At 42.0% G+C, this 144,179-nt stretch overlaps 1 protein-coding gene, 2 long non-coding RNA genes and 1 pseudogene across 4 annotated transcripts; 3 read left to right on the top strand and 1 right to left on the bottom strand.

The window, feature by feature from the left end:
* The first annotated feature begins 70,432 nt into the window (after window positions 1–70,432).
* Window positions 70,433–70,893, top strand: LOC116582767 (annotated as a pseudogene).
* A 25,389-nt stretch (window positions 70,894–96,282) lies between these two features.
* CCNG2 (cyclin G2) lies at window positions 96,283–105,037 on the bottom strand. Of its 2 annotated transcripts, XM_032334670.1 has the most exons (8): window positions 104,781–105,037; window positions 103,748–103,885; window positions 102,960–103,097; window positions 101,270–101,520; window positions 101,002–101,080; window positions 100,814–100,912; window positions 98,500–98,705; window positions 96,283–97,365 (listed from the first exon to the last, which is right to left on the bottom strand). In XM_032334670.1, the coding sequence occupies exons 2-8, from the start codon at window positions 103,883–103,885 to the stop codon at window positions 97,245–97,247; spliced, it is 1,032 nt and encodes a 343-aa protein (XP_032190561.1). In that variant the 5' UTR covers window positions 104,781–105,037; the 3' UTR covers window positions 96,283–97,244. The 2 variants fall into 2 exon arrangements, with proteins under 2 accessions (XP_032190561.1, XP_032190562.1); XM_032334671.1 differs by lacking the exon at window positions 104,781–105,037 and having other exon boundaries at window positions 103,748–104,091.
* Window positions 105,038–105,154: 117 nt separating this feature from the next.
* LOC116585237 lies at window positions 105,155–107,281 on the top strand. Its single transcript, XR_004283508.1, has 2 exons — window positions 105,155–105,716; window positions 107,083–107,281. It is a non-coding gene; the product is annotated as an uncharacterized LOC116585237 (long non-coding RNA).
* A 2,994-nt stretch (window positions 107,282–110,275) lies between these two features.
* Window positions 110,276–115,516, top strand: LOC116585238. The gene is made up of 3 exons (XR_004283509.1): window positions 110,276–110,511; window positions 111,731–111,795; window positions 114,945–115,516. It is a non-coding gene; the product is annotated as an uncharacterized LOC116585238 (long non-coding RNA).
* The last annotated feature ends 28,663 nt before the right edge of the window (window positions 115,517–144,179 follow it).

The raw sequence follows: 144,179 nt of genomic DNA, 5'->3' as shown, positions 1-144,179 counted from the left end.
AAAAATGGAAAGCAAATTTGAACTTCAGAGAGACATTATGCATTTAAATTGAATAAAATTTTGGAGTATTAGCCATGTAAGTTTGAATGTCAATATGTTGAACATTAACTTACAATCAATCAATAAATATATATTGATATTCAAAAAAAATGACAAGATGGAGAAATTCACCCCTAAAGAAAGAACAAGAGGGAATACTGAGCACCAAGGATTTAAATCAATATGGATACAAGTAAAAGGTCTTAAGATGTATTTAAAACAATGATTATGAAGACACTAGTTGTGCTTGAAACAAAGCAGAGAGGATACTAGTGTATAGCCCTTACTTAGGAACAGAAAAACTAAAATCTCATCAGGCCAAGTTAAAAATATACAGAGGTGCAGTCACAAATGGAGGTTTTAATAGCAAGGATAAACAAGGGAGAACAGAGTGACAAAGACAAAATAATGGAAAATAAGGATGCTGAAAAGAGAAGAGAAAGACAGTTACTAGATCATGAAGAGAGACTTTGAGAACTCAATGATACCATAATGTGAACATCCAGATAATAAGAGTCCCAGAAGATGAACAGGAGAGAGGGATAGAAGGTTTATTTGAACAAATTATAGCTGATAGCTTCCCTAATCAGGGTAAGGAAAAAGTCATTCAAGTCTAGGGAATACAGAGAATCTCACTCAAAAAAATAGGTCAACACCTCAACACATAAAAATAAAACTTGCAAATTTCAAAGATAAAGAGAAAATTCCTGAAAGCAGCACAGGACAAAAGGTCCTTAACCTACAAGGTTAGAAATATAAGGCTGGCAGCAGACCTGTCCACAGAGACTTGGTAGGCCAGAAAGGGCCAGCATGATATATTCAGGGTGCTAAATGAGAAAATATGCAACCAAGAATACTTTATCCAGCAAAGCTATCATCTCAGAATAAGAGTTTCTAGGACAAACAAAAACTAAAGAAATTTGTGAATTAACCAGCCCTGCATGAATTAAAGGGGATTCTTTGTTACTTTTGAGCTCTCTTAGCTCAAAGACAAGAAAGGAACAGAGACAATCTATAGGAACAGTGACACAGGTAATGTCATTAAAATCCTATCTTTCAATCATTACTCTAAATGTGAATAGATTAAGTGCTCCCATCAAAAGACATATGGTATCAGAATGCATAGGAAAAAAAAAACAAGATCCATCAATATGCTGCTTATAAGAGATTCATTTTAGACCCAAAGTCACCTCCAGATTGAAAGCAAGGGAGCAGAGAGGCATTTATAATGCTAATGGACACTAAAGGAAAACTGGAGTAGCCATCCTTATATCAGACAAACTAGATTTTAAACAAAGACTAATAAGAGATGAAGAAGGATATTATGTCATAATAGAAGGGTCTATCCAACTAGAAGATCTAACAATTACAAATATGTAATGCCCCTAACTTGGGAGAAGCCAAATTTATAAACCAGTTAATAAAGTTAAAGGTACACCTAGATAATACAATGTATAGGACTTTAACACCCCATTTAGAGCAATGGACTGATCATCTAAGCAGAAGGTCAATGTAAACACTGGCTTTGAATGACATTGGACCTGAAGGACTTAAGAGATATATTCAGAACATTTAATCTTAAAGCAACAAAGTACACATTCTTCTCAAGTGCAAATGAAACATCTTCCAGAACTGATCAGATATTCAGTCACAAATTAGGTCTCCACTAGTACAAAAGATTGAAATTATTCCCTGCATATTTTCAAACTACAGTGCTTCAAAAGTTGAAGTCAACTGTAAGAAAAAACTTGAAAGGACCACAAATACATGGAGTTTAAACAGCATCTTACTAAAGAATGAATAGGTCAATCAGGAAATAGACAAATCTAAAAAATACATGGAGGCAAATTAAAAAGAGAACAGTTCAGAGCCTTTGGAATGCAGCAAAGGCAGTCCTAAGAGGGAAGTGTATAGCAGTACAAGCCTTTCTCAAGAAACAAAGTCTCAAAAACACTAACTAATCTTACACCTAAAGGAGCTGGAAAACCAGCAAATAAAACCTAAACCCAGCAGAAGAAGAGAATAGAAATTAGAGCAGAAATCAATGAACTAGAAACCAAAAGAACAGTAGAACGGGTCAAAAAATTAGGAGCTGATTCTTTTAAAGAATTAATAAAATTGATAAACCCTTGGCCAGACTTGTCAAAAAGAAAAGAGAAAGGGGGGGCCTGGGTGGCTCAGTCAGTTAATCATCTGTCTTTGGCTCAGGTCATGATCCCAGGGTTCTGGGATCGAGTCCCACATTGGGCTCCCTGCTCAGTGGCAGGCTTCTCCCTCTGCCTGCTGCTCCCCCTGGTTGTGTGCTCTCTTTCTTTCTCCCCCCTCTCCTCTTCGACAAATTTAGAAAAAAAGAGAAAGGATCTAAATTAATAAAATCATGAATGAAATAGGAGAGCTCACAACCAACACTGAAAAAATATGAACATTTATAAGAATATATTATGACCAACTATACGCTAGCTAACAAGTTAGGCAATCTGGAAGAAATGAATGAATTTCTAAAAACATATAAACTATCAAAACTGAAATAGGAAGATATGGAAAACCTAACCAGACCATTAATCAGCAATGAGCTTGAAGCAGTAATCAAAAATCTCCCAAAACACAAGAGTAGTCCAGGCCTGTATGGCTTCCCAAGGAAATTCTACCAAACATTTAAAGAACTAATATCTATTCTTCTAAAACTGTTTCAAAAAGTAGAAATGGAAGTAAAACTCAAGTTGGTGTAGGCTCTTTGGAGAACAGTGTGGAGATTCCTCAAGAAATTAAAAATAGAACTTCCCTATGACCCTGCCATTGCACTCCTGGGTATTTACCCCAAAGATACAGATGTCGTGAAAAGAAGGGCCATCTGTACCCCAATGTTTATAGCAGCAATGGCCACGGTCGCCAAACTGTGGAAAGAACCAAGATGCCCTTCAACGGATGAATGGATAAGGAAGATGTGGTCCATATACACTATGGAGTATTATGCCTCCATCAGAAAGGATGAATACCCAACTTTTGTAGCAACATGGATGGGACTGGAAGAGATTATGCTGAGTGAAATCAGTCAAGCAGAGAGAGTCAATTATCATATGGTTTCACTTATTTGTGGAGCATAATCAAAATCAAGAAATGGGCAGAGGACATGAACAGACATTTCTGCAAAGAAGACATCCAGATGGCCAACAGACACATGAAAAAGTGCTCCATATCACTCGGCATCAGGGAAATACAAATCAAAACCACAATGAGATATCACCTCACACCAGTCAGAATGGCTAAAATTAACAAGTCAGGAAATGACAGATGTTGGTAAAGATGCAGAGAAAGGGGAACCCTCCTACACTGTTGGTGGGAATGCAAGCTGGTGCAGCCACTCTGGAAAACAGCATGGAGGTTCCTCAAAATGTTGAAAATAGAACTGCCCTATGACCCAGCAATTGCACTATTGGGCATTTACCCTAAAGATACAAACGTAGTGATCCAAAGGGGCACGTACACCCGAATGTTTATAGCAGCAATGTCCACAATAGCCAAACTATGGAAAGAACCTAGATGTCCATCAACAGATGAATGGATCAAGAAGATATGGTATATATACACAATGGAATACTATGCAGCCATCAAAAGAAATGAAATCTTGCCATTTGCGACAACATGGATGGAACTAGAGCGTATCATGCTTAGCGAAATAAGTCAAGCAGAGAAAGACAACTATCATATGATCTCCCTGATATGAGGAAGTGGTGATGCAACATGGGGGCTTAAGTGGGTAGGAGAAGAATAAATGAAACAAGATGGGATTGGGAGGGAGACAAACCATAAATGACTCTTAATCTCACAAAACAAACTGAGGGTTGCTGGGGGGAGGGGGTTTGGGAGAAGGGGGTGAGATTATGGACACTGGGGAGGGTATGTGCTTTGGTGAGTGCTGTGAAGTGTGTAAACCTGGTGATTCACAGACCTGTACCCCTGGGGATAAAAATATATGTTTGTAAAAAATAAAAAATTTAAAAAAAAAAAAAAAGCATGGAGGACATGGGGAGTTAGAGAGAAGGGAGTTGGGGTAAATTGGAATGGGAGGTGAATCATGAGAGACTATGGACTCTGAAAAACAATCTGAGGGTTTTGAAGTGGCGGGGGCGGTGGGAGGTCGGGGTACCAGGTGGTGGGTATTATAGAGGGCATGAGTTGCATGGAGCACTGGGTGTGGTGAAAAAATAATGATACTGTTATGCTGAAAATAAATAAATTTAAAAACAAACAAACAAACAAAAACAAAACAAAAAAAAAAAAACTCCCAAACTCATTCTATAAGGCCAGCATTATCTTGATCACAAACCAAGGACCCCACTTTACAGACCAATGTCCCTGATGAACATGGATTCAAAAATTCTCACCAAGACATTAACTAATAGGATCCAACAGTACAATAAAAGGATTAATCACCATGACCAAGTGGGATATTCCTGGGCTGCAACTATAACTCAACATCCACAAATCAATGTGATATACCACATCAATAAAAGAAAGGACAAAAGCCATATGGTCCTCTCAATAGATGCAGAAAAAGATTTGACAAAATACAGCATACCATCTTGATCAAAACTTTCCATGAAGAGAGAGAGGAACATGCCTCAGTATTACAAGTCATACACAAAAACAAAACAACAACAAAACCCAGCAAATATTATCCTCAACAGGGAAAAATAGCTTTGCCCCAACATCTAACATTAGGAAGAAAATAGAGATGTCCATGCTCTCCACTGTTGTTCAGCAAAGGACTAGAAGTCCTAATCTCAACAATCAGACTACAAAAAGAAATAAAAGGCATCCAAATTGGCAAAGAAGTCAAACTGCCACTCTTCGCGGGCAACATGATACTCTATGATGAAAACCCAAAAGATTACTACCCAAAATTGCTAGAACTGATACAGAAATTCAGTAAGGTAGTAGGATATTTTTTTTAAATGCACGGAAATCAGTTGCATTTCTATACACTAACAGTGAGGCAGAAGAAAAATTAAGGAATTGATCCCACTTGCAATTACACCCCAAACCATAAGATACTTAGGAATAAACCTAACCAAAGTGGTAAAGGATCTCCACTCTAAAAATTATAGATTATTTATGAAATAAATTGAGGAAGACAAAGAAATGGAAAAATATTTCATGATCAAGGATTGGAATGATATTGTGAAAATGTACTACCCAAAGAAATTTACACATTCAATGAAACCCCTATCAAAACACCACCAACATTTTTCAGAGTTGGAACAAAGAATCCTCAGATTTGTATGGAACTACAAAAGACCCTGAATAGTCCAAAAATGTTGAAAAAGATAACCAAAGCTGGAGGCATCACAATTTCGGACCTCAAGCTGTACTGCAACTCTGTAATCATCAATGCAACATGGTACTGGCACAAAATAGACACAGAGATCAATGGAACCAAGTAAAGAATCAATAAATGGGTCCTCCATTCTATGGACAAAGCAGAAAAGGGGGGTGGGGAGACCATCTCTTCAACAAATGGTGTTTGGAATATTAGACATCCACACACAGGAGAATGAAACCAGACTATTTCCTTATACTATACACAAAAATACTCAAAATGTGTGAAATATGTAAATGTGAGGCAGAAATCCATCAAGATCTTAGAGGAGAACACAGGCAGCAGCTTCTTGATAGACACATCTCCAGAGTCAAGGGAAACAAAAACAGAAATGAACTATTGAGACTTCAAGATAAAAACTTCTGCACAACAAAGGAAACAGTCAACAAAATTAAAAGACAACCTACAGAATGGGAGAAGATATTTGCAAATGACCTATCAGACACATGGCTAGTGTCCAAAATCTATAAAGAACTTATCAAGCTCAATGACCAAATAGTCCAGTCAATAAATGGGCAGAAGGCATGGACATTTCTCCAAAGACAACATAAAAATGGCCAACAGACACATGAAAAAAAGTGCTCAGCATCACTTGGCATCAGGGAAATACAAATCAAAACCACAATGAGATACCACCTCACACTGTTCAGTACGACTAAATTTAACAACTCAGGAAACAGATGTTGGTGAGGATGTGGAGAAAGGGGAAACCTCTTACCCTGTTGGTGAGAAAACAAACTGATACAGCCACTCTGGGAAACAGTATGGAGGTTCCTCAGAAAGTTAAAAATAGGGTGATGGGGGATGGGTTAGCCCAGACGGGTACTAAAGAGGACACATACTGCAATGAGCACTGGGTGTTATACACCAACAATAAGTCATGGAACACTACATCAAAAACTAATGAAGTACCATATGGTGGGTAATATAATTAAAACAAACATCCATTAACAGAAAAAAATTCTTAAATTTAGAAAAAATTAATAGTTACCCTAGGGCCCAGAAATTGCACTACTGGGTATTTATCCAAAGGATACAGTGATTCAAGGAGGCACCTTCACCCCAATCTTTATAGCAGCAATGTCCACAATAGATATGCTATATAGAAAGAGCCCAGATGTCCATCGACAGATAAATGGATAAAGATTAAAGCTATGAAAAATAATGAAATCTTGCCCTTTGAAATGACATGGGTGGAACTAGAAGGTGTTATACTAAATGAAATAAGTCAAAGAAAGACAAATACCATGATTTCATTCATATGTGGAATTTAAACAAAACAAACATAGCAGAATGGATGGAAGGAAAAATAAAATAAGATGAAAACAAGAAGCAAATCATAAGAAATTCTTTTTCTTTTAATTTATTTTTTATTTATTTTCAGCATAACACTATTCACTATTTTTGCACCTCACCCAGTGTTCCATGCAATCTTTGCCCTCTATAATACCCACCACCTGGTACCCCGACCTCCCACCTCCCGCTCCTTCAAAACCCTCAGGTTGTTTTTCAGAGTCCATAGTCTCTCATGGTTCACCTCCCCTTCCAATTTCCCCCAACTCCCTTCTCCTCTCTATCTCCCCATGTCCTCCATGCTATTTGTTATGCTCCATAAATAAGTGAAACCATATGACAATTGACTCTCTCTGCTTGACTTATTTCACTCAGCATAATCTCTTCCAGTCCCATCCATGTTGCTACAAAAGTTGGGTATTCGTCCTTTCTGATGGAGGCATAATACTCCATAGTGTATATGGACCACATCTTCCTTATCCATTCATCCGTTGAAGGGCATCTTGGTTCTTTCCACAGTTTGGCGACCGTGGCCATTGCTGCTATAAACATTGGGGTACAGATGGCCCTTCTTTTCACGACATCTGTATCTTTGGGGTAAATACCCAGGAGTGCAATGGCAGGGTCATAGGGAAGTTCTATTTTTAATTTCTTGAGGAATCTCCACACTGTTCTCCAAAGGGGCTGCACCAACTTGCATTCCCACCAACAGTGTAAGAGGGTTCCCCTTGCTCCACATCCCCTCCAACACATGTTGTTTCCTGTCTTGCTAATTTTGGCCATTCTAACTGGTGTAAAGTGGTATCTCAATGTGGTTTTTAATTTGAATCTCCCTGATGGCTAGTGATGATGAACATTTTTTCATGTGTCTGATAGCCATTTCTATGTCTTCATTGGAGAAGTGTCTGTTCATATCTTCTGCCCATTTTTTGATATGATTGTCTGTTTTGTGTGTGTTGAGATTGAGGAGTTCTTTATAGATCCTGGATATCAACCTTTTGTCTGTACTGTCATTTGCAAATATCTTCTCCCATTCCGTGGGTTGCCTCTTTGTTTTCTTGACTGTTTCCTTTGCTGTGCAGAAGCTTTTGATTTTGATGAAGTCCCAAAAGTTTATTTTCGCTTTTGTTTCCTTTGCCTTTGGAGACATATCTTGAAAGAAGTTAAAGAAGTTGCTGTGGCTGATATCGAAGAGATTACTGCTTATGTTCTCCTCTAGGATTCTGATGGATTCCTGTCTCACATTGAGGTTTTTATCCATTTTGAGTTTATCTTTGTGTACGGTGTAAGAGAATGGTCGAGTTTTATTCTTCTACATATAGCTGCCCAGTTTTCCCAGCACCATTTATTGAAGAGACTGTCTTTTTTCCACTGTATATTTTTTCCTGTTTTGTCAAAGATTATTTGCCCATAGAGTCGAGGGTCCATATCTGGGCTCTCTACTCTGTTCCATTGGTCTATGTGTCTGTTTTTATGCCAGTACCATGCTGTCTTGGTGATCACAGCTTTGTAGTAAAGCTTGAAATTCTTAACTTTAGGGGACAAACTAAGGGTTGCTGGAGGGAGATGGGTAGGGGGATGGGGTAATTAGGTGATGGGCATTAAGGAGGGCACTTGAAGAAAGGAGTACTGGGTGTTGTATGCAACTGATGAATCACTAAATTCTAACTAATAATACAGCATATGTTAATTAAATTGAATTAAAGTAAAAGAAATTTTTAAAGACTAGAAAGACAGAAAATCTCTTAAAATGACTTAACAAGTAATGAAATGGCACTAAATTCATATCAGTAATCCCTGAATATAAATGGACTAAATGTTTCAATCAAAAGATATAAGGTATCAGAATGGATTTAATAAAAAAAAAAAAAATCCACAAGACCCATCTATAGGCTACCCACAAGAGATTCATTTTAGACCTAAAGACCCATGCGCAGATTGAAAGTGAGGGGTTGGAGAACCACCTATCATGCAAATGGACATCAAAAGAAAGCCAGAGTAGCCATCCTGATACCAGACAAACTAGATTTTAAACTAAGGATTGTAACACAAGATGAAGGGCACTATATCATAATAAACGGGTTGATTCATCAAGATGTAACAGTTGTAAATATTTAGGTCCCCAGCTTGGGAGCTACCCAAATATATAAGACAATAACAAACAAAGGAACTCATTGATGATTCAGGTGGTAGTAGCACCTCACAACAGTAGACAGATCATCTAAGCAGAAAATCAACAAGGAAACAATGGCTTTCTCCTTATTCTCCTAATGTGAGCCTGATGGTGGGTATTAAGAAGGGAGAGCTTGGGGGCGCCTGGGTGGCTCAGTGGTTTAAGCCTCTGCCTTCGGGGCTCAGGGCATGATCTCGGGGTCCTGGGGATGGAGCCCCACATTGGGTTCTCTGCTCAGCAGGAAGCCTGCTTCCCTCTCTCTCTCTGCCTGCCTCTCTGCCTACTTGTGATCTCTGTGTCAAATAAATAAAATCTTAAAAAAAAAAAAAAAGAAGAAGAAGGGAAAGCCTGGTGGTGGGTATTGAAGAGGGCACGTACTGCATGGAGCACTGGATGTGGTGCATAAACAATAAATCTTGGAACACTGAAAAAATGAAATTAAATTTTAAAAAAAGGGCACAGATTGCATGGAGCACTGGATCTTATATGCAAACAATGAATCATGGAATAGTACATCAGAAACTAATGATGTAGTGTTTAGTGACTAACATAACAATAATTCATTAAAAAAAAAAGAAAGAAAGAAAGAAACAATGGCTTTGAATGAAACACTGGACCAGATGAACCTAACAGGTATATTCAGGATATTTCATCCCAAAGCAGATTACACATTTTTGAGCACACATAGAACATTCTCCAGAATAAATCACATACTGAGTCACAAATCAGTTCTCAACCAGTAAAAGATTAACAAAAGCAGTCCTACCACCACCTACAACTCTAACAAAAGTTTTGGGTCCCAACTAATGACTAAAGCACTATATTCATTCAGCTTTGGAAAGAAACCTATAGATATCTGCAAGTTTACTCCCTTTAGAAGAAGCACATGAGGAGGTTAGGTGCAGCTCTTGAGTTAACACTGTAGACATTGATTTTACCCCATATTGCTGTGATGGCTGAGATATGAGGATCCTGTTTTCCAAAGATCAGTCCCTATTATTTCCAAACCTATTATTTCCTTCCAAACCTATTATTTCCTTCATTGCCAATTTATCACCTCACATTTACTCATGCCTACTTATTTTGTTCTAGTTTTATGTTCTTGTCTTATGCCATTTCTGTTATTGACCTAGATCAACTTACAATTTCTTGGGCATAATTATCTACCTTTGGACCCCAACAATGTCCTTTTCCTGCCCCAAGAATTGGATCACTAAGTTTCTAAAATAAGTGGCTAGAGGCACCCAGACTCATCAGTAAGTTTCCTTCAGATTGGAGGCTCACTGAATCCAGGTTGACGGAAACCTGAGTGACTATTGCCAACACCAGCACAAGGGCTGGTGTTATTCACCATTACACTATGCTAATGCCTTTTTTGGGGGGGGGAGGAACATATGTGGTTTCCATTTCACTTTAAGTGTCTTCCTTCCTTGCAAACTTTAATCATTTATAGACACAAGTCCAAAGTGGTAGTAATTTCCTAACTTTACTTACATTACTCATGACATACCTCTTGAAAGCACCACCTTTCCTTTATTGAAGTCGTATGTATGCTGATAAACTCAATTATAAGCAGGACAGACATACAGATAAGGGCTTATTTCCAATTTATATTGGCCTTGATAGCCTTTACAAATCCCTTTAGTATACTCTTTCCTACTCCAACACCATTTTTAATTATGCAGTCTTTTAATTAAAAACCTTTTAAGTCACCCTACCACCTAACTCCCCAGATTAACAAGCAATTTGGTTTTAATATTGCAAATGAAGGAAGACAGTTTACTTTAATATTTACCTATGGAATTTACCCATGGCAGGATAAGGACATTGATGGGGTAGATAATTATCCCTAAGAAAGCTGTAAGTTGATCTAGGTCAATAGCAGAATGGCATAAGACAAGAACATAAAACTAGAACAAAATAAGTAGGCATGAGTAAATGTGAGGTGATAAATTGGCAATAAAGGAAATAATAGGTTTGGAAATAATAGAGACTGATCTTTGAAAAATAGGATCCTCATATCTCGGCCGTCACAGCAATATGGGGTAAAAATCAATGTCTACAGTGTTTAATATTTACCCATTACAGTTTACTTTAATATCATTTACCCATCACATTTCAGGAATATTCCATTGGGCTATAACTGAAGATTTTTTCAATTGCAAATGATGGTAAATCCAAACTATAATTGTTTTAAGATAGAAATACAGGGCATCTGGGTGGCTCAGTCAGTTAAGCCTCTGCCTTCAGCTCAGGTCATAATCCTGGAGTCCTGGGACCAAGCCTCATTTTGGGCTCTCTGCTCAGTAGGGAGTCTGCTTCTCTGCCCCTCCCCTGGCTGGGACTTTCTCTCCCCATTCCAAATAAATAAAATCTTGAGATAGGAATACATTGGCACAACTGACAAGTCTAAATTTAGTTTTGTGTAAGTGAGATTGGTTTAAAGGGTTCTCTCTATCTTCTGGGAAATTCTAAGGTCACCCTTTATGATACCAAATATTCTACCTTATTACCTTTATCATATTTTTTTACATATTCTTCTGGAAACTAAGCTGTTCCTTTTCAAAAATATCTTCTTGTGTTTTAATGGCTGACAGCATGCCCATCCCTGAACTAGCCACTGGACTCATGGGTATATGGGTAGGGAAATGGAATATTCTGGTGAGCAGAAGTCTGATCTAGGACTGAGAATGACCAAGGATAGAGGGAAACTGAGAAATGATTCCTTAGAAGAAAGTCAGGTGTATGTTTGTCTTAAAAGGTGGGAATAAATATTGAATAATCTATTAAGTCTTTTTGGTAAGATTTAAGGCCAGAGTAGGATGACTAGCTTTGAGTTCATAACTTCTGCTGAAGAGTTGTTCCTCTGAAAAGCCCCAGGTCTAGCTTTGACATCAGTTATTACTCCTTGAAATCTGTCAAGTTGACCTTTCTAATAAAAAGCAATGAGACAAAAAAGTGATAGCTTCCCATCTGATGTTACTTACTCAAACACATAATGTTTAGCTTTATAAACTATTTGAGATGATTTTGGATGGGGGTGATATACTTAATCAATACAAAACTGTGGGTATACTCTAATAGTTATTATATGTACTCTCCCACTTGAGACCATCCCCACCCAAAAGAACTACCAAGTAACAGATTTTGTAGTATAGCCAAGGCCAAATAATGATTGTATCACATTTCTATTCCATTTTTTTCCTTCAAATAGTTTTTTTTAACTAAATAAATTTATTTATTTTCAGAAAAACAGTATTCATTATTTTTGCACCACACCCAGTGCTCCATGCAATCCGTGCCCTCTATAATACCCACCACCTGGTTCCCCCAACCTCCCACCCCCCCTCCGCCCCTTCAAAACCCTCAGATTGTTTTTCAGAGTCCATAGTCTCTCATGATTCACCTCCCCTTCCAATTTACCCCAACTCCCTTCTCCTCTCTAACACCTCTTGTCCTCCGTGATATTTGTTATGCTCCACAAATAAGTGAAACCATATGATAATTGACTCTCTCTGCTTGACTAATTTCACTCAGCATAATCTCTTCCAGTCCCGTCCATGTTGCTACAAAAGTTGGGTATTCATCCTTTCTGATGGAGGCATAATACTTCATAGTGTATTCAAATACTTTTTTAATTTAATTTTATTTTTTCGATGCTTCAAGATTCATTGTTTATGTATCACACCCAGTGCACCATGCAATACGTGCCCTCCTTAATACTCAACACAAAGTTCTCCCGACCTCCCATCTCCCACCCCCAAACCCTCAGTTTGTTTCTCAGAGTCCACAATCTCTCATTGTTCATCTCCACCTCCAAGTTCCCCCAACTCTCTCTCCTTTATCCAATGCCCTCCCTGTTATTCCTTATGCTCCACAAGTAAGTGAAACCATATGATAATTGACTCTTCCTGCTTGATTTATTTCACTCAGCATAATCTCCTCCAGTCCCATCCATGTTGATACCAACATTGGGTACACCAAGCACCACTTGACCACTTTTCAAAGATTTTAGTTGAAACCCATGACACATTAAATCCATGCACACAGGTAACTGGTAAAATTTATCAATTCCAAGTGTACCTGAGATCAAGAATCCCCCTGGGATCTAGAGCTTACTATGGATTCTTAATTTGCATCCAAGGTAAGTGCATTTTAAGCCATCTTTGGAGGACTCAGATCTCCTACCCACTTTCCAGGCTTTAATTTTGTACTCTGCTTCATTATCTGTAAATCCATGTCCACACCAAAGAGCTCCCATAACAGAAATAATCAAGAACCCACTTATGTTCTGTGGTGGTCAGAATAACTGCCCAGCCCATGCCCCATGATAAGGAGTCTAAGGCAAAACCATTTCTTCCAAGACACAGGCCTTCTTTCAAATGAGCTTTGAGCAAAATATTTCCTGCCAGTCTACTCAAACCTCTTCTGTGACTTCATTTAAGTCTGAGGCCTTATACCTACCTACCTTCCTTCCTTCCTTCCCTACTTGCATTATGAAGGTTCTGTCCTGCCTCCTCGGGCTTATGCTCCACAAGTAAGTGAAATCATATGATAATTGACTCTTGATATTGACTCCCACTTGAGACCTCCCCCTCCCTTCAGTGTTATCTTTAGCAAGTTCTTATACATCCAATTCTGTCTTGACACTTGCTTCTCCCGGAATTCTACACAAGGAATCACCAGTTTCACCCCAACCTTGGCTCAAAATCCTAGCAGTCAGTATATACAATATATGTCCCCAAAACTATAGCTTCAAGTGCCTAGCTCTGATAGAGACTTGCAGTCCTAAATTCTCACCAAGTCTTATGCCAAATACAACCCATGCCAACCTCGCCCAGTAACTCAGATGTTGGGATAAAGAAACATCTGGATTATAGGAGTAACCCCAGAAAGAGTTGAGATATGGGATAAATGGAGATGCTAACAATTACATTTCGTGCCCTGCTCTAACCATATCCAAACCATGAGGATCCCAGTTGGAAAGAATGGCCACTATTACACACAATGGCTGGTAAACAGCAGTAGCTCAGACTAAAGGAAATGTCAAGCATACAGCTCATACCCAGGGACGCCTTCATTCTCCCACTCCTCGCTGGGACCAAGAAATCTTCTCAGAACACACTGAGGTCAGAATCTAGAGTTGCACAGCTTCAGATCCTGCTAGCACCAGGAATAGGAAAAGAGAACTTCTCCCTGACCACTGAGCAGAATCATGTCCCATGCCCACCCTGTCATGTGAGGATGATGTCCAAGTTTCTCTCACCTACTTCGGAGAAGGAGCCACTTTACTTTATGTAACAGTCACAAATTTTACACACAATATAGATGTCCCTTCAAAGCTGAACTCCTTTTCTTTTCCCACCAACACTGCTCCTATTAGTTCCCTCACCGGAGGGAATATTTATTCCTATGTCAAAGCAGACACTGCTGTGCCCAGATTAGCTTTTGATAGATAAAAGGAAATGTAATTTTTAAATTACAGAGAGATAAAAAGTATCTACATGATAGATAAAAGGAAATGATTAAAGGAAGTGTAACCATCATCTTTCATTACATTCCTTCTGTGCCAGGTTTCATTTCCTGCAAGGACCCAGATCTCGGACTGTTTAGGTTATAGTGGGCGAGCAGGTGGTATTCAAATATGGTTGAAGAAGAGACTTCCCCCTTTCTAGTTTCACATGTATGGGCTTGGAAGTCACTTTGTCCTAACAAGTAAAAATCTCAAAGAAGAAAAAGTCAACTCTGCTTAGATGTATAAGGGGAGGAAATACAGGGCAAACCACTGCCCCCTAGACTGAAGAGACAGATAAGTGAATACAGGGAGTTCCGGCTTATACGAACAAACTTCTTTTGGAAACTTCAGAGGGAACCAGCAAGAGGGAAGAGAACCTAAACTGTATTTTATCAGTTTCTGGAAGTTAAAAGCAGCCAAGTCTTAGATTTAAAAACTTCATGGCCCTCATTCATAGGGACTGTGCCCACCTTAAGATAGAAGAGCTCCTGGAGGTAAATCTAAGTTCTACAATGAGAATAGGGGACAAAGTCCCTTCTGCTCCTGGCAGGGGCAGAGAAGAATCACTTAAAATGGGCCAGAGGGCTCCATTATTAAGGTCTGCCCTCAAGGGAAACCAGTACACTAGAGCCTACCCTGCTAAGGTATTATCAGAGCCTTATCTAGAAGGAAAATACCCAAATTCAGCCGTTTATCCCACTAACAAGAGGAGGAAAACACACCTGTGAATTTCATCGTCCCAATTCATAGGCTCATGGAAAGCCTGAGACCTAATCTTGTGACTATGCAGGACTTCCCCCATATTTCATATCCACATTACCAAAGTCCTATTTACCTGGAAGTTTCTTTTACCTGGAACACCGTGTCTACCACTTAAAAAGTTACTATATACCAAAATACAAAAAAGAAAAATTATGTTTTTAGTATCATGTCCATTGTATTCACCTGTTGTTGCTGTTGTTGTTGTTTTAAATCAATCCCTTGCATGGTAGTTCCCCATATAGAGGAACCAGAGTCCTCTTCATCCTGCCCATTACCATCAACATTCCCAGAAAAAAAATCTATTCATAATGGCCAATGCATGGGCAAACTAAACTTCAAAGTAGAACAAAATTTTCTGGGCATTTTGGCAAAAAGACCAAGTCATTTATAACTTCAACAGCAGAGACACTGTAAAAGTATCATCAAGAAAAGCAAATATGACCCAAAGGTTTTCTAAAACAAAGAACTTTCATGAGTCCACAAGATATTGTTAATAGGACTCAGAATACTGCTCCAACAGTCTACTAGATAACAACCTCCACAACAACCAAAATAACTGGTGAGATGCCAATATGGAAACTCTTGTCCCTGCAAGGAAGCAATGCTAAGATATACAGTATACAGTAAAGAAAAGAATCCCCCCCCAAAAAACCCAAACCAAACCAAACAAAAAATAAGAAGCCATGTTTCTATATTCGTCCATTGCCTACTTCTCCATAATGACAGATCTCAGCCTTCAGGTGGCCTCCTGACAGGGCTCTCCCTCTGGCAATTTCTTACCCTGCCATTGGTTTAAACTTTGGAGCATTCCAGAAGATGCTGAATTCAATTTAAGAATGGAGAAAATGATTTCACAAAGCTATTTTGAGTTTTCTTCTTATAATTAAGCCCAAAGGCAAGCGTACACAGAATGAGGGGTCACATCTCTGGGATAGTATATAGAAAAGTATGTGAAGGAATAAACACAAGATCTTTAGGCCTTACTTTCCATCTAGGCTTTGTCCTCTCCCTCCTCTAACCACACAAGCATTAATGAACCATGTTGAGGCCAGGCTTATATCCCCTCAAGGCCCTTTTTACCATTTCTCTCTCTCCTCAACTCTGGCTGTCATGTGACTTCCAGAGCCAGCTCCTGCCTTTGTTCTAGAATACCATCCTTGGGTTATTGGACCTGTTTTGTCTTTACACCCAAAGATCCAGATGTGCATTGGGTTTATACTTCCTTACCTCTACCGAATAAAGATGTTTAACTTCATGACTGTCAGATATGATACTTACAGTCCAACTAACAGTCTAATTTGTAGTCTAGTGCTCCCCTGTGTGACGCATATGAATGGTTTTGCCAGAGATCATTCTTCCTTGGTTTACCTACCAACCCCTCTATTCTGTCTTCCCACTCCTTCATGGAGTTCTCCTTAGAACAGTTCCTTATTGCTTACATGAACCTCATGTTCTTTTGTGGGGAGCCAACTCATAGCACTGCTGGTTTTGGTGATCTACTTCTTGATTCAGAAGTGTTTGGAATCAACAAACTTTTCTAAGGGTTTTCTTTCTAGCTCCAGGAAAGGTTCTCTTTCTAGCTCCAAGAAAACCCTCTATCAGAGGCTGTCAACACTCAGCCCACACCTCCCCAGGGCATCTCCTAATTGTAGGCATTATAGTTCCAGGTGATTCGACTGTCAACAGCCAGGACTTACATCTTTGTTGGAGGGTGCAGGGAAAGCAGCCATCTAAAGAGGGCCCAAGAGCCTGGAACTTGTCTCGGACAAGATTTAGTCCAAGAGAGATGAATGAGATGGCAGGAATACTTTTGTTTTTTCCCTTGATTAGAACAGCTAAGATAGGATCTATAGTATTTTCAGAGGTCCTCTGCCATATCAACCTGTTTATCTATTAGGACTTTACAAGGAATCACACCTTTGCTTAGCCTCTTCTTGCCCATCCTACCTCCCTACTATCCTATGGAGTTTTACTTGGCTGTGCATCCTCACTCAAATTCTCATGTTAGGCTAGGCTTTAAGAAGCAGACCCCATGCACTCTATGCTCCTGACCAGCTTGTAAGCCACCTAAATCTTTCATAGACAGCACCTGCTTCTCACCACAAACCTCAATGTACTTCACAGTAAGTTCCATCCACACCAATGATGCTGCCAACTACCTCCTGAGCAAACCTCTACTGGGCTATTTTGACCATGAGGATGTGGCCTTAAGACATGAAACCACATTCTCTGGGACTAGACAGAATTAATGAAGGCACCAAAATCATCCAAATTGCTATTTGGGTATCAACTGCATCTTCTTACTAGTAACAAATGGGGTCACACCCTGAATACCTCGACAAACATCAGACCCTCAGCCTTCTGGATCCATATACCCTGGGCTCTGCAAACCATAAATATGCTCATCCTGGTGATTTCCTATAGAACCAATTCCTGAAGGCAAAAGGCCTCAAGAACATAGCTATGACCTGGCAAGATGGTACAGACAAACGTGCCTCAGATTAGCTTATCTAGCCTGAGATTCTGAGAAACAGCCTCAGGTGTGACTGGACTCGAACCACATGAACTCAGAAATCTTCACTACTAGCTTTCCTATGTTAAATGCTCATTATCCAGTATCTTACTGCTTTTGTGTCTCAAAGTAATTGGCTATGTTTCCACTAGATTCAAATAAATCCTTAGATATATATCCCCCAAATCCTACCCATCAAGTTACACTCTGAGTTGAAGATATAGCCATGTAGTATTTGGTCCCTAGGAGCTACAATACCTATAACCAATGGGAAGAAGGAATATGGCTCCTGTGACCCACTTGTAGTTGGATGCCTCATTTCCCTACAAACTGAAGCCTGCAGATTAGAGTTTCTGAACCCAGGAAAGAAAGTCTTCCACCATATATAATGCCTTACAGAGGACATAAACTAACAATTGGTCATACTAGGCACCTCATAGCCATAGGTCAATAGGCCAAGAGAAGAGTTACAGATAGGTCAGGTGTCAATGACCCCATGGATCATGAAAAAATAGACTTCTATGACATGGGGGGGGGGGTTGGTTACAGATAGGTTTCTGAAATCAGGTGCCTTAATACCACTATGGTTGGGACAAAGTATAGTTACTATAGCAGTGATGACCTCATAAGAAAAAAGTGACCAGGTATCTAGAACTCTCATTCTGGGAAACCTACTGGTTAAGCATCCTGATCCAAATTACTGGTAGAAGCAGAGGGGAATCCAGAACAGGTAAGGAATGTCTATGTATTAGAGTTTAAGGATAAGTTACACTGTGGTAAAATAGATTATCACACTTACATTTCCCTGGTAACAAGTCAAGAAAGTTTAATATGGGGCGAAATTGGATCCAAATGTTTAAGAGGTAAACTGAGTAGTAATCTAACTGTTCTTGCTGATTTATGCAGGTCACCCAAAGATGCCTGTCAACAGTTCCACAGGCCAGTGGCTTCCTGTGTCTCTCTGCACAAGTTCCTCTGCCATAAGACCCTGTTTTCCAAGAGTGCTAGGATGGAGTCCCCCAAGAAGAACCCTCAGCCAGGGAGGAAGATTGGGCATCCTACCCTTTGGCAGTCTTCGAAATGTTGTTCCTCAGAACTATCCCACCAGAAGGTTCTGATCAGAACTAGCCCGAATTACCACAGTGGTTACCTACTCACTAGTGTAGTCACAGGTATACCTGCTATCCCTGCCTCACTTCTCTAACTCACTGTTTCCTCATAAACACCTCAACAAATTACTGCCTCCAAGATTCATTTCTCAAGGTCTACATTTTTATAGAACCCTAAGTAGAAATGAAATCTTGATTACCTGATTTTACTTCAAAATAGTCTTAACCCTACGGTGATTCAAATTACTGACATTTAACTAGTGGTAAAGAGATTATGTCATTTTAGGTAGAGAAGGGCTGTAACATTTTTGTCCACCTTAGCATAGGATAGACTTAGGCAGGCTGAGCTTTTGTGCCTGTTTTTTGCCTCTTGTGTGTAAGTGACTAGTCTTAGCCATTACAAAAGCTGTGTTATGGCATCAAAACAGAGGACTTGACCTTGTTCCTCTTTCTCCTTCTGGACTTTACAGAAGCTTTTTTGGTAGAAGGGAAAGTTTAAGATGGACATTATTTCATCCACAAAGTTTTCAGTTAAGTTACACGTTTGGTTTTACACAGAATACCAGTTTGGCTTTAAGATCTCAAAGAGAGTTCTGCAGCTCAGTGGTGTCTTCACGGACCCAGGATTTTCCCATCAACTCTATCGTCTTTAAAATGGTGACTTGCCAGCCTACTTTTAATACAGGCATAAAATGTAATGAGCTCCGGCTAGCACACAGACTTTGCAGACACAAATACAGAAAAGGTCTTCATTCCTATTTCTTAGTTGATTAAAATTCAAATCAAATATCTTTCCCAGAAGCCCTCCAGTAGACTTATGGTTATGTCTCAGTAATTCTCACTTTCTCAGCTCTTCTTAAAATCTATACTTAGCAATATAGTTTTCAGTTTGTTGAAGGCAGACACACACACACACACACACACACACACACACACACACAGAGGAAATTGGTTAGCCATAGGAATTCTGAACCTAATTTGAAAGGCCCAGGCTGAAAGTGGTAGGATTCAACTGTTTTTCTAGGGCGCATATATCCCTGCTGTTATTGTTTATTAACTATTTCTTCAAGGCAAAGGAACCACAAATGCCACAACTACCTAGAAATCAGTGGTAGTGGACTCTGGTATGCTGGAGACTAGAACAGCATGAGGCACAAAATACCCCTCCTCTTCCACTCTAAAATCAGCTTTATGTCTGCCCATAAAGCTCTAGATAGAAGAATAGGTTAAGCTATTAATGCTGTCCACCATATTTTGCTTCAACTGATCCCAGACATCTGACCCAGAAAGGACAGTCACCAGCACAGCTATATTTCCAAATAACATATTCCCTAAGATTCATGCATCCAAGTACAAAATCCATGCCATGGACTCCAGAGCTGTCAGAAGGCTTATCATAGAAAGCAAGGTGATTTCCTGCTACTTCCTCCCTCCTCACCAGGACTGCCTGAATAACCCCACCAGAGCTCTTTCTTTACATCTTTACAAAGAAAGACAGATGGTTTTACATATATATATTTATATTTATATTTATATATATATTTTAATATATTCTTTTCATTTATTTTCAGCATAACAGTATCATTATTTTTTCACCACACCCAGTGCTCCATGCAATCCATGCCCTCTATAATACCCACCACCTTGTACCCCGACCTCCCACCCCGCCCCGCCACTTCAAACCCCTCAGATTGTTTTTCAGAGTCCATAGTCTCATGATTCACCTCCCCTTCCAATTTACCCCAACCCCCTTCTAACTCCCCATGTCCTCCATGCTTTTTGTTATGCTCCACAAACAAGTGAAACCATATGATAATTGACTCTCTCTGCTTGACTTATTTCACTCAGCATAATCTCTTCCAGTCCCATCCATGTTGCTACAAAAGTTGGGTATTCATCCTTTCTGATGGAGGCATAATACTTCATAGTGTATATGGACCACATCTTCCTTATCCATTCATCCGTTGAAGGGCATCTTGGTTCTTTCCACAGTTTGGCAACCGTGGCCATTGCTGCTATAAACATTGGGGTACAGATGGCCCTTCTTTTCACTCCATCTGTATCTTTGGGGTAAATACCCAGGAGTGCAATGGCAGGGTCATAGGGAAGTTCTATTTTTAATTTCTTGAGGAATCTCCACACTGTTCTCCAAAGAGGCTGCACCAACTTGCATTCCCACCAACAGTGTAAGAGGGTTCCCCTTTCTCCACATCCTCTCCAACACATGTTGTTTCCTGTCTTGCTAATTTTGGCCATTCTAACTGGTGTAAGGTTATATATTTATATATATATATATATGTATTTTATATATATATTACTATTATACCTAATCTAAGCCAAGCAGCCAGGCCACACACTATTGCTTTACCTGAATGCCAGTGAAGTATCAAACATGGCATCAGCTCAAGGGCCAGTACAAACACTAATGGGACAGGTGTCCCATAGACCCATATATTCATGTTCCAGTAAAATGTTCTTCAGTGGTAAAACTCTACTTGAACCTTGCAGAAGAAGGTTTCTAACCAGTACAGTCAAAGTCAGATTTAGCCTAACCCACTATGTAACCTTAGAAGGGTTTTGACTTGATCAGCCCACAGGCAGAGGAAATCTGAGGAGGTGAACTATCTCATTACAAAATATATTGGTTCCAAATCTAAGAGGCCTTCTTTAAATATAGAGGGGTACAACCTACCACTGGTCATCCAATATGTTCTTCCTTCCAGTAACAGAGTCCCTCGTAGACAGGTCAACCTACAACTCACCAGCTAAGACTACATGACCAAGCTTTCAGCTAGTTGTGACCACATGACTAGAAACTAGGCAATGGGATGTTAACAAAAATTAAGTCCAAATGCCAGCCCATGCCTTTAGAAAGCTATGGACCTGTGACTTTGTGTTCTCTGCCTGCTGTCTGGAAAAAAAGATGATCATAGTAAACCATTGTTAAAAACTCAACAAGAAAACAGACTGGAGGATGCTTCAAAAAGATAGATTGATCCCAAATCTGATTAACCCGGCAGAACAAAACTGCCCCTCTGAACTAACTACTAACAAACTTTGAAGATGACAGACAAGTCATATCTTACATCTTTTGAAATAGCTGAGTATGGATATCCTAAGATGTATTTATAATACTAACGAACCTCTTTCCATGCAAGTCACCCTAATAAGAGGGTTAACAAGAGGACTGTACCACAAGAGGACTGTACCATACAGTCCTCTCCAGTGCAACACTCCAATAAGAACAATGGTCCAACCCCATCTTTTGTGATAATGCTGTACAAAAGAACCTCCTATAGCAATTAGAACAGACATTTACATGGAGATTAGTGTTGTCTTCTTTAGTTCCTTCTTACAAGCACTATCTGCCATGAGGATTCATCAAAACCATAGTTCTGCCAGTTCTTCATTCCTTGGTATTAGTGACACTACAAGACAAGTTCTGAGTTAGGAAAAAGAAACCTTCAATATCTCACTTATATTTAGAATCTAAAAAGGCCAAATGCAGTAAAACCAGAACAGTGATTACCAAGGGCAGCCAAGTAAGGGAAATGGGGGAATGTTGGCCAAGGAGTACCAAGTTGCAGTTCTGTAAGATGAGAAATTGTAAAGATCGAACATCATGGAAACTACATTTTAATACAGTATTGATTACTAGAAATTTGCTAAGAGTGCATCAAGTACTTGCACTGGAAAATAAAGCATTTTATGTAAGAAGTTCTTTTAGCTGGACTGATTGTTTGATTGTACTTGTATAGTAAATTATATCATAGCCCTTAACATTTTTAAAGATTAAAAGAAATGGGCTCTAGGGCCCATATTAATCACCCAGGCCATTTAGCTTCCTTCTACCACCTGACCCATTACCACGTTGGTAAAAATGATAAAGGAGGGACTTTGAGGAAATATATCCCCAGATGTTGATCAACTCTATTATACCAGTGAATATCCAGAGCTTTAATTACAGCTCCAATAAGCAGAGGGGCAATTTGAACATCAAAAGTCAAATACAGACAAGTCTCAAGTAGAGAAACCATGCAGAATCCATAAGAACATTAACGCTGAAGAAGAGAAAGCTAAGGGGAAACAACGTCAGGCCACAGGGGAGGACTATAAGTACCTATGCCCAAGTCCTATTGTTTGATCTAAACACAAGGGGTAGAAAGTACCAAGTCTTAGCACCTCATGTTGTAGCCAAATTGTAGAAGAACTTAGTAGCTTATACAAACCTCAGGAAGAATTCACAGATCAAATTGAAAGCAGCAAGAACACCATCTTTCCCTCTGCCCCAAGAGTCTCCACATACGTGGTTCTCAGCCTTATTTTCTTTAGTCTCCCTATCCAGTAATCATTTGGAGCCTTTGGAGACCTTGCTATGATACAAGTTTCTACCATTTAATTCACCAATATTGTAGACTGTATTCACATGAATCCTTTCATGAACACCTGTCCTTTCCAGGTAGAGATGTTTCTCATACCCTTCTGTAGTAGATAGAGTAACCACCCCCAAACTCTACATCCTAACTCCTGCAACTTGTGAATATATCATGGTTATACATCAGGGAACAAAGACTACAAATGGAATTAAGTTTGGTAATCATAAAAATCAGATTATCCCAGCAGGAGCAGTAGAATCATAAGGGTCTTTAAACATGGTAAAAGGAGAAAGAAGAATCAGTTCCAGAGTGATGCAATGTAAAAAATGCCTAGCTGGCCATCATTGATTTTAGAAGGGGTTATGGGCCAAAGTTAAGGGTAGCCTGTAGTAGCTGGAGAGGTCAAGAAAGTGGGTTTAATCCCCTGTCTAAAACCTCTAAATCAAGTGTGCAGCTATGCCTACACCTCTAATTTAATCTAGTGAGACTGGTTTCAGTTCTAACTTCCCCAATTTTAAGATATATACTATTCTTATTTAAATTAAATTAGCCAGGATATAGTACATCATTGTTTTTTAATGTTCAGTTATTGGTTAGTTCAGTCTAACACCCAGTGTTCATTATATCAGGTGCCCTCTTTAATGCCCATCACCCAGTTACCCCTTCCCCTCCATCCACCTTCCTTTCTGCAACCCCCAGTTTCCTAGAGTCAAGTTTCTCATATGGTTTGTCTCCCTCTGATTTCTTCCCATTCAGTTCCCTCTACCCTTATTTTCTTCTACACTATTCCTTATGTTCCACATAGAAGTAAAACCATATGACAGTTGTGTTTCTCTGACTTATTTCACTTAGCATAACACCCTCTAGTTCCATCTATGTTGATGTAAATGGTAGATATTCATCCTTTCTGATAGCTGAGTAATATTCCATTCTATACATGAACCACATCTTTATCCATTCATCTTTTGAAGAACACCTTAGCTCTTTCCACAGTTGGCTATTGTGGACATTGCTGCTATGAACATTGGTGTGCATGTGCTCCTTTTCACTACATCTATCTTTGGGATAAATACCCAGTAGTGCAACTGTGGGGTCATAGGGTAGCTTTATTTTTAATGTCCTGAAGAACCTCCACAGTAGTTTTTTTAGAATGGTGTACCAGCTTGCATTCCCACCAACAGTATGAGAGGTTTCCCTTTTCTCAATATCCTTGCCAGCATTTGATGTTCCCAGTCTTGTTAATTTTAGCCATTCTGGCTGGTGTAAGGTGGTATCTCTGTAGTTTTGATCCCTGATGTCAAGGGATATGAAGCATTTTCTCATGTATCTGCTGGCCATTTGTAGGTCTTCTTTGGAGAAATATCCATTCAAGTCTTCTGCCCATTTCTTGACTGGATTATTTGTTCTTTGGGTGTTGGATTTGAGAAGTTCTTTATAGATCATGGATACCAGCTCTTTATCTGTAATGTCCTTTGCAAATATTCTCTCCCACTCCATAGGTTGCCTCTTAGTTTTGTTGACGGTTTCCTTCACTGTGCAGAAACTTATTTTTAATTAATTTATTTATTTTCAGAAAAAACACTATTCATTATTTTTTCACCACACCCATTGCTCCATGCAATCTGTGTCTTCTATAATACCCACCACCTGCTACCCCAACCTCCCACCCACCCCCGCCACTTCAAACCCCTCAGATTGTTTGTGCCGAAACTTTTTGTCTTGAAGTCCCAAAAGTTCATTTTTGCTTTTGTTTCCCTCGCCTTTAGAGATGTACCTTTTAAGATTTTATTTATTTGAGAGCAAGAGAGGGTAAGTGAAAGAGACCACGAGCCAGGGGAGGGTCAGAAGGAGAAGCAGACTCCCTGCTGAGCAGGGAGCCCAATGTGGGGCTCAAACCTGGGACCCCAGGGTCATGACCTGAGCAGAAGGTAGATACTTAATGGACTGAGCCACCCAGGTGCCCCTAGAGATGTATCTTGCAAGAAGTTGTTTTGTCCAAGGCCAAAGGGGTTGCTATCTGCGTTCTCAAAGATTTTAATGGATTCCTATCTCACATTTAGATCTTTCATCCATTTTGAGTTAGGGTGAGTTTATTTTTTTATTTATTTTTTTAAATTAAATTTATTTATTTTCAGCATAACAGTATTCATTATTTTTTCACCACACCCAGTGCTCCATGCAATCCGTGCTCTCTATAATACCCACCACCTGGTATGTATGGTGTAAGAATGGTCCAGTTTTCTTCTGCATGTGGTTGTCCAATTTTCCCAGCATGATTTATTGAAGAGACTATCTGAGCTAGTCTCTTTAAGATATCTATTTTAAACCACTTTTTTGGTAATTCACTGTGGCAGTGAAAGGTGACCCACATCTTATTTCTATTAGGACTTAATGATTCATACCAAGAAACTGGCAAGCAGGGAGAGGCCTATTTTTGAGGCCTATTTTGGCCTGACTTTTCTGCTAAGGAGTGACTAGCTCCACTGTCTCTTTACTTCCCAACAATACCAAATTGATGCTCACTCTGCAATGAGAAGCTTCATAATTACAGCCATCACCACCATCATGACCACCTTTCATGAGCAAGGAGTTAATAAGCCAGAGTGCTGCCCTCAGTGGACATCTCCCTTACTCCCACCCCACACTAACCCAGAAGTAGTCTCACAGTGCCACATAGAGCTCTCATTTGCATAGTGTAGATAGTTGAAAAGGCGACTCATTCATCAGAAAAATGTCAATTCAGAAGTTATTTGCATAATACTGGTTCATGTAAGAGGGTAATGAAGATTTTAAGTTGTATGTTTCCATGTTTATATTAGTACCGATGGTGTGCTATTTGCAGACATGAAAAGTTTACAAACCTTGCTTTAGCAGGCTCTTCATTAAATTTTGGACAATGAGGGGCACCTGGGTGGCTCAGTGGGTTAAGCCTCTGCCTTCCGCTCAGGTCATGGTCTCAGGGTCCTGGGATCAAGTCCCACATCGTGCTCTCTGCTCAGCAGGGAGCCTGCTTCCCTTCCTCTCTGCCTGCTGCTCTGCCTACTTGTGATCTCTCTCTCTCTCTCTGTTAAATAAAGAAATAAAATCTTAAAAAAAAACATTTTGGACAATGAAACCTCTTCAGCTTTAAATGAATATTAAGTCTTCACAAAAGCTCTTCAATATTCAAAGTGCATTCCTTTGCAAATCTAATAACCACATTTAAGGTTATGTTTTTCTTTAGAAATACTACTCCAATTCATTTATCAGCTGTGACAACTTTTTTGGTGTATTGACATGAGTAGACTACAGTCCCCTTTCAGATACTAAGTGGTGGTAACAAGGTATTTTACAGATTTAATTTAAGTCAACTGGAGTCAGGCTTTAAGAAAGTGAAATTACCTTAGACAATCTCATAAGCCTGAGAGCAGTTGCATTACCTTGAGATCAAGGCTGTGGTTTTCTGAAGAGAGAAGAAATTCTAATAGTTTCATCTGTGTTCAGATTTCATCCTGATTATGATTTTTCATTTCCTGAATGCCTATGGACAGTAGGTTTGGTATAAACCATTTAGATTTAGCCAGTCCAGATCATCAAAAGATGATCTTTTCATCTTGACTGCCTGCTCTATTTTCAGATTTGTTTAGCAAGATCTTCCCAGTTGTGTATCTATATAATGGTTTTTATACTATGTATATGTATGTATACACATATTTTACTGGTTCTGCTTCTCTGGCATAAACCTGACTGATGAAACTCCCAATCTTACATAGGACCTTAAGTAAGAAAGGGTTCTGCTGCAGGTTCAGACTGTGGGCCACAATCCTGAACTATTGTCATATGACAGAGAAACAGTGCTGGAAGAGATAAGTGGTACATACTTGATTGGACTCAAACAGATCCAGTGATTAGGCAGAAACAGGCAGTCTAGTTGCCCTGCATCTACATTCAACTCAAATTTGTGCACCTTGAAGATGGGGAGGAAGAGGAGTTGATCACATTTCTGAAGGAATATTATAACTTTAAGATCAAGAAATCTGGATAAGAAGTGCTCAAGGAAATAGGCACAAAACTCTATATGCATGTCTCATCAGTGACAGTAGCCATGGTAGAGGCAGCACTAACCAGTGAAGTTGAGCACCATCACCTTGAATCAAGGACTCATTTTACAGTTGAAGAGAATAGGACAATGACACATGACCATAGTACTCACTGATCCATAAATATACACAGCACCAAGAAGCTGGTCTTAGAGACAGTTTGTAGGAATGCCTTCCTAAAGGCTCAAGTTGCCAACTTAGTAACAAGTTGGATGGATCTGTGACACTGTCCTCCTGAATGCCCTCTACAACATGAGCAAATGGCTACTATATGGTACTTTGTTCTCATGCCTATGTGTTCTATGTATTTGTGACCAAGTGGTAGAAGTCATGTTAACTCCTCTTACCATCACTCCCAGTGATCCACTGGAGGAAGTGGTGCTTAAGGCTCTATGAGATTGTATGTGGTCCTCTGTAAGGGATTGAGAGAGCTTACAAAAGACAGTTCCAATAAACCCAGAGTTAGGTTCCTTTTGGTTATTTTGGTCTCCAGCCAGTAGCTCAGGAGGGAATGTAAGGGCTTGGTTTACTGACAGGGGTCATAAGTCCCAGCCCTCATGAGTTTGAACAGCTGCTACTAAAAGGTGACAGAAATTAGCATGTCTAGAACTTAAGACAATCACAGGGTGTCTCGGTACATAGTGAGAATGGACGAGTTGCAGCAACTATTGCCTGACAGAATCCAGGTAACCAGTAGCTCAGGTCTCAGAGAGATATAGGTGTTGAGTTTTTCCACAGGGCTAGAAATCTATTCCAGCAGAAATGTTGGCCAACGGTAAGAGAAATCTATAATGATTGATAGAAATAATGTCAGTTACAACCCTGAGCTCAACTGCCAAAGCATGGATAGAACTTGCAACCAACACTGTCATTTTAGGGATGGTGGCCACAACCAACTTGACACATAGGTAACTGAATGTACTCCAAACCAAGGGATGGCATCAGCTTTGATGTTTCATTCACCCCATATCTCTGAGTTTACCTGCAGCTGAAGAATATAGATCCACCACTTACCATCAACTTCCTGTCTCAGACACTCCCATCTTTGATTCTCTACCCAAGAGTTTTCTCCAGTACCACATGAGATTTCTCAACCCACTTATTGAAAGTCTGCTGGCAAAGCCAACCAACCAATGAACAACAGGAAACAGTAACTGGGTGATAAATACTTTCTTTCCCCAACCATTTATTTCATGGTTCTTTTGTCCCCAGTCACCTGAAGCGATTACTGTTATATTTTCATTAGGATGCCTTTAGTAGCTTCACTGGATCTACTGTCTCTTTCCTTACCCCTTCATTTGTTTCCTGTGGCCATCTCCCAAATAAAGCACTTAAATCTTCATCTCAGATTATGCTTATAGAGAAATCCAGACTAGGGTACTTCTTCAAAATTGGCATGGCAGAGTCATAGGGTAGTCTATAAGTTACTATATAATCACTTATATTTGTCTTGATAATTTGTTTGGAACAACTATGGGAATAAATTGGAAGCATTAAATATCAACCGAAGAGTGGGCAAAGTGGAAGAACGCATGTTGACTGCATTTCCAGAGATGGATTTTTTCAGTCCTATCTGTAAATTTACCTTGAATAAATGAAATGTTGAAGTGAATGGACTTAAACACTTTATGAATTCCCCCTTAAATTATCTGCCACAAGCCTTACAAAAGAACTTTAAGATTCTTAATTTCAACATTTTAGCATGGCCTGCTTAGAGGGGCAATGTTAAGTTGAGCTCTTTTTCTTTGAGAGGTAATACACACCACAATTGGATGTGCTACTACAATTTGCCAAGTAACCCAAAAGCTATCAGCCTAGAGGAAAAAACAAACAAACAAAACCTTTGCAGCAGGGTCCAACGTATTCTGCCTGCATGTTCAGAGAAATAACTCCAATTTTGTATGCTCCAATTCAAGGAGTCACCTTTTCTAATAAAGGCAGGCTCACATGTCCAGTATTTCATAATGATTCCATTTTCCATGTAAATATGGTTACCAGAAATTATTCAAGTAGTATGAAAAGTAGGCCATTATTTTTCCCACAAGGATCCCAAGGAGTGGGGAGAAAAAAATCCAAAGGTCTGGCTAGTGGTTTCAGGGTCCTATCCAAATGTTCTTATCTAATTTAAGAGTAAATAACAGTGAAGAAAGTGTTGTAAGGCAAAGCTGAGCACTGGATATTTGGGAGAAGTACTAGATCAAGCTACATACTTTAAGTAGAATTAACCCATTGCTGCACTTAGAAAGGTATCCTGGCATAGTCTTTGTTTTACCAGTATGTCTATGCTTGTGTCAGGAAAAAAAAAAAATGATAATCTGTAGCTTCCTGGAAGTGTTTGGTCCTGGGTAGCTTTCACCTTAATTTTTATTGTTCGTTGGATGTTTCCCCTATTATTTTCAATAAGGCTGTACAGAACATTTTAGCTAATATACTGCTCATGTGGCATTTTAGGCATTGGCAAGATAGTCTTGGGCATTCCATCATACCTGCAAATGGTATGTAAGGTGATCTTGGGATGCCTGGATAGCTTGGTTAAGCATCTGACTCCTGATTTCAGTTCAGGTCATGGTCTCAGGGTTGTGAGATCGAGCCACACTTCAGGCCTCATAGTGGGTGTGAGCCTGCTTGGGATTCTCTTCTCTGCCTCCTCTCCTCCCCCCCCCCAAAAAAAGGTTATCTTACTGACCCTGTCCTTTCAGCTTGTTATTCCTTTGATATTAGTAACTATACTGACAAATGCCCTCTAATGAACTTTCTGGAATAGGATTCATTTTCCTCACTGGATTCTACCCACTCATTAAACACCATAGCCTGTAATGCTTGTGGAGAGAAGCTTCCCTTCAAAGTAGTGAACACCTATTTTGAAGGTGCAGAGAACTTACCACTTAATGATCATGCCTTAGGGACTCTCCCCTTTGACACCTAAGGCATTTGGAAAATGGAACCCTATTACTCTCTTAACCCACTCGACCATGGCATTCCCATTTATGGGACAGCTGGGTACCTCCAAGGCCATGAAGATGGCCTTTCCTTTAACAGCTTCCTAAACTAGGGCCCTGCTGCACTGAGCTCAGTGTAACTTAAATACAACATAATAATGATGTCTATCTTTATCCTGGAATCAGTTACCAGAGCCATCTCACCAGCCTGCCAGAATTTTAAGTGTTAAAGGAGTTCACAGCTAACATTACAGACCTTGTTCCCTAGAGGAGAGTTTAGAACTCATTTACCCTGGCAAGACAGGTCTACTGCACAAAAAACAGTTTTTCAGGTGCCCTATATAACCTGGGAGATCCTCTGCCATCAAAACACAGGGGATAAACCCCAGTTAGTAGAACCAGAAGATTCTAATCTTGAAAATGCCTACTTGGGCTCTAGAGAAGCTTGACATTGCCTTTTGAAGGGCCACTCAGAAGAGGTTCCCCTATACTATGAAAGTAACTTCCCCTCTGGGAAAGGACAGAAATGACAGTCCCGCTGAGATATTTCCACTCTACAGCATGTTTCCACAGTGATACCTGAAAGCATTGACTAGACAGGATGTGGTCTACTGGGTCTACTATTTGCTTAGAGCAGAGTCTCTGGTGTGGCATTCATATCAATGTAAATCAGGGAGAACATAGGCAGGTCATAGCCTAGAGATGTGGTAGCATTAAGACATTATTGGCTTCAATGTCACAACCTGATATGAAATACTCACCTGCTACTTTATCTAAGTCCAAGATGAATTACCAGCAGGAAGATGTATGAAGGGGTTAGTCAAGGTACCTGGTGGTTCATAGGCAAAGATCCCAGAAGGGAAAGTAAATAGGACCAGAATGAAGGGATTGGAGGGAAAGAAAGCCTAAGATCTATATGTCAGAGACCTAAACACATGAATTTGGGGAATAAGACACCATCTAAAAGGTCAAAGTTTATATCAAAATAGAACATTGATTAGCATATTTAACTCATATTTAGTCATTCCAGATAAATTTTGCAATGGGGCAACAAGTATGGAAGGCAAAAAGTTGCAGGGCAATAGTTTTCAAACAGTTTTGTCCCCCCGGGACACATTTGGCAACATCTACAAACATTTCAGATGGTCAGCTGGGGAGAGACAGCTACTAGTACCTAATGGGTAGAAGCTACAGATGCTTAACATTCTACAGTACACCGACAGCTCCCTCCCCCCAATTAATACTCTACATCAAACTTCAGCTTAAAGAAACAGATGTAAGTTTGTCGGGTCATCCAAATGGGTATTTAAATAGTGCAAGATGGCTGCAGAACTTGGGGTAAAAGAATTCATTTATTTGCCTAAGTCTTCACTACATCTCTAGGTGTACCACGTTAGCTATAAATAGTAAGTTCTAAGTGAACACAAGAGTTTCATCAAGAAGGCTTAAAGTGTCTGAAAACGCTAGGTTGAATTGTGACCCTCAGAACGATTGCTGGTGAGCTGAACAGACTATTAAGCCCTTCTCCCAGCTGCGTTATGCAGAACTCAAGAACAAGCACTCCTCTACAGAATCTCATGAGATTTACTTGTGTGTTAGCATCCTGAGAAACTTTAGCTGAAGTATAGAGCTGGTCAAAAACTAATTGGAACTCCTGAAGGCAGTGTGAGTGACACAAGGAAGGGAAACAAGTGACAGTAAGAGTATAATACAGATGGCTGAAGCCATGTTCATATTTGTTCTTGGTTAAGCCTTACAGATGTGAAACCTGGTATAGTCCATTACCTCAAAGTTCAGAGGAACTCTGGGGTTATGTTGTACTGTTTATCTATATTGTGATATTTAAAAAGAGCCTCTGACATACAAATGGCTATCAGACACATGAAAAAATGTTCATCACTAGCCATCAGGGAGATTCAAATTAAAACCACATTGAGATACCACCTTACACCAGTTAGAATGGCCAAAATTAGCAAGACAGGAAACAACATGTGTCGGAGGGGATGTGGAGAAAGGGGAACCCTCTTCCACTGTTGGTGGGAATGCAAGTTGGTGCAGCCTCTTTGGAGGACAGTGTGGAGATTCCTCACTGTTCTATTAAAAATAGAGCTTCCCTATGACCCTGCCATTGCACTCCTGGGTATTTTCCCCAAAGATACAGATGTAGTGAAAAGAAGGGCCATCTGTACCCCAGTGTTTATAGCAGCAATGGCCACGGTCGCCAAACTGTGGAAAGAACCAAGATGCCCTTCAACAGATGAATGGATAAGGAAGATGTGGTCCATATACACTATGGAGTATGATGCCTCCATCAGAAAGGATGAATACCCAACTTTTGTAGCAACATGGACGGGACTGGAAGAGATTATGCTGAGTGAAATAAGTCAAGCAGAGAGAGTCAATTATCATATGGTTTCACTTATTTGTGGAGCATAACAAATAGCATGGAGAACAAGGGGAGATGGAGAGGAGAAGGGGGTTGGGGGAAATTGGAAGGGGAATTGGAAGAGACTATGGACTCTGAAAAACAATCTGAGGGGTTTGAAGGGGTGAGGGGTGGGAGGTTGGGGGAACCAGGTGGTGGGTATTAAGGAGGGCACGCATTGCATTGAGCACTGGGTGTGGTGCAAAAACAAGGAATACTGTTATGCTGAAAAATAATTAATTAATTAATTTAAAAAATAAAATAAAATACAAAAAAAAATAAAAATAAAATAAAAGAGCCTCTGGGGAGTTAGAGAGGAGAAGGGAGTTGAGGGAAATTGGAAGGAGAGGTGAACCATGAGAGACTATGGACTCTGAAAAACAATCTGAGGGTTTTGAAGGGGCAGGGGGTGGGAGGTCGGGGTACCAAGTGGTGGGTATTATAGAGGGCACGGATTGCATGGAGCACTGGGTGTGGTGCAAAAATAATGAATACTGTTATGCTGAAAATAAAAAATAAATTTAAAAAAAGTCAAATTATTAAAAAAAAAAAAGAGCCTCTGAGGGCTTAAATCTTATATGCCCTAAAGAGATTAATAGAGTTCATCTTAGGCATTTTTACCAAACACAGCTATGTGTATCTGCTCTGATTTTCAGCCTTCTCTCTCTCAGGTACTCTGGAGCTGTATTTTTTACCTGAGGGTCTTGATGGTTTCAACCACCAAGGCTTCCCAACCTGCCATGCAGTCTCTAGTTATTCCTACCCCTCTAGGAGGAAACAACCTACCACTGGAATGGGGTCTCATTTCCTTGGCAGCTGTTAAGAATCCATGTGATTAGCAGTTGAATATAGATATGTCACCCATGAAGAATGTGCCAGAGTAAGCACCAACCCAAAGGCAGGTATCCATGATCTTAAGTGCATTGAAATTGAACATTTACATCCCTCCATCTGATATAGAGGAATCTGGTACCTTGAGGCAACCAATGCTGAAAAGTAATATCCTTAAGAAACTGGGACATTCTCAAAAGGTTTTTTTCATGAGATGAAGGCACCCCACAGTGGGTTCATCCTGAGAATATTGTTTATGCTTAAACAATATGCCATGGTTCCATATATACAATGGAATATTACACCTCCATCAGAAAAGATGAATACCCAACTTTCATATCAACATGGACTGGACTGAACGAGATTATGCTCAGTGAAATAAGTCAAGCAAAGAGTCATTTAGCATATGGTTTCCCTTACTTGTGGAGCATAAGGAATAACATGGAAAACACTAGGAGAAGGAAAGGAAAAGTGAATTGGGGGAAACTGGAGGGGGAGATGAAGCATGAGAGACTGTGCACTCAGAGGAACAAACTGAGCATTTTGGAGGGGAGGGGAAGGGGGATGGGTAAGCCTGGTGGTGGGTATTAAGGCAGGCACGTATTGCATGGAACACTGGGTGTGGTATATAAACAATGAATCTTGGAACACTGAAAAAATAAACTTAAAAACAAAAGACAAGTGCCATGGTTTTAGAAGCATCCAGTAAGCTTATAGACCCATGGGAAAACTGACATCCAGGCTACAGTACAAAGTGCCTTAAATCTACCTTGATCTACCAAATCCAGTGGTGCTAGGGGTATTTGTGATACATAAAGATTCTCTAAGTCTTGGGAAACCTTAACAGGCAAATTAGAATCCCTATGATTCTAGCGTAAGGCCACATCTTTTATGGCAGTGAATTATACTCTACTTCAAACACAGATCATGACTTACTATTGTGCCTTATTGCACATATTGCATGGAGCACTGGGTGTGGTACATAAACAATAAATCTTGGAACTCAGAAAAAATAAAATTTTAAAAAAACAAGGTTGATTCATCCAAAGACTGGATCAGTCATTATTCATATTGGCCTCAGTTTTAATGCCTACAGAAGCAGGGATTCTAGTGCCAAGACCTCTGGAGGTATAACTAAGGAGATCAGACCAGCTGGGGAGGCAAGTGTTCTTATAGTCACTTATTCACATTAATATACACTGGAATATGGGAAATTTGAGAACTATTAGAAGATCTGAGTTGACATGGATATCTAGAGACCCAAAGTATTATGACCCCATGTTAAAGTACAGACATAAGGGGGGGTCCATTAATAAATGAAACTCTGGCCAAAGTTTGGCTGAAAAATAATGCAATAGGTCTGGGGACCCATCCAGAAGTTACTACCCATGTCTGACTATATAACTGAGATTAACACACTTGGCATTTGGATCAAAATCCCTACATTGGATTGCTGGCAAGTGAAATAAGAGTTATCACAGGATAACACAAACTGGAAGTTTCTGAAACTGGTCCGACCACAGCCAAAATATTAAGTCAAAAATATTCCATGAGAGTGTCCAAGTTTAGTGCTATATTTAAGAATCAGCAAAAAGGGTTGGTGATTCTTCTATCTCCATTTAATTCTATATTCTGACTCATAAATAAACCAGATACTAGAAAATGATCATACTGCTTCAAGTTCAGTCAAGTATTAGCCCCAGCTCCCAAATGCATAAGTTTCAAGGAGTACATCTGGTCATCTACTTTGTATGAGAATAAAGGTGCCTGAGGTGAGAATATACATAAATACCGGGGCAATAGGCTATGGTCTAGCTACCTGGTCAGCAGCTTAGAAAGACTGAAAGTCAGAAACAAGGTGATATTGGTAGAATAATACAGACAGACATATGGTACTGGGCATGCAGTATGAAGATTTTTATCCCACGTTAACACCCACCAGAAAGGACATACCACAGAAGATGTACTGAATAACCAAGTAGATAAAATGACTGCCACCTGAAATTAGCCAGTCTTTCAGTCATAAATCTTGGATTTAGGTCTTTCATTACAGTCTTTCATACATTAAAGTCTTTCATACATAAATCAAGTTGCAACAGGCAGAGGGAGGAGCCATATGCAGGGCCAACATCACACACTTGCTCTTACCAGAACCAGCCTAACTATAACAGCCTATGCACGACCTCTATTGCTGACAGGTTGGACAACATGGAGGCCCCAGATTGACAGTATTACTTGAATACCAAAGTTGCTACTTTGGGGAAGTTAACTCTTGAGCACCTTCTATCCTAGGGCCAGAAGTTGCTTCTCCTAGTAAGATGCCTATCCAAGCATGGGTTTTTCCTGCTTGGCTTGCAAGACTCAACTTGCAACACTGTCCAGAGTATTCATGGAATCCACAAAAAATTGCCTATGTCATAGCTTAGGACCAGGAGGTTCAATTCAAAGCAAAGACTGGGATGACCCATGACCGGGATCCATTGGTCACTTCATGCATTTTACCACCCAGGAGCTCCTGGCCTCAGTTAATATTTTCTTCTGAAAGCAGAATTACCACCTCCAAAGCAATACTATAAGGATGGGGTTCCAACCTGATGAAGTAGTGTGTGCACAGAGGGGGAGAGGCATATACGGTGCTGCGTCCCCAGCAAGATAACTACATAGTGAGTATGGTACACTCCCCTCATTCTAGGAACTATCTCCCAGTGACCCACTGGGGGACTTTGTGACTCTCACACCTGCAACTCTTGGCTCTGAGGGGTTAGAGATCATCAACTACAAAAGGTATGCAGTCTTACCAAAGGATCCAGATTAAGTTTCATTGAACTTGCTACCATGGTACTTTTGACTCTTCATGCCCAGGAACCAAGCCACAAAAGAGTCACCATCTTAGCAAAAATAATTGACCTTTATCATCAACAAGTGGTAAGGCTATTCTAGTGAGAAGAAGGTTTATAGAATGTAGGTGATCTAAGTGGATTGATATGCCTTTGCCCAATTTTAACTGAATAAAGATAGATAGGAATCCTGGTCTCAGAAGATAATGGTTTCTATGACAATTGAAGCTTCAGGCATGAGGGAAGCCACCATGACTTGTAGAAGGGGGATAGCTGAGGGTAAGGAAAATTTAGAATGGCAAGTGGAGGATGGAGATAAGTAGCAATACAGCCTGGAAAGTAATTACAGGAAAAATGTAGTTCCCACTAATCTCTTATGAGACTCATCTCAGGAAGAGGGGCCCATAAAAATCATGAAAGACTTTCTCCCCAAATGATTTTGGAGATATATCTGTCTAGCACAAAAGTCAGGTTGTTGTAGCCAAGAAGATGGCACTCAAATCTCTCTTTAAGACAGAATCCACTATAAACATTTGAATCCACTGAGTTTCCAGCTGCAGTGCTTCAGGATCTATTACAGCTTTCAAGCTGACTACAGCATTCAAGCCTAGGACATGTTCTTCCCCAAGAGCAATTTTCCAAAGGCTGAGAACAGTGCAATATTAAGGTCTCACCATTTCTACCTAATCCAAGACCTCTTTACTGGCCGTCTTTGCATTGGAACTCCACCTTAGGTTGGCAGAGACTAGACTGCAGAGCTGTGCTGTAGTCTTGGGCTCTTCCTATTCTTCCCTTCTACCTTGTTCTCAGGCATTACAAAGAAGCATGAATATTTTCTCTGCCTGCTCCTATTTCAACCCCCCTTCCACAACCTCATCTGACATTACCGCTTACATCAGAAACCTAAGTCTCTAAAATCTTCGAGAGGGTCATTCCTCCAAATCCCTGATGTAGACTCCACTATTATGGGTTTACTCCTGACAAATAGCATGGAAAAAAGCTGAACACTCTCTTAAACTTGCTGTATGGCATATGAAGCTGTTCAATATCCCAAGACCTTCTCATAAGACCAGATTCTTCCAGGAAATTAGACTTAGATATTTGTCTATCCTAGGAATCCCAAGTTTGTGCCCAAACCAACCTTTCTAGGAAGAAATATCCAGAATATGTATGATAGAGCACATTATAAGATCCTGACAGACTCCAATGCCCAAGAACATTAGACTCACTTCCATATATAGGAGGACATGGATGAGTTCCAGATCTGTCTGACCCTATCTTTACAGTAAATACCTAGAATTGTGGTATCCCTACTCCACCACCACCAGAGAGGAGAGCCTAGTCCTGTACTCTATTGGTCCACACACTGTTGGAAGCTCCTGAGAACCTTGAAAACCCTTTTCCTGATCTCAACTCTTCTGCATACTTGTGTGGAGCCATGGATAGGAGATCAGCACCACTAACCAATGTGTCTCTCTAGGCTACTTTGTCATGTCACCACAGCAATTTTGATCCCAGGTTGGTGTTTGAGATGCCATAGCCCCCTCATTTCCCCAGGTGGTTCTGAACCTATTGAAAACTAGAAGTCACAGCATTAGACTACCATTGTTACATCAAATAAGAACCAAGCTTGAAAGTCCCCCTGAACCAGGCTGGATGAGCCTTCTACCATAAAGAATTCTTGCTTGGTGGACAGCTTTTCTACAAACTGAAGAGGGCAGACTGCACAAAGCTGAAGAGAAGCCTTCAGCCAAATATGCCCCTTGAATTCCTCCCAGTCTCAAACCAATTCCTGTTCTTCCCTTGAATAAAATTGAGTGAGGAGATAGGGACTTTTCTAGTTTTTGTGTCCCTAAATATTACAATGAGAACAAATTCTATTTCACAGGGACACAAAGACCACCCCATGAGCCAGGATTTTTTTTAAGATTTTAAAGTAAGCTCTACACCCAACCTGGGCTCAAACCTACAATGCTGAAATCAAAAATCACATGCTCCACCAACTGAGCCAGCCAGGCACCCCCACAATTTTTTTTAAACAGCCTTCCAACTCTTGCCCAACTCTACTTCCCATTCCAAGGGACCTCTGGTAGGTGCATCCCAATGGACTTGGGGCAACAAAACTGACATTATCCAACCCATAAAAGTTGTTATGAATTAAAAGCAGCCAGCCCTTTGAAGAATACCGGTGGAATTTTGATCGGAATAGCATTAAAAGTATATATTGCTCTAGGCAGTATAGACATTTTAACAATATCTATTCTTCCGATCCAAGAGCATGGAATGGTCTTCCATCTTTTTGTGTCTTCTTCAATTTCTTTCATGAGTGTTCTGTAGTTCCTTGAGTACAGATCATTTACCTCTTTGGTTAGGTTTATTCCCAGGTATCTTATGGTCTTGGTGCTATAGTAAATGGAATCGATTCTCTAATTTCCCTTTCTGTATTTTCATTGTTAGTGTATAAGAAAGCCACTTGTACATTGACTTTGTATCCTGCCACATTGCTGAATTGCTGTATGAGTTCTAGTAGTTTGGGGGTGGAGTCTTTATACTGTTATGCTGAAAATAAATAAATTTTAAAAAAATAAAAAAAAGTCCAAATAAAAGTTATGCCCAAAGGGAAATAAAAAGTGAGCTGAAAGAATTCACAGGAAGGATTAAGAATTTAAAATAAATAATTAGGGGGGTGCCTGGGTGGCTCAGTGGGTTAAAGCCTCTGCCTTCGACTCAGGTCATGATCCCGGGATGCTGGTATTGAGCTCCACATAAGGCTCTCTGCTTGGCAGGGAGCCTGCTTCTCCCTCTCTCTCTCTCTCTGCCTACTTGTGATCTCTGTCTGTCAAATAAATAAATAAAATCTTAATAAATAAATAATGAAAAATTTTAAAAAATTTTTTTAAAAATAAAAATAAAAGCAGCCAGCCTTGTATAGCAACAAACTCCAAAACAAGTAAAGCCCTAAGCCTTTTTCCATACTTGCCAATTGCCTAACAAAGGTTTTACCCCACTTTAAGTTAACTGTAGGTGAGAATTTTATAGATGTGCTATGTGCACCAAGACAGATTTCCTTTCTATATTAAATAGACTAACTGTCAACCTGGACTTTTCCTTGAATTTGTCCTTTATTCAAGGAACCAATAACTGCCTCTTACAAAACGTTGCAAGAAAACAAAACTTTTGTATTTTTCATGTGACCAACGATTACTTCTAAGGTGTGCCAATGCTAGAAACCCTATTAGTGACACTATGTACCCCCAACTATTTCTTTTTCCTTAACATAAACCTAATAAATGTTTAAGAGTCTTATGCCTACAGTAAAATTGGTCATCTGGCATTTGAAGATGTAACTATAGTCTTATCAATCAGCACTGCAAGAAACACATGGCCAAGTACATGCAAAGTAGGCTTCTCCCTGTGATTCCACTGCCTACTCCTTAGTTCTACATGGTCTTCTGGCACCACTCAAACCAGTGGCCACTGTATCAATCCTCCAACTCCCACACCTCTGGTGTTTCACTATTCCTCTTCCTAGTCTAAGAATCCCATCGTTTCTTTCCCCCTAAAAGCAAGGAGACTATATTATTCAGGCAGTTCTTAGCTCCTTGCCTTTCAGGAGCTAAAGACAGATCTTTCAATTCCCAATGCTCTCAGGAGTTACCAAGACATAATCTGAAGTTGTATGCAAAGGGCAGTAAGAGACCAAAGAAAGAGTCAGGGCATTCCAATTTGATAGGTAGCAGATTAAACAAAGGGAACTGATATGAGATTTGTCTTGGGCATCAACAAGAAGAATGGATCCCCACACCCACTCACCAAATCTTGAGAGTTTACAGCAATGCCTTAACTGGGTAGATTCAAATATACCATGTAGGTGTTCAACACCACATTATCTCAAGGCTATATCCTTGGAACAGTCTCTGGGAGCAGGAAAGCCAAGTGGAACCCAAATTCCAAGGACAGGGGAAGAGGCGAGGAACTTCTGATCACTCAGGTCCAGCTCAAAGGTAAAGTGGCAACCACATTTTTTCCATAACCTTCTACAACAGGACCCCTTCCTTGTTCCTTCACTAGCCCTAGTCTTAAACATAAGGCAAGCTTTCACCAGGAGAACCTAGGGAACTTTGCCCAGCTGAGTTTCAGGTATCAGTTCTGATATTGATCATAATTGTGTGCAGTTTTCCAAACTTTAAAATTGAAACCTCTTCAGGTGATAATTTAGACAAAACCCAATATAGAAAAGAGATAGTCATACCCATTATTGTACAAGCAGGCATGGGGAAGGCCCCCGAGCCCATGTCTGGGCATACCTCTTAGTTACAACTTCTACCCACTATTTGATCAAAGAACTCTGAGCAAGGTAGAATCATTAAGACATGATTCCATATTTATTTTTTAAAAGATTTTATTTATTTATTTGACAGACAGAGATCACAAGTAAGCAGAGAGTCAGGCAGAGAGAGAGGAAGGGAAGCAGTCTCCCTGCTGAGCAGAGAGCCCAATGCGGGACTCGGTCCCAGGACCCTGAGATCATGACCTGAGCCAAAGGCAGCGGCTTAACCCACTGAGCCACCCAGGCACCCCATGATTCCATATTTATATTGAAGTGGTACATTACAAGGTCAAGACAGTTCTATTATGTTTCCATTGCCTTCTTTCCCTGACCATCAGTCTCACCAAGAGGAATCCACTATCAGTCCTATTTTGAGTAGTTGAGAATTCCACCATTAACCTTTCTCTATAGATCAAAGTCAACCTCAGAAGAAGCAGACTACCTAGATCAGAACTGATTCAGTGTAGACTTCATTGGTGGAACAAGCTGTACCAGGGTTGATCAAGACATGGACACTATACAGGGAAGTTTGCCTCAAGGACAGCAATTGTTCCTCAGTAGGTTTCATTGTATACATTGCCATAGTCCAAGAAGACTTGAGGATCTAAGCAGAGATCCAGTTCTTAGGATGGGAGTTTAATGTGGAAACTTAGAAAATGGGAAGATCAAGTAATCAGCCACTAAAGTTTGCTGAGATTGGCATGGACCAATAAGAGATCTCACTTAATGGTAAATAACCACTGCTGGACTATTACACCATAAGAAGTAGAATTGGCTCTAGAGCCTGGGTTGGAGCTAAGACACTTCACCTGTAAAGATAGGATGCTCTAGACATTAAACCAAATCCTCTTTCCTGCCTACCTTTTGCCTGCCCACTAGCAATTATGTCTAAGAATGAATGACTTCCAAGTTTTCCTCATGTGCAGAATATAATATGAAATGCCTTTTTACCCCCACCCCTGGCAATTTCTATCTTCAGGGGTATTTTCTCCAAACTAAAAAGTCAGTACCCATGGCCAGAGCTCCCTAGCTAGTGAGTCATAGTGGAGTGAATTATACTGATAGGAACATGATATAAATCTCCCATTCCTCAGGAGAGCTGGGACCTGCAGCCATGAGAAGCCTCAACTAGCTTTCCAAATCCCTTCACGTCTGGGTGTCCTACAAGTATTTTCCTTGTGAGCCATGACTGGAAGTGATTGGAAAGAGTCATGCTATAACACCCTACTATGGGACTTCATGTTTCAGTTTTGTAAGCTGTAAATACCCCCTTCTGTGCAGCTTCTGGATTTTATGCCCTTTGACTTCCATTCCCCTTACTGTAAAAGAATCTCATTTTGGACAACTATAGTTGTAGACTGTCCTGTATCAGGCCAAAAGATGACTGTCTCAACTTCAGGAATGACCAACCATCTTCACCCTATGCAAACACCCTCCATATATACTTCATTTAACTCCAACAACCCTAAAATGTATGTTTAACCAGAAAACTGGGGATGGGGAAGGTAGCTGATTTGCCAACAGGTTACACAGCCAGAAAATGGAAGTTCTAGAACTCCAGCTGTCGCCAGGGTGTCAAGTCTGTTCTAATTGCTAGATTATCTCACCTTGTTGCAAAACCTCAGATTATTCCACAGAAAAGCATTTTCAGAATTCCTATATAGGATGAATTTAACAAATGATAGCCTGATTTAGTACTGCCGGCTTGAAACCATGTTTACATGTCAAGCCGTATTAAGAACCAACTACATTGCTTAGAAACAGAGTAGACCAGAGGATCATGAGATGGGGAGGGGCTAGAGTTCTTCAAGGCACCCTTTGGCATAGTCATTTAAGGGATTTTGCAGGCATGGCATCCCAACTGTAGCTATCCAGGATTTATTCACTTTTGAATCTTTTCATACTTAAATCTTGGCAACTTCAGTTCCCTAACAATTTTAAGGTCCATCTCAAATTTTAGTTGTCAGCCACATAAGACTCTAAGAGCTATCCATATTTAATAGTTGATGTCACTTATTCACAACCTACCTTCCCCCAAGGGTCTTTTGAGCTAATCTGAATTGACAGAAGGACCTAAGTGAATGACCATGAGGGACCTAACTACATTCTCCCTCATCTCCAAACTGTATGAAAACCTCCCAAACATCAAAATGGGTATGCAGTTACACATAAAACAAGTTAGACTCCTGAAAGAATGAAGTCATTAAACATTACATAATTTGACCCCCCCCCCAAAAAAATCAAGTAGGGATGCTTAACCTTGCAAATCTGCTAAGACTTCAAGTTTTGTGTTTTGTTTTCTTTTGTTTTATTTTAATTAGAACATCTCAAACTTCATTTTCCATCAAGAGATCCAGGCATAGTAAATTCAGATCTGAAATACCTTTGTCTGGAAGAGCAATATCCACAGCTTTACAAGATAAAGTTGTAACTGGCTAGCAATGAAAGATTGAGGGGAAATTAACTTATCCAAAATTAATTAAGTAATACCATATTTTTTCTCCTGAGGCTGCTGTGATGGCTTCAAAGACTTCCAATTCTGATCAACTTAATTCTACAGGAGGAGTCCCTCTAAAGTTATTAAGACATGGTAGTTTGGGGGAAGGAGCAGGATGGTAGACAAGTAGGATATTTAAATATCATTTGGTCCCAGAAGTTCAGCTAGTTATCAAATAATTCAGAACACCTACAAACTCAATAGGAGATCAAATATAAGAAAAGCAGCAATTCTAGGAAAAGAAAATCGACCACTTTTTGGAAGGTAGGACATGTGGAGAAGAGAATCCGAGGTGATATACAGAAAGAGAGACCATGGGAGGAGGGGCCAGCTCCCGGCAAGCAGTAGAGCAGCAGAGCGCAAAATCAGAACTTTTAGAAGTCTGCTCCACAGAGGGACATTGCTCCAGAGGCTAAGTGAGGGATGGAACCCTTACAGGAGCAGTGTGGTCTCAGGATCTGTGGGGTCACAGAAAGACCAGGGGTGTATGAATGTAGCAGAGCTGCCAGGTATTGGAGCAGGGAAGCTGGCTACAGAGACAGAGACAAGGAGTGTGCTCTCAGCTCAGAATTACCTTAAGCCATGATCCAAGGCACAGTTGGTCCACTGCTCTTCAAGCAGGGATCCCACAAGGGGCAGATCCAGAGAGACCACCTCCTTCCTCCTCTGGGAGGAGCAGCATGAGAGCACACTGCAAGAATCTGCTGGGTTTAAAGACTCCAAAAGGGGCTAATGTGCTAGAAATTGAAACGCTCAGTCACAGGCTAGGTGAGCATGGAGCACAGTAGGAGATCAGGGAGATGGGAGTGATTGGCTGCTTTTCTCTGAGGACTCAGCAGGAAGCCTGCTTCTCCTCTCTTTGGCTACCTCTCTGCCCACTTGTGATCTCTCTCTGTCAAATAAATAAATAAAATCTTTAAAAAAAAAGACATAGGGTATCAGAATGGATTAAAAAAAAAAACAAGACCCATCAATATGCTGTCTGCAAGAAACTCATTTTAGACCCAAAGACACCTCTAGATTTAAAGTGAAGGGGTAGAAAATAATTTACCATGCTAATGGACATCAAAAGAAGGCTGGGGTGGCAGTTCTTATATCAGATAAATTAGATTTTAAGGCAAAAACTATAATACGAGATGAGGAGGGACACTATATTGTACTTAAAGGGTCTGCCCAACAAGAAGATCTAACAATTTTAAATATCTATGTCCCAAACATGGGAGCAGCCAATTATATAAACCAATTAATAACAAAATCAAAGGGATGCCTGGGTGGCTCAGTGGGTTAAGCCTCTGCCTTCAGCTCAAGTCATGATCTCAGGGTTTTGGGATCGACCCCCACATTGGACTCTCTGCTCAGTAGGAAACCTGATTCACGGCCCCCTCTGCCTGCCTCTCTACCTACTTGTGATCTCTCACTGTCTGTTGAATAAATAAAAATATTTAAAAAAAAAATCAAAGAAACACATCTACAATAATACAATAATAGTAGAAAACTTTAACACCCCCCCATCACTGAAATGGACAGATCATCTAACCAAAAGATCAACAAGGAAATAAATACTTTAAATGACACACTGGACCAGATGGACATCACAGATATATTCAGAACATTCCATCCCAAAGCAACAGAATAGAGATTCTTCTCTAGTGCACATGGAACATTCTCCAGAATAGATCACATTCTGGGTCACAAAGCATGTCTCATCCAGTACCAAAAGATTGGGAACATTCCCTGCGTATTTTCAGACCACAATGCTTTGAAACTAGAACTCAACCACTAGAGGAAAGTTGGGAATGTCACCTTTGCGAGGTGGAGATCCTGGTGATTGGAGCCAAAGTGATGGGGAGACTACCAACTGCTGACCAGTAGAGGTCTTTATTTCCTACAATGACTTCTTTTTATATCTTCCACAAGATCCAATTACAAACAGGATATAGATTTGTGTAGGGTGTGGGATACATGTGAGATGTGATTTACGTGCAGTCAATCAAGTGAGACAAGTGAACAATTATTTCTTAGTTTTAAGTGACAATATCTCTTACCTTTAAATGACAAGAGCAAGTTAAGGATTTTCCACACTTATCAGATCTATCTAAAGGAGGACATGAAAACTCCAGGGATCCTCCCATGTTTAATCCGGGCTTTGGCCCAGGAAGACTGTTGCCCTCCATCTCTTGGAGTTGTCTCACAGGATTTGACATGACCCCAGCTGCATTGGTGAGGCCCTGGGTTGTATGCCAAAAGTAAAGAACTCAAATACATGGAGGCTAAAAAGTATCCTACTAAAGAATGAATGGGTCAACCAGGAAATTTAAAAAGAATTTTTTTTAAAAATCATGGAAACAAATGAAAACACAACTGCTCAAAATCTATGGGACACAGCAAAGATGGTCTTGAGAAGAAAATATATAACAATACAAGCCTTTCTCAAGAAACAAGAAAGTTCTCAAATACACAACCTAACCCTACACCTAAAGGAGCTGGAGAAAGAACAGCAAAGAAAGCCTAAACCCAGCAGAAGAGAAATAAGGATCAGAGCAGAAATCAATGAAATAGACACCAAAAGAACAGTAGAACAAATCAAGAAAACTAGGAGCTAGTTCTTTAAAAGAATTAATAAGATTGATAAACCTCTGGCCAGACTTATCAAAAACAAAAGAGAAAGGACCCAAATTAATAAAATCATGAATGAAAGGAGCAATCACAACCAACCCCAAAGAAGTACAAACAACGGTAAAAACATGAGCAACTATACGCCAGTAAATTTTACAATCTGGAAGAAATGGATGTACTCCTAGAGACATATAAACTACCAAAAGGGAACCAGGAAGAAATATAAAACCTGAATAGACCTATAACCAGTAAGGACATTGAAACAGCCATCAAAAATCTCCCAACAAACAAGAGCCCAGGGCCAGATGGCTGCCCAGGGGATTTCTGCCAAACATTTAAAGAAGAATTAATCCCTATTCTCCTGAAACTGTTCCAAGAAATAGAAATGGAAGGAAAACTTCCAGATTCATTTTATGAGGCCAGCATTACCTTGATCCCAAAACCAAAGACCCCACCAAAAAGAATTACAGACCAATATCCTTGATGAACACAGATGCAAAAATTCTCACCAAATTACTAGCCAATAGAATCCAACAGTACAATAAAAGGATTATTCACCACAACCAAGTGGAATTTATTCCTGGGCTGCAATGTTTGTTCAGGATCCACAAATCAATCAATGTGATTCAATACATTAATAAATGAAAGAACAAGAACCATATGATATTCTCAATAGTTACTGGAAAAAAAATTTGACAAAGTATAGCATCCTTTCTTGATCAAAACTCTTCACAGTGTAGGGATAGAGGGTACATACCTCAATATCATAAAAGCCATCTATGAAATACCCCCAGCAAATATCATTCTCAGTGGGGAAAAACAGAGCTTTTCCCCTAAAGTCAGGAACATGGCAGGGCTTTGCACTATCACCACTGCTATTCAACATAGTACTAAAAGTCCTAGCCTCAGCAATCAGACAACAAAAGAAATAAAAGGCATCGAAATCAGCAAAGAAGTCAAACTCTCACTCTTTGCAGATGACATGATACTTTATGTGGAAAACCCAAAAGACTCTACTCCAAAACTGCTAGAACTCGTGCAGGAATTCAGTAAAGTTGGGATATAAAATTAATCCACAGAAGTCAGTTGCATTTCTATACATCAACAACAAGACAGAAGATAGAGAAATTAAGAAGTCAATTCCATTTACAATTGCACCCAAAACCATAAGATACCTAGGCATAAACCTAACCAAAGAGGCAAAGAATCTGTATCCAGAAAACTAGAAAGTACTCATGAAAAATTGAGGAAGACACAAAGAAATGGAAAAACATTCCATGCTTATGGATTGGAAGAGCAAATATTGTGAAAATGTCTATGCTACCTAAAGCAATCTACACATTTAATGCAATCCCTGTCAAAATACCATTTTTTTTCCAGGAAATGGAACAAATAATCCTAAAATTTATATGGAACCAGAAAAGACCCCGAATAGCCAAAGAATGTTGAAAAAGAAAGCCAAAGTTGGTACCATCACAATTCCAGACTTTAAGTTCTATTACAAAGCTGTCACCATCAAGACAGTATGGTACTGACACAAAAAAAGACACATAGATCAATGGAACAGAATAGAGAGCCCAGAAATTCACCCTCAACTCTATGGTCAACTAATCTTTGACAAAGCAGGAAAGAATGTCCAATGGAAAAAAGACAGTCTCTTCAACAAATGGTAGGAAGATAGGACAGTCACATGCAGAACAATGAAACTGTACAATTTCCTTACACCACACACAAAAATGGACTCAAGATGGATGAAAGAGTTCAATGTGAGAAAGGAGTCCATCAAAATCCTTGATAAGAACACAGGCAGCAACCTCTTCAACCTCAGCTGCAGCAACTTCTTAGAAACATCGCCAAAGGCAAGGGAAGCAAGGGCAAAAATGAACTATTGGGACTTCACCAAGATCAAAAGCTTTTGCACAGCAAAGGAAACAGTTAACAAAACCAAAAGACAACTGACAGAATGGGAGAAGATATTTGCAAATGACATATCAGATAAAGGGCTAGTATCCAAAATCTATAAAGAACTTATCAAACTCAACACCCAAAGAATAAATAATCCAATCAAGAAATGGGCAGAAGATATGAACAGACATTTCTGCAAAGAAAACGTCCAGATGAACAACAGACACATGAAAAAGTGCTCCACATCACTCAACATCAGGAAAATACAAATCAAAACCACAATGAGATACCACCTCACACAAGTCAGAATGGCTAAAATTAACAAGTCAGGAAATGACAGATGTTGGTAAAGATGCAGAGAAAGGGGAACCCTCCTACACTGTTGGTGGGAATGCAAGCTGGTGAATCCACTCTGGAAAACAGCAAGGAGGTTCCTCAGAAAGTTGAAAATAGAGCTACCCTCTGACCCAGCAATCGCACTACTGGGTATTTACCCTAAAGATACAAATATGGTGATCCAAAGGGGCCTGTGCACCCAAATGTTTATAGCAGCAATGTTCACAATAGCCAAACTATGGAAAAAACCTAGATGTCCATCAACAGATGAGTGAATAAAGAGGTGGTATATGTACACAATGGAATACTATGCAGCCATCAAAAGAAATGAAATCTTGCCATATGCAATGACGTGGATGGACCTAGAGGGTATTATGGTGAGTGAAATAAGTCAACAGAGAAAGACAATTATCATATGATCTCCCTGATATGAAGAAGCTGAGAGGCAGAGTTGGGGGTTTGGTGGGTAGGGAAGGAAAAAATGAAACAAGATGGGACCGGGTAGGGAAACAAACTGTAAGAGACTCTTAATCTCACAAAACAAACTGAGGGTTGCTGGGGGGATGGCGGGTATGGAGAGGATGGTGGGTTATGGACATTGGGGAGGGTATGTGATATGGTGAGTGCTGTGAAGTGTGTAAGCCAGATGATTCACAGACTTGTACCCCTGGAGCAAATAACACATTGTATGTTAATAAAAATAATAATTTTTAAAAAGGGATAGGTACTATTTACAGATGAGGAAATTGAGGCACTGACAAGTGAACTAACTTGCTCAGATTACATACTAGTAATTGACAGAGAATAGTCGGTCAAGATTTCAAACCAGACAGTTTAAATCTGGAGTTCAGACCTTTAACCTATGGACTATGGTGCATCTGTGAATGTGGAACAGCAAAATGATCTGCACATTATGCACTCCACTGGTGTAAACTACTAGCATAGCTACTTACATGTGTCAACTAGACTGGGCTCAGTAATGCCCAAGGAGTTGGTAAAACATTTTTGGGGGGGGGGGGCGTGTCATTGAAGATCTGAACAAAATGGCAGAGGAAGGAGAATTCTGAGTCACTTTAATATTTTTTTTAGACAGAGACAGCATGCATGCCCCTCAGTGGGGCAGGGAAGGGGTGGGCAGAAGAAGAGAATTTCAAGTAGGCTCCACACTCAGCACAGAGGCTACCCTGGGGCTCGATCTCACCACCCTCAGATTATGACGTGAGCCAAAACCAACAGGCAGGCACTTAACTGACTGAGCCACCTAGGCTCCCCTGAGTCAATTATTTTAAAGAGTCAATATGAAATTTTTATTTCTTCCTCTTTGAGTGTTTTCAAAATATAATTCTGCATCTATCAGACCTACTAGAGATTGGTTTTCTGGTTTTTTCACTATATTCTATGAAGTGTTGGTCTGTGACAGATTAGAAACAAACCGACCTGACATCCAATTGTATATCTCAGACTGTCTGGGACACCCAGCCTTATAATTTCTTTGATAAGTTATTACTACCAGAACATTAACCATTTTACTCCTGCCATCCCATTAAGCCCAGGCTCAAAAGCTTCTACCTAAAAATCAGAAGATAGCTGTTGGAAGAAATCTTTTCCTTTGTTAATATCAGAAGCCAACATTCAGGGTCTCAACCAGTCTAAAATTTCCAACCCTACCCATTCTCAAATTTCAGCAAATACAGACAAAACAACTAGAAATGGAGGAATGGCATTTATAAATACTGACACCAACTCTATAAAGCATTGCCCTGGGATAAGAGACCCAGATTGGAAAAAGCCCAAACAAAGACTATGGCAAATACATATCAAAGCAAATGCCACAGGGAGTGAACCAACAGAGTCTAACACCATACTTTCGTGTTTGTGCAGCCTTGGTCCTTTCAACACGCAGGATCTTGCTTTTTAAGCAAACAGGGCATGATCACCAGTTAGAGCTTTTAACCCATCTTCCAACAGGGGGCACTTAACAACCAGGAAAAAGAGGAGAGCTTGACTAAGTTGTGAAACCATGACTGCTTTTGCTAAATTGCTTGGAAAATTTGGGGTTTCCAGGGTGGACACTGTCACTTTAAAGAGGGAATGCCTTACCACAGGTGCAGAGATATAACGAAACACTTTAGTAGGTGTCTACCCTAAGACACCTGTTCTCAATTTCATACAATCTTCCGAAGAACAGATGAGCCTCCGCTGTCTGCTGACCTGGTTAGAAACAGTCACCAAAGCCCTCCTAGGACAAGTCATTCAACATAGTTGTAGAAGTGTCATGTGCATAGATGCCTAAAATCTCTTGAACCATTTGAGAATTTCACTTTGAGTTTTGCCACTGCAAGGGCTCCCTTCTAGTGTCCCTCCTGCTTAGGGACAGACCCAGGACTTAGCCTCCAACAATCGGATACCAGAGATTCAGAAAGGAGGAAGTCAGTGGGTGCAATCCATCTTAGAACATGGCAGCTACTTAGGTTGGTGAGTTTAACATGCAAGAATTGGTGAGGATAAAGAGCAACACACCAACTTCAATTCCTGTGCCACATTGATTTACGGTTATTAATGTCACATTTTACCAACTTGTTTATAATCTCTGAAGGCAAGAGGAAACTTCTGTTACAAAAATTAAGCAAAAGTTACCTAGTTTGGGTGGGGCAGGGGCCAGGGAGAGGGCACAAGGGGAGTCTAAGCTTAAGATGGCCTAATAACTCTCGCTCCTCTTCCTTCTCTTGCCTTCCTCCTGTGATATTCAGCAGTGGGAGAATCCAAATTCGGTTGTAAGCTTAGAGGTGTAAATCCGCCTTCATCTTTAAGAATTCATCCAAGCTCTGCCTTCACAGTGTTAGGACAAAGTAGACCCTTAGATTCAGACAGGATTGAGGTTTATCAGAAAGGCATGACAGATAAAGCCTTTAAGATTGCTACTTGGGAAAGAAGTGAAGTTAACAAGGAGACAAAAGCAGCAGCTCAAATATTCAGATAAAGCAAAGGGGTCAGAGAGGCCTGGAGGTCCCCATGAAGATGCACAACTGTCTTAATAGTACTGAAGTATGCATAGCTGAACAGCCAAACAGAAGACAAGGTGAGTAGAATAAGTTAGTTGCTTGGGATAACAAAGGTGTTAACCACCTGTTCAAGAAAGAATAGAAGCAATGGACAGTAAGGGTAGTCAGAGGCTGAAGGAAGCATTTCCACAACCATCCTATCCCCTCTGCATGTAACAGAACTAGTATCTGGCTTTGGACCAGACATAGGGCTCAAATCCCAGTACCTCTTATAAGGGAGGCTTCAGACAGTTAGCCTCTGAGCCTCACCCATAAAAGTTGGTAACTACCTAGGACTGAGTAATTGAGATTCATTTAACAGGCAGTTGGCCAGTACATGCAAGCATTCTCTGGTAAGTTAGTAGAAGTAGAAACTGACTATTGTAATACCTCAGAGGAAGATTTGTACATCAGTTCTAGTTTATCAGATGACAGGTACTGATTGTTTCACTGAATCACATAGGTAGTCTGTTACATCAATCTAGATTTTACTATTACATAGAATTAAGTGCATACATGTATCAAGCAGCAGCTCTTAAATGATTTTAGTTTATTAGGACAACCCAGAAAGATCTACTAGAGTTAAGCCACAAAAATGGGAAAAGATGGAAAAATACCTTCCAAGTGTTTATGACAGATTTATACCACATTTTTTATGTCTATTTGGCCATTTAGTCTGAAGCAAATGTGTACATGACTAAGCTCATGACATTTAATCAGTCATCTTGCCACAGCAAAAGCTTCCATTCACATAATGGTAGATGCCCTATGTTACCCATGGTTGACATTTGAGTCAGTGTACCCAGGAACTGGGTGAACAGATAAGACATATAGGAAGTGACAAGTCCCTTAAGATGTCTAGCTTCCTGCTGAGCAAGGTAGGAATGGCATCCACTTGATTAGGTGCAGTTTTGGCTTAGAGATTGTTTACTATTTACGTGTTACCTAACACTTAACTGTAACACAAAGCATTTGAGGAAATGTTTGTTCTATCAGTACATTATAGCAAGTCATTGTAAGGGCAGTTTAACTGTATACATAAAGACACCTAACCCAAGATGAACAATTTCCCAGGTTGAGAGATTGAGAAAGTAACAACCTCTGGGCCTCAGATTTTTCTCTATGAAATGAAGCCACTCTGAACCAAAACATGTAAAACATTCAGAATATGAATATGATGTTTTAGTTACTGTTGCTATTATGCCTTGTCCATATCTGCACATGTTTTATATAGTCAGTCATGACCCTGATCTACTGTTCACATAACCATGACCAGGTTCTACATGTTTGAGCAATGAACAATTATATAGACTGAAAATCCTTGATAGCCTAAAGAAAAAAGGGAGAACCAGAATCCTCAATATCCACTAAAGTTTAAAGCAAATGGTAAAATGGATTGAAGATTGGGAATAGAATGAGCATAAGAGTAGCCCAAAAGTGGTAGAAAGTCGAACAAGAGCATAACTAGTATGGAGACATGAGAATATAACCAGAATATACAGAATAACCCAAACAAAAGGAGCACTATACCATGGATCCAGGGTGTTTTAAAGATCTGCTTTAAGTTGACCACAAAAGTGGAATAACTGCCAGTTATGGGTCACACTCAACCCAGCAGGAAGAAATGAACAGAAGCCGCATTCATGAAGTATTCACTTTGAACACTGAATAGACACAAACCTGGCTTCCTCAACTTGAGTTTCTAACGTTTTGAGTAATACCTATGTTGTCTAGATTGGGGTTCCCATGGCATTTAGCCATCCTATCAAGCTCATCAAGTGATCTGATAAGTCTTCCTCACCCCGGAGAGAGGAACCTTTCAAATAAGCATTTTCAAACACCCAATTCCAAATTCCAACAAATGAGGAGGATGAGAGGAGAACAGGAAAGTAGGCAACAGGCAGCGCTTCTGGAAACTTCCAGACCCCCTTCTAAACTGGGAGGCCTATTAATTCCAATTATTAGTAATAGGGATATACGCCAACTACCAGCCAGGTTGCCAAGACTCAGGCAGTTCTTTCAGCATCTGATCATAAATGAAACAAACCCTGTAAAATACATTTCCACGCTTTCAGGTTTGAAAACTTTAAGGGAAAAACCCTGTGAATCACAGTTATAACTTAGAGTATCTATTTGAGGAAGCTTTGTTACCAGACAAGATCATTTGCCACTTAATCCTGTAGATTCTTTGGACAGGGAGAGACATTGACTGGACTTCATCTGTTAGCATTACCTAATGGTGACAAACTTGATATTTGACAGCTGGCAGTAGAGCAGGTTAAAAGGGTTGAGTCAAGTCAAATACGGGTCCATTTCCCCGTGCCTAGGGCCTTTGTCTATTGTATTTAAGCATTTATATCAAGACTGGTTCTGTTTCAATAGTCAAGGGCTGTTACCTAAGATTAAGTCTCTAAGAACTGCCTTCATCCTGAGTCAGATCTGTGACCAGTCTCTTGGATGTGGTCTTCCAAAGTAATCTTGTTACATTAGGTCAAGAATGGCTGGCATTTGCAGACTTCTCCTAGACAAATGTTTATTGCTGGAATAGTGGCTAAAGCTTAGCTTGGGAAGAATACTGATGTTCACCTTAAGACTGGGTAGAAGGAACCACTATTATTCTAGGAGATTTGAACTTTTCTAAGTAGTTCAAAAGAACAAAGAAAGTGCTGCCTGTAAAAACAACAATTGCCAGTAAAAGCAGGTTAAGGTAACTGGACAAGATTTTTTAGGTAAAAACCTTTCCAGTTTCTACATGGTTTACTTGTCTCTCCAAAGCCTAACCCCTTGTGGCCCACTCTTGCATTACTACCGGCTCCGACTTAAAAGCTGGCCCCGCCTATTCTATAAGCTAACTGGCTAAGAACTCTGAGAAAATGCTTTAATTATTGTACAGTTTGTTGTGCATAATTTAGAAGCTGAGCCAAAGCCACAGACTGTACTTGTTGACTCTTAATCTCGAGAAATCCAGAGATGCAGCAGTGCGGACAAAGCACATGAGCTTCCAGGTGAAATAGAATTATCAACACGTGACAGCATAGGTGGGGTCCCAGCTTCCTCGAATATATAATGAAATAGTAAACACATAGAGGCTTAAGGTAGAAGTCTTAAGTAGGAAAAATTTTCAACGATATTTAGCAACTAAATCAGGGATATTGCATAGTAGTAGTGCCAAGTCTTAAGTTATTCCAAAACATTTTAGTAACTCCAAGTCATTTATTGAGTTTTATAGTATAGCTACCAGCTTAGAGATGGTACCCCCAGCTATGATTTAACAAGAGTTAATACCGGTAGGTCAACTACTCCAATGACCTGATTAAGCCTCCAAAGTTTTGTTGCAGCTCAAGGATGTCTGGGTTGTCTGCACACAAGATGCTACAAGACATATCTGAATGTTAGCCATCAACCTGAGGTCTAAATTTTAAAGTCACCTAGATATAGAAACGCCACAAGCATCCCGCTCTTCTCCACAACACTGGGAAGCTCCGAAGAATCAGGCAGATGCTGCACGTGCCTGCTCAGCCACCCCAGAGATCTCAGTAGCGGCCACCTGGACAATCAACAGCCACACTGACATTGCTTAGGCTCCCATTTCTCAACTTTGGGGCTGCTGTTGGCTAGCATCACTAAGGGACTTGCAGTCTCAGCACGTGGATGGCTTTTTACCGAGTATGAAGTATTTCCTTAATTAGCACACAGTAGAGACCCTGACTCTGCTTCTATTCTATAACTGCTCAGGCATTACAGCTTTACATTGTGTACTATTCGAAGGGTATGCCTCTAAAACAGGAAACCCCAATTGCTCCTCTCATGACTTAGCCCTCTGTGACTGAGCAGGATAACATCAAATACAGGTTTTTTTGGCTTACATCGACCATCACCACCGCCCCCACAATAGCAAGACCTCCCCCAGAGCAGCCTTTCATTTCTGGGCCCCTGGCTCATGAAAAAGTTGGTTCCAGTTCTGCTCTGGCCTTATTTATGTCAACTGCCCAAAAGCTCCTGAGGGAAGTGTTACTGGCTTAACAACTTCCCACCTTCTAGATGTGCCAAGGAGACCTGCATCCTCTTCATTTCACGATGCGAGGATGCAGCTATGGTTCTTACGTGAGGCTACTGCCCTGCTTCCATACACCAGACATCTTGACCCTAGAGCTGCCCACCTTCAACCTGGGGCTCAGCCTCACCACAGCTTTCTGACATAGGTCTAAGGAAGGAGACACTCTCCTCTCTTCTACCTTCCCAATACATCAGCACTTCTCTACAACTCTCAGTACAATAGCTTCCCCTTGGCAGACGTAGATGCCTCCAAGAATGTGAATGCCTGGGGGGGAAACTAGCCCAGTCGTACTAAATTCCAATCCAGATGCAATCAGTTTACTTTCAAAGTGTTGAGTAGTTGTGTTATAAGGATTCCCCCCTACTCTCTGGAAAACTTAATTCAGTTTTATATCCATTTACATTGGTCCTTATACAGGCACATCATCTCCAGTCCTGGTAAGTCCCCACCTAACCCATCTATTAGGTTAAGTCTATACTTCAGTTGGCTTAGAAGCATTTTCGGTAACAGACCATCACTGAAGAGCACTCAGCCTAACTGGAGTGTAATTCAGCATAGTGCAAGACAGTTTCTCCCACAGTGAATAAACTCTGGTATGTATGCTGGAGGCCTGGGATTGTAGTGAAGAGTAGAGGCTCTGGTAAGTTAGGTAATAAATGCTTAAGTACTTGGTCTCTTTAGGATACCACTAATTAGAAAATACTCAAAAGGTAAGAGCTATATGTGGTCCTTTTCCAGTATCCTGTACTTAGACTAGCTGTGAGTTACTAAACTAAGCTTTAGCCTGTGTGGTTTGGATATACATGGCATTGAAGATTCCAGAACAAAGTTGGTCAGCAATAATCCAATAAAGTGCTTGCTAGGGGTGTGGAAGATGGCCATATTGCTAACGTAGGATCATGTTAAACACAAAGGCAATCATTCTGACAAAGTCCAAGTAAATAGCTTAAATGGCTCCAAGTGTTGATTCATGGGAATTTCCTTCTTCAAAAGTTTATAGTCAACTGACAGCAATACTGAAACTGCATTCTACACAGGTCATCTTAGAACATTAGAGAGGGATAGTAGGACACCGCCCTCCCGCCCCAACCAAATACCTTTCATCTGTTGCAACAGAACAGCCACTACCCACTGAACACTTGAGACAGAGCTAGTCTGATTGGGGATGTACTGTAATTTTAAAATGAATACTAAACTTTAGGAAGTATCAAAATATAAGCCTTTGTTTTCTTTTTTTTTTATTTTATTTTATTTATTTTTATTTCCAGCATAACAGTATTCATTATTTTTGCACCACACCCCGTGCTCCATGCAATCCATGCCCTCTATAATACCCACCACCTGGTACCCCAACCTCCCACCCCCCGTCCCTTCAAAACCCTCAGATTGTTTTTCAGAGTCCATAGTCTCTCATGGTTCACCTCCCCTTCCAATTTCCCCCAACTCCCTTCTCCACTCTAAGTCCCCATGTCCTCCATGCTATTTGTTATGCTCCACAAATAAGTGAAACCATATGATAGTTGACTCTCTCTGCTTGACTTATTTCACTCAGCATAATCTCTTCCAGTCCCGTCCATGTTGCTACAAAAGTTGGGTATTCATCCTTTCTGATGGAGGCATAATACTCTATCCCCAGGGGTACAGGTCTGTGAATCACCAGGTTTACACACTTCACAGCACTCACCAAAGCACATACCCTCCCCAATGTCCATAATCCCACCCCCTTCTCCCAAACCCCCTCCCCCCAGCAACCCTCTTTGTTTTGTGAGATTAAAAGTCACTTATGGTTTGTCTCCCTCCCAATCCCATCTTGTTTCATTGATTCTTCTCCTACCCACTTAAGCCCCCATGTTGCATCACCACTTCCTCATATCAGGGAGATCATATGATAGTTGTCTTTCTCTGCTTGACTTATTTCGCTAAGCATGATACGCTCTAGTTCCATCCATGTTGTCGCAAATGGCAAGATTTCATTTCTTTTGATGGCTGCATAGTATTCCATTGTGTATATATACCACATCTTCTTGATCCATTCATCTGTTGATGGACATCTAGGTTCTTTCCATAGTTTGGCTATTGTGGACATTGCTGCTATAAACATTCGGGTGCATGTGCCCCTTTGGATCACTACGTTTGTATCCTTAGGGTAAATACCCAATAGTGCAATTGCTGGGTCATAGGGCAGTTCTATTTTCAACATTTTGAGGAACCTCCATGCTGTTTTCCAGAGTGGCTGCACCAGCTTGCATTCCCACCAACAGTGTAGGAGGGTTCCCCTTTCTCCGCATCCTCGCCAGCATCTGTCATTTCCTGACTTGTTGATTTTAGCCATTCTGACTGGTGTGAGGTGATATCTCATTGTGGTTTTGATTTGTATTTCCCTGATGCCGAGTGATATGGAGCACTTTTTCATGTGTCTGTTGGCCATCTGGATGTCTTCTTTGCAGAAATGTCTGTTCATGTCCTCTGCCCATTTCTTGATTGGATTATTTGTTCTTTGGGTGTTGAGTTTGCTAAGTTCTTTATAGATTCTGGACACTAGTCCTTTATCTGATATGTCGTTTGCAAATATCTTCTCCCATTCTGTCAGTTGTCTTTTGATTTTGTTAACTGTTTCCTTTGCTGTGCAAAAGCTTTTGATCTTGATGAAATCCCAATAGTTCATTTTTGCCCTTGCTTCCCTTGCCTTTTGCGTTGTTCCTAGGAAGATGTTGCTGCGGTTGAGGTCAAAGAGGTTGCTGCCCGTGTTCTCCTCAAGGATTTTGATGGATTCCTTTCGCACATTGAGGTCCTTCATCCATTTTGAGTCTATTTTTGTGTGTGGTGTAAGGAAATGGTCCAATTTCATTTTTCTGCATGTGGCTGTCCAATTTTCCCAGCACCATTTATTGAAGAGGCTGTCTTTTTGCCATTGGACATTCTTTCCTGCTTTGTCGAAGATTAGTTGACCATAGTGTTGAGGGTCTATTTCTGGGCTCTCTATTCTGTTCTATTGATCTATGTGTCTGTTTTTGTGCCAGTACCATGCTGTCTTGATGACGACAGCTTTGTAATAGAGCTTGAGAAGATTTAACAATTTTAAATATCTATGCCCCCAACGTGGGAGCAGCCAACTATATAAACCAATTAATAACAAAATCAAAGAAACACATCAACAATAATACAATAATAGTAGGGGACTTTAACACTCCCCTCACTGAAATGGACAGATCATCCAAGCAAAAGATCAGCAAGGAAATAAAGGCCTTAAACGACACACTGGACCAGATGGACATCACAGATATATTCAGAATATTTCATCCCAAAGCAACAGAATACACATTCTTCTCTAGTGCACATGGAACATTCTCCAGAATAGATCACATCCTCGGTCCTAAATCAGGACTCAACTGGTATCAAAAGATTGGGATCATTCCCTGCATATTTTCAGACCACAATGCTCTAAAGCTAGAACTCAACCACAAAAGGAAGTTTGGAAAGAACCCAAATACATGGAGACTAAACAGCATCCTTCTAAAGAATGAATGGGTCAACCGGGAAATTAAAGAAGAATTGAAAAAAATCATGGAAACAAATGATAATGAAAATACAACAGTTCAAAATCTGTGGGACACAACAAAGGCAGTCCTGAGAGGAAAATATATAGCGGTACAAGCCTTTCTCAAGAAACAAGAAAGGTCTCAGGTACACAACCTAACCCTACACTTAAAGGAGCTGGAGAAAGAACAAGAAAGAAACCCTAAGCCCAGCAGGAGAAGAGAAATCATAAAGATCAGAGCAGAAATCAATGAAATAGAAACCAAAAAAACAATAGAACAAATCAACGAAACTAGGAGCTGGTTCTTTGAAAGAATTAATAAAATTGATAAACCCCTGGCCCGACTCATCAAAAAGAAAAGAGAAAGGACCCAAATAAATAAAATCATGAATGAAAGAGGAGAGATCACAACTAACACCAAAGAAATACAAACTATTATAAGAACATACTATGAGCAACTCTACGCCAATAAATTTGACAATCTGGAAGAAATGGATGCATTCCTAGAAACATATAAACTACCACAACTGAACCAGGAAGAAATAGAAAGCCTGAACAGACCCATAACCAGTAAGGAGATTGAAACAGTCATTAAAAATCTCCAAACAAACAAAAGCCCAGGGCCAGACGGCTTCCCGGGGGAATTCTACCAAACATTTAAAGAACTAATTCCTATTCTCCTGAAACTGTTCCAAAAAATAGAAATGGAAGGAAAACTTCCAAACTCATTTTATGAGGCCAGCATCACCTTGATCCTAAAACCAGACAAGGATCCCACCAAAAAAGAGAGCTATAGACCGATATCCTTGATGAACACAGATGCGAAAATACTCAACAAAATACTAGCCAATAGGATTCAACAGTACATTAAAAAGATTATTCACCACGACCAAGTGGGATTTATTCCAGGGCTGCAAGGTTGGCTCAACATCCGCAAATCAGTCAATGTGATACAACACATCAATAAAAGAAAGAACAAGAACCATATGATACTCTCAATAGATGCTGAAAAAGCATTTGATAAAGTACAGCATCCCTTCCTGATCAAAACTCTTCAAAGTGTAGGGATAGAGGGCACATACCTCAATATCATCAAAGCCATCTATGAAAAACCCACCGCAAATATCATTCTCAATGGAGAAAACCTGAAAGCTTTTCCGCTAAGGTCAGGAACACGGCAGGGATGTCCATTATCACCACTGCTATTCAACATAGTACTAGAGGTCCTACCCTCAGCAATCAGACAACAAAAGGAAATTAAAGGCATCCAAATCGGCAAAGAAGAAGTCAAATTATCACTCTTCGCAGATGATATGATACTATATGTGGAAAACCCAAAAGACTCCACTCCAAAACTGCTAGAACTTATACAGGAATTCAGTAAAGTGTCAGGATATAAAATCAATGCACAGAAATCAGTTGCATTTCTCTACACCAACAGCAAGACAGAAGAAAGAGAAATTAAGGAGTCAATCCCGTTTACAATTGCACCCAAAACCATAAGATACCTAGGAATAAACCTAACCAAAGAGACACAGAATCTATACTCAGAAAACTATAAAGTACTCATGAAAGAAATTGAGGAAGACACAAAGAAATGGAAAAATGTTCCATGCTCCTGGATTGGAAGAATAAATATTGTGAAAATGTCTATGCTACCTAAAGCAATCTACACATTTAATGCAATTCCTATCAAAGTACCATCCATCTTTTTCAAAGAAATGGAACAAATAATGCTAAAATTTATATGGAACCAGAAAAGACCTCGAATAGCCAAAGGGATATTGAAAAAGAAAGCCAACGTTGGTGGCATCACAATTCCGGACTTCAAGCCTTTGTTTTCTTTTATTACATGTTGAAATCTATTCCATCTATTGGGTTAAAATTCAGTTTAATGGAGTTACTATAACACTCAGGATTATAGTATGTGGTTTGTACTTTGTTTTTCATGTGTCTCTTGGACAGCATCAATCTGGAGTCTCCTAGAAATTCTTTATAAAGATAATATGCCAAGAACTTTGTGATCTAGAAGCATTTCCACTTGTGCTGTTTCAGAAGTTGAGGGTTCTTTGGGATGAGAACTTGATTTCAAAGAACTAGACAAGATTACAAGATGCTGTTTATTCCACATCCCATCTACTTGGGAATTCCTAAACTTCAGACCTGAAAACAACAACAGCAAAAAATGTTACACCAGGTTTTTTTTTTTATTTCAATTTAGTTAGCCAACATGTAGTATGTTAGTCTCAGATGTAGAGTTCAGTAATGCAGTTGTATACAGTGCCCAGTGCTCATCACATGGCATGTCCTCTTTATTGCCCATCACCCAACTCACCACCCCTTCAGCAACCCTCAGTTTCTTATAGTTAAGGGTCTCTCATGGTTTTCCTCTCATGACTTGTCATTCAGTTTTCCCTCCCTTCCATGGTCCTCTGCACTGTTTATCTTCCACATGAATGAAACCATGTAAGCCAGAGAAAGACATTTCACTCAGCATAATACCCTCCAGTTCCATCTATGTTGATGTAAATGGTATGTATTCACCCTGATGGCTGAGTAATATTCCATTGTATACATATACATCATCTTTATCCATTTGTTGAAGGACCTCTCTGCTCTTTCACAGTTTGGCTATTGTGAGTACAGATCCCTTGACTCTTTGATTAGGTTTATTCCTAATTTCCTATGGGTTTGGGAGCAATTGCAAATGGGATCAATTCCTTAATTTCTTTCTTCTCTCTCATTGTTATGTATAGAAATGAAACTAATTTTTGTGCATTAATTGTATATCCTGCCATGTTGATTTCCTGTGTGAGTTCTAGCAATTTCAGGGTGGAGTCTGTTGGGTTTTCCACAAAGTATATATCATCTCTGAAGAGAGTTTGATTTCTTTGCCAATTCAGATGTCTTTTATTTCTTTTTATTGTCTGATTGCTAAAGCTAGGACTTCTAGTATGATGTTGAACAGTTGTGAGAATGGGCATCCCTGCCATGTTCCTGACCTTAGGGGAAAGCTCTCAGTTTCTCCCCATTGAGAAGGATAGTCACTGTGGCCTTTTCATACATGGCTTTTATGATATTGAGATATGTTCCCTCTATCCCAACACTGAATAGTTTAAATCAAGAAGGGATGTTTTACTTTGTCAAATGCTTTTTTTTTTTCTGCATTTAATTCAGAGGATCATGTGGTTTTTGTCCTTTTATCAATGTGATGTATCATGTTGATTGATTTGTGAATATTGAACCACTCTTGCAGCCCAGAAATAAATCCCACTAGGTCATAGTGAATCATCATTTGAATGTGCTATTGCATCTTCTTGGCTAGTATCTTAGTGAGAATTTTTGTATCTATGTTCATCAGAGATATTGTTCTAATTGTTAGTGGGCTCTTTGTTTGGTTTTTGGATTGAGGTAATGCTGGCACCAGAAAGAGTTGGGAAGTTTATCTTCCCTTTTTATTTTTCGAAACAGCTTCAGAAGAAAAGGTATTAGTTCTTTAAATGTTTGGTAGAATTCTCCTGGGAAGCCATCTGGCCCTGAACTATTCTTGTGTGTTGTAAGATTTTTGATTTCTCATTTAATTTCTTTGCTGGTTCTGTTCAGGTTTTCTATTTCTTCCTCTTTCAGTTTTAGTAGTTTATAAGTTTCTAGGAATGCATCCATTTCTTCCAGATTGCCTACTTTGTTGGCATATAGTTCTCATAATATGTTCTTAAAATTGTATTTCCTGGGTGTTGGTCAGGAGAGCCTCTGTTTTTTTGTTGCTGTTGTTGTTAAATCTGGCCAGGGGTTTATCAATCTTACTCTTTCAAAGAACCAACTCGTAGTTTCATTAATCTATTCTACTGTTCTTCTAGCTTCTATTTCATCAAATTCTGCTCTAATATTCACTAATTCTGCTCTGCTGGGTTTAGGCTTTACTTGCTATTCTTTCTCCAGCTCCTGTAGGTGGAAGGTCAGCTTACGTATTTGAGACTTTTCTAATTTGAGAAAAGCTAGTGTTGCTATGCACTTTCCTCTTAGGACCACCATTGCTGCATCCCAAAAGGTTTTGAACAGTTGTATTTTCAATTTGTTTCCATGGACTTTAATTCTTCAATTTCTTGGTTGACCCATTCATTTTGTTTTAGTGGAATGATCTTTAATCTCCAAGTATTTGAGTTCCTTGCAAATTTCCTGTTGTGAGTGAGTTCAAGTTTAAAGGGATTGTGGTCTGAAAATATGCATAGTATGATCTCCATCTTTTTGTACTTGTTGAGGCCTGATTTGTGACCCAATAGGTGATCTATTCTGGAGAATGTTCTAAGTGCACTCAGAATATATTGTTGCTTTAGGATGGAATACTCTGAATATATCTGTGAAGTCCTCTGGTCCAGTGTCTCATTCAAAGTCCTTATTTTGCTGTTGATCTTCTGCTTTGATGATCTGTTCATTGCTATGAGTGGAGTGAAGTCCCCTATTATATTGTTAAGGTGTTTAATTTTGTTATTGATTTATGTAATTGGCTTCTCCCAAGTTAGAAGCATAAATACTTACAATTTTTAGATCTTGAATAGACCCTTTAATTATGATAGTGTCCCTCTACATCCCTTACTACAGTCATTGGTTTAAAGTCTGATTTGTCTGATAGGATGGTTACCCCCACTTTCTTTTGATGCCCATTGGCATGATAAATGGCTCTCCCCCTACCTACTTTCAATCTGGAGGGGTCTTTATGTCTAAAATGAGTCTCTTATAGACAACATATGAAAGGGTCTTTTTTTTTTTAAGATTTTTTAATTTATTTATTTGACAGACAGAGATTACAAGTAGGCAGAGAAGCAGGCAGAGAGAGAGGAAGGGAAGCAGGCCCCCTGCTGAGCAGAGAGCCCGATGTGGGACTCGATCCCAGGACCCTGAGATCATGACCTGAGCCGAAGGCAACAGCTTAACCCACTGAGCCACCCAGGCACCCCTGAAAGGGTCTTCTTTATTCAATCTGATACCAAGTGCCTTTTGACTAGAGTTTCTAGCTCATTTACAATTCAGAGTAACTATTGAGAGGAATTTAGCGCTATTTTATTACTTGTAAAGTCCCTGTTTCTGTAGATTGTCTGTTCCTTTCTGGTCTATGTTAATTTAGAGCTCTCCACTTCCAGGATCCCCTTTAATATTTCTTTCAGGGCGGTTTATTACTCACAAATTCTTTTAGTTTCTGTATCTTTATAATTATTTCTGAATCTACATCTGACATACTTCCATCCATATCGATTTAATCTATGGCAGAGAGTATTATCTGTTTGTGAATTTCTCTTTCTAGTCATTTTGTCCAGAGAGTAGATGAGAGAACAAACTCAAAAGGATCAACCACAACCCCAGAGAAGTACACACGAGAAAAATCCAAAGAGACCCAAAACCAGGAAGTGAAAGAATATAATCTCCCAGGTGGACAAAACAGGGTGATACACTTGGTCCTGGGTGTATCTGGATCTGTTAGAAGACCCTTGATCCCAAAATTGTAAAGAAAAACATACAAAAATACAATTGAATTACAGTGAAAGAAATCTAAGTATAAAAATGAAAGTGAAGACTTAACAAGTTGATAAAGAAACATGAAAAGGAAAATAAAAATTTTAAAATTTTATACTGAGAGACTAAAGACTCATAAGAAAAAACAAAAAAACCCTCAAATTCTCTATACTAATTTTCTCCGACACAAGAGTTTCAGTTCTGTGTGATCCATACTTGGGATTCACCAGATGTTCCTGCTGGCCTTCTAGGGGAGGGGCCTGTTGCACTGATTCTCAGGTATCTTTGTGTGGGCAGAGTTGCACTGCCCCTTGCCAGGGGGCCAGGCTCATTGTAAGCTACTTTGGGTTGCTCTCTGTGGCTTTTATTCCCTGAAGGCTTTTTGTGCTGATTTGGTGTGTGGGGAAGATGGCAGCACCCCAGTCTTCAGCCCAGGAGCTGAATGATCACCACTCCCACTCTTCAGTACACCCTCAGGGAAAAGCAGTCAATCACATTTGTGTGTGCCAAACTCTGCAGACTGTTGTGCACCCATGCCACTCCTCCCATGGGAAGAAGGAGGGTTGCTGCAGCTCTGTGGCTTGCTCAGCCCCTGCTTGCAGTGAGGTCCCCGGGTTAGGCCATGGTTCCCTGCTTATGGCAAACAGCTGAGAACCCACTCTAGAACTCACTCATTGCAGCTGGCCTCCCCATGCCAATGCTTGGGAACTTTGCCACATTCAGGCACTCCTGTTCTGTGACCCCAGGGATCCTGAGACCACACACTGTCCCACCTGGATTGTGTCCCACTTCACCTGAGCACCTTTCAGGCAGGGAGGTCCCTTAGACTTCCAGAAGTCTCAATTTTGCACTCCACTGCTGTATCGTTTTCTGGTAACTGCCTGATGGAGGCTCCCTCCATGCAGGATTTATCTTCTGATAGATCCCCTCAGATTCATTTCTCTGCTCCTCCTACCCTGAACAAGTTGTCCCTTTTCTATTCATAGAATTGCAGCAATTCTTTTAGAGCTCAGGTTAAATCACAAGTGTTCAGGATGATTTGAAAGTTTTCTAGCTGAATTCCAGGGACTAGATGAAACAAGGGTCACCTACCCATCTTCTCCCTTCCCACCACATCAGGTATCTTGACAGTTATTCTTTGTCCTTTAGTCTGTTACCTCCAATATAAACACCCCTCAGTTCTCTGAATGCTTCAGAAATCTCACCAGTGATAGCACAGACCAAAAACCACCTTGGGCTTTTCCAAGGTTCTCCTTCAGATCAAACCTGACCTTGCTTCCATCAGACCATCCCACTGCGGAAGTGAGACTACATTTTGTGGTCAGCTCGGGGGCTTTCCTGATACTGCAGTGAAGCTTCATTCCCTTCACTCCATACTTCAGTTCTTCAAAAGCCCCTTCTATCCCCCAGTTGAGTAAGATTGTGCCTGGATTAGACATCAAGTTTTAAATAAGGTCATCGTGGCTTTTATTGTAATGAGAAGTTTAAGCTAAAGATGAAGTCTACAACACTTTAACATTAATTCAGAGAATAAAAGCCAGACTTCAAAGTTGGTTCTGATTGCCAGCATGCTTTCCCTCACCCTCTTCCTCGGAGTTTGTTTTGCAACGGATTAAGCACCTTGAGCCATAGCTGGGTGTTTGTGTTCCTCCTTAAGCTGTGCTGTAGTTTCCCAAAGGGCAAGGCTCCCTTACCAGAGTGTGCTCAGCACAGGGGCATCCAATCTCCCTGCCTATACACTAATCTCACTCAACACACAATCTTCAGAGAAGAGTTGTTTGCTCGCAGCCAGTCACTTGTTGCAGTCACCAGTCTCATGACCATGGCTCTGGTTTGGGAGGTGGGGGAGGGTAAACTGACCTGGATAACTTCTAACCACCATAGGTCACACCCACAGGCTTCTGCAGAAAGAGGAAAAAAGGCCAGTCTTTGGAGTTTAGCAGAATCAGGTTTGTGAAAAGGCAGTTATGTAAGCAAATTGCTTTATGCATCAAAGTACTCAGACTCATAATGAAGACCACAGTTTCACTTTGAGCATTTTCTCCAACTCTGTCTCCATTGAAGACCTCAAACTTAACACTGACACACACATCACAGAAGCCTGAAGACCCAGAGTGATATCATTTCTACTCAAACTCAAAAGTCTGCCAGAGGAAGAAAGGAGATTAGGCCTAGAAATGGAGTTTCCCTAAACAGACCCTGAGAATTTGGAGACGTTAATGCTATAGTCACAGCTTCAATCTTGAGGTGTCTTAATAGGAAGAGATTAAAAAAAAAAAAAAAATGGGTGAGTTCAACAAGCCTAAGTATCATATTTAAACATTTCCAACTATGCTCCCCAATAACCTTGGATATTCTCCGGGCCAACAGAGGCAGCAAGCTGGATAAAGTATATATTTTCCCCTGCTGCTCCTGAAGTAGGCTTTTCTTTGCTATGCATCAAGGTTAAAAAGAAAAAAAAAAAAAAGGTTTAAAGCCTACTGGCTAGAATTAGGATATCTAATATTGCCTCATGTACATGTAGATTTATCGTGGGAAATGGTCCGATATTCAGAGCACTACCATTAACAAAACCCTTGAGAAACTTAAAGCTTCTAGAGGCACACGTTTTGGTTCACCTGGTTACAATTTATAATTGTATTCTCTCACCTTTGAGTTTTGCTACTCCACTTGCTGAGTACTTATCTCAGTGACTGACTACGATTAAGGCAAGGAGATTGGTCTTTGACTGTGGACACTTTAAAATTTGGTGCTAAGAAGTTAGATCCAGCAAACAACCAGTTTCCTGGGAAAGTAGCAGTGAACTCTGGTTTTGAGCAGCGCTAGGTAAACACTAGATACTAAGCCGAAACCCAAGAAAGGAGTTGAACCCAAAAATGGTCTTGACACAACAGAATCATTTCTATTAATGCCACCCTGAGAGCTTGTTAGGATTTGAGTTACGAAGAGCTAAATCTCAGACAAGTTTTAGGAGAAAACGTAAGAGGTCTGGGCTGATGAGGTCAATAGGCCATAAAGCAGACAGACGGCACATCGGGCCAAAGCTCAGAGGTATCCACAGAGAGGACTTGCCCTAAATCATGGCTAAATTCCCACTAGCAGCAGAGAACCCTGTACTACAGGTTTTGTTCTAAAAGAAGTTTGACATTAAAAAATCTTGACACATTCAACCTCTTCTCTCCCATCCCTAATTATGGTCTAGCTACAGGGTGGTCTCCTAACCCACCTCCCGTCATACCCTGGTTTGATAACTAGAGCCATGAGGCCCCAGAAGTGCCTATAGTAACACCAACATAGAGAGAGCAGCTTCATGAGACTCATCTGCAGTTGAATCCTTAATTAGTCCAACAGTAGGAATCAATGGTTTTGTCCAGCACTTCTAAGGTGAGGAAAGCCTACTTTTCAGGGTCTCCAGGTTTCCATTGAGGGGCCAGTATTTTGTCCAGTTATCCACTTAAGTATTTTGTCAATTTGGAGTTGGGAATATGGTTTGCTTTTTGTTATTTCCTATGGCCTGTGTAGTTAATGAGGTTTACAGAAATGGGAAGAGAGCTAGTGGACAAAATATACCATGTACTTTATCTTCGATTTCACTTATATTTAAGTGAATTCTTGGTTGACCATTAAATCACTAATATACCAGCTTCTGGAATTATTAGAAGCAGATAAACTTTGCTCTCAGTAAAGATACAGTTACAGGTGAGAACTCTGCAGGATGAGTAATGAGAAAATTGGTTTTCTGTGTTGAGAGCCACGAAGAAGCTAAGCCACTCCCGGCTACCCCTGGGCTTCCTCTTGCTGGAGTCCCTCCCCCACAAAGACCCAACAACCCAGTTCTAATTGTAATCATTAACTAGCAGTGTCCTTTGGAAAGGCTGAGACTCAAGATCACTTATCTCATCTGTTGAGGGATTCTGCATCAAGCAGATGGCTTACCCAGAACTATACACATCCTGAGCACAAGATCTATAAGGCAAGAGCTTTGCTCTTGAGCCCAGCTTCCTTCATGAGTACAGTATTAACAGAATTAACTCCCCACTCATTGGGATGAGGGTAGACAAAGTTGTGTATCCTTGGGCTTTTTCCCCCATTTTTCCAGGTTTTTCTCAAAGCAGGTAGACCTAGGTGTTTAGGTGTAGTGTGATTTTTACAAGAGACCACTTTATATGGCTAAACACAAACTGCAATACAGTTTGCTATGTAGCACTTAGGAGATCACAGTCAATATATCCATCACATAGGATACTCTTGATCAATCTCTTACAAAGATGCCACATTATCCGCTTTCTCTAGGACAACCACTCTTCCTCAATAAGGTCAGGGAAGCCTCAATTCTCATAGTGCTCTGGATAACCATCTAAACAGCTTGTTTCCTCATTATCCCCCACTGCAAAGGGTTCTAACCCTTTACTCATCAGGAAACTTCTCTCAGCTAAACAATTCTGACATTAAAGGAGGAGCCCAAGGTGAGGTAATACATTTCCCCCTCAACTCCACATTCAAGTAGGGGAGTTTCAGCCCACAACCCACAAATTTTGTTTGTTTGTTTTTTTCTTTTTATCCTTTTCAGGTCAGACAACTGCCTTCTAAAGGACTGTGGCTAAAAACCTTAACTCCCTGGGAAAAAAAGACTCAAAAGCCACATGGTGCTTGACATTCACTTTAGTTCTTTACTACTTATCACTAAAGATACTTCTTTCTCTCGAAAAAATGAAATTCAAAAGTACTGTACATTTTCTGCCCTCAATTTTCAGCTAAGCTTGGTCTCCAAACTTTTAGTCTCCAAAACGAAAGTAGTAGTTTTCCCTCACTTTCTGCCATTATTTTTTTCTGCCATTACCTTAGACAGGATTTTCTAATCCAGACTTTACAAGTCCAGATGGAGGCTAAAAAAAGCATTTAAAAGATTTTCGTGAGGAAGCACCTGGGTGGCTCAGTGGGTTAAAGCCTCTGCCTTCAGCTCAGGTCATGATCCCAGGGTCCTGGGATCCAGCCCCGCATCAGGCTCTCTGCTCAGTGGGGAGCCTGCTTCCTCCTCTCTCTGCCTGCCTTTCTGCCTACTTGTGATCTCTGTCAAATGAATAAATAAAAATATCTTAAAAAAAAAAAAAGATTTTTGTGAGGAAACAAAAATTAGCATATTTGCCTCAAGCATAGGAACTATGTACTCTTAGAAGGTTATACTACTGCACTAAGGTAGCTGGAAGAGTGATTTTGCTGAAACATCTCCTAAGCTGGAGGTTAAAAAGAAGCCAATGAAAAGCAGGTGACTTCTAAGTGAGATTTGAGCATGAGAGAAGAAAACTGGAAGTTTCAATGTTCTTCTTCTTCCTTTAGGAACCCCAACAGTTAGAAAAGTTTCTCCTCCATCTGTATTTCAAAGACATGCCTGATAAAATGACTTCAGGAAGTGACCATAACCTCCTAGAAGATATTCTGTCTGCAAACAGCTGGTTTTGTTTTGTTTGCTTGAGATTCCCTTATCTTTTTTCTTCATTCGCCTTTCATTTCTAAAGTAAGCTGCCCCTGATTTCCCTTAAGATCTAGAAGAAGTTTGATTCTTCCCACTCGCCCCCTCCTAACCAGCCACTAGGAGGACTGTAAAATGTCACATTCCCGCACTCACCACCGTTAACACCCTACAGCCCAGCAAGAAACCACGTCACCAGCCTCCTTTTTTTTTTTTTTTTTTATAGTCAAGGCCCCGCCTTCTTCTTGGGTGCAGACCAATGAGAACACCCAGGAGCTACCGCCACTCTGCAATTGGTCCAGGATTTCAGGTCTGAGGACAAAAAAAAGGCCTCCAGATGCCCAGATGCTGAGTCTTCTCATTAGGTTTCCTATTTTAAAGAGGCACTACCCGGCCTCTCTGTTTCCGTTTTTGTTTTTTACCGCGTTGCAAAAGCCTGCTGAGCGGTTGAAGACCTTGTAAAGGAGTAGTTTAGAGTCACCTTTGAAAAATGGCTCAATCAGCTCCTCCTCTAGCACTTAGTCTTAATATAAAAGAATTTTAGGGGTGGCACAGTGGTTAGGGGTCCACTCTTGGTTTCAAGCTCAGGTCATGAGCTAGGGGTTGTGAGAGTGAGTCCCCATGGGGCTCCAAGCTCAGTGTGAAGTCTGGTTGAGTTTTTCACTCCCTTTGTCCCTCCCCTCAGCCCCACCCCTGTGTGTGCATGTTCTCTCTCTCTCTCAAAAATAAATCAGTCTTTAAAAATGAATAAAACATGTTGAGTGTGTCTTAAGGAATATCAAAAGGAGAAATAGGAAGGGGTAACACACACGCACAGCTGTTCCCCTTGGGCTCCCCTCTTTCTTGGCCCAATTCAGTGATCGGGCCCAAGGGCAGGGCATGATGGCCGTGGGCACGGGCAGCTCACCGGCACTCTCCCGGCTCCTGTCCGTGCTGTTCTTCCTCGGGATGCACATGTACAAGCTCCAGCTGACCTGCACGCAGCAGCTCACCATCAAGGGGGGCCTGCTGGGCTCCAGCTTTTTAGTCTTCTCTCTCACGCCACCAGGAATCTTGAGAATGTTGTCTTTGGCAAAGGATTCCAAGCAAAGACCTTCCTGGAGATTCTTCCCTGTCTCCTGTTGGCTCTCCTTGCCTCTGGCCTCATCCACCAAGTCTGCATTACCCTCTGCCTCACCTTCTCTATGGTTGGCCTCCCCCACATCAGTAAGATCTCCTCCACTCTGTGCCCGACAACGATTCCATTCCTCACGCCAGCCAAGATCCCGGGAAGGACAAATAGAGAAACTGACCCCGGGTGTTCAATAAAGGTGATTCTTTGTTGAAGAAGAGGGAGAAGAAGGAGCAAAAGAAGGAGCGGGAGGGGGAGGAGGTGGAAGGGGAAGGGGAAGAGGTTGGGGAAAGGGATAAAGAAGAAAGAAGGAAGGAAGGAAGGAAGGAAGGAAATATGAGTAGCTATTTGGCCACACACTGGTGTTAGAGTCAAACATCCTTACCCTGAGACAGCACTAATGATGATGCTCACCTGTGTCATTCACTTCCTCTTTCATTCACAGCCATCATTAAAGTCTATGATTCAGAGGAAGCAAGGAAGCGACTAGCAGAGCATGGGTTTTCTCTGTGTTTCTCAGAATCCTCAGGATACACGTTTGAAAAGTTGATTCCATTCACAGATGTGGAAGTAGGAAGTAGTATGTTTAGACACTACTGAGCCAAACGGATGTAAATAAGTGATTTAATTAATAAATAGAGGAGAGGAGACACGTCTTCCCTACAGAATAATTTGAAATAATATATATCCATATTCCCCAATACAAGAGGTGGAGTTTAATTCCCCTCCCTGTGAGTGTGGGCCGAGCTTAGTGACTCAGGCTCCTAAGAACAGAGTAGGGAAAGGAAAAAATAATCATTTTACATATACCTGAAACTAATATCACACTCTATTTTAACTAAGTGTAATTAAAAAAAAGCTTAAAAAATAATTTTATAGTGAAGAAACCTGGTAGTGTTTGGCTTAACTTAACCAAGTGATCCAGGTTAACATCATCACTGATAAGTCATGTTGCTGTTAAATACCCTCAATATAAAGAGAAGACACTACATCCCATGGTATTCTTCCTCAAAACCCATAGCCCCAATATAATCATGAGAAAAACATCAGACAAAACCAAATTAAGGGACAGCCCACAAAACTGACTCGTACCCTCAAAACAGTTTAATCAAAGCCATGAAAAATAAGGAAAGACTGAAAAACTTCACAGACCGGAAGAGACTAAGGAGATATGACAACTAAATACAACATGGTACCCTGCGTAGGACCCAGGAAGAGAAAAGTATATTAGTGGAAAAATTGGGGAAATCCAAATAAAGTTTGGAGTTTGGTGCATACAATGTATAAATGTTGATCTTTAGTTTTGGCAAACGCACCATGGCTATATAAGATGTGAACATGAGGGGAAACTGGGTAAGAGAATCAGGAAGTTTCTTTAACTGTCTTTGCGACTTTTCTGTGAATCTAAAATTATTCATAAATGAAACATTCATTTGAAAGAAAAAATAAAGAGATAAGCAAAATCCACATAGATTTTTAAGATAAAATGCAAGTCTTCAAAGACATCTTATGCTTATAGCAGACTGCTTTAAACTATGCCTCCCCTAGACTTGCTAGAAGCACTTTTCCATGTTTAGGGGATTTAGAGCAAAAGTTTGAAAATTTAGATGAATCCCAAAGCTGTCTGAAGGATGGGATAAGGCTAGAGGCTAACAGGCCAGCTGGAATCGAGCGGGGATATATCCAAGTCTAAGGCAGTAAGTCAGTGAATAACTAGAAACAAATTGACTTCTTTATTCCTGTGATTGCTACCAGTGCTTTCTGAGAATCTGCTAATTCCAGTCATCCATTTTCATTTTGAGCGTTCATGTATCCGCAGTCAGGACGGAGATTCTATTCTCAGGTAGCCCGGTCACCTCAAGATTGCCAAACACACTGGAGAAGAATGTGTTTTTACAAAACATACACCAGAGAAGGGCACTTATCATATGACTTCACTCATACGTGGAATATAAGAAATAGTGCAGAGGCTCGTAGGGGAAGGGAGGAAAACTGAACGGGAAGAAATCAGAGAGGGGACAAACCATGACAGACTTAATTCCAGGAAATAAACTGAGGATTGTGAAAAGGGGGGTTGTTGGAGGAGGGGGTAATTAGGTGATGGGCATTAAGGAGAACACATAATGTGATGAGCTTTGGGTGTTATACACAATTACTGAATCACTGAACACCACATCAAAAACTAATGATGTACTATATGCTGGCTAAGTGAATTTAAAAAGGAAAGAACACAACACTAGGGGCACCTGGGTGGCTCAGTCAGTTCAATGTCTGCCTTCAGCTCAGGTTATGATCCCAGGATCCTGGGATCAAGCCCTGTGTGGGGCTCCATGCTCAGTGCGCGTCTGCTTCTCCATTTCCTCTTCCCCTCCCCCCTGTTTGTGCTCTCTCTAGCTATCTCTCTCTCAAGTAAATAAATACATAAAAATTTTGAAAAAATAAAAAACAATACTGAAATCCAAAAACAAAGCATAGCACCTACTCTGGGAGACAGGGTAATTAGTAGTTAAAGACATGGACTTGGGGACACCTGAGTGGCTCAGTCAGCTGGGCATCTGCCTTTGGCTTGGGTCTTGATCTTGGGGTCCCGGGATCAAGTCCCACATCGGGCTTCCTGGTCAGGAGGGAGTCTGCTTCTCCCTCTGCCTGCTGCTTTCCTTGATTGTGTGCGCACTCTCGTGCGTGCGCTTGCTCGCTCTCTCTCTCTCTCTCTCTCTCTCAATCTCGTAAATAAATAAATAAATAAATAAAATCTTTAAAAAAGAAAGTGCATGGACTTTGAAAGTAGGCAGACAAACCTGGGTTTAATTCTCTACTAGATTTACTTCTCTGTTTACTAGCATTGTGCTCTCACACTAGTTAACCACTGTAAGCTTCAGCTGCTCACCTGTGAAATAGGAATAAATCACGCTTACTCATAAGATTATTGTGAGGGTTGATTAGTAATATGTACTAAAAACATCTAGAATAGTTCATGATAATGAACACCATACAGCACTTCCCTTCCCCAGATCTGTTCTACCTCCGGGGCGTACTGATTCATTTTATGCTCTCAACAATCCTATTATGCATGTTTCTGTTCCACATGGGGAGTCTGAGCCATGGGCGGATGAATAACTGGGCCCAGGCAACATAGCCTGTAAGTGATGGAGCTGGACTCCAACCCAAGCGGCCGGGCTTTAGAATCCTTGCTTTTCGGCAGCACACCCTTTTTGCCTCTCTGTTATCAGAAAAGAAGGAAGAAGAAAGAAGCCATGGCATGCTGAGAAGCCCAAAAGAGGTACCTTCTAAAGAGAGAAATGGTTGGTTCTCCTGTGGCACTGCAAAGGTATAAATAATGCACGTATGAATTGGGACTGATACCAACCAAGTTCATGGCTAAGAGACTATTGGAGTGGGAGCACTTGCTTCTGCAGGCCCTGAAGTCAGTAAGAACATTTTTCTAAGTCATGTAAACATTTTAAAAGTACAGCTTACCAAATTAGAGAAGCTCTCTCGCCAGACGCTTATCTCAGTGTTTTCTCAGTTGATTTCCTGGACAGAAAACTCAAATACCAGATAGTCCAGTTCAAAACTAGACCCATGAGAATCCTCACTGTGAAGGAGCCTGCCAGCATTCCACACTGAATCATCCTTCTTCAAGGTGAAAGCCAGCCCAAGCCCGAGGCAACGTTCTTCAAGGCTTCCACTGCTTCCCAGCCTAGGTAGAGAGCAACCATAAAAATGAAGGCCCGGCTTGGGCTCTTAATTTGGCAACTTCATCTCCCATTTACTGTTCCAATGGTAGAAGTTACCACCCCTTGAGTCCTTGCTCTGGGCCAGGTAATCTCTACTCTGACTCATTTAATTCACCCTTGAACCCTGTGAGCTAAATATTGACATTGTCGTTTATGAATGAGAAAATTCAGGTTCAGAAGGATTAAGCAACTTTTCCCAAGTTACACAACTAGCAAGAGTCCGAGCCAGGGTTTAAACCCCAACCGTTCGACTTACAAGGCCCTGCTCTTCAGCACTAAGTTACACAGTTGAAGTTGTCAAGAGAGCGTATTTGAAGGGCAGATCCAGTAACAACTTGTCATGGCCCTATGATCCCTTTTTCCAATGCGACATCCCTCATGCCCACAAGAGAATAAAGGTGAAAATGTTCTTTCCATCACAGGAACCATCCTTAGGGGCAGGCACAGAGAGACTAGGTTCAGGAAAAGCACTCCAATTTTTATTTCAACAGCTTCATTTCAATTCTTTTACTTTTGAACCAAGGTGAACTGCTACAGAGTCCAGACCCTACTCAACCTCCTTTTTTTCTGTCTTCTTTCTTTCCGCCAAAGTCTGAACTAGTGAAGGCAGAAACAGGGTCTGTGCAAAGAACAATCCCAGTTTCAGTTTTCCTAACTCATTCTCAGCTGGACGGATTCCAGTAGGTGGTTCACCAGAACTAATTGCCGCTCTCACGGCATTCTGATGACTGCTTGGATCCTGTGCCTCTTCTTTGAAGAACAAAGTCAGCCAGGGAACAGGTGTTGGAAGGTGGCCACCGTCCCTACCAGCACAGAAAAACTCTCTGTGTTGGTGGTCTGCCCTTTGGAAGCTTGGATTTGTTGCTCTATAACTCATTACTTGGTTGGGGCTGATGGTGTTACAGATACAGATACATCATAGTTTTATTTGATCTTTCACAGCGTTCATATGATATTGAACTTTCAGAATGTGCAAACCTAATTTAGAATATAATAAATAGGCTTAGAACTTTCCAGCTCCCCATCATGCCTATATTTCTACGTCCCCTGTTTGAAACGAGAAAGCCACCGCCAGTGTAGTAAAAAGCCCACCCACATAGACTTTCTCTTGAGTCCTCCTACCTGAGCATCCATCCTGCCACGACTGCAGATGAAGCCCTTATTTCTCACCTATTCCTTTTCTCTACTCTTCCTGCTGTTTTCACTGCCTTCAAGGTACCACCCTCTAGACCACTCTCCACACTACATCCAGAGAGGTCTTTCTAAGACAAACCCTTCTCTGGCTCCCCATCATGTTCAGGATAAAGACAAAATTCTTGCTTAGTAAAAAACAAACAGGGACACCGGGGTGGCTCAGTGGGTTAAGCCGCTACCTTCGGCTCGGGTCATGATCTCAGAGTCCTGGGATCAAGCCCCGCATCCGGCTCTCTGCTCAGCAGGGAGCCTGCTTCCTCCTCTCTCTCTGCCTGCCTCTCTGCCTGCTGGTGATCTCTCTGTGTCAAATAAATAAATAAAATCTTTAAAAACAAACAAACAGGAAAGAGAGAAGGGAGAGAGGAAGGAGAGAGAGAGGTCATTTTTTAAAAAATTATATTGACTTAACCTATAGCACAATACATTCTTCTGGAGTAGAATTCAGTGATTCATCACTTACATACAACACTCAGTGCCCACCACAAAAAGTGCCCTCCGCAAGCCCTTCACCCATCCATGCCATCCGCTCACCCACCTCCCTCCATCAACCATCACTTTGTTCTCCATTGTTAAGAGTTTAAAGAGAGGTCGTTTACTGGCTGATCCAGTCTTCCATCACTCAAGAGCTACCTCGACTCTGTCCCCTTTGACGGGTCCCCCTCCTAGCATGTTCCCCGTACTGTTCCATCCTCTAGTACATCGTCCCTTTTTCATCCTCCCCATCGAACTGGCTAATTCCCACACATCCGTTAAGGATCCACACAAGCTTTGTCTCTTTCAGAAAGCATTTCTCTATCAGACTCCCCAGAGTAAGTTAAGAACCTCCCTCATATTCTCTCAAAGAAAGGAAAAAAGAAGCGAATACTTCTCGTTACAACTCCATTGTTACCGTCTGCTCACTCGTCTCTTTCCTTCATCAAAATCGAGCTCATGGGAAATATGTCTTCCTACTCACTCTTATGACCCAGCCCCTAAAATAGTTCCTGGCCATGATTTTTGAGGGAATGAAGGAATGAAATTGTAGATAAATGTCCAGGTTGCTGAATCTAGAAATAAATAGCAAACTCAGATAATATGTTGAGAGGAGTTTAATAAGCCCACCATTAATAACAATGTACACAAGGTGAAGGAAAACCATAAGAAAAAATGAAGCATCTCTGGGGCCAGCTACAGCAGGAGCTGGGACCATCTCTAGGCCTGAAATTACAAGGAGAGAAAGTACCTCCCAGAAGCCAAAAGAGTCACCGCAGGGAAGGGTCAATGGACAAGGGATAAGCTCTGTGGTAGTCTTTGGTAGAGTATGTATCCAATACACAGTGACCTGGAGCCATGGGAGCTGAGAGAGTAAATGCCCTAAAGTCTCTCTCTTCCCAAACTCCAATCCCCTGCTATTGCCTCTCACTAGCCAAACCACCAAAAGCCACAGGGCAAGGGGGCCCTTGATGCCATCAACATGAGTCAACTTCCCCACACACAGAGCAGGGTGGGGAGAGATTTGGAAAAGCAAATGGAACATATCCAATACAGTATGTTTCCAAGAATAGAACCATTGATGGAATTCTAAAGGTTAAGAAGTTCAATAATAACAATAATCAGAGAAAAAATTTATCTTCCTTGTAGCTGGTAAAAGAATTGCTTCTAAGGAGAGAGAAATAAGCCAGCCATTGATAAACCAGTTGTTACAAAGAAGAGAGCAATAGTTTTGCACCTGTTGCAGAAGAAGCACCTTTCTCCAGATAATAAAGGAGAAAAGGGGAAGGAAAATGGGGTTGAATGCATTATTTGGGGCCAGTTGAAGAGGGAGACAATGACTGAGGACTGGGAGGGAAGAGGAGAGATCAATCGAATGGAGGTTTTCCAAGTGAGAGTGTGGGCACTCTGCGCAGCAAAGTATCTTTCCGTGGTCATTATGAATCCAGAGTCAGAATTTTTTAAAGATCATTATATGCTCCCTGTGAATGGATTGTTTGTGGAAGTTAACGGAGGGATTGGGTTTATTTAGATCAATATTAGTACCAGGGTGCCAAAGCAAAGGCCCAAGAGGAAAGACACATTTCTCAGTCGGAGACGGGCCCAGGGTCCCGAGAAGTAAAGAGACTGAGTGAAGACCACGGCGTTAGCGGAGACGGAGGAAGACTCGAAACCTGGGCTGTCTGGGGTGGAAGAGGTCGCTGCCTGAATTCACCGCAGGGATTTTGATGGATTCCTGTCTTACATTTAGATCTTTCATCCATTTTGAGTCTTTTTTTGTGCATGATACAAGGAAATGGTCCCCTTTCATTCTTCTGCATGTGGCTGTCCAGTTTTCCCAACACCATTTGTTGAAGAGACAGTCTTTTGTCCATTAGACATTTTTCTGCTTTATTCACCAGCGAATGAAGGGATAAAGAAAACGGGGTATATGCATACGATAGAAAGATATTAAACTTTTGAAAAAAAAAGAAATACTGCAACATGCAACAACATGGGTGAACCTGGAAGACATGCTAAGTGAAATAAGCCAGCCCCCGCGGGACAGGTACTGTATGGTTCCAGTTATGTAAGGTATCTCAAATGGTCAAACTTACAGAGGCAGAGAGCAAAATGGTGGTTGTTGGTTGGGGGTTGGTCAGAAGGATGAGGGGAAAATCAGGAGTTCCTAATCAATGGGTTTAGAGCTTAAGTAATGCAAGATGAGTAAGTTCTAGAGACCTGACATATAATATTATGCTTATAGTTAAAATCCTATTGTATACTTAAAAAATCTGTCAACAGGGGTGCCTGGGTGGCTCAGTCAGTTAAGCGTCTGCCTTCAGGTCAGGTCTTGATCCCTGGGTCCTGGGATTAAGGCCCGAGTTAGGCTCCTTTCTCAGCAGGGAGCCTGCTTCTCCCTCTGCCTGCTGTTCTCCTCCTGCTTGTGCTCTCGCTCTGTCTCTGACAAATAAATAAAATCTTTTTAAAATATGTTAAGAGAATAGATCTTATATTAACTTACTACAATATAATAAATATAATTATATATCATATGTAACATATATAATATATATAATAATGTAATATAAAAACAATATAATAAAATAAAATAATACATAATAATAAATAATAACAAATAAAAAATAAAATTTTTTAAAATGAAAAAACCTGGGCTGTCTGGTTCTAACTTTTGGGCATTTCCTATGTCGATCTGTTTCCTTCCATTCTGTCTCTAAGGGCAAGTGAGAAGACCTAGGAACCATGGCTATGTACTTCTTATCATTTACAGATACATACTGATTAAGGGCTAGAATTTATGAAGGACATACCATGTGCCAAGAGCTTTACATGGATTATCTTGTCTAATCAAAGTAACCCAGGAGAGCTTCTATTACTGTCCCATTTTACTGACATGGAAATACATTGGAAAGATGAGACAACTTTCCCAAAGTGCAGACTTAGAATTCAGAACCGCAACTCTGCCTGTCTGTATTTATAGATCATCTCAACAACTGTGAGGACATTTACTCATTTTGAGCATCTTCAAAGGGAGCATTTATACCCTTTTAAATGAAAACCTACAAATCCAGGTGTTTTTTGATGCTAGGTTGCCATCAGCTCTAAAATACTATGGATCTGTTATCAAGGGTCTCTCTTGATGTTTAGCCCTAATTCCCACTGTCTTGCATATCACAGTAGCTGCTGCCATGGTCTTTTTCACATATGCTCTTTTTTTTTTTAATTTTTTTTTAATTTATTTTCAGCATAACAGTATTCATTGTTTTTTGCACCACACCCAGTGCTCCATGCAATCCGTGCCCTCCTTAATACCCACCACCTGGTACCCCGACCTCCCACCTCCCGCCCCTTCAAAACCCTCAGATTGTTTTTCAGAGTCCATAGGCTCTCATGGTTTCCCTCCCCTTCCAATTTCCCCCAACTCCCTTCTCCTCTCTATCTCCCCATGTCCTCCATGCTGTTTGTTATGCTCCACAAATAAGTGAAACCATATGATAATTGACTCTCTCTGCTTGACTGATTTCACTCAGCATAATCTCTTCCAGTCCCGTCCATGTTGCTACAAAAGTTGGGTATTCGTCCTTTCTGATGGAGGCATCATACTCCATAGTGTATATGGACCACATCTTCCTTATCCACTCGTCCGTTGAAGGGCATCTTGGTTCTTGCCACAGTTTGGCAACCGTGGCCATTGCTGCTATAAACATTGGGGTACAGATGGCCCTTCTTTTCACTCCATCTGTATCTTTGGGGTAAATACCCAGGAGTGCAATGGCAGGGTCATAGGGAAGCTCTATTTTTAATTTCTTGAGGAATCTCCACACTGTTCTCCAAAGAGGCTGCACCAACTTGCATTCCCACCAACAGTGCTCTTTGAAATGAGACAACCTGGGGCAGCTTTCAAATCCCACAGAGCTTCCTCAAGGCCCCACATGTTGGAAGAGGTTCCCTACAGTGACCTCTGCAGCAGCTCATCTCTCCACCACAAACCTGCTTCAGATCCAGGAGCTCAAAAAAGGCAGAAAGTTTTTCAAGAAGGAAGGAAGGAAAGAAGGGAGGGAGGGAGGGAAAGGAGAAAAGGAAGAGGGAGCGTTGTCCTTCTCTGTGGCGCACGTTCCTAGCAGCAGTTCTCCAATCACTTGGGTTTGGGTTGTATTTAATCCCAGTGCTACTTCATCCAGTAAGGGTAGTATCTAATCTTTATCTGGAATGTTCTTAATGAATACTATGGTCAAAGACACTGATTTGACATGTCTTAGTTTTCCCTAAAACACTCTATCCAGGGGGGAACCTGGGTGGCACAGTCGATTAAGTGTCCAACTCTTGATTTCGGCTCAGGTTGCAGTCTGAGGGAAGTGAGATTGAGCCCCACGTCAGCGCGGGGTCTGCTGGAGTTTCTCTCGCCTCCCTCGTCCCCTCCCCTCACTCTACTCTCCCTCTCTCTAAAATAAATAAATAAATCTTTAAAACACTCTATCCACGGACATTTAGTAGACATTTAACATCACTGTTACATTTCCTATCATCTGAGTTTCGAGATGGCATTGTTACTTTCATTTCATAGACAGTAAGAAAATGTCACCTAGAAAAGTAAGTGACTTGTCTACATCAAAGTCAGTGGCAAACCTGGGACCAATATCCAGTGTTCCTGACTCCAGATGAGATTGATTCATCTCCTTAAAATATTCAAAGCTTCTATTGCCTACAGAATAAATACCAGCACTTAGATACTTATTACATATTTATTAGATTCTGGTACCTAGTAAGTAGCATTTTTTTCATGCTGTACGTGAAGGTAAGAAGAAGCATTAACCTTCCATTACAACTCCATAGCCCAGTGAACAAAAGCATTTGCTTTGGAGTCAAAAAGCAGAATTTAAATCCCAGCTCCATCTTTGAATTTTGGGACAAATACCTTCACATCTGTGAATTTTAGTTTTCTAGAAGATGGTAGACCCTGCTAGTTACCTGCTCAGTATTTACTCTCCCTTGTGTCTTCTACCAGAAAACTGACTTAGCTCAGAGCATCAGTTTGCCAGGTAGAAACACTGACTTCTCCAACTCCCTCACAGCTAGGGGTGCCTACCGCCCATGTGACAACATTCTGGGCAATGACTCATAAGCTGAGAGTTTCTGGAAAACTCTGTTTCCTTCAGTAAGTGCCCTCTGGCCTCCCCCCAATCTTCAACTTCTTCCCACTTGGCTCCACTTTCCTTTTTTTTTTTTTTTCAACACTTGAATATTCTTTTCCATATGCATTTTCATTACCTTATTTCATGGATGAAATAACTCGTTAAATGAGAACTCTTCTTCCTTTGATACAAGCCAAAGGTACATTTGCAAACAACCTCCTCAGCGCCTCCCTGGAAAGCCTGCTGAATCAGGGTCTTACTTGAAAGCCCAAAGTTTTTATCCGTTTGTGTTTTCAGAAACTCTGTTTTTGAAGAACGACTCCTAATCCTCTGCAGATGATCCAGCCTTGGTTTCCTTCTCTCCCTTCCTTTGCTTTAGTCCTAAAGATGTTGAGCACCTTCTCTGCCCATGGACAGAGGAAGGAAGTGGACACCTTCCCTTTGTCTTTCAGATCCAGTCTCCATGCTTCCCAATTGTGCTTTCTTCCCAGAAAGCAGGCTTGATGCGCTGTGTGACCGGGCTCTCCTGCTCTCTGGCTTCTGGTGTGGCAAACAGGGAGCCCTTGCAGAGAGCAAAGGGACGAAGGAGTATGAGGTCCTGACTCCCTCTTTTAAGTGAACTGCGTCCCCTCAACTGAGGTCACGGATCTTCTCACAAGTCTTTTCTGCTTCATTCCTTTACTACAGAAAAACCAACCCAACAGGTTACAGATTTCAAGCTTTTAATGCTTTAAAATTTCTTGCTGACTAGAACATATAGACTTCCTTTATCCTAGGGTTTTAATAAAGGTATTTCTCTTTGCTAAGATTGGGAAACTCAAACTAAGGGAAGACACTGAGTGAATATACATTGTCACTGTTTTCGAGGGTTAGTCTTTAGCTTTTCAGGCCTCGAAACTAATTTTCTCAGTGTACTCAGTGAATATTTATTTCACAAGGACTGATTCGCTCTAACCAAAGTAAAAAGAAATTGATATGTAAGGCATAATGCCAGCTTAGAATTTAAAATACGTATGATATAGGAACATCATATACGCTATATTTTGAGAACTGGGGAATGAGGGTATCGCTTGCAAATAACAGCAAAAAAATAAACAAAAAATAATGAAACCATAAGAACATTTATTTATTGTCTATTCAACAAGGTTGATCAGTCTCATCAACATCAGCAAGGTATTATACCATTTAGCATGTTTGCTTATGGCCTCATGATTACAAGAGGGCTGCCACCCCAGACATCAACATTGCATTCAAAATCAGAAAACAAATAGCTGGTTGGAAGAGAGGGAAAATGATCTCTTTTCAAAAGGCTTTGTTTGTCTTTTACCCCAGTTAGCTTCCCAGCAGCCCCATGGGCAAGAATCGGGTCTCATGACCATTCTAATTGTCAGGGAGGCTGAGAAAGCAAACATCTAACTGTCCAACCACTATTCAGTGATAAGAGTCAGCACCCAATACAAGATCTGGAAATGACCTTGGATAGTGTACCAGCGGGGGAAGTGTGCTGCACTGGCCTCCCCTCAACAGAGCTCACTGCTCAGCTTTGAGAGGGCAGTTGGCTGACGGCTTCTAGCGCAGTACCTTAAGGATATGCTTCATGTTCAAGCCAAGGCCATGCTGTTCCTGGGTAGCCCCAGCCAGTACTGCGCGAACTGGGAGTACTAGGGTCTGGGCGTGTCTACCCAATGCAAGACTTCTCTCAACTTTGCTCCAGTGCGCCCTGTTGAGCTGGTCGAGGCTTGTTCAGATCCGACATCATGGTCTGAGGCTCTCCCTGCACAATTCTGCTTCCTTCCCCATTTCTTTTCACAGGTGTCACATTGGCACTGCGGCCTGAAGACTTCCCCTGCCCAGTCCTGTTTCCTCTCCCTTTATCGTTCATGGTCATCACCCCCGAATACATCTCTGTACTCCTAACTCTCTCTCAGCATCTGCTCCCTACAGGAGTTGAGCTGAGAGAAAAAGATACATCAGCAGAACTGTTCCCTATAAGGAAATCTCCATGGAAATCAAATATTTGTGCTAAGAGAATATAAGATGAGAACAGACCAGCCTCCTCTGACTAATGCATTTTCGCCATGAGGATATTCGTAATGTAGGCACACCTCTCTTGCGTGTGGACATCCAGCCTCCCAGACCACACTGGGGAAGAGAGTTGATCTCTAATTCTCTGACTCCTGTTTTTTAGTTTCCATTCAAATCAACCCTGTTCTGTTGGCTTTTGCTTTCTTAACAATGTTGATTCCAACATGGAATGCCATAGAGCCAAGCCCTGTTTTCTCCACCTTGGGACCTGGAAGACATTCTATTTTGTTTTTTGTTCAGTTCTTTGTTTATTTTGTTATTGCTTTCAGGATAATTCTCCAAAACCTTCCAAACCTCCAGAACACTCTTCCGTCGTGTACTGACTCTACAATTTCAGTTCTCTGGGTTCTGAAGAAGTCCCACTGCCACTCCCTCTCACGTCTTTCATAGTTCTGCTGCAGCCCTTTAAAATGCTTCCATTCTAGAGCGAAATTTCCTCTGAGGAACCCTCAAGTGGCTTCCTTTGTTTGTTTGTTCACTCAACCTTCATTTATTAAGCAGGTACGATGTGATAGGTCCTCTGGCAGGTGCTGGGCATACAACAAAGAGGAAGACACGGGCATTCTCCCAAGAATCTCACAGAAGCTGTTTTTAAGTGAAATAAAACTAGAAAAAAGGCCAGAAGAGATGAGATGTAAGCCAAAAGAAGCGTGAATCGCTCATCAGAGCTTTTCCGCAACCTAAATACTTTAAGTTTCCCATCCTCTATGAGATACAACTTCAGAGATTTTCAGAGTGATAAGCCTCCCTACACGCACTGGATATTAAATATGGATGTGGCTTATTTGCTGCCAATCTATGCTGCTTGTCATTGTCTGTCGCCACCCTTTGATGGCCTTGCTGATAGCTGCCTGCCTGAGATGGCTTCTCTCTCACCAGGGCTTGAAACATGACGGAGCTGCCCAAACGGTGACTATTTCTGCACAGGCACACTGGCAGCACACTCCCAAGGATGTCTGTGTTAAAGCACGTCCCCCTGTCTTGGTTTCAGACTGTGTTTGTCCTAAATGTGTTCATTTCCATTTGTCAGTGTTTATCATTCCATTTTCCCACCATAATTATTTACATAATCATTTATCAGTTCTGTCCCTCTAAGTAAAAATTAACAAAGCCCAAGGCAGACTTGACTGGATCAAAGACTGAGTATAATCCTTAAGAAGATTACAACTAGAAATAATGACAGTCCTCTGGTCTAGGATTTGGGAAACACTCTCCCAGAAGACAAGAGTTTTAAGTTGCTTTCGCATTTTCTCCTTAAGCTTTGGAATGAGAATGACAAAGCTACAGTGGACCTCAGAAAGTCACCTCGCCCAATTTCTTCACTTTAGAAAGTGGAAAATTAGCTCCAAAGCAGTAGAGTAACTTGCTTAGGTCAGACAGCTTGACAGATACAGGGCGAACACCCCAGATTCCTCACTCTCAGTCGGGCTCTTTGCAACAGCTGTCCACGCTGAGTTTGCCCAGCTGCACTGGCTGCCACGGCTAATCCTGCGTTGTCCACATTTTCATCCACCCTGCACCCCCTTTCTTTCATCTTTTGTCATCTGCAGTTTTCTCTCCTTCTCTCTTGCGTCCCTGTCCCAGGATTTTTTGCATTCCTCTCAGTCCTGCGTGTTTCCTATCCCTGAAACTTTTTTTTTTTCCCTGTCTTTGTGATCAGTAGAGGAAGAAAACCAATATGTGGGTCTATCTTTGTATCCTCTATATTTAGTACTTAAAAAAAAAAAAAGAAAAGCAAAGCTTGATGCATATAGAAATTCCAAACTATCTTTAAAATTATAATTCTACAAATACACTAGAAAGTCTCCTGGAAAAATAATGCTACTGAATCCCAGGGCTTCATACTAAAGCACGTCTGGGAGAGCAGAGTAGGTTTTCAAATGATTGCACGGGGCCCTCAGGACTTCAAGGAAAGATGTCAAGTTCCTGTAGGGGACTTACAGTCTTCTGTAATATAATCAGATCAAAATGTAATGGGTGATAGCGTAGCCATGGAAATGGTAGACTGAGGAGAATTTTATACCCAACAAAACAACGAAGTCCCATCACATTAACTGCAGAAAGCTGCTTGGAGACAAGCTGAGCCCCAGATTTTATCAGGGCTGCATGGGGTGTTGCACAGAACCGAAACCACTGTTCTCAGTCCGCGCTTCAGTTTCCTGGGTAGTCTGCTGGCAGGAAGGGCATGCGTCTGATGGCAGGCATTAACATTCTAGATCCAAGGAAGGGAAATCTTTGAATATAAGCTAATTAGCTGGTATCCACATTTCCTTCCACTAAGAGGCTGTTGCATTCCATGTGTTAGACTCTAGCTCAGGGCCTACGGAGCTGATATTCTGACTTCGACCTCCAGTTGATGTAGGAAAGATGTTAGGGTTCGGAGCCGATGGCTAGGAAAGAATTCTTGAGACATCTTTGGTGCAAACCTGGGGCAGGACCCGTGGGCAGAAGGAGTTGCAATGGGGTCACGAGGAGTGGTCCATTATGTACTTTCAAGCTGGAAAGGGGTTAGGGACAGCATAAGTCTCTAAGGAATTTTGGGAGCAAGGTTTCCAGGACCTTGAGAGGGCTAGCCATTGTTGGGAAAAGGTCATTTATTACGGACTAATAAAACTCTAATCATGAGACCCTTCAGATGTATATCAGTTGGTCATGTGCTTGGAGGGTGATTGCCAGCACATATCTTGAGGGGCTGAGATAAAGGAAGTTGTATATGTTAGAGTTACAGGATCCTGGGGAGGGGTGGAGGTCAGGCTGGGATTGCCTTTTGCCCTTAACAAAGTGTCAACACTGAGGCAGTTGAGTCCCCAAAGGAATGTCGCTCTGCCTGTTTCAAGGACTTGTCAGTGGGCTGTAGGTAGTAAGGAAATTTAATAATTTTTCTTTGGCCTTTGTTTCCCACATCCCGGTGACCCCATAAAAGTACTGTTACCATGAACATGGCCCTAATGTCTAGCCAGTTTCCTCCTTTAGCATTTTGGGGCCCTTTCCAGCTTCTGCAACTTGATAAACCTACAAATACCTCCTGAGCATGATTTTGTGGCTTTGGGTTTGGTAAGTTATTTTCCCTTCAAGAGTGCACAACCTTGTTGATTTTATAGTGGGTACTAAAGATTTGAGGAAACAGATAATTAGGTCTACACGCCTCTGTGCCATCTTTTTTCACATTCTTCTAGTAACATCAAAAAAGGGAGGGAAAGTATTCCTGAGACATGCTGGGACTGGCCACAGGTAAGCAAACCAAGTTCCCTCTGCTCCCCAGACAGAGGAGAAGCATATCCTGTAGGACCATCTCACTTCTTGCTTTAGCAGCCCTGGCTGTCCCTGAAATCCCAGAGCCCTGGAAACCGCATACAGAAGCTATGTCACTGAACCTCAAAGAGGACTCCTGCCCTAAGTCCAGGCCACAGCTGTTGAGCAGCTGTGCCATTGTGCCCCAAAGCTGCTTAGTGTAAGATGCAAATGAATAGGGGATTCCAAATCTATATGAAGAATACTAACCCCTGAGACAGCCTCTGACATGTAATATATATCATGAAGACATTCATGGCATTAGAATGGATAATGGATGACCTTTTGATTTGTATTTTCAGTTTTTTTCCATAAAAGTTATGCACTCAAATCTTTTCAACTGAACCAAAAATGAATAAGAAAAAAAAGAGGGAGAGAGAGAGAGAGAGGAAGAAAGGGAAGCACTGTGGCTGCTGGTATACCAGAAGTACGGAAGCAGGTACAGCGCGGCTCCCTGGCATCTTCTGCTCCTTCTTCTGCCCGGGCACTCCACGCAAAAACAGCATGAGAGTCCTCCCTGGAGCAACCAAGATAAACGTCTGCCCCTGGGGGCAGGCCCCAAGTTCAGGCACAGCACCACCTCTGAGAGTTGGCACCCTGTCTCACCTTTGATCAACTTTCCTTTGTGGGACACGTCAACCTTGTGCCTCTTTAATGTACAAGATGGGACAAGAGCTTGAGACAGGCAGGTACGGCTGCAGGCAGGGCTTTCTGCAATGCTGGGCAGAAAGGCTTTTTTTCGCCTGCCCAGGCCCAAGGAGAGCCCTAGAGTTGTTGGCCTGCTACATCCTAGGAAAAGGTGTCCTGGCCTTCTGGGGATTTGGCATGTGTGCAGCCCAACAGCAGGCAAGCTGGGACCTGGAGCCAAAAAGAACCATTTGGAAAGCAGGCAGCAAGTTATTTTCTAAACCCAGCTTTCGGGATCAATGCTTACCTCCTCTCCTCCATGTCTTCTACAGTGACCACACCCCGTAAGCCCTTTAGGAATCTAATGATCCCAGGCACACTTTCTGACCTCCCCCTGCCCCACCTCCATCAGAATCCCCGGGGTACAGAAGTAGGGAAACTCCCCACACACTCAAGGATGGTAGAGTAAATCCATACAAACTTTCAGGAGAACAAACCCACAATACATAAAGTTTAAATGTACATTTCCTTAGAATACACCCAGGAATTTCACTTCTAGAAATGTATTCTAAAGAGGGGCGCCTGGCTGGCTCTTTCGGAAGAGCACACAACTCTTGACAGTGGGGTTGTGAGTTCGAGCAGCACACTGGGTGTGGAGATCACTGAAAAAATAAACTTGAAAAAAATGTTTTCATGTATCCTAAAAAAATGATTATATGGATACACAGGAATGTATGGATGAGAATGTTTATTGCTGTTTTATTAAAAATACTGAACAATTAGAAACAAAATATCTGTTAGGAGAGGCTCTTAGTCACATGAACACACAATGAAACACTCGCAGCTGTCAAAAATAAGGAAGGAGACCCATACCAGTTACCCCTGATATATGGCCTAACGCATCGTGACGTGAGAAAAGTAGGTTATGGAAGAGTATATAGAGTAGAATCCCACTTACATATTTTTTTAAAAAGTTTATATGCTTATGCTTGCCTAAAAAGAATCAAATGATAAATATTTGGTTGATGGTATCTGCAAGGGGTAGCCTTGTAGGTATTATCACTTTTTCTATATTGTTTACATTTTTAGAAAGGAGATATATTAACAGTAAAAATATTTTGATGTATTTTTTTTAAAACCGTCTCTCAGGAATACATGCAATCCCTTCACACTGACAACCACCTGTATCTGTAAAGAACTTTGCATTTTGCAAAATACTTTTTTATTTTCTCCGTTAACTTGCCCAGTCCTCGCAGCACCGTGAGGTAGGAAAGGCCGATCTTAGTACTGTCAAAGACAAGCAAGACTAATAGGAAACAAACTGAGGGTTGCTAGAGGGGGGTGGGGAGGCGGTGGGGTAACAGGGTGATGGGCATGGAGGGCACGTGATGGGATGAGCCCTGGGTGTCGTATGCAGCTGAGGAGTCACTGAGCTCTACCTCTCAAAGTAAGGATACAGTGTAAGCTCACTAACTGAATGGAAATAAAATAAGTTAATAAGAAAAAACTAGACATGAATTCAAATGATGAAAAGAGACAGTAGGAGGAGAAGGAGCTGAGCAGAGGCTCAATGAAAAATCACAGAGCAGGTGAGTGCAAACGTGCTGTGGCCAGCTCTGTCCACGCTCCAGCAGCTACGGAAGTTAGGACTATCCTCCCGCAGAGGCTGGGAGATGGCGGCCCTCCCCTACCTCATGATTACCTCACAGAGGAATGGCTTTCAGATCGTTGAGAAAGACACTCCCGAGTTACAAGGATACTGCACATATCAAAAGGCTAGAAAAAGGATTTGCAATTGTCAGTCCTTTGTAGTAAGTGCTGTAGGAAAGGGAGGTCAGCGGCTGCCAGAACAGACAGGAAACTCTCCTGTCAGCCACCGGGGCTGGGGAATGGGGAATGGCCTGGCGAATGGCCTCAAGCTGCCTGTGAAAATTTGCTCAAGTCTCTTCGTGCAGGGGTTTGGATGGAGTTGTCTTGTCAAGAATTTTGCAATTCTCAGGATCTCCCCTTTCCAGATTAAAAAATATGTTTGGAGAAATTATGTGCTGTCGCACCTTGGAGATGCACCACGTGGATCTCCTTCCAGAAGGAACCCGCCATTCTGCTGCCTCGAGGCCACCCAAAGAGCCTCCAGTGGCTGCCCATTCAGGGCCACCCGAGCATCCACGCTGAAGCCATGTTCTTTGGGAACAGACTGCGGTCAGTGACTGAGCACGGGGAGCGCTCCGCCTGGCCATTTCCACACAACATGGGGCTGTTCTCATGGGCAAGGTGTGCTCCGAGGTCCCAGGCTGGGCGAGTCTCTGTCAGGTCCGCATCACAGCCCCGGGCTCTAGCTGCCAGCCCGCCCTCCTCCCACATTCTGGTTCACAGGCGCCACCCACGAACAAACCCATTGCTCTTCTGGCTTCGTCTCAACCTCTGCTGCCTCAGGTACCCAAAGGCACACATGCTCTCGTTCAACACCAGCCTCTCAAGGAAAAGGTACTCAAACCATCGTTTCTGAATCTCATTAAGGTGTAAACCCTGTTCAAGACATTTGCATTTAGTCAGATGAAAAAATCTATAGCTAAAGGAAAGAGTTTCTAAAAGTGGGAATGACAGAATGCCCTAGAGGGAAGCCGGGATGTGAGGGGCACAGGAAAGAGGCTGCACCATCACAGCCTCCTTGGAATGACAGAAATCCCACCGAATGGTCTTTAGTTCCACCCACAAGATTAGAGAATCTATTCAGAGGCAAGGCTAGGAGGCTACACTGAGCCTTGAACACATTTCTGTCATTGTGCTTCCTATATTGCATAGCAACTGGCATGGCTGCCTTGCATTCAGAGTATGAGCTTCTCAATGTAAGACCTGGTTTTCGTTTTGTTTTGTTTCATTTGTTTTCGTTTCAGAGGTAGAGCCCAGTGATTCATCAGCTGCGTGCAACTCCCGAGGCTCATCTCATCACATCATGTGTCCTTCTTGGTGTCCCTCCCCCAGCTGCCCCACCCCCCACCCCATACCCACCTCCCTTTCCGCAACTCTGCTTGTTTCCTATAGTTAGGAGTCTCTTATGGTTTGTCTCCATGTCTGATTTCATCTTGTTTTATTTTTCCCCTTCCTGTAGGGTCTTGTTTTGTTTCTTCTATCATACAATTTCTTCTGTCATATAATAATTTACTTTCTCTGACTCACTTCTTTCACTCATCATAATACCCTCCAGTTCCATCTGCTTTGTGGCAAATGGCAAGATTGCATTCTTTTTGATGGCTGAGTAATATTCCACACATTACACATGTGTGAAGGGGGGTGTATGTGTGTGTGTGTGTGCACGTGCATGTGTACCGTATCTTCTTTGTTCATTCAACTGTTGATGGACACTTGCACTCTTTCCATAGTTCAGCCATTGGACATTGCTGCTTTAAACACTGGGGTTCAGGTGCCCCGCAGATCACGGCTTGTTCCTTTGGGTAAATACTTAGTATAATTGCCAGGTCATGGGGTAGCTCTATTTTTAACTTTTTGATTCATTTTTGCATCCTCAGCCCTTGAACAGAAGTCAGTATGTCATAGTAGCTCAATAACAGTTGAATAAATTATTGGGTCTGACTTTAGGGAAGTAAGAAGGTAGGGCAACAGTGGGGTAATAATTACCAGAGCTAATAGTTACTGGGTGTGTATCGGGCGCTGTTGCAAATTCTTCGTCATGTATCATCATGTCATTCAGTATACACGGTAACCCCACAAGGCAGTGTTGGCTGGTGGTGATGTCCATGAAGCAGACTCGGAGACAAACTTTAGGGTACAGCGTGTTCATTAGGAAGCACGCTCAGGACCCGCATCCATGGCAGAGAAGGGAAAGAAGCAAGTTTGGGTGCAAGAAAGTGAGCCTCAGGGCAGGCCCAACGGTAGCCTCAGCCAAGCCACGGGGAGCTCCGAGACCAAAATGATCCACCAGGCTGTCCTGGGTTGGACCTAAGTGATCGAACCTTTCCATGTCCTCTCACCTTAATCTGCCATAGATGCGGGCCCTCCTGGGCAAGACACGACCTTGGTTGGGGCTGCTCTCGGGGTGTTGTTGCCCAGGAGGGGTTTTTAGCTGAAGGTTTTGTGCCAAAAGCTCTCCCAACAGCTGGGGCATCTAGGCAACACATTTCTGTGTCCAATACAAGTAGGTAATGTTACTGACCCTTTACATAGATAGAGAAACTGAGGCACAAACACTTTAGATAACAGCCAGTCAGGTCACATACTGAGAGGCCAAACTGGGATCAAACCCAGACCGTCTGGTGAGAGGGAGAGTGTTTCTGATCACTACGTCTTACTCAGGAGGAAGGTGCACAATTGTGTAGCCATGGGCGATGGCCCCCTGCCTGCCTCAGTGTTGTCGTGAAATCCTACCTCTGGAGAGCGTGAATCCATCCTTGCACGCGTGGAAGTTCATGTTTCCGAACTCCAAATCACTGCAGTCAGGAACGGCAAAGACACCATCCGGTGGGATACGTGTAGAAGAATGTTGACACAGGCTTTACCCAGCATTAGGCTGGGCACCGCGAGTGATGGAAAGGAAGCGTAACACACGGTGTCTTCTCAAGAGAAGTTTAGAGTTTGGATGAAAGGATAAACCACAGGCACGTGAAATAATTCCCGGGAAAATCCCAGAACATAAATGAGTAAGTGGGAAATGATGTTCGTGTTGGAGAGCAGTAAGGTAGGCAAAGGGCAAGCAAACCTCTAACAAAACAGTCCTTAACTAATACAAGGTTCTACCTCCTTGAACATCGAATGACTGTGGGCCTTGGAACCCAAGGTAATGTTAAAGTCTGAACTATAACTTAAGCATGAAAAGGAACTAGGCATTGGGAAGGGCCCACATGCCTGAGCACAAAGAAGTTTCTGGGCAAAATTAAAATCCCCAGCTTTTTTTTTTAAAGATGTTATTTATTTATCAGAGAGAGAGAGGGGGAGAGAGCGAGCACAGGCAGACAGAATGGCAGGCAGAGGCAGAGGGAGAAGCAGGCTCCCTGCTGAGCAAGGAGCCCGATGTGGGACTCGATCCCAGGACGCTGGGATCATGACCTGAGCCGAAGGCAGCTGCTTAGCCAACTGAGCCACCCAGGTGTCCCCAAATCCCCAGCTTTTGATGAGACCTCATTTTCTCTACACTGAACTGTCTTGAATTTTTATATTACCACGAGGTATTTTAACTCTCTTAGCTGCTTTTTCCTTATATGGGTAAAAGCACTTAAAAATCGAAGAGAATACTGTGGCTTATCTTACTGGTGCAGTGAGTAGGGCTTTCTTTATAAGAACTTTATTTCGTTCATTCAGTAGCTGTTCAATGAGCACCATCAGCATCTGGATATGACTTTAGCATTGTGGTTTAAGAAAGAACATAGAGTTTTCCAGACAGATTGGTTTGAATTTCAGCTCCACTCAGCAGATTATGTCATCCAGATACTTCTCTAATCTTTTCGCTTCTTTCCTTGTAAAATGGGACCAATAGCTGTACTTGTCTAACAGGCTGTGGCGAAAGTTAAATAGTTCTTACAAGGTCCCTGAAACGTATAAAGTGAGCAGTGAGGTCGGTAAAGAGCAGCTGCAGGAGAAGGCCTTTGATCCAGAGACCGGGCTGGGGGTTCAGGACGAATAAGGAAGGCACCCAGTTCCTGCCGCCTCCGGTCCGACAGGTAAGGGGAGCGCACAGAGAGAGACAAGCAGGCGTTAACTGCTAGGATAAGAAAAATCAGCTTTATGGAAGCATGTAGCACTGGGATAGGAAAGTAAAGGCGTTCCAGAAAGGTTTCTTGGAAGAAAGCATCATCATAACCTTTAAAAATGATATTCTGTGCTGTGAATTGTTCGTGTGAATGTAAGTCGCATGAGGGCAGGGACACAGTGTGTTGTGTTTGGTTTTATGTATCAAACTTCTAGTGCAGCACCTGCCACGTAAGAGGCGCTCGGATGCGTAGGGGATAAATAAAAAGAGTGCTACAGTGGAAAGCTGGAGTTCGCCAGATGAGGGTGCCAGGAAAGGTGTGCCAGACAGGTGAGAAAGTGTGCATGAAGTTCCTGTGGCGAGCGAAAGCACAATGAACGGGAGGAGCTGATATGCAGTCAGGCTGGAAAGATGTGTGCGGGGGCCGTGAGGGACAGGCTTGGACAGGGATCAAATCAAGCAGGGTCTTAGAAGCCATGGTAAGGAGTCTGAACTTCATGCTGAGGACCAATGTGAAGCCATAAAGGATTTTAATCAAAGAAAGGACATAATCAGTGTGTGCTTTTTTCTAGTTCTTTCTTTATTCTGTTAATACACTAATAATTTAAATCCATTTTTAAAGGAGAGTGGAAACTAGATATAAGCATTATTAGAAGATCGATCCCCATAATCTCATCACTCAGAGATAAACACCATGGGGCTATAAATAACAAGCAATCTGTCTAGATTAACTATTGCTGTATAAGAAACCACCCCAAAAGCTAGTGGCTTGAAACAACTTATTTTTCATGAGTCTGCGGCTTGAGTGGCAGTTCCTTAGCTGTGTGTGTTGTACCTGAAGATACCTCATGGCAAACTAGAACATCTGAGATGATCTTGTCCTCAAGAGCCTCTCTCTACCTGGCCTCTCATCTTTCAGTAATCCAACCTGAGCTTCTTTGCAGCATCTGGCCGGCCTCCAAGGATGAACAGGAGACTGCCAGTCTTCTTAAAGCATGGGGTTGGACATACACGGAACTGCTTCCACTCTAGCAAGTAAAACTAGGGACAAAACTAGGGACAAGTAAAACTAAGGACAATTACATGAAATTCATGGGGAACAGACTCCACCTCTCTTGCCGGGAAGAGCAGTGTGTGTGCACAGGGCTGGGAAGACCCAATAGCTATTGGGAAACTATCTACTGCACAACCTGACTTGCTGAACACAAGAACAGTAGGTTGTTCACCCATTTCTGGTACAAAAAAATTAGAAACACTCGGTTCAGAAATGACAAATGCAGACTACATGGTCTTTGTCCCTAGGGAATCTGATAAAAATGGGTCACCTAAATAAGCCGGCCATTTGCACATGCACAGGGGAAGGCAGGAGGCAAGGGGAACATCACGTTAGAGTGTGGAAATGAAAGAAGACAAATCCTTGACAAAGAAAATGGTTAAAACTGTCAAGAGAAGTGTTCTGCGACGAATGCATCCAGAGGGGACAGGCGAGGACAGCATGGCTGTTTGTCCAGTCGCACTTCCTGGGGGTCAACTGGGTGCAGCCAGGGACCAGGCAGTGATGTTACCGCATGCGGAATGGCAGAAGCTCCGAAGCGTGCCTGCCACATCCTAGGAAATGACTAGGATACTACAGTGACCCTGCTGATAAAGGGAACAGGACTGAACCGAGCCAGTGGCAGAAAACAGGAGACAGAGTAGAGGCAGACAGTATAAATGAAACCGTATCAACGGTACGTGGAAATGTCCAGTAAACAGGTAAGAGGAGGTGGGGAGATGCCTGTTTCCACCTTGAGTGACGATACTATTCCATCAAGATAGACATACAGGAAGAGCAGGTTTGGGAAGAATCGGAAACTTCCAGGTCAGGTAGCCAGTTGTAAAAAAACAAGTTGGGAGCTCAGTAAAGGCCGCTAGACTAAGTATGCTGAAAACCATAAAGGGGAACACATGAAACCATGCGTGTAGATTTACATATTAAGTGCATCTATTAAGAAAAGCAATCAAAGGGCGCCTGGGTGGCTCAGTGGGTTAAAGCCTCTGCCTTCGGCCCAGGTCATGGTCTCAGGGTCCTGGGATCGAGCCCCACATCAGGCTCTCTGCTCAGCCAGGAGCCTGCATCCACTCACCTGTTTACTGGACATCCCGCCCCGCCTACTTGTGATCTGTCAAATAAATCAAATCTTTAAAAAAAGAAAAGCAATCAAAATCCTGGAGAACTGAAGAGGGCTTTAAGATTTGGAAAGCCACAAATGACTTTCACATCTCAACAAAACAAAATCTGAAAGCAGAATATACTGTCTACTATCCACCCTAATGGCTTAATAAGAAGGGAAGGGTCATCCTCAAGCCAGGAGTCTCCACTGGGAGAGTTAGGAAAACATGGCTGTATCACTAAGAGAGAAGAGGTATTAGTATTACATGAAAACCTCATTCAGTATACGACTTTCCAACCAACTAGAGAAAACGAAGTTCTACAAAATCAAACCAGAGGTGGAACATATCCCCCCTTGTCTAAATAAACCCCACCATGACTTGTGAAACAAGCCTAAGTCTTGGAAAGAGAGGGTCAAAGAGCCAGAGGCTGGCAGGGTCAGTCACAGCACTCTCGCGTTTACTTGCCTAGCAACCTTCGGATTAGAGCATGGCCTGTCTGCAGAAAGAAATCGTACTGATCTTCCAACCTGAGAATCCTGCTGTACTTGATACCTGCTGCCTTTCACTATAAATTAATAGGCCTTCAGGTCAACACATCACTCCTTTGTTTCGTGTGAGTCCACCCCAGGGAGAGGTCAATTCTCAAGTGACAGATCTGCTTTCAGGATCTCCAAAGCTAAGGGCCAAACTGTGATGAAGAAACACTACCTAGAGGTCTTCTGGTAACCAGAGAGAGAGCTTATCTTGGAGGCACTCCAGCCTCACTCCAAGCCTTCCCATGCAAACACAGCAAGCACTTTTTTTTTTTTTTTTGAACCAAGATATTAAGATACAACTGCAAACAAAGAGTAGAATTCATGAACATTTTTATTTTAAGTTGTAATCTATCATTACTTCAAAAAGATCCACTTCAGAAAACATCCAATGAATGATGACTTACCATTAAAAAAGTCATCAATGTATGATTTATAATACAGAATACACAATAAATTATATTTACATGCAATCAGACTAGACTACTAGACACACACAGGGTAAAAAAATACAGTATTTTTATGTACATTTTTTAAGATTTACATTTTCATATACATATTATAGTTAAAAAAATTCTCTGTACAAAATCTCATGTGTACAGAGTTTGTAAATCCCTATTCTTATGGCTGTACCACCACACAGATATGCTTAAAACTAGAATACTACAAACACTTAACTTTTTTTTTTTTTTTTTAAACCTTCATATTCAGTCTTGGCACCCATACACTCATACCGTTATTTTTGAAATGTGAATTACAAAGGAAGTAACATAATCATGCAGACTTTTTGAATAGAAGAAAAAGAAATAAAATATGTCACTAGATCAACATTTATCAATTCCACAGTTACCTAGTTCTCTTCAACTTCCTGCACTGCTTTCACACAGGTGCATGCATAACTAACAGATTATGGATTGTTTTAATAACGTTAAAATAATACTACAGTCTGACAATACTTAGGCATTAAAAATGCAACTATCTAACAACCATAGCCTGTCAAGTATTTATTTCTGCTTCAGCAGAAACTTCAATTAACACATTACATACTAAAATTCACAGAAATGTATTATAATTCCTAAGTTTATAGAGTCTGCATCAGAGAGTAAGTGATCATTTAAAGAGGAACAAAACAACAAAATGTGTACGACACTGGAGAGTATATTCTCTGTTCGGAGACCGGAAAGTAGGGGAGATCTATGATAAACCATTCACGGGTCACCCCCAGTCCCTGCGAAGGAAGTGCTCGTACACTCCCAATCAGTTTAAATAGACAGGTGAAGGCTGTATAAAAAGCTTTAAGATAAGCTACACTATTCATCTTTAAAAATCTTCTTGAAAAGTAACAAACTGAAGGTATCAGCACCTTCCCTCCTCCCCCAAACAGCTAAAGATCGATGAGAAAAATAAAGTGCCAATGTGTAAAACATTGTTAATCGTTTAAGAGGCACTAACCCATTTGATGGCTTAGGATTAAATATGAAAATAGGCCAGATCTGATCTGAATAATAAATAGAAGGTAGGTATCCCAGTCTAAGCGATTCCTGTCTAGAAGGGGGGACGGACCAGAAAACTACCTACTCCCCCATTTATTGCTTTGAAATCTGTACACACACTGAATGCTGACACAGACAACTGGGTTTCTAAGACGGAAAGCACAGTGCCTGTGCCACTTTGAAGCTGAAAAAGAAAGTGCAGTCTTGGTCACTGGAAGGAGAGCTGCTCAGACTCTCTTCACAGCTCGTATCTTCACCGGAGTCCTCACTGAAGGGGGGAGAGAAAGACAAAGAAGATTCCATTTAGAAAATACTTAAAGATTTTACAAGCCAAATAAACTACTGAACAAGTACCTCCAGTTTCAGGATTTTTATATTCAAAATTTAAGCCTTACGGAGACAAAATTTAACTTATAGGGACTTCCTAAAATCAACTGTCATCTATTATAATCTCCTTAGAAAACATGTATTTTAAGAGGCTGAGACAAATTATTATCGGCCAAACTATTATTCTTGTACCAATTAATAAGCATCAGCAACTATACAATTCTGAGCAGTTCAAACCCAGTAAGTGGAGACGAAGGACAGTGTCTCCCACCGCACAGTTCTGAGGCCCTTCTCGCATTAGTAACCGTATCCCTGCCACGCTCAAACCAAGAAACCAGCAGCTATAAAAATGAAAACTTCTTGTTCTTTATCACTAGAGCATAAAATAACCAAATAAAATTATTCATTTTATGAACAAAAATTAACTGAAGGAGCCCAGTGGCATTTGAGCCAACGGTCGCCGTATCCCGGGACGTCTGCGGCGGCAGTGGGGGTCCCTCACCTTCCGGTCCTCGACCCCACACCCTCTTCTCACGGCACCACGCGAGGAATCCTACCACCCTGAGAAGCCCAGAGGGCCACTTCAGGTTTTGTTTGTTTTTACACTGAACTCTGTCAAAGAGCAAGGGAGATGTGAGGCAACCAGTTTTCAAAAAGGGAAGGAATGAAGTAAGTCAGACAGAGGAGAGACCAGCACCGTACGATCTCACTGACGTGTGGAATCTAAAAATGAGAAACACAAAAACCACACCTCATAGCCCGGTGGTTGCCAGAGGCAGGAGAGGAGAGCAGGGGAAGTGGTCAACGGAGGCAAACTTCCCAGTACAAGTCCTGGGCTGCAGTAGCAGAGCCTCCTGCTGTTGTTTTTGTTTAATAAAGAAAAAGAGGGGGGATGGAGGGGATACTTCTCGATCACCACCTACCTCTACCTCTAGCTGTTTTCTCACCCGAAGAAATGATGCTACTGGAGTGGGGGCTTTCTCTAAAACCCTGTAAGACTCCCAGGTTCCATTCTGAGTATAAAATCAGCATTATTTACTACGGGGAAGTCTAACTAGTCAAGGAACCTGCTTACCTTTCACTTTCATCAAAACACCCCCCTTCTGGTATCGTTGGCAGCTCAGGAACACTGTAGTAGCTGTTGTGGAGGTTCTGGGCTGTGCGCCTCGAAACGATCCAAACCAATTTCTTTAGGTCTGGTTTGCAACATTCAGGGGAAGAATATTCGGCGAGGCATTTAGAAACTAACTCCCTCCAATAAATGAACTCGGTGTCATTAACCTGGAAAAAAATAATTTAATGAAGAGGTTTGCTACCTTAGACTCACCCTGTAATGCCTACAATACGCTGATGCTCGGCGCCCACCAGCAGGTGCTCCTTTCTGATGCGGAATGTAACCTGGGCGTCAAGACTTTTTTAAAGCTCTCCAAGTGATTCTAATACACAGTCAAAATCTGGTAACCAATGGTTTAAGGGAGGAGCACTATAGGTATAAATAATTTACATAGACCCTAATAAAAATCTTTGCCTATTTTAAGGAAATACATTGACCCAAGAACATTAGGTTGTTTAATCAACCTATTATTAAATATGTTCTTTAACAGTCTCAGTGAAAGGAATTTCACATAACATAGCACTGTGTGGACTGCCAAAAATACGCATTTACATTAGGACACCAGATATATGCTAATGGAAAGTTAGCAACACGACAGAAAAGGCATTTCCCCCAAAGAGCACAGTTCCTCCCCCACTGAGGACTGCCCCAGCTTATTTCAATGAATACATTTTCACTCAAGGTATTTCCAGATAGGGGCATCTGGGTGGCTCAGTTGGTTAAGCATCGGTTTTCAGCTCAGGTGACGATCCCAGGGTCCTGAGATCAAGCCCTGCGACGGGCTTCCTGCTCGGTGGGGAGCCTGCTTCTCCCTCTGCCTCTGCCTGCAGATCCCCCTGCTTGTGCACTCTATGTCAAAGAAGCAAAATCTTCCAAAAAAAGGTATCTTCAAATATTACTAAAGGTCTAAATTATGAGTAAGTTCAAAATTTAAATGAAAACTAAGAAGTTATTTGCTAAAAAAAAAAATGCTTCACGAATACTTTCATCGCCAACAGAAAATGTTCTATCATCTTGGTCTCCATCAGCACCTAATCCAGCTACATCTTGACCCCCCTGCAGGCTGGCTGGCTCGCTTCTGGTTCTACAGACACCTCCTGCTGCCGCACCTAACAGCCTCCTTCGATTCTTTCTACGCTGGTCACTCACTGAAATTCCACACTCTTGAGCAGCAATACTTCTCGAAAACCTTCTTCCAACCTGACAGTGCGCGCTTGTCTCATGGACCCTCCTCCCCTCGCCTCCTAAGGGGGAAATCACCAACAGTGAAAACCCAGAGTTTCAAATGACCCCTAAGCAAAGAACTCCCACAAGTTTCTTATGGTTTCTACTAGTATTTCTTCATGAGAAATTTCAAATGTCAATCTCCAACTATAATTTATCCTGAGTTTTATTCTAGGCTGCCAAGTATCTGCTGAGTACCCACCTATCTGAAAGACCTGCAAGTACCTAAAATCATGCTGCTTTGATCACAAATTCATTTCTCCCAAATTTCCCTCAATGGCATCAATATTCTTCCCATCATTAGGTTCAAATCTTGGGTCATTTGTGACTCCCTCACTCATTTCCATGCTTGGCTCCCAAAACTATCTGAGCAGGATATCCTTATTCCTGCTGCTGACTCGCCCCTAGACATTCTCACTGTAAGCCCACATTTAAATGTTTCCCAAACCCTACTAGTCCTGCAGCTTCCTGACCGAGAGCCTTTGCTACCCAAACTATCATTGTTGAAGATTCTATTGGTCCAACTGGACTCGCAGTCCCAGTGCTTGAGTCTGTCCTAACAAAAGCCAAAGCACTCCCTATTGGCGCTAACACCCCTGACTGCAAAACTTCTCGGGTGGGCCAAACTAAGAGGTTTAAAAGGAAAAACATGGCTAAGTTATTTTGGTAGTGCCACTAGTGCGCTGACGATTCAGCCCTCCAGATGTAACGGCTGCCATTAGCGTACTTACTAAGTCTGCTAACTACTACGTATTTTAGAACAATGCGCATGGAGCAATGTGGACCGCTATGTCACCCACTGGCGAGAATGCCAGAGAAGGACAACTTCTGAACACAGAAAGAAGCGACGCTAAGTACTCAGGATCCCCCGCAGCTTCATACTGTCTGCGGCAAAGCTACATTTTGACAACCTCAACACTTGAGAGACAAGAAAAAGTACAAAAGCTCAAAGCCCCATAAAAGTATTACTTAATGTTTAAATCATCAGAAGGGAAAACGAAACATCAGGAGAGAAATCTGCTTTCGGGAACAAGAACTGAAGATAACTTACCTTAGAACGTTTTTTAACAAGGAGAAGAATTTCCAGTAATTCAATGGACTTCAACGTTTCTACTTCCAAATTGAGAAGGCACAAAGCTAACACAGATGGCTAAAAAAAGAAAAAAGAAAAAGAAGTTGTTTTTTTTTTTAAATCAGAATAGAAACAGCAAGACATATGCAAGGAAGAAATCAACGTACTTTTGCTTTTGAAAAGGTGAGTCGGCAGTGGCAAGCTTTCAGCTGAGCTTCCAGTTTATCCAGACTCAGGATTTCTTTCCTATACAATGAAAAGATAAGACAAAATATTTATTTATTAGACCTCCAAAGATGTAAATGACTTTAAGAATTTGCTGTTGAAAGTCCAAGCTGAAAATTTAGAAGAGCAAAACTATAAATTTCACTGGCACTGTAAACTGTTAGCCACAGCGACGCTAAGTACAAAATTTTTATTTGTCATCCCACTGACCTTTCGGATGTATGACACAGGACAATAGTATGGTACAAGTGCAAAAAGTTTAAGGCAGTAGTTGCTTCCAATTCATAGTGCAATTTTTCTGAAATTATTTTTTCCATCCGTTTGATGTCAGAAGCAGTACATTTACACTGACTAATCCGGATTACATCGTGAGTGGATGGAACATTGCATTCTTCTTCAATTATCCTAGCAGCCAGCAAAAAACAACAGACTCCAATGCAAGACAAATGCTTGGGCTTCACCTGAAAAACAAAAAAGAAGAATGCTTCTAACCACCATCACTCTGATTTAGCAAACCAGGCCCCAAGATATTATAATGATGTCCCTAACTCAGACAGAACACTATCTAGCTGCTTCAAGTACTTACTCTTACTCACAATTATACTGAATCATCTTTACATTTTAAACTGAGTTAACTTCCCATTTTAAAAAGGCATTTTAAGCATTTAAATTAAGTAATTTAAATGCAAATTCAAAAGGTAGCTTTTTTTTTTTTTTAAAGATTTCTTACATGAGAGCCTTGGGTGGCTCAGTTGGTTAATCGTCCTCTGTCTTCAGCTAAGGTCATGATCCGAGGGTCCTGGGATGGGAGCCCTGCAGAGGGGTCCCAGTTCAGCAAGGGCTCTGTTTCTCCCTCTGCTCCTCCCCCTGCTCGTGATCTCTCTCTCTCAGATAAGTAAATAAAATCTTTAAAAAAATTTTTTTAAAAAGATTTCTTATTTATTTACTTGAGAGAGATACATAGAGCCAGCACAAGCAGGGGGAGAGCAGAGGAAGAAGCAGACTCCCTGATGAGCAAGGAGCCCCATCCCAGGACCCTGAGGTCAGTACCTGAGCCAAAGGCAAACACTTAACAGACTGAGCCACCCAGCACCCCAGAAGGTAGGTTTCTAACACTGAATCATACTTTGTATTTCAAACATGAAATTCCTAAGAGTAGCCTCACCCAAAATAAATTAAGCCTTTCAACACCAAGACAATATAAACTTCTTTGGATATAAACAATACATGTGACTTGTCTTTTTATATTCTCTATTTAGGTATCAACCCACATTTCAGTGCAAATCTGCCCAAGAGAAATATTGCATCACTTGTGCAGAGTGGAGCATATGTAAAGCTGCCGTGGACAGATGGCTGCCCTTTTCTTTTCTGTGTCCTGAAAACTGACCCAGCAGCTGACAGCAATCCTATTGGCCCAAGAATCACCACATTTTTCTAACAGTTGCTGGTTAATAAGACCATGGCTCCCTGCTTTGAAAAAGACTTCTCGCAGGGAAGGCAGTAGGTCATCTTTAACATACCCTTATACTTCTATTTGTCATGTTCCAGTATTAGAAACAACGACGCTCCAAGAGAAACATGATGGGAGATAAAAATACAAAAACCACATTCTAAGGACTGCATAGGTACATTAAGTAATACCTAAAAACAGCGGTCTCCGTTCTGTCACATCATCAGAGAAGCTGTATCAACCGTAACAGCGAGACATAAACTACAACACAGTTAATTCTGTAGTCCCTCACTCTGGCACTGAACGTCGTAATTCCAATTAAAAATGTTTCTATGTAGTGACATAATTACATTCACTTGTCAAACGTTTATCGAACACTCATACGCTAGGCACTGTGCTGAGCACTAGGTTTAGGAAGATAAAGATGCGTATACAAAAGGGATTTGATACCTTCATAAGAGCCAAGAATCTATCTAAAATATTGACAGCCAGGACAAAAGTTTCAGTGCAAGATCCAAAAAAGTTGGTTAAACTCCTTAAATCTTCTACTTTGGCATTTCTCAATCTTGGACACAAAGTGTTATCATCCTGCAATTAAAATCAAGAACCAAAATTAACAACTTTCCTAGAACTAGATGGATAAATACACACAATTAGAATCAAATAAAGTCATTTTTTTTTCTTAACCTTCAAGACTACGGGAAGAAAGAGCGGTACCATATAACTAATGATACTTTTTCAAATACAAGACACACATCTCTATCAAGGCTTTGTAAAAATACACAGCATAAAATATACATATATATGCACAGCATAAATGCCTCAGCAATCCAACATAAAGTGAACTGTTGTCACACTTCCAGAGAATTATAGCGGAAATAATTCCCCTATAATAGAGATCGTTTGTTTTACTTGAATAAAAAGTCTAAGAGCCCACTGTGGAGTATCTCAGGGGCAGAGGGGATTCCCACAAACGAAGCACTCCGCTCCCGGGGAGTCCCCCACCCAGAAGGGGCAGGCTGCGGGCGGCTCGTCCGGGGAACACTTCTCTGGAGCTCAGGGCACTCTCATTCTTGCATAACCCTGTACGATGCAGCTTCGTATTCCAGAAGACAGATTTTGGTCTTAAGAAACTCTGCAGCCTTTACCCTTAAATCAACTGGGGGCGCGGGCAGGGGGAGCCGTCCTTCTCCGAGCCCGGTCAGCTGCCTGAGAAAGGAGCCCTTCCGGGCGCTTACCTCCGGGGTAGCCTCGATCAAGCTCAGCCCTTTCTCCCGAGGTTGGAATCTCTGCTCCTGCTCCAGATAGAGGCTCAGCAACCCGAAGAGCTGCACCCCTTCTCGACCCGCCGAGTACTCCGCCCCCAGGTCCTTCATCTGCAGCGAAGACACGGCGCGGTTAGGGGGGACCCGGGGCGGGGGGTGTGGGGGGCAGGAAGGGGCCAGCGCCGGTACCTCGGGCGGGAGGCGCCCGGCACACCCCGCGGAGCCGCGGGCGAGGGGATCCGTCACGTCCTCCCGAGCCCCCGCGCAGGCTGCCCCCGCCTCCGGGGAGGTGTGGCAGGGGGAGGGGCCGCGGCCCGGCCGCCGGCCAGCGCCGGGTCAGACCGGCCAGCCCCGGCCTCCCGGCCGCCTCGCCAACAGGAAGCCGGCCCCGGGCCGCGGCGTCCGGGCGGTCGCCCCACCGGAGGCCGCGGCGGGAGGGGCGTCTCCCCGCGGAGAGCCCCCGGGGCCGCCGGGGCCGGGGTGGGCGCCTGGCACAAGGTGGGGGGGCGGGGAGAGAAAGTCTCGCGACCGAACAAAGAAGCGGAGGGAGGAGACTGCCGGGCCCCGCCTCGCCCGGGGAGCCCCGCTCCGGGAGCCCCTGTCGCCGGCGTCCACCCCGAGCCGTCCGCGGCCGCCGCGGCGGAGCCTACCCCGGACCCACCCGAGGGGCGAGAGCGCGGTCCGAGAGCGGGAGGGCGGCGGGGCCCGTCAGTCGGTCCGCCCGGGCCCGGACGACACCGTCGGTCCGCGGGCGCCCGGGCGCCTCCGCCGCGCCGAGCCCCGGGGCTGTCAACCCCGGAAGCGCCACCCCAGCGACCCCGCGATAAAATGGGGGGCGCGACCAAGACCTGCCTTCGGCCTCCCCGACTGCGCCCCGCCCGCCAGCACCGCCCGCGGAGGCAGGGCTGGGGTCGCCCCCGGGCTGACGAGGGGGACGCCGACAGCACCCCCGGCCCAGTCCCCACCGCCAACAAAGAAACCCCGCGGTCCCCGCGAGCCCACTCACCGCGCCGGAGCCGCGCCTCCACCCGCCCGCGGCGTCGCGGGCCGCGGCGGGGGCGTCCGAACCGGTCTCCGGAGGCCGGGGACCCGCCGCCTCAGCGCTGCCCCCGGACCCGCATCGGACCCTTCCCCCAGCCCCTGCCGCCGCCGCCGCCTCACAGCCCGCGCTTCATCCCGCTCCGCGGCGCCCACCCTCCCGCTGGGGCGCAGCGCCGACCCCGCGAGCCCAGTCCCCGGCGGGCACCGCTGCCTCCGCCGCCGAGGCCCGAGCGGATCCCGTGTTTTTGTTTTGAGTTTTCGACGCCCCCAAGGGGGCGGGGCACGTGACTCCCCGCGGAGGGATCCGCGGTGCCGCTGAAGCCTTTGAAAAAGAGTCCCGCCCTGGGCCAGGGTCCGCGGCCGGGTTTGCGCCCTCCTTTCCCGCCCTGGGCCTGGCCGAGCCGCCTCTCCCTCTCGATCCCGGGCGGAGGGTGAAGAGCCGGAAGTCGGCTTTCTGCGACTGATCCGGGGACGGGGAAGGAAAGGGGCCGGTAGGCTGGCGAGGCGGAAGGAGACAGTTTCTGGTCGCAGTGCACCTTTTAAAGGTCCCCATTTGTTTTGCTTTTGCTGTTTTGAAAAGTCCGCCCAAAGCAGCCCGCTCTCCGATTGGATACTGGTCGAGCGATTAGAACGCGGAGCAGCTGATGCAACCTCGAATGCGGACTGGCTGGCCGATTCGTCTTCGAGCCCTCTGATTGGCTTTCGTCTTATCCGGAGCTTCTATCTTCCAAGGGGCCTTAGCAACTCTGGGGCCCGGATTGCGCATGCGTGAAGCTCCGCTGGCGGAGAGAGCTGACCCTGGGGTCCAGGTCTTGGCGGCCGCCGCCGCGGGTCCCTGCGGTGTCCCCCTCCTGCCCCCAGAGAGCTGTGGGAGGGGGACAGCCTTTATTCCGTGCTGCCGGTGCGTCTTGCTCTAACCTGTCACGTTCTCCCACGGCCGTGGGGCGCCTGCAGGAGGGTTCGGGTCCCCGTGCGCTCCCCGTGCGCGTGCGCTCCTCGGCGCCTCACCCCGGGACGGAGGATGGGGACGGCGGCCGGAGCGAGTCGGGCGGCGGGTGGGGCGCAGGAGGCTCGTCGGCGCGCTGCTCCTCGACGGACGGACCTCGGCGTGTCTCCGTCAGGAGAACAGACGCGCACGGGGGCTTGGCCCGCGCGGACAGGGCGCGCGGACGCGGCTCGTCCCGGCCCCGGGCTCCGGAGGGGGCGGCCGCGCTGCTGTTCCTGCGGGAACCCGCGGGGCTTCCGGGGCCTCGGCCGCCCCTAAATGACCCCTTGCCGTGCATCCTAATTAGCGCCACCGTGGAGAGGCCGCAGCTCTAATGAGGAGGAGCCGGAAGCAGAACCAGGGGTGCCTTAGGCCAGAGACCGCTGCACAGCGAGTGTCCCGGGGGACCCCAGACTCCCGGCCGCCGGCTTCGCGCTCCTCGGCCCCGCGGCCGGCCAGGCGCACGGACCCAGCTCTGTCGTGGGGCCGAGGGACCGCTGGCTGCTCCCGCACGGCTTCTGTGAGTCGTCCTGTTCCGTGTAAAACGCACGAAGGCGCCCAACAGCTTTACACGCGCTTCTGTCTTCTTCCCGGAGCGCGAGCCGTCTCTGCACAGCCGCCTAGACCGGGGAGCCGGGACCGCGGCCGGGATCTGCAGCAACGCGGGGGAGGGGCATTGGAGAGCAAATCCTGCCTGCGGAGACCGGGCCTTGTTCGGGGTTTTGGAAAAGAATGAAAATTCCATTAACAGGTTACTTTTCAGTGGTTTGCAGGTTGCCTAATTTTGTGCGATACTTGTGTGATTTTTTAAACATCGTTAAAGGTATTGTTTTTATTTGACATGAACTTTTTTGCTGGAAATCTATGCTGAAAAACATAAATGAGGGTATGCAACTAACATGGAAAATAAAACTAAGATTAGAATTGCACAGAGGGCAGCTCACTGCGGTGTATAAAGAGGCTCCAGAGAGAGACAGAAAGCAGCTGGACAGAAAACATGCACCATGAGAGTAAGGAGAGTCTGTGGCCAACAACGGAGCTTGGGGACTTTTTTCAAGTAGGAGGGCCAAGGTAGAAAAGGAACATAAGATATAAAATAAGGGATGTGAAAGAGGAAATGTAAAATTGTGCGGTAGATTTTTTAAATAGAAATGGCATAGGCCAAAAGGAAGAGATCAAGAAACTGTCCTTGACTGAAATCACTGACTGTTAGAAAGTTATACAAAATGTATACTATGTGATATTTTGTAATTGGTAATTTTTTTTTTGTATCTTTTATCAGGAAGCCTGTTCAAAGATGAGAATAAGAATAAAACAAGAAAGCTTGCTAGGTGGTGTTCAGTTTCCTGGTCTTGGCAGACTCTTTTCAGTACAGGAGAAAAGAAGGATCCAGTGGTCCCAAACAGAGCCCCTTGTCCACTCAGTCCACTTACCTCTCTAAGATAAAGGAGATGGCGATCATTAAAAAATATTGGTCAACTATAACTACTTGAACATCATCCTTTGTTTCAAAACACCTCCTTTCAACAATGATGATATTCTGGGACAGAAAATGATGCGAGTTTTCTCCTTTTGTTCTGTTGATTTTTTTGGTTGGTTGGTATTACAGCCTTTATTTTTTCATTTTTCACTTTTTTTTAAATGACAGACTTTCTCCAGGCTCTATTTTTGTGTCATCACTTTGGTTTACTTTGCTACAGCTGTGGGTCTTATTTATTTAAAGGACATTCTCCCCTAGGCACCTGTCAGCTGCCTTTCAGGCCTTCCTAAGCTTTCGTGGGGGTCACTTTCCTGCATCAAACACCCATACAAAATAGGGAATCAGGCATCTGGCAGTCCCCAGGAAAGACTTTCATTATAAGATACTTGGTCTCCTACAGCACAGTGGGATTGGGTGACACCCTGTCCCCAGTAACCTCATGAAGGACAGACAGGGAACTTGTTGTCCTCAGTGACATCTGAGACTGTGAACCTAGAAGGTGGGCACAGAGCAGGAAATAAGCAGTAGCACAGCCACAGAAACAGTGCCATCATTCAGTGAATTCTTGACTTCTGAGGAGTGTCCTTCAAAGCACTCAACATTTGAGCGTCTACCTTGGAAGGAAAATAGAGTGTGGGCAAGCAGCTCTGAACCTCCTTCCCTTCCGTACTTGGACTTCCCGAACTGAGTAAGGCGCCAAAATTCCCTTACAATGGTGAGATAGAATCTTTCTCCTCACAAGGGAAAGTATTAAACAATAAATCTTAACTTTTCATCTAACATTTAATGAATATATATCCGATGCCTGGCATGGTTCTAGGCCTCAGGGATACAAAAATACGTAAAAAAAAAAAACAGTCCCAGAATATGCCCTGGTACATTGGAAGTGTAGGCAAAAGCTCTAAGCAAGAAATCAGAACACCTGACTTTGAGACCCAGCTTTCTCACTTAATAGAAACAGCACCTTGAATACCTTGAATGATGTGAGTTGTCCTGAACCTCAACTTTCCAATCCAAAAAACAGATAAGGAGGAATAGTCACCAGGGGGTAGTTGTTTCTTCATATGTAAATATCAAATAAAAACTTTTGTTTTTGTTGTTTAGATTTTATTTATTTATTTATTTGAGAGAAAAAGAGCTTGCAAGCAAGCATGAGTGGGGGGGCAGGCAGAGAGAGAAGCAGACTCCCTAGCAAGTGCAGAGCCAGACATGGAGCTCGATGTGAGGTTCGACATGGGGCTTAATGTGGGGTTCGATCCCAAGATCATGACCTGAGCCAAAGGCAGGCGCTTAACCTACCTAGCCACCCAGGCATCCCTAAATAAAAACATTTGTAAAAGTCCTTTTACTGTATACACTTTCCCTGTTAGGATTTGCACAATGTTGTGACTTCTTGAGGAAAAGGAAGCGACCATCCCTAACTTGACCAAAGGAATTCGGTAGAAAGCAGGCCCAAAAGGAAGGATCAAGACTGGTAAAGCTGACATAAGGCCGCATTCCCTTTCCCCTCCATTCACTCTTTCTGGCTCCATGTCTTGGCTATTTTCTCATTGAGGTGTTTTGCAGCCCCAAACTGCCCAACAAAGAGGACAGGAATGCTTGCTGGAGGGAGAGGAACAGGGCAAGCTCAGACGAAGCTGCGGTGCCATCTTGAAGTGATTCAGCTTTTTCAACCAAGTGCTCACATTTTTAATCTGAACTTGAAAGAATGAGATAATTTCTAGGCAGACAATTCATCCCTTTCTTCAAGCCATCAGAATAAAAGGGAACATCTCATAGGTTCTCCTTTACGACTTCCTCATGGACAAACTCCAAATCTGAAATTAGCAAATTCAACATTTATAATCTATTTATTATATAGATATCTTGTTGTCAATGATGGAAGCATGTTGTATCTTTCCAAGGGAGTGTTTATCAATGCAACGGTTAGTGACATTCATAACACAGTTAATTCTGAGATAGTAATGTGCTCGGTCTTGAAACTGTGGGACTTACCCACACCGTGGAGACCTTCTGGATGAGCACAGCAGGTTTTCCAGCCAGTCAGGTTAGACCCTCCCAGCTCCACTAGCCCGCACATGAGTTAGCCTTCTGCAAACCATCTCTGAAACCCTCGAACTCAATGTGCATTTGACCTCAGTGTCCCAACTCATTACCTTAGTATCCAGAACCCTTTCTGTTATGCTAAAAGTTAACTGAAATAAATGGAGTAGCTTTGAAAGGGCATCAAGAGACTGCTAAAGGATTATGCCACTGATAATAGAGCAATGCGTGAAATAAGAGCCGATTATCTCAAAATGGTGGGTCTGTCACAAAGCAAATATATTTCAAGTGACAAAGAGACACCCTTCTAATATTCACGGTCCCCGGCCATGAATTTACATAACACATTATTCTTCTATGATTTGTTCTGAGCACCATAACCACAACCATCACAATGCTGGGAAGTTGATACTGTCAGCAAAGAATCATTTAGGAGACATCTGTTGAATGTATCATCTTAATCCTAAAGGAAGTTTTCATTTTCTGTGAAAGTAATTATCTCTTATTTTGATCTCAAATGGAGAGGCAATTGACATTTAAGATGATATGAATAAGTAAAATAAGCTTAAATTTTGGTTTTGTTAATGCTTTAAAGTGTCTTCAAAATAAAGGGTTTTTTTTTTAATTTCTAAAAAGAAAGATAGCTTTATAGCCAAGATCCTCAGGTCTGCCTAATTGCATATATTAGTATGCTATTTAACCACGTTTTGAATAGGAAATTCTGGCTACATGCAAGACCAGAAACGGGTTGAAGCTTTACAGTTGGGAGGAGTTCTCTCTAGCAAAAAGAGTAGAATTAACAAATATGAAATAAGATATGAAAGTGAATATTTATCATGAAGCAAATCAAGAAAAAGTATAAATTTTTTAAAAGTTTACATATATTAACTGTTCCCAGTCATTTATGATTTTGAGGTAAATCACCCTAAAACTTAGTGGCTGAAAACGACAATCATTTTATTATCATCACTCACGGTTCTAGGGTCGGCTGAGCTCAGCGAGGCTATCCTTTCTCGGGGACTTTGACGAAGTTACACTGAGATGGTGCTTGGGCTGGAGCCATCCTGTGGCTCAGCTCGTGTGCCTGGAGAAGGCTGTGACTTTACACCTTTACACCTATGTATATGGTCTCTCTGTGTGGTCCTTCTGTTTCCTCATGGCTTGGTGACAAAGCTTGAAGAAAACCAGGTGAACACAGCATCTCCTTTCATGAACTATCCTTGGCAATCACATCATTTCTATACTCATTTCGTATTGCTACTGTAACAAATTGCCACAAATTTCGTGGCTCAAAATAACACAAATTTATTATCTTATTGTTCTGGGTGCCAAAAATTTGAAATGAGTCTCACTAGACTCAAATCAAGTTGTCGGCAGGGCTATAATCCTTCTGGAGGCTCTGTGGATGATACGTTTTCTTGCCTTTTCCAGCTTCTTGAGAGAACTACATTCCTTGGCTCGTGGACCCTTTCTTTATCTTCAAAGCCGGTATTGTAGAATCTTCTAATCTTTCTCAACTCTGACTCTTTTGACTTCCTTTTCCACTTACAAAGATCTTTGTGACCTTTCTCATTCACAGTATGAGCTGTAAAACTTGAGGACATCACTGAAAACTGGCCATACTCAGTAATTAGTTTGTCTGTTTCCTTATTGCAGAAGCATATTTATGTTTTATGTTATCTTAATCAGTGTCAATATTTTATACCAAATCAGCGAGAAATTTTTTCTTTAAAGATTTTATTTATTTATTTATTTGACAGACAGATCACAAGTAGGCAGAGAGGCAGGCAGAGAGAGAAGTGGAAGCAGGCTCCCTGCTCAGCAGAGAGCCCGATGTGGGGCTCGATCCCAGGATCCTGGGATCATGACCTGAGCCGAAGACAGAGGCTTTAACCCACTGAGCCACCCAGGCACCCCAGCAAGACATTTTTATCAATAAACTGCTAAGGTATAGTTATAAAACTTTTTGCCAATGTTTCTGGCTTCAAACTCTGATTACCTCTTCACAAGATTACAATTCCCCATTGAATTTTTTTTTTTTAATTTAGCCTTTCCTCTAGGGTGACTTATCATTTTTTTAAAAAAATTATTGGTATCTTAAAACATTTCTTTCAGTTTTACAACTCATTCTGGACATCATAATACATCATGAAAAGACTGGATAAAGTTTTTCTTAAATAAGACATCAATCCTAACACATAATATTTGCATGTTTCCAAATTTCAGTTAAAACAGTGTCCCCACTTCAGATCGGTGTCCCCAGATCAATTTCCCCTTAGCCACATCCCAAAATACTGGTGGACACTCCAGCACTTCCAAACACAAGAGAACATGGAACAGCAGAATTTGACATAGAGACAGACAGCAGCCTTAACCAAGTACCAATGTTTTTCTTTTGCAAAACTAGGAAAAGAAATGTATGCGGACGCTCTGCTAGAGCCCATCCTGAGACCTCAGAAAGAACCTGCGAGGGTGAGCTACATTTCATTAGCTTCACCGTAAATCCACACTTGGTAATCATTAATTACCGGTCAAGCATTATACTAAGTGACTTATGTGTATCGACATAATTCTAATGCCTGTGACACACACAGATGCTGAAAGGGAGGTCCAGAGGGTGTAAGTAACTTGATTCCACACCAGACAGTGGCAGATTCAGTGTTTGCTAGCGACAGTCTGATTCCATGACCCACGCTCTTAACCACTATTTTCCGTAGTTACTCTGGTATCAGGAAGAAAGAGAATAAAACTCCAAATCAGACATAAGCTTCACCACTTAGTGTATTTCTTATTAAACTCATGTAAAATGGTTGCATCAGTAGTTTAGATTAGGCTAAACCAAGACAATTTGGATTTGGATATTTTATTAGTAAAATTAATCAATAACTTACGCACCTACATACTTTTGTAATGTGTTTTTCTTTTGTTGTTGTTGTTCTCTTACATAGCAAGAGAAATATGCTTTTTCTCTACCAAACTAATCTGAAAAGAAAGTATCCAGATAGAGACCAGGCCTATCAGGATTAACCCTTCACCTTGGAGTTTGGATTAAGTGTTTCTAACAAAGCACGCCGATTGTTTTGAGCACTACTCAAATCCCAGGAAAGCCAAGAAGGGAAGAAAAAAGAGGCTCTTTTCTTTCTGCCTTTCCTTAGACATTGCAGGGGGATGTCTAAAGGCTTGAAATACCATGTGATTATGTCATGGCAGTAGCCTGCAAGTATTTCGGTGCCAGAGGGAAATTGCTGCTATGTTCTTATTGGTCCTAATACTGGGCTATTTTGTAGACATTTGGGCTGTTGTCCATTTTATGACGTATAAGTATTTTTTATCTTTATAAAAAAAGGAGAATGGGGCACCTGGGGGGCTCAGTGGGTTGAGTCTCTGCCTTTGGCTCAGGTCATGATCTCAGGGTCCTGGGATCGAGCCCCGCATCAGGCTCTCTGCTCAGCAGGGAGCCTGCTTTCCCCTCTCTCTCTGCCTGCCTCTCTGCCTACTTGTGATCTCTCTCTCTGTGTCAAATAAATAAAATTTTTAAAAAATTTCACTTCATCCATTGTTAAATTAATTAATTAATTAAAATAAAATAAAAACAGGAGATTGTGAGCAGCAAACTCTCTGATTGCCCTACCGTGGCTGGTTATGCTCTCCTATTCTCAGAACCTGATGAGGAAGTCAAGCTCTCTGATCATTAACTGCTAAAAATAGCAGTTTTGAGCCTTACAGCCTGTGCTGGACAGAAGGAAGGTGGACATGGGGAGGCGTAGCCCAAATACAATACGTGGAAGATACTTCATTTGGCGTGAACCCAGAGGTTACCAACTTACCGTGCTTATTGTGTTGTGCAGTGTTTGTAAGTGCTATGATGGCAGAATAGCATTATCTATAGATCTTGAAACATTATAGACATTTATTGACTCATTCTGCATGAAGATTAGCTTACTAGAATATTCAGGGTTTTGGAGCCATGTATTTTATAAATGTAGCCCACACTGCATTTTAGATTTTTGCTGCTTCTTTGTTCAGTTTAATAAACATTAACAGGGGAGACGCCTGGGTGGCTCAATCATTAAGCGTTCCCCGCCCCCCTGCATCGGGCTCCGCTTCTCCCTCTCCCACTCCCCCTGCTTGTGTTCCCTCTCCCACTTGTCTCTTTCTGTCAAATAAATAAATAAAATCTTTCTTAAAAATTAAAAAAACAAACAAACAACAACAAAAAACATTAACCAGGCAGCTGCTCTATTGGAGGCACAGTGGTAGAAATAAAAGACACAAAGTGGCTACAGTTAGACACTGCCCACAAGGAGCTCAGAACCTAGTAGGGGAGAACCAAGTCTATAAATAACAATATTAATATGTGATTTGTACAACTCTACGGCTGTGTACAAAGTATAGCAGCAAGACCCTGAAAGAAGTTGGATCAGGAGAGGGAAGGGAGATGAGGTAAATCTGTACAGAGGAGCGGGTTCTTGCTTGCTTCTAAAAAAGTTGCTTTTAGCATGTGACGATATCTACTTCCTTCAACCCCAAATGTTATATTCATTTTTTTTTTTAAGATTTTACTTATTTATTTGACAGAGAGAAAGAAAGATCACAAGTAGGCAGAGAGGCAGGGGAAAACAGGCTCCCTGCTGAACAGATAGCCCGAAGCAGGGCTTGATCCCAGGACCCTGAGACCACGACCTGAGCTGAGGGCAGAGACTTAACCCACTGAGCCACCGAGGTGCCACAATATATGCATCTTTAAAACTGAGCTGCTTTTGTCCTAAGAACAGATGAGCAGCGTCTGAACTACTCAAGAGTACATGGTGGTAGAAATATCACCTTCAGAATGTTCTTTTAACACTCAGATATTTGTGAGATTCATTATCTTAACTAAAACTACTCCAAGTTACATTTTATGATTTATTTAGGCTAAGTCAGAATATTGCCATTTCCCTATAAATGGAGTATTTTAACATATTTTCATTATGACTATAATAAAAACACATTACAGAAGATGTAGAAAAAGGAATCACCTATAACCAAACCATCCAACACAACTAATGTTATTGTGGTGACGTAAAAATCTGCTGGTCTCTTTTCTGACTTTTTTTTCCAATTGTGCTGTGAAATATACATACAAGAAAGAATATATAGTTGACACACAATTTAAAGACCTTTGATAAAACAAGCGATATCCACAGTAGATAAAGTCACATGGTAAAAACAACTTTTTTAGAAGCAAGCAAGAACCCCCTCCTCTGTACAGATTTACCTAATCTCCTTTCCCTCTCCTGATACAACTTCTTTCAGGGTCTTGCTGCTATACTTTGTACACAGCGCTAGAGTGGCACAAATCACATATATATCAAATCAATATGTAGAATATAAGTGGTACCTTTGAAACTTCTGGATGCCTTACCCAGGTCACATCCCCCACTCTCTCTCTCCCTAAAAGTACTTCTAGTACTAAATTTTCAGTTAATCATTCCTTTCCTTTAAAAAAAATAGATTGCTTTTTATATAGCCCTGAATAATATATATTGTTTCGTGTTTGAATTTTATGTAAGTGGAATCACATTGAATACATTTCTCTGTGACCTCTTTCAACAAAATCGTTTGTTCGTTTTCCTTTTTAGGAGAGAACCTGAATGGGAGCCCCGCCTCAGAACACTCAGCTCAACTCCCCAGCTCAACTTCATGTTTTTGAGCTACCTGCAGGTTTGCCTACAGCTAGAGCAATTACAACGACATGTCACATCTTATGAACATGCCACTCTCTATCAGCTTACTGTCCATGGATTTGGGTTTCTTTCCGGTTCATCACTGTTAGAAAAACGTCTGCAGTCCATGCCCCCCCCTTCTGTGCACACAGCCAAGAGTTTTTCTATATTAGATTCGTGGAAGTGGAACGTTGAGATCTCAGGGCATGAACATTTTCAACTGGATTGAGTAGCACGAGTGGGTTTCCAGGGCAGTTGAACCGATTTCCACTCCCATCAGCTGTCTCTGTGAGAGTTCCTGTGGTAGCTCATCCTCACCAATATGTTACCTGTTTTCATGATCCATAAAAATAAGGGTCAGAATGACATACCTCTGTATTTTTTTCTTTATATAAAGCTAACCACAGAGCAGATGCTTGATAAAAATTCTCTGGTTGCTTGATTTTGGAGACTACATTCTAGAAAATTCAAGGCTCCTATGCTTAAACATATCATTGCTATATGGGACAAAGCTTTGCTTTTATTTTTAAATTAATACATACATACATGGATACACATACATGCAAATACATACATACATATGTACATACACTCAGAAACACAATAATATGTCATCTTTGATTATTAACACAAGACATGGAGCAAGGAATACTATTTCTTCAGTTAAAAAGGTATCCTGAAGTTTTCTGCCTCACACACACACACGTGTATGTACAAAGCATATGTGGGCACGCGTGTATCTGTATGTTCCTCCTTAGATATTTGTATCCATTAATAAAATGGGTTTTAAAACACTCTAACTCTATGTGCTCACTTCGGCAGCACATATACTAAAACACTCTAACTTGAATATAGAAATCCATTTCACGAGCTCACCATTTGAAGCCCCTGATTAGAAGTTCTCAATTGTCAATCTGTGTAGAAATCAAATTAAAAATACATAGCTTGAAGTTAGGTTAAATATCCAGATATCCAAGAAGAATGGTTAATGGTTTTGGTGAATCATTTGAAACTCTAAATTTACCATTTCTCTATTTATATCAGATTTTCATCCTCTTGTCATCCCTACCAATTTGAAACCACGTTTATTTAAAAATATAAAACTGTTGCTCCTCTATCAAGGTGATCAATTTCGAGACAAACTTTGAGAATTTTAAAGCTGAAAGCAGTTTATTTATGCAATTTTGACATATTTCAAAATCGGCAAAATATTTAAAAATTTAAATAACAGTTAAAAAATAATGAAAGCCATTTCTTAATAAATACTTGATTTTTATCTAAAGTTTAAATGACTACTGAATGATAATAGATTAAAAGGAGTAAGATAAATGCCTTCGTTATCTAACATTTTTGAGAATTATTAGAAAAACAATACTTTTCAGAAACTTCAATTGCAGAGAAATTGTGTTTCACCAGTTAGGAAGGATAATGAAGTATCAGAGAATATAAGCTTTCTAGTATCATACCTGAGGAACTGTATTGGGTCTCATATTTCAAATATATATGCTAATGTTCATTAACAGCCCTTCACTCTTTTTAATTTCATTAAGCAAAAGTGGGGTGGCTGGGACTGACAGGGCCTGAATAATCTGGTTAATTATAAGATCTACATTTTTCTTTGTATTGTACAGACTTTCATTTCACAATAAATATGCATATGCCTGACCTCAGCGGTCTAAGAGTTGAAAGATCCTGAGGGGCGACCGGTGGCTCAGTGGGCTGGGCATCTGACTCTCCGTTCCAGCTCTGGTGGTGATCTCATGGGATGTGGGCTGGAGCGCTGCCCGGCGGGGAGTCTGCTTGAAGATTCTCTACCTCTGCCCCTCCTCTGATATGCGCGCGTGTGTGCCCATGCACATCTTTCTCTCTCTCTCTCAAATAAATAAATAAATCTTAAAAAAAAAAAAAAAAGGGAAAGAAAGAAACAAAGATCCTGAAAGAAACAAAGATCCTGAAACCAGGAACCAGCACACTTAGCCCTGTATGTTGTCCCTGTCCCCTACTAGCTGAGGGACCTCTCAAAGTCTCTAATCCCACATTTGTAAAAATGTGAAATAACTCCGGACTATCTCACAAGATTGTCTGGGAAGATTAGGTGAAAGAAAAGACATAAATGCTATCAGTAAACCATAAAGTGCTAAACAAATGTAAATTATTGTAATTATTATTGTTTTTGTTATTTGGGGCTCAAACTTCAGCTTTATTGTTTAATATCTCTATGACTTACATGGCAAGTGACTGAACTTTTTAAAGCCTTTTTTCTTACCTGGAAATCACAGTTTTATAAGGATTAAATGAAATAACGTAAGGAAAACTTGAGCACAGCTTGGATGGGGAGGACTTAGAAGGGTAAATATTATTTCTTATCCTATCTTATTACCCATATCAGGGGGAAAATTGCTTTGAGTCACTCTTCAAATACTCACAATAGATTATACTGAACTGTCCACACGGTCAACGACCTGCACTCGAGAGAGACCCAAACTGGACACCCATGAAGCCATGGCAAGAGAACAGATCTTTCCTCTCTCCAGAGCTAACTGCCGTTATGAAAAATGAGCCTACTCTTCTTAGTTAAAGGGGTGAGCCAATCTGGACACAAACTATGTAAACAGATTCTGTGTGCTGAGAATATTGTTGCAAAGCCCAAGGATCAACATCACTATTATTTGATGATTAGTTTATTTATGATTATTATTATTTTATGATTACTCATAAAATGATAAGAATTAATAATGCTTGCTTACTTCATATAAGGACAATTCAATCATGACCTATTTCTTTCTTATTCAGAATACAAATCTGTGCTCTGTCCTTCCTTATTACCCCTTTCTACAACTAAATGGGTTTGGCTGTCTCCACCCAGCCGTCTTTTTCCCATGGTTTTTGAGAGGTGGACAAAGTGGGTAACCATGGAGAAAAGCCATGTGCTACTTCTCACAGGCTTAATTCAGCTTCCCCTACAGCCCTCGAGGTCAGAATCTCCAGGAAGATCATGACCCAAATTCGGGCTAGTGACGTGCCAGGGAAAGCAGACAGCTGTATGGGACAATTTGGCTCCAAGTGATACTAACCATTTATGTAATTCCATAAAAAAAAAAAAAGAAAAAAAGAAAGAAAGAAAGAAACTTAAGTGATATACAATTAAAAAGTATAAAATTTTTGGTGTATGGTAGTATGTGGCATATAAAATGACAGTACTGTAAACCAAGTAGATATTGTTTTATTTCTCCATAAATATGTAGCAACTGTGTTCCCAGAAGCCACTGGAAGTTGAGAGTAGCCTAATCTCTGGAGTTCCATCTGGGAGGAGGCATTGCTTTTAGATTACAATCCCAGTAGTGATAGAAATTTCCAGGGCCTTCCACTTGACCCATTTTTGCCATAATGGTCCTCACTGTGCAGAGGTTCAGAGGAATGGTTGTAGAACTTCTGATCTTATCCCAGCCAGTTGCACAAGTATTGGGAATCAAACACCTGTTTATTTGTTAATGCAACCGAAGGAACTTGATCGTTGGGTTTCAATGACTCTAGAGTGTACACATGCGTTCTGTTTTAGGCCACATGTTTTATTTCCTTTTGTATATGGGTTTGTTGTGATCATCAATTTCTTATTTGAAAAAAAAATGGTGTGACTCATATATTTGCCTCGCTGCTGATGATAATTCATTGTTTTTGTTCTCAGGGAACAATAAATCCTGTATGAATATTATCAGCCAGTTTTTAAGTTTTAAGAATGGTATATGGTGTCAGTAAATGACTTGGCATTACTTTGAGGTGCGAGACAATCAATTAAATGCGCTTATATCACATCGTATCCTAATATTAGAAATATATTAGCATATACACTCTAAATTAATTACAGACTCTGACTGCTTCAATTTTCTTTTGGAAGAAGATTTTCCCCACTGCCCAAAGAGAGCTTGACTGGGACTTGCTAGGCATGATACTGGTATCCAAAATGCAGTTGATATCCTCTTGATTATATATTAGTTTTTACTCTGGCACTTCTGGAAAGTTTTCTAAAACAGCACAAAGAAAAATGATGAGGAAGAAAACATTCACTTTGGCTCAATGAGCACTTCATGAGCAACTATTGTGCACGAGGTATTTTGAAGGGCACTGGAAAAAAAGAGACAGCTCTCACAGTTTGGTCAAAAGGCAACACATAGATAGGTCATTCAAATAAAATATAGTAAATGCTATAATAGAAGTGAGCACAAGGCCATGGACATGCAGAGGAGGAGCTAAAATCTTCTCTACTGAATTTCTGACTCACTAACCCGACAGCCTACTGGATATCATTAACTTCACAGCATGTTGGAAAGAGAACCTAGAAACTGTCCCATTCCAATAACTCTGTAGCAGAAGCTGCAGGCGCCCTGTTCATTTTCTCTGGCCCTCAGAGTCTGCTCAGGCTGTACGTGAGAAAAACCCTCAACCAATGACAGGATGGGAGGTACGTAGACCAGCTCTCTCTTAATGCAGGTAGGATAATTCTGAGATAGGATGATTCTGTCATATGTTCTACAACCATTCCTCTGAACCTCTGCACAGTGAGGACCATTATGGCAAAAATGGGTCAAGTGGAAGGCCCTGGAAATTTCCATCACTACTGGGATTGTAATCTAAAAGCAATGCCTCCTCCCAGATGGAACTCCAGAGATTAGGCTACTCTCAAAGATCTGACAACAAGCAGGTATAATGAGACCTGTAGTATCCCCATGCACTTTGCCTATTTGAGCCCTAGGGAGGTTGGATGGATGCTTGGGAATGACTGTGCAGTACGGCAGACTTAATCAGGGCCCTTCCGATGCAGCAGCTCTTTAGATGGAATCTCTTTCCTGGAACAAATCAAGAGCCCCTGGCACCTGGTGTGCAGCTATTGATTCGAAAATGCTCCTTTTCCCATATCAGTTTGTACCAGTTGCCATTTGCTTTTACCTGATGTAGCCTCAGCACTGTGTCCGCTTCCCTGCTCTCTGCCGTACTAGAGTCTGCAAAGATTGTGCTTATCTTGACAGTCCACATGAAATCACACCTACTGCACTGACGGTGTTATATTGGTTGGCCCTGATCAGGACCTGAAGAGGAAGTAGCAGGTATTTTCTGTAATTTAGACCGAGCTAGCCGGAGAATAGGAGTTAAACCCCACGAAAATTCAGGGACTCATTACATATGTGAAGTTCCCGGGGATCAAATGCTACGGAACCCCTGAGGGCGTCCTTCGGAGTGGAAGAGAATTGCCGCAGCTTGCACAGTCTACCTCTGAAGAAGAGGCGCTGGGTCGGCCTTTCTGGACTTTAGATGTGATATGCACCTGTGTGAGTGGGCTACTTAGGTTCCACTTTCAAGTAGTCTGCAAAGCTGCCAGTGTTGGGGGGGACCAGAGCAAGGCTGGGGGGCAAGCCGCTCTTCTTGTGACCCGGCAAACTCGGTGACACGTGGACTCTCTCTGGCAAATGGGAAGCTGCGTGAAGTCGCTGGCAAGCAACAGTTAGAGAATGAAGGGGAGAACTCAAGGTTTTGAAGCCAATCCAGGCCTCTTCTGCAGATGAAAGTCTTTTCAGAAACAGCTTCTAGTGTGATATCAGAACTGAATGCCTTACGTATATTCTGAATTTCCCATTATGAACTAGGTGACCTTTCTAGCCATAAGGCTGGGACTACACAGAAGCAATCTGTCATCAGATGGAAATAGTATGTAAGAGATTGAGCCCAGGCAGGTCCAGAAGGCACAATTAAATTGCCTAAGCAGGTGGCTTACACTCCTGCAACATCCACTCCTGGCCCATCTTCAGTCCGTATCTACAGCCACACAGGGGCGTTTCTTACGACCAGCGGAATGAGGAGAAAGAAGCGGAGTCCCGATTTACGGATCCATATCCTGGGACAAACTGGGACGGACAGTCGCAGCATTACAGTTCTACTCAGGGCGAGTCTCTGGTCAGTGGTAAAGGAAAATGCACCCCAAAGGCAGAACTTCGAGCCACATATTTCGTTGACCACTTTTTCTGAACTGAGAGCTGGCCAGAGTATGGACTTACCATGGTTCGCGGGTGATCGACAGCAGCTGGATAGATGTTCAGGGACTTGTTAAAAAAAAAAAAAAAAAAAGGATTGGCATGATGAGGAGGAGCGGTCTGTGGCAGACATGTGGACGGGTCTCTCGTTATAAGCAGAGAGAAGTTGTCTGTGAAAACCCTCCAAAGAGCATCTATCACAAAGGAGGCTTGCAGTGCTCATGCAGGCAGGAAAAAAGGGCAGGGCGGTCTGTATCTACTGATCAGCTTCCTTCACCGGCCACTACAGGGCTTGCTCATCGGGCCCACGTGTCATGTGATCACAGTCGCAAGATTGGAGGCTGTCTGTGAACCTAACAACGTGGACTGACCTAGCCACAGTTGTGGATGAGCGCAGAACGGGCCGACATAAAGGATGCATACTGAGTCCCTGGGGGACCAGCCACCTATCACGTGCAGACTCCTTACAGTGGGTCCCTACATCACGGGAGAGGCACAGATTTTTCCCCACTGAAATAGACATAGATTTTGGATATAGATTTGCCTTCCCTGGTTGTAAGGCTTTTGCAAGTGTCACCATTTGTGGACTTTCAGAGTGCTTTATCCACCATCATGGCGTTCTGTGCAAGGTTGCTCCTGGTCAAAGAATTCATTTCACAACTGAAGAAGCACCCCAGTGGGTTTGTCCGTGGAATTCACTGATCTTACCACACAACTGTCACTCAGAAGCAGTTAGCTTACAGGAGTGGTGGAGAGCCTCCTGAACTCACAATGTCTACGAAGGGGTGGGCTTCTAGCATACAAGGTAAAAATACTCTATATCAGCAACTACTATATAGTGCTGTCCCTTCTGTAACCAAAATACATGGGTTCAGGATCCAAGGAGGAAGCGAAAATGCCTCCCCTCAATATTACACTTAAAGACCACTCCCAGAAGTTCAGCTACCCATCCTTGTAGTCTTTCAGTTCTGTTGATGTGGAGATCGTGGTTCCAACAGGCAGAAGATTTTTGCCACATAACAATGACTCCAGCGAAGAAGAAGTTGAGGTCGACACCTGACTCATTGGGCCTCTTCTTGCTCCTGCTGAATGTATACTGCAGACTACGGGAATGATACTCCCAGAGCACTGAGGTACACGGAACCGCTGCTGCCCAATGGAGGCAGAACCCAGGGGGGTCTTAGAGGAGCCTCTCGCTGCATCAAATTAATAGAAAATGGCAGCCATACAGAAAAATCAGGACAGACAACTCCATATTCAGATGCTTCAGTACTGAAAGTTTAGATTGTCCTACCAAGCCAGGAAGTCCTAGCAGCTGAGATCCTACCTGAGGACAAATGAGAAATAGAAAGGAAGAGAGAAAATATTAATAATAACTATGGTCCCGTGACCCGTTGTGGAAATAAAGACTGTGGCAGCTTCGCACATTCCCTGCCCTGCTTATTATGAATGTGTGCTTCTGTGCATACACAGACAGAGAGAGACGATTTCATTCTCTGTCCTTCCTGCCCTCACCGTTTTGCACACGTCTTGCTGCAGGTTAACTTTACAAGTTAGTCTTCGGGAGAAGAACCGTCTGGTGAGACTATTACCGAGTTTGAGGAAGACTTGATACGGTCCAGACGTAGGCGACGTGACCGACGCCCAGAAAGTGACTCAACGATTCTTAGCACCATGTGTCTCCTCGACTGACAGGAAGGGGAAAATATCTTCATTCGTACAAAGAAGAGTTGAGTCTTGCGCAGTGGACACAGAGTTCTTTTCACCGTCAGTTCGATGTGGAATCAGCAGAAGCCTGGATGCTGTGTAGCCAGGGGCAGACTGTGTCAGTGAGGAAGCTGCTCTCTCTCAGCTGCAGACGCGCCCATCTATACTCTTGCTTCACGACGCTTTGACAGGAGCCCCCACATTGCTGCTTCGCCAGCTGGTTCCTGTTAGGCTCCGCCGATGAAGTATTCTAGAAGGATACTTCGAGGCCGGAGGAGAATGCGGGGACTTGCTGCGTGTTTTCTCTCGGCCTGCTTTCTGCACGTGGGCGCATTGCCCTAGCATCATTCCTCCACTCTGCCGGCACCATTTCTTTTCCTCCCAGAGCAGCAGCTTAACACCACTTGCAGGTTTTCCTCTGCTTGCAGAACATCCCTATTTTGCTCCACTTTAGAGACAAAGGAGGCAGCAGGCACCCCTTCCTCAGAGATCGGGCTTCCAGTCCAAAGGGCTCCTCTTCCAGACCTGAGAGATACCAGCACTGACTGGGCAATATCTCAATACCTCGGGCTCTAGGGTCTGAACTTCAGCTCCATGGGGCCCCAGCCGGTCTTCTAAATTAATAATTCCGACGTCTCTTTATTGCACCCGGCTGGGAGTGGCGCCTAGTCCCAGCCACTGTTACTTCCCTGACAATTTAGTATTTTTCTTTTGTCTCTTCCGTTTCCTAGTCAGCAACTTTGTATGTGGTTAATAAGTCCTTGGGTTAAATTTCGGTACGGGTTTGTCTCCCGCCGGAATGCTGACTGATACAGGCTCCTCCCCGGCACTCCGTCACCTCCTCCGTCCCGCGCTCCAGGCTGGGGCTGTCCTTCCCGTTGTGCTACCATTCACAACTCCCTGGCACAACGGTCGTCCTATCATTTTGTGGATGCCGGTTTGCTTACATTACTGCTAAATGGAGAATTCTGTATTTCAAATTATTCATCTTGGCATCTCCATTTCTCAAGATAATGCCTAAAAAATAGAGACACTCGGTGAATATTTATCAAAGGAGTAAAAGAGTAAACTAGGAAATTTCCCCAATGACAGAGGACAGAGATAGAGGAGTCACAGGCCAGGGCTCACCGATATTTTGATCTTGGTATTCCTTTGGAGAGTAATATATTGATAAATGTTGAATAAACAGCTTAAAGAAAGAAAGAAAGAAAGAAAAGCTCTGATTGGTAGCATTTACTGATGTTTGTTTTGTAAACACCTCCTCCGTGGCCGATTTCAAGCTCTCCGCATGATGTCATTGAACACAGAGCTGGACGGAGACCCCGACAACTGGTTTCCACGCGCTGGTGCCAGCCAACTCCAACGCACCATTGCCTGCCATTCTTAAATGTTACTGAGAAACTTAAAGACTTTCGGGTTATGTAAATTATATCTACAAGCATTTATAGCATTAGAAATTAGAACTGAGAAATTCTTGAAATTTTTATTTGTTAGCTCTATGAAAAATAATAATCCGGGGCACCTGGGTGGCTCAGTGGCTTGGGCCTCTGCCTTCTGCTCAGATCGAGGTCTCTGGGTCCTGGGATCGAGCTCCATGTAGGGCTCTCTGCTCAGCGGGGAGCCTGGCTCCCCCCCGCCCCCACCTGCCTCTCAGGCTGCTTGTGATCTCTCTCTCTGTCAAATAAATGAATAAAATCTTTAAAAAAATAATAACAACAATAATAATCCCACTACTTAACATAAATATCATTTTTAAAAATATAGCTATACTTTTCAAAACAAAAAACACTTAGTGAGAAGATCATTGTTTTGCATTTTGGCAAATCTCTCAATGTATGAATTACGAGAAGATGGCTAGATTCTCATATCTCCTTCAACATTCATTCTGTTGTAATATGTAGTTTAAAGTATGTGAAGAGGGACGCCTGGGTGGCTCAGTTGGTTGAGTGGCTGCCTTCGGCTCAGGTCATGATCCCAGCGTCCTGGGATCGAGTCCCACATCGGGCTCCTTGCTCGGCAGGGAGCCTGCTTCTCCCTCTGCCTCTGCCTGCCATTCTGTCCGCCTGTGCTCACTCTCTCTCCCTCTCTCTCTGATAAATAAATAAATTTAAAAAAAATAATAAAAAATAAAGTATGTGAAGAAAATGTGGCCCCACACATATGCTATTTGAAAAAGGAGGAAGAATGTGTATTTTAATAGACATTTCAGATAATTGAGGACACTTTTCTTTGATAATACACTAATACTCAAAAAGTGACAATTTCCTAAAGGTTAGTCATAATGTGGAACCCGAAACCATACATTTAAACTTGTTACAAGAATATCCATTGGTCTATCTTGCATTTTCAGTGGATCTTTAACCAAGCATGATTTTGTAAAATAAACCATGGGTTACTTGGAAAATATTGCTTCCCTTAGTTATGCAGATCTTCCAAATGTTGATTTTTCATTATATAATGTCAAAAGCTATTTTCACCAATACCACCACCAATCTCATCAGTGAAGTCTTTAAATTACTGGGAAACTATCAAGCTCATTGTGATGGAGACAAGTTTCCCAAAACTCTAACTTTCACTCTCATTTTTCTCTTTGGCAAAAGCACCATCATTTGTTTTTCTGTAAGTGACAGGTTCACTTCATACATTTTTTTAAGTAAAATGTCTGTCAATGCCCAAGTCTACGTAACCATCATTTTATGTTAGCCATTTTTTTCAAGAAATGATGTTCCCTAAGAAAAGCAACTAGTTCAGCTTGCATCTCCAGCAATTGCTCAAGTACTTTTACTCAAGGCAACTATTGTATTTTTCTCTCTGCAGGAGACGTGCTGCATTTTTGACATAAGCTATTTAAAAATATATAACCAAGTATTAAGATAAATGCAATTTATTGTATCATTCCATCAAGGACATTCTTTTTTTTAAATTTTTTTAAAGATTTTATTTATTTATTAGACAGACAGAGATCACAAGTAGGCTGAGAGGCAGGCAGAGAGCAAGGAGGAAGCAGGCTCCCCGCGGAGCAGACAGCAGAAATGTGGGGCTCGCTTGATCCCAGGACTCTGGGATCATGCCCTGAGCCGAAGGCAGAGGCTTTAATCCACTGAGCCACCCAGGCGCCCCCATCAAGGACATTCTTAGTGGAAACTGGCTTTCTTTCTTCTCCTTCATTTATCTTTTTCTCTTTGTGTCTTTTTTGTTTTGTTTGTCCTGCCAGGACATGGCAGTGAGAAGACACAATGACTCCTAGTACAGTTTGGCACAGCTGCCTTGAGTCCTACTGAGATGCCAGCAATTTTAACCACCATTGCTTTATGCCAGTAGTGCAAATGTTGACACAGAGAAACAGCGTTAGAAGATTGCACCGTCTTAGTATTATAATCAAAATAATTTAGACCTCGCAGACTTCAGAGACGCTCACCCTGGAAGTCTATTGACCACATTTTGAGAACTATTGCACAAGACGACTGGAAAAATACCTAGCCACAGGTCATCTTCTGGAAAGTTTGCATATATATATAAGGACAGTACAAATGTGAAAGATTAAACATTTCTGGAAAGATGTTTCCCCAGTCATTATGAAAGAAAGAGAGAAAGAAAGAAAGGTCTTATTGAGAGCTCTATTAAACAAATGAATTATGTCCACAGTGTCCTAAGAGAGAACAGCTCTAGGCTTCCATGATTTACCATGAGACCATACAGTCCTTTCATAACACCTGGCATCCCTGTTATTGTCTAGCTATCACTTTGGACTGAGGGCACCCAACATAGAAGCTCATAGCAACCAGAATAATATAAGGACGTTAAATGCATGAACTCTCTGAAACAGAGATTAATGAGAAATTAGATTCCCTCTCTCCAAAATTTCAAAGTAAAAATTTTAAAAAAAGGAATCACAAAAATAAACACATAGATCAATAGAACAGAGTGAACCCACAATTATGTGGTTTATTAACCTTTGACAAAGCAGGAAAGAATATCCAATGGGAAAAAGACATTCTCTTTAACAAACTGGGAAAACTGGACAACAACATGCAAAAGAATAAAACTGCACCACTTTCTACCACCATACACAAAAAAAATTCAAAATGATGAAAAGCCTAAATATGAGAACTGAAACCATAAAAATCCTAGAAGAGAACACAGACAATAACTTCTAGCTTCTGTACAGCGAAGGAAATAATCAACAAAACTAGAAGTCAACCTATGGAATGGGAGAAAATATTTGCAAATGACATATCTGATAAAAGATTAGTATCCAAAATCCATAAAGAACTTATAAAACTCAGTACCCAAAATGAATAATCTAATTTAAAAATGGGCAGAAGACATAAATAGACATTTTTCCAGAGAAGACATCCAGATGGCTAAGAGACACATGAAAAGTTGCTCAATATCACTCAGAATCAGGGAAATACAAATCAAAACCACAGTGAGATATCACCTAACAGAATGGCTAAAATCAACAACACAAGAAACAACAGGTGTTGGCTAGGATGTAGAGAAAAAGGAACCCTCTTGCACGGTTGGTGGAAATGCAAATCAGTGGTGCCACCTTGGGAAGCTCTACGGAGTTTCCTCCGAAAGTTGAAAACAGAACTATCCTATGATCCGGGATTGCACTACTAAGTATTTACCCAAAGGATACAAATATACTAATTCAAAGGGATACCTGCGCCCCAATGTTTAGAGCAGTATATGGAAACAATGGTCGAATTTTGGAAACAGCTCCCGTGTCTACTGACTGAGGAATGGATAAAGAAGGTATGTACATACACACAACAGAATATCACTCAGCCATAAAAAGAATGAAATCTTGCCATTTGCAATGACATGGATGGAACTAGAGGGTATTATGCTGAGTGAAATAAGTCAGAGACAGAAAGTGCCATATGATCTCCCTCATAAGTGGAATTGAAGAAACAAAACAAACGAGCAAAGGGGGAAAAGAGAGAAGGAGGTAAACCAAGAAACAGAGTCTTAGCGTGGAGATCCAACGCTACTTGGTTGGTTCTCCACGCTCAGAGATGGTGACTAGATGGTTACTAGAATGGAGGCGGGTGGAGGGTGGAGGATTAACTAGGTGACGGGAGCGCCCCTGCTGTGATGAGCACTGGGTGACCTACCTCTGAAAGTGTTGAATCACTATATCGTACACCTGAAACTAATATCCCACTGCATGTTAACTAACTGGAATTTAAATGGAAACTTAAAAAAAGAAAAACAAAATTGGAAGGGGAGGTGAACCATGAGAGACTATGGACTCTGAAAAACAATCTGAGGGTTTTGAAGTGGTTGGGGGGGTGGGAGGTCGGGGAACCAGGTGGTGGGTATTAGAGAGGGCACAGATTGCATGGAGCACTGGGTGTGGTGCAAAAATAATGAATACTGTTATGCTGAAAATAAATAAAAAATAAATTTAAAAAAAAAGAAAAACGTAACTAGAGGAGAGAAAAGAATCAGCAAGTGTAGATGACATAGAAGCTGAGGGGGAGAAAAAAAAAATTCAGATCAGAAATGGGGTAGTCAGGGGACGCCTGGGTGGCTCAGTCGGTCAAGCAGCTGCCTTCGGCTCAGGTCATGACCTCAGGGTCCTGCGATGCAGCCCTGAGTCAGGCTCCCTACTCAGCGGACAGTGTCCTTCTCCATTTCCCTCTGCTCCTCCCTCCCCGCCTCAACTCGTGCTCTTTCTCAAATAAATAAAATCTTTTTTAAATAAAGAAAGAAAGAAATGGGTAGTCAGGACCGTAGTATGTCAGAAGCATATACGAGCTACAATAAGCTGAAGTTACAAGAAAAGAGACAGATGCAGAGAGGAAAAGGATGAGGCGGGAAAGCGGGGCTGAAGACAGGGTGAACGAGGTGGTCAGTAGAGCTGGCGAAGCAGAAGACACAAAGAAGAACCAAGTCTCCGATGGCAGAGGGCAACCAACTCCTACTGAAAGGCTGACTAGAAAATCCAGTTCTCAGAGTTGCCATGCCAGACCTCAGCTCTTGGCCAAGGTTCTTTTCGTTTATGTATTTCCTTCCAAGAGCTATTTTGTTTTTTCTTTTTTAAAATAACTTGAGTGTTCCTTATAACCATTGGGGCCCAATTAATTCCTAACTACTGGGGAAGTCATCATGCAAAGTGCTTTCCCATCATTATCTTCATTTAAGTCCTCTTTCTCCCCGAAGTATGTTTACCAGCAACGCTCCCACACAACCGGTGTGACGGGAGCACACAAAGTTGACGATTTCCTTCTCCACAAGCCATGAAACACGCACCACGCAGAGGCGATAAGGCCAGAGGGAACTGTGCAGTTGGAGAATTTGTTGTTTTTCCTCTTGGTTCAAAAAAAGAAAAGTAATTGAACTACCTACCTTTAGAGTCATAGACAAGAGGGTATTCTTTTTGTCGCAAAAAAATGAATCCAGTTGAATTAAATTAAGCAAACAGGGAGAATTTGTTATAAACTGCAGGGGCTTAAAGAGATGCTCAGCCTCAGAAAGTGCCTGGATGTCTCCATCGCGTTTCTCTCTGGGTAACCACTGCATCCTCCGTCCGCGCACCCGACCTTCCTGTATCTCGGTCTGTCTGGCAGAGTAAGCAACTCCTGAGTATGGAGGTCACAGTCGACTTCCCAGGGAACCGGCCTCAGTTTCCTCTTTCATTGCTTTCTTCATTGCCTCCACCCTCCATCCACCTCAGAAAGGACTCTGATTGGTCTAGCTCCGGTCACACACTCATCCTTGGCACAATGAACCGCAGCCTACTGGCAGAGCCAAGGAACTACTGAACGCAAAATGGAAATGCTGGTAGAAGGAGGTGAGGGTGAGGACTGTTTGCTTTATCCCCGTGCATCATCAGAAGGGGAACTTAGCTGAGGGTGGTGCTCGTTGGCAGATTCCAACAGAAGATGAACCATATATCGCCATGACATTCACCAAAGCGACTCTTAAGTGATGCCGAATTGATGAGGTTCCATCCCACGGCCTTGGGAAAAGACATTCCAGATCTACCACCCTCAACAAACAAACAAACGAACAAACAACAAAACCACTTTCTGACACCCAACAATAAGGCCAAAATATGATTTGAGAAAACTCTCCCTTTGCCGACTGCCCCCCCGCTCCAATATGCTTTGTTCTTTACTAGACCTGGGCTGGCCATCCCTCATGCAATGTCCCACATCCCAGACCTGTTCCTTTCCTGTCCTTTACCCAAGTATTATCTGTGTCTCTGTATCACAGCCGTTTGTTTCATGATGACAGCTGGAAGTAACCTGTATTACAGTTTTAATGGTCTGATACTGTTAACCATTCCAGATAAGATAAATGTTTATTAGATGTATATAATTTCTCATTTTAAAGAAGTGGTTCTGACAGTAGCAACAACCTTGGGCCAATTTAAAAAGAGGATACATTAAGAAAGGAGGCCCATCAAAGTGCTACTTACAATGCAACCCATTTCTCCAAAAACGTGGATCTTGACCTTTCCTTCTGTTTCCGTTTCAAATAGTAGTCTTGTTTTCCAGACCTACTTCATAATTGCTGTCTCTGTGTTTGCACATCTTAGCCATCACACTGTGTTTCTGCAGAATAAATAATGTTATAAATCAGAGGCACTGCATGCAAAATCCCAAGGAGTCTGTGTTTGTGCAATACCTTTTAACATCCCAGAGAATGAACAAATGCAGTTTTTAATGAGCCCTAAGAGAGTTTTCAAAGATGGGAGTTTTCCAAAACTTGCGGTTTCTGTCCTCTGAAAATGCAAATATACACATGTCCAGTAAGAATTGGTTTCTTAAAAGGGAACATTGATGTTCACATGCCTTTTCATAAGTATTAACCATACTTTCAGCTCCCTTTTCATTTAAGGGGTTGGAATTCATCTAAGAAACTGACCTATTAAATCTAAAATTCTGTCTGTAACTATGGTACAGTAACCAATGAAAGGAGATTATAAATTATTCTGTCAGAGCTTCTGGCTCATTCTGTCAGTTATAACATCTATAATCAGATCGTAGACTTGGATTCTATTTATCTCTAGCACAAAAAGACAGTACGTCTCACTGGTTAGACTATGGACTCATAACCAGACTTCCTAGGTTCAAATCCTTCAGATGAAAGCTGGGAGGCTTGGGGAAAGTCGCCTAAACTCTCTGTGCCTCAGTTTCCTCACCTGCAAAATGGGAATGGTAACATTATCCACCCACGATTATTGTGAAGATTAATTAACATTGCAAAGCCCTCGGAATAGCATTGGCCATACTAAGGGTTAGTTATTATCACACTAACTTTATAACCTCCACTGACTCTTGGGTGCTGCCAGTGAAGACTGTCTCCTTGACCTCATTCTAACCAGCTTCCCATGAGCTCTCTGCCAGACTAGGCCAGACCTCAGGTTTCCCTCTTTGTCCTTGTAGAACCCAGTCTGAACAAGAATCCTGCTACATCAGTTTACTGATATCTTATCCCCTGGACCTGCCTGTAGCAAGAATTCTATTAAACCTGCCTGCAAGAATCCTCCTTGACCCACAATGCTTCCTCTTGGTAATTTTCCATCCACTGACTTCCTCACCTCCCTTGGCTTGTCCTTGTGGGAGTCCAAGTTGAGTCAGATCTATCTCTTCAACTACAGAACTCCAACGAGGTAGTCCCCACTTGAGTGAAGTCTGCCTTACCATCTCGAACAAGAGCATGAAGAAGTTTTTCTTTAACACTGCCCTGTTTTTGTCTTGAAATAATCAATCATTCTTGTGCAGTGTGGGAGGAGAAACACATTCTTGAGATGGCTCTTATATTTTAATTTGTCTCTAATAATTCAACCTAACTTGTTAATATTTAGGATTTGGTGATGCAACGGTTATGCCGTAACAACACAGGAGAGTTGAAAAGGAGCACGTGATTGCTTGGAGGGACCAGCCTGTAAGAGTTAGGAGAAGGGACAGCAGGAAGTACCTCCACCAGAAAGAACCTGGCATCATCATAAAAATAATTTCAATTTTAGTAAAGGTTTCCATTGATTCTGTTCTTTATCATGTGGTCATAAACTCACTTGTTGAGATGCAGGAATAATGGATGTAATAGCTAAATCTCCCAACACTTTGTAAGAGCTTTCCTAACTAGACTGCCTCTGTAGGAAGGCTACCAGTTCCCCCCAGATACATTCTATTCTATTAATCTGTAAGGAGCGTGGAAAAACGTGTCTTTTTTGTTTTTTTAAGATTTTCTGTATTTACTTGACAGAGACACAAGCGAGAGAGGGGCACACGCAGGCAGAGGGAGAAGCAGACCTCCCATGGAGCAGGGGCCGATGCGGGGCTTGAGCCCAGGATGCTGACCCCCAATGACGGAGCCACTCAGGCACCCCAAAAAGCATTTCTTGACTGAAGGGCTTTTAATGAGCACACAATTGTGGGAAAGTGCAAAAACACATACTATTCAGGTAGATACATACATATTTACTGCTCTGTTAGTCCGCCTCCCAATGAATATCTCTAAGTGCCAACAAATATTAAAAAGTGGCACTGAAAAACCAGACTGTTTAGTCTTTAGAAGAAAAATAGAGGAGCTATGAGGCAGCATGTTAAATGTTGGGGTCTCCATTAAGACTCTTAATGTTCCTAATCCTCCCCTAGACAACACATCTAGGAACCTATCCAGTCAGCTCAAACAACACCTGTCGGGTTTTGTAGTCGCAGAGCCCGAGAAGGGATTCTGATATGTCTCCTTTGCTGAGCGAACACTTTTTAGGAAGAACCTGAGTGTAAAGAGAGGAGGGAGCAGTACAGGAAAGAGGTGCATCATGATAGGGTCCCAGGCAAAATCTGGGGAAAATATGAAAGAGTGGAAATGAGTCAGTCGTCGGTCACCCTTGGAGAAGGGAGGCTATAACCTCTCAGAGTCTCCAGTGAAATAGCCCCACTTAGCCCAGGTCAGGTCTCTGGAGCAAGTCACGGCTCTAAGATGTTAGCACAGGCATTTTCAGCCGCCAAAGGATGGCTGTCCCCGCCTTTAAAAGGGATCTGGGCTGGGAAACGTCTACCAGACTGCTCCTCGCCGTTCCTCAGTGATGATTTTAGTACCTGACAGTAGGGGCTTCGTTTTGTGCGTGCTTTGTATGCCTGGTCTGGTTCCTAGCTATGGTAGGCTTTTAATAAACCATTTCATTGATGTACGATACATAGTGACAATAGTCTATCGAATTTACAAAGCAATGCCTGAAAAGAGTCATTTAAACTCAGATTTTATTTTGCGCACTTGCTAAGTAACACTGTGGTGTTTTCCTTCAGGTCCTTGTTCCCACCCCAGCTGCGGACGTCTTGCATCGCTCTCTGCATATCAGTAAGAGAGGAAGGAAATGTGGTCTTGTGGTTGTAAGAGTAACTTGAGAACCCAGAGATGCTAGCATGACCTCTCTTCTCTTGGACATCCAAATGAAGTCAGTGAACCTCTCAAAGCCTCTCGTTTTGGGAAGGCAAAATAATAAATCCTTCAAATGGTCTGTTTTACTTCAGACGAACTACATCTTTGAATGTCTCTTCTTATATTATCCCTTTTCATGTTATACGTTGTGAATGAGAACCATCTTAAACACCTCTCCACAGGAGAGAGGAGTCTAGAAGCTCTCATGTTTAGAGAACACATTCCTGGACACTTAGAATCAGCTTCCACACTCTGTCGTGGGTAGAGAAGAGCTAAGATGAGCCTGACTTTGCTTATCCACCTTAATGTACACGGGCAAACTGGTCTCATTCTGTATGTATATAGAGAGGGGGTGGGCAGAGAGGTCTGAGTGCTGAATCGGACGAGGTTACTGCCAAAGGGACATTACTTCCTCTTTAGCAAGGGCCCTGGGCCTCTTTGACTCTGCTTTGGGTTTTGGCTATGCTCTTCCTTAAACCTAGAGAAACTGGTGACCACTTTCTCCCTGTCTATAATCATCTGACCATGCATACCTACAGCGTGGGGGCCAGATCATTCTAGATAGTCCTAATTTTTTGAAGGATTGGAAATAGGTTGGCCAAAATATCATGATATAAAAATTATGTTACTGAAGGTCTTAAATCTGAGCAAATTGGGGAATAAGGAGCAATCAGAAAAATGCAAAGATCTCATTGCATAGGATGTATAAACCCAAACACTAATGGAATTAATAGCTTAATTAAAATGTGTGCTGATAAACTACATCTAGATTGAATTACAAATTTAAAAAGGCTCTTATAACCACAAATTATGCCAGATATTTAACTCACAAATAATCATCTGGCTCCGTCAGGGTTGAGGACTTAGGGGTAGAAACACAGAGGGCTTTGGAAAATGACTTAGAGAATTCTTTTTGAGATTTTATTTATTTATTTGAGAGTGAGTAAGAGAGATTACAAGGCAGGGAGAGAGGCAGAGGGAGAAGGAGAAGCAGACTCCCCACTGAGCAGGGAGCCCCAACATGGGGCTCCATCCCAGGACCCTGGTATTATGACCCTAGCCGAAGGCAGATGCTTAACCGACTGAGCCACCCAGAGGCCCGGAGAGTATTTCTGAAGTCGACTCTGCACATGTGTGTTTTTAAATGCGAGTGTGAATACCTACATGTGTGAAGTGGGAGGAAAGCTGGGTTATCTGTCCCTGGAGAGCCAGGGACAGAGAGGCATAGGATACTTTGGAAGCAAGAAAGCAGAAAGTTCATAGATCTCTGAGAATAAATCTTAAGTATTTCCAATAATTTCCTACACTGTCGTCTCTTTTTCTCTCACAGACCAGGCAGCGATTCGATTCTCCTCTCTGGAAATTGATGCTCATGGGAAGAAAGTGACCAATCCCGTCATTACTCAATGGCAGGGGCAGACGGAGAATACCACCACCCCCACTATAATCCCGGTAGGGCTAGATGGCAAATGGGTTTGGGGCCAGGAAAACTGGTCTCTACTGGTTTCTCTCTTCTCAAGCATCGGAATCTCATTCTTTGAAAGATTTCGTGCCTTACAGGTATCACACACACTGTCCAAACCCTCTCCTTCTTTAGCCTCTAACGTACCTCAGATAGCTTCCTGCTAAGGAAAGTTCTCGGGAATGGGTCTAGAGATACCTGCAAACAAGTTGAGGACATTTGGGTTCATCACTGCTGCGTGCAAAGGACATTAGGAAGAAAGAAAATATGGTAGAATCTTAGTGGAGCTCATCATAATTGGTTTCACTCTTGGTCTTGGGCACACAGAGGCACTTTCCAGCCTCCCTGGAACTTTAGTAGGGGCCATGCATGAGTTCTGGCCAAAGAGCTGAGAGTGGGAATGATGTGTCACTTCCAGTCTATCGCCGTGGAGAGCACATACGTGTTCTCACTCTCACTCACCCCCTGCTTCAGTGTTGCTGCAAGACTTGTGTTTCCGGAGAAGCTGTAAGATGAAAGCAACCCGGTTCCTAAGTCAGCACTTGGAGGGGAGCTGCCCTGAAAAGCCACGAGACCACAGTGCACTTGGCCTGAGTGAGTGAGCCCAGTGAGTGTTTAGGGTTTGTTTGTTGCTGCAAATCGCAGAGCCTGTCCTGCTCATACAGAGAATGATGCAGAAGCAGAAGCAAGGAGGTGCCTCCAGCCAGCCCTGCGCTCCTCACCACTCTCCAGAGCCCTGAGGAAAGGGCCTCAGTTCTAGAAAAGGCAGAAGAACTTCAGTGAAGATGGACTTGAATATCTGCTTTTGCACTTTTACAGTAAGAACGTACTTCCTATGCAACTTTTAAAATAAAAACTTACCCAGAACAGTCTTTAGGCGACTTTAAGAAGGCTTCATAATGAGGACTTTGGAAGACCTCCACATCCCTCAAAAAGGTTTCCTCCATTTATAGGAAGATTTATTTGGATAACCAAGTGCCCATTAAAAAAGAAAAAAAAAAATGACTCAGGGAGGCAGGGTAAACAAAGTGAGTTTTGAATGGTTTGCATCACAAATGCTGGTTGTGGTGCCCGCAGTCACCCCGCCCCCGGCAGCTGCATCAGGCTGGCCCGCGGTGGAGAACAGCTCCCTCTCTCCCTCCAGCTGGCTAACCCGGGCTTTCTGTTCCCTCTCAGTGACAAGCAACAAGACCCAACACTTCTTAAGCAAAATGCAATGGTTTGCATTGATCAAGCGTATTTCCTGTTAGCAGCCTGAAAGGCTTTGTGGGAGGAGGTAGGTTATCAAGTAAAATAAGATCGTACCTAATAAGTACTACTGAGTTGTTAAGAAAAAAAGAAATGTGGGATGATCACTTTGTTGAATAAAGCACAAGAAGTTAGAGAAATTAGTTTGAATCTGGTCCACGGGACATCAGCTCACTGGGCTCTGTAAAGATGACCTTCCTTATTAACCCCGCTGCCGGCACTGGCGACTGAGCACCACAATAAAATCAGCCTCATAAATTCTGCTTCACAACCTTGGTAGCAGAATGGGGCCTAGGGGCAGTGCTCCCAAGGCTGCCACCTCAAGCTGCCTTCACAGACTCTGCTACATGTCAGGAAACACTGGAGAGGAGGAGACCCAGCTGGGCCAGAACCCTGCGCTCTCCTGTCTCTGCTCTGGCCTCAACCTCTCCTGCCCTCTGTGCAGAACTCCCTCTTCACCAAACAATGCAAACTTCTCTGATCAGTAATTTCTCCTCCTCTGTTGATTCATTGCTCACACTTGGGTAGGAATAAATTTCTCTTGCTCTCTCTCGCTCTCTCAGATAAATAAAATAAATCTTAAAAAAAAAAAAAAATTACAGCTCCGTGAGTCTGCCTTCAAAATGCACCGTGCTCTCCTACATGAGGATCTGATAGGCTTCCAGGAGTCCTGTCCGCAGGAGTCCTCAGGGGTAGCCAAGTTTTCTCCCCTTGTGTGGATCTCTCTAGAACACCCCTTCTTCTACCCCTGGGCCTCCCCTCTCTCAGCTGGCTGAGCAGGAGTTTCCACTGCCTTCTCTATTTCCAAATGTTAACATTTCCCCTTCCTATGTTCTTAAGAACTAAGAAGCATAGTTTACTTTTCTAGGGAATCCGATTTTATTTTCATTATGGAAATTGAGTTTTATACCACCTCTTTTCTGAAAAATTTGAAATGCTCTGATTTAATCAATGCCCAAGGTACTCAGACTATAAAAGAATGAGATTGTTATATTTTTTTAATATTGGATTTTTTAAAGGATTTTATTTATTTATTTGACAGACAGAGATCACAAAGTAGGCAGAGAGGCAGGCAGAGAGAGAGGGAAGCAGGGTCCCCGCTGAGCAGAGAGCCTGATGGGGGACTCAGTCCCAGGACCCTGGGATCATGACCTGAGCCAAAGGCAGAGGCTTTAACCCACTGAGCCACCCAGGCCCCCAACATTGTTATATTTTTTAAAGCCTCATTTCAGTGATGAAGTTTTAGAATATAAGTGAGGCCCAGAGCCCGTGACCAAGAAAGAATTCTTCAGATGTCTTTGGTTCAAAATGGTGTTTTATTAAGGCACAGGGACAGGACCTGTGGGCAGAAAGAGCTGCTGCCCTGCAACCTGGACGAGCGGTTGACTATACCCTCGGAAGCTGGGGAGGTGAGGACAGCGAGGGTGTCCAGAAGGACCGTCATATGGTAAGAAGACGCTCAGGGTGATGGAGAGCTGCTTGTGATCAAGCCGAGCTGTTTTCCCTCTAATGAGGTACCAACATGAAGACAGCTGGGAGTTTCCTGGTGGGCTGTCACACTCCTCCTATCACACGTCATTGTCAATGAGCTTTAGGTTTAGAAGAAATCCAGCGTTATTTACATGTCCTTCTGCCTCAGCTTCCCGCAATTTTATGGAGGGGAGGGCGATGTCAGGGCTTCAGGAACTGAGTCCTGGCTCTCTGGAAGTTAGGCTGTTGGTAGGAAAGCTGCTTCTTTGTAAACCACAAGGACGTTTGTAAACCGAGGGAGACTCAGTTCTTGCAGGGTTGTGATCTCTACGAGTTAACCATTTGTTTTTCCTTCAGGGCAGCCAGGAGTGCCTGAGGAATGTCACATATATCCCATGGTGGGCGGGCGTAGGGCGTCGTCCTCTGCTTTGTCCTCAGAGTCCCTCCAGTTCCCTCCGCATCCGCATCCATCCTTAGAGGACCCAGAATCCCCAGATTCCCCCAACCAAATGCATATATGTGACAACACACCTTTTTCACATTAAAATGAGTCCTGGTGTCAATTCCAGTGCCTGTGGGGGTTCCCCAAAGGCCAACAAGCAATTCTGACTCTACCTACCTGGAGACATTGCATCAGATTCCACTGGCTAAGGATTCAGTCCTCTGAGCCTGCCTTTCCCACACATGCACCAGATGCAAGCCTGGGTGGTCTCCTGTGCTTCGGACCCCTTGGCTATGGGCTGAAGCTTCCCACAACCCTCTCCTTGAGTTCCATTAATTTGAATGAGTGGTTCCCAAAATTTGGAGAAACTTCTTACTTACTGGGTCACAGATTTGTTATAGAAGGATAAAACCCAGAAAAGCCAGATCAAAGAGATGCTGAGGGCCAGGTATGGGGAAAGGGCACAGAGCACCCATGCCTTCTCCAAGCATAACACTTTCTCCCCAAATACTCGTGCGCTCACCAACCCAAAAGCTCTCTGAACCCCATCCTTTTGGGTTTTTATGGAGACTTCCCTATATAAGCACAACCAATTAATCGTTAGCCATTGGATTGTTCAACTTCCAGCTCCTCCCCTGAGGGTCTGGGTGTGGAGCTCAAAGTGCCACCCTCCTCTGGTCATAGGATCCGTTCTCCAGACATTGAGCCCCTTCCTTCAAATGCATGGAGAAGTCGCTTCGTTTACATAACAAAAGACACCTTGAGCTTCAACCCTGAGAAACTAAGGAGGGTTTGGGCAGCTGCAAGCCAGGGACTGTGGAAGACCCAAATATATTTAAGAAACACATTTTGGCTATTCCGAGAACCAAAATATATTTCTTTAAGTCATAGTATCACACATACATTGTGAAGACTGTTTCATTAGGCCTGAGTAATTATAATGAAGTTAAACTGGTCTGACAGAACAGACATTGTGACTCACTTGGTACTTAAACCCAAGTCCAACTTACTTTGCTAAAACAAGTATTTGTTTTTGATTCTCCATCTGTTTCTGTGCTACATCTTATTATCTCCAAAAATAATTTAAAATTTTTAGAAAAGCCTGCATGAGATTTCCACTGAGGAAAATTGACTCATTGCCTGTGTCGTAAAATTTGAACTAATTTGAGTAATAAATAATGATCCCTTCTACTTTGCTAAGTATTTATTTTTGGAAGTAAAATTACAAAAATTAGATGGACTAGGGGGTGTTTTTTTAATTTAAAATGTCCAAAAAATAGAACTACTTGATAAAACCACCCTGATGGTTTCCCTGTGACTTGACTTTGCTATGTTATTTGAGTAGCTTAAAAACCTATGGATCTTGGGCAATATACAATATACTGCAGATGTTAAAAACAAGACAATGGACCCAAAATGGAGTCGCTTGATGCTAAAGCCCCATGTCACCAACTGAGAATTACAGTTTCAGCTCTCCCAGAAATGGAATCTCAAACCACCCAATCAGAAATCACTCGTTAGGTAGTCTGCCTGATAGAGCCCTGCCATCCCTCAAGGAAAGTGAACTTGCCATAACCGTTCGCTTTTTTGTCTAGTGTAACTTCCTTGTTCCAACTCCCATCTGTCTATAAAAGTCTTTCATTTTGTACAGCTCCTTGGAGCTCCTTTCTGGATGCCGCCCGACTTATGAATTATTGAATAAAGCCAGTAATGTTGTTGAAAACCGATCTCTGTGCTTCAGAGCCAAAATAAAACTCGAGGACAGAGTTTGGGATAAAGAGGAACAATGTCTGTATTGCTTTTCCAGAGAGACCAGGCTGCAGCCGGCTGCGGCCTTCAAAGCCCGCAGGTCTGCCCCGAAGAAGGAGCTGGAAGGTTTTATAAGGAAACACAGGCTCTAGCTGGTTTCGACAGGAATTATTTATGTGTTGTCAGGCTGGGTGGTAGTTTTTCAGGGTAGTACGGGGTTCCTGAAACAAAATGCTGAGGAGGGAGGAGGGAAGGTTTGCAGGAGAGAGGGAAACCGCTTCGGTGAAGCATTAGGGCAGCCATTTTGACTTTTGTTCGACCTTGTGCTTTCAACTTGATCTTTAAAATTTACTCAACTGAAGTTTGTTGTTCAGCATAGATTACAGCTTGGCCTATGCAGTATCATTTGTAACAGTACAACAAGAGGCTGTGTTATTAAAATATGTGGAATCCCCCAGAACAATAAATGGAGTGATACAAAAACTTGACCAGGCCAAACATGTTCTCCTCCCGACAACATCACACCAAGCAACCGGAGACGTGAGCTGGGGGTACAGCAGAAGAAATGGGGATTTCTTGCCCCCATTGTCCTCTTTCACGGTGTGGATGAGTGTCACAGAGCAATGAGATGGTCAAAAGGGAGACAGCAGGGAGGAGGGAGAAGAAACATCGCAGTCCCAAGAAAATAAATAAATTCAATAACCAGTCCCTTAATGATGGTTCTGGTGCTCTCAACTACCAATTAACCAAACTAACGAAAGGGGAGGGAACTCCTCTGTTAGTCTGCTAGGGCTGCTAGAGCAAAGCAGCCCAGAACGGACGGCTTCAACAACCGATTTCCCCGCAGTTCTGGAGGTTAGAAGCCCCCGATCCAAGTGCTGGCAGAGTTGGTTCCCTCTTGAGGCCTCTCTCTGGTCTGTAGAGGACAGTCTTCTCCCTGTGTCTTTGCGTCATCTTCCCTCTGTACGTCTCTGTTCTAATTTCCTTTTCTTTTTTAGTAAGCTTTTAATTTTAATTCCAGTATCGTGAACATCCAGCGTTCTGTTAGTTTCGGGTGCACAGTAAAGTGCGACAGGTCACCCCGCGCTCGTGGTGACGAGGGTACTCGCGTCCCCTCCATCTACTCCCCCTTCTCCCCCACCTCCCCGCTGGCGGCCCTCCGTTTGTTCTCTGGAGCTAAGAGTCCGTTTCTCCATTTGGCTCTCTCTTTCTTTTCCTTTGCTCATTTGTTGTTTCTTACATTCCCCATTTGAATGAAACCTTGCTGTGTTTGTCTTTCCCTGACTGAACTTACTCCGTGCGGCATTACCCTCTCTAGCTCCATCCACATCGTTGCAAATGGCAAGATTGCGTTCTTTCTAGGGCTGAGTCATATTCCACTGTGTGTGTGTGATTTATCTGTATCACACCTGCTTTATCGACTCGTCTATACACGGACACCGGGGCTGCTAGTCTATTATAAATAATGCTGAAGGCAACATAGGGGTGCACGTATCCCTTGGAATTAGTGGAATTAGTGTACACAAAAGGGATTTGTGTATCCTTTGCATAAATATCCAGTAGTGTGACAGCTTGATTGTAGGGTAGTTCTATTTGTAAGTTTTTGAGGAAACTTCATACTATTTTCCAGAATGGCTGCAACTTTCATTCCCACTAAGAGTGCAAGACGGCTTCTTTTTTCCCCCTAACATCCTCACCAACACGTGTTGTTTCCTGCGTTTTTTATTTTAGTCATTCTAACAAGTGTGAGGTGATATATTACTGCAATTCTAATTTACTCTTCTTAAAAGGGCACTAGTCATATTGGATTAGAACTCACTGTAATGTTCATTTTAACTTAGTCACCTATTTAAAGATACCCTATATTCAAATACGGCCACAATTTTGAGGTACGGGGTGTTGGGACTTCAACATATGAACCGTATTGTGTCCCCCATAAAATTTATAACAGAGTTCCAAGCAAGCCACCTGCTGAAAACCACAAAAAACTCCATTTATAATATGCAAAGCATCTTGTTAAATGCATCAAGGGGCTGAAAGAACAAGTATGTATTTATACACACAGGCCAAAAACTGAAGTGGGACACTGGATATTAAAGGGAGCAGTGAAACTGGTTTCATTTTGAGAGTGCTTGTCAAAGCCTGGTAAATATAAATGTCAGTTTTTTGTTTTTGTTTTTTTGAATTTACAGGGAGCTGAGAACAGGAGATGAAACACAAGACCCACCCAAAGTGAAGAACCTAATAAAAGCTCCCTTAAACCAAAGGGATAAGCATTCAGTGTAACGGTGAGCGAGAAATAAACCTGTCTCCTACGCATACAACCAAACCATGGATGAAACCACAAGGAAACTGCCACTCTCGAACCATGGCATTGGGTAGAGAGGAAAATACCTCTTCTACCAGCCTAAAGGGTCTGTAGCCAGAATTACACTATTTTTGTTCCCCAAAAAACTCTAAAGTTTTTTAACTTTAAGTTAAGGACTTAAAGCTAAGACTTAAAGTCTTATATTAGCCTTGTCCTCAGGTAACTGGCAGAGTATTCTGGTTATTGGTTGCTGAATAAGAACCCACACTCCCCCCAAACTTGGTATCCTAAAACAACAGTGACATTATTATACTCATGGATTCTGTGGGTCAAGAATGAAAGTCACCAGTCAACAGTTTTCGAGTTATCTATGAATCCTAAGCAGGGTATTAGGAGAAAATCCACACCAGACATATCATAGTTTGTGCAATCCACAAACAAAAAAACAGTTTAAAATCTATCCTTCCAAGGAATGACAATAATGCTGACATCAGAGTTCTCAACAGATATATGAAAGTCCTAAATCAATAGAATATCATCTTCCAGCATGTCAACCTAAAATTATATACCTAGTAAATTTATATCTAGTAAAATTATATATCTAGCAAAAAGGTGAAATTAAGACATTTTCAGAAAAAAGAAAATGCAGTTTATCACCAATAAACCTTAACAAGAATGTTCCAAAACATTGAAAGAAGTGATTCAAGATGGGAAGTCTAAAACACAAAGATGAAAGGTGAGGAAAGAAAGTAAATCAATCTAAATAAATATTAACAACTCTATATTATTAACATATAGTTATGTTATATCTGAATATAATATATATAAATAAAAAATTCGAATAATATGTTATTGGGTTAAAATACCCAACAACAATTATATGTAAGTCAGGAGAGAGGTACTCAGAACAGAAGTGTTCCAAAGATCTTCCTATTGTTTAGAAGGAAGTTAAAGATAATATAAATTTCTTTTTTTTTTTTTTTAAGATTTTATTTGTTTATTTGACAGAGAAAGACACAGCAAGGGAGGGAACACAAGCAGACGGAGTGGGAGAGAGGGAAGCAGGCTCCCCGCTGAGCAGAGAGCCTGATGTAGGACTTGATCCCAGGACCCTGGGATCAGGACCTGAGCTGAAGGCAGACGCCCAATGACTGAGCCACCCAGGTGCCCAAGAGAGTATAAACGTCTGAAGTAACCACTAAAATAATAGAGATGGCAGGTACCCTCTTTCTCAGCAACAGCTTATACTGGGTTTTACTAACAGTGCTCCCTCTCTCTGACTGGTCAGGGCTAGAATATAAATGCTTTACCCTGTTTCTAGTGTCTGAGTAGTTCATCATCTCTTATTTGTTCTGTTAATACTGTCTATGCCTCTGTGAAGAATTTCATGTTAAACTCTCTTCCATGAACATTCTGAGTGCACTGCCTGTTTATTTCCTACCAGAATCCTGACTCACAACAGGAAACACACCCAAAACATAATAACACTGAAAGGCTGAAAATGAAAGGTTGAAAATGTTATAGCACGCAAATACCAATCAAAAACCAAACAAAAAAGCTGATGTCACTATACTAAAATAGACTTTAAGATTAAAAAATATTAGAGATAAAAAAGATACATGATGAAAAAAATCACTTTACCAGTAATATAACTTCACTACCATAGCATCAAATTATATGAAGTGAAAAAAATTGAGAGAAGAATTAGATTAATCTGTCACCCTAATGGAGATTAAAAACAGATAAGAATGAATTACAAATAAGTGCTTTTAAAAAAGTACACCACAGGGGCACCTGGGTGGCTCAGTGGGTTAAGCCTCTGCCTTCGGCTCAGGTCAAGATCTCAGGGTCCTGGGATCGAGCCCCACCTCAGGTTCTCAGCTCAGTGGGGAGCCTGCTTCCCACTGTCCTCTGCCTGCCTCTCTGTCTACTTGTGATCTCTCTCTCTCTCTCGCTCTCTGTGTCAAATAAATAAATCAATAAATCTTTATTTTTAAAAAAAGTACACCATATTTTTGAATGTCTTTATAACAGGTCATTTATATTCCAAATTTTATATTTTCTAGATTAATATTACCCTTAGTTTGCATGTATCTTAGAAAATATTGATTGATAGCAGAGAAAGGCAAATTAAACTCTCTTCCATGAACTCTCTCCGAAGAAAGAGGCCAGAGGAAGCTACTTTAAAAGCTAATCTTGAAATAAATATGATTAAGTGTTAATATTAATATATCACCCTAAGAAAAATGTAAGAATTCCCAAATGTAAATGGATAAGAAAATAATTTATAAAAGAGAAGCTAAAAATTGCTAAATAAACAAATTTAAAAAGTTCA

Source organism: Mustela erminea, chromosome 2, assembly GCF_009829155.1.
Source record: "Mustela erminea isolate mMusErm1 chromosome 2, mMusErm1.Pri, whole genome shotgun sequence".
Classification (NCBI taxonomy): domain Eukaryota; kingdom Metazoa; phylum Chordata; class Mammalia; order Carnivora; family Mustelidae; genus Mustela; species Mustela erminea.
Note: the sequence above shows the minus strand (reverse complement) of the source record. Positions and strands in the feature narration are given on the sequence as shown.

Coding starts and splice junctions, on each gene's coding strand:
- CCNG2 (XM_032334670.1), bottom strand. CDS start 103,885: ATGAAGGACCTGGGGGCGGAGTACTCGGCGGGTCGAGAAGGGGTGCAG. Junction 101,521..102,959: donor GATTCTTGGCTCTTATGAAG/GTATCAAATCCC, acceptor TTTGTTTTTCAG/GTGAAGCCCAAGCATTTGTC. Junction 100,913..101,001: donor TCACCTTTTCAAAAGCAAAA/GTACGTTGATTT, acceptor TTCTTTTTTTAG/CCATCTGTGTTAGCTTTGTG.